General features: G+C 36.0%; 1 long non-coding RNA gene across 6 annotated transcripts; it reads left to right on the top strand.

Moving 5' to 3' along the window:
- Positions 1-51,741: 51,741 nt before the first annotated feature.
- LOC107985709 (uncharacterized) lies at positions 51,742-108,207 on the top strand. Of its 6 annotated transcripts, none has more exons than XR_001755952.1 (7): positions 51,742-51,824; positions 60,231-60,262; positions 61,205-61,276; positions 66,089-66,223; positions 69,207-69,663; positions 106,713-106,791; positions 108,029-108,207. It is a non-coding gene; the product is annotated as an uncharacterized LOC107985709 (long non-coding RNA). The 6 variants fall into 6 exon arrangements; XR_001755955.1 differs by having other exon boundaries at positions 106,713-106,799; XR_007068367.1 differs by lacking the exon at positions 66,089-66,223.
- The last annotated feature ends 35,972 nt before the right edge of the window (positions 108,208-144,179 follow it).

Here is a 144,179-nt window from a genome sequence, read left to right as displayed (position 1 = left end):
CTCTTTACTCACCACATGTTGGGAACCCTGTATAGGGACCGTGTTGACAAGGTATGAGGTCAGTTTTCCCAAGGGGCTTTTATTGGCTCTACGTATCAACCTTGATTCCATAAAGGAAAACATTATCTGGCTGGGCGTGGTGGCTCACACTTGTAATCCCAGCACTTTGTGAAGCCAAGTCAGGCAGATCACCTGCAGTCAGATCGAGACCAGCCTGGCCAACATGGCAAAACCCCATCTCTACTAAAAATACAAAAAACAACAACAACAAAAAAACAAAAAAAACAATTAGCGGGATGTGGTGGTAGGCACCTGTAATCCCAGCTACTCAGGAGGCTGAGGCAGGAGAATCACTTGAACCTTGGAGGTGGAGGTTGCAGTGAGCCAATGAAGGGGTGGCCTGCCCCTCCACACCTGTGGGTATTTCTAGTCGGGTGGGTCGAGAGACTGAGAAAAGAAATAAGACACAGAGACAGAGTATAGAGAAACAACAGTGGGCCCAGGGGACTGGCGCTCAGCATACCGAGGACCTGCACCGGCCTCTGAGTTCCCTTAGTTTTTATTGATTATTATTTTCATTATTTTAGCAAAAAGGAATGTAGTAGGAGAGCAGGGTGATAATAAGTAGAAAGTCAGCAAAAAACATGTGAGCAAAAAAATCTGTGTCATAATTAAGTTCAAGGGAAGGTACTATGACTGGACGTGCATGTAAGCCAGATTTATGTTTCTCTCCACCCAAACATCTCAGTGGAGTAAAGAATAACAAAGCAGCATTGCTGTAAACATGTCTCGCCTCCCACCATAGGGTGGTTTTTCTCTGATCTCAGAATTGAACAAATGTACAATCGGGTTTTATACCGAGACATTCAGTTTCCAGGGGCAGGCAGCAGACAGCGGCCTTCCTCTATCTCAACTGCAAGAAGCTTTCCTCTTTTACTAATCCACCTCAGCACAGACCCTTTACGGGTGTCAGGCTGGGGGATGGTCAGATGTTTCTCATCCCACGAGGCCATATTTCAGACTATCACATGGGGAGAAACCTTGGACAATACCCAGCTTTCAAGGGCAGAGGTCCCTGCAGCTTTCTGCAGTGCATTGTGCCCCTGGTTTATTGAGACTAGAGAATGGCAATGACTTTTACCAAGTATACTGCTTGTAAACATTTTGTTAACAAGGCATGTCCTGCACAGCCCTAGATCCCTTAAACCTTGATTTTATACAACACATGTTTTTGTGAGCTCCAGGTTGGGTCAAAGTGGCTGGGGCAAAGCTACAAATTAACAACATCTCAGCGAAGCAATTGTTTAAAGTACAGGTCTTTTTCAAAATGGAATCTCTTATGTCTTTCCTTTCTACATAGACACAGTAAATCTGATCTCTCTTTCTTTTCCCTGCAAGCCAATATCACACCACTGCACTCCAGCCTTGGTGACAGAGTGAGACTCTGTCTCAGAAAAAAAAAAAAAAGGAAAACATATCCTCCCAGTCAAAGCCTTGGTAAAACAACCATTTACTCAAATTGTGCCCCATTGCAAAAGAAAATGAATTTTTATTGCACCAATACAAATAACTGTATTGCCATAAGTTAAGAATACTCACAAATAGTTTCCAAATTTTGGAGAAGCCAGGCAGTGAGAAACAAATATGTTACAAATTTTGTTCATAGGAGTAAAACTTAACTATTAAAGACCATAAATGGCTCAAAACATATTTTCCTTTACTCTGAAAACCAAAACAAGGATAAGCAACATTTTACTCAAAAAGGTTTAAAAGATTACTTCAGTTTTCTGTTAGTTCAGTCCACTCTGTTAACTCTTTTTCTGCTTGATAATCATGAACATTTCATCTCTTCATGAATCCCATATGTTTTTCCTTTATTCCAATGACATAATATCCAAAGTTATCAGGAACCTCCATTTTGAGAGCACCTGTCAGAGCCCTGTAGCTGATTATAAACCATCTTTTGAAAAGGATGAAGGCAAGACATCAATCGTAATTCACAGACGTGTGAATGACAAAATATCCAGGGTGGTTACAGTCAAGAACATGATTGGCAAGAAAATTTTTATTATTTCTGTGGTTTACAATAACTTAACATAATCATCTTAATTATGATTGATACCATTTAGGCAGACATTAGAATTTTAGAAATCCCATAAAATTTTGAAATATATATTAATATTATTCACTAAAATATAACCTAAAGAAGATTGAACATCATTTTGGCTGTAGCATGTAACTAAGCATGTCAAATAATCCTGTTTACCTCTCTTTTGGATGCTCCAGGCACCTTCTGTATCATCCAAAAGCTAAGGGTCAGGAATGACAATTTTTGAAGCTGAAGTTTGATTTTTGGAACCCTGTTAAATATGTTAGAGGTTCAAAGCACTTGGTATTATGAAATAGAATTCCAGATTACCATAATTCATTTATTTTAGCCAAAATGATAACTCAAAAATTTTAAAACAAGCCAAAATCTTTTACTCATTAAGAGGGAAGACTTAGTTTTCCAAAAAAAAAAATCTCTTTAATATTAACGTAGTAATCCAGTATAAGAGAGATGAAGCCAAATTTCACCCTTGCATTAGTCTACTATAAATGTCAACTCCATTTTTTAAAATAAAACCTTTTAGATAATTCTATCTAATCTTAACAAGCTTGACCATGAGGTGAGATTCTTGTAAACCTTTTATAACCCTTTACAAATTTTTATTAAAGAGCAGATCACTACCTTAAGAAAACCTTGCTGTGCATTTATTTCAATTCTCAATGTACCTAAAAACCATATACCTTTTTGAAGTCAGTCAATATGTTAACACACAGAATTTCTTTTGCAAGATTAATTTTTATATGCCTTCCACCACATGTTTAAACCTTCAGCTTTATCTTATCCAATTGAAAACAATCATTTAACCCTAGGCAAAAATTTACATTTCCATACCTTCTTATAATTATTTATTAAATACACATTTTACTTTCCTTACACAGCTTACATGTAAATCTATTTTCAATAGTTTCAATTACATGTTATAATTGTAACTCTTAGCAATTTTTAACTTTAATGTAATACTTGGTAAGTTATTTTGATTATGTACTAGGCACAGATAAAATCTGACATTTTTCCAGCTTAGTTAAGGGCACAGTTAATTCCATATGTAACCAGGCCTTACCAATTGTGAAGCAGGCAGGTCAAAGAGTTTTTAAAAGTCAAAGAAGTTTATAAACTTGAAACATTTAGCAAACCTAATATCTGACCTACATGATTCAGCCCACATATTTACATTTTGAAGACATTTCTATTTTACCAATTATCTTTAAAACTGCCTTTATTTCTTAAAAATTAAATAACATAAACTAAAAGTCACTACTGCTTTTATTTTCTTTAAAAATATCTGATATATGATCTAATAACTTACTTTTCTTTAAGCCAATTAATTATAACTCTCTTTTTTATATAAACATTACACCCATACACATATATAATTACACAGACAGACATGAGAAGATCCAGTAATTATAAGATTTCTCATTTGCCAGTCTCCTAATTGGATTATTGGCTTCAGGGTGGAGCCTTTCAAGAAACAGGGCTAAGAAAGCATGTGGTTTAACAGAGCCTAATAAGAAGATATAGCTGGAAGACAAAAATAGATTTTAAGAGGTATCTATCAGCTTTTAACTCCTGGGGCCCTATGATAAAAACAGATTTTTTTTTTCCCCAAAATGAGGTTTGTGGTGCCTTCTCTGTATTTCCCCAGGAGTCCCAGGCTATCAGAATTTTTCTTAGGACCTCTCATGCATGCATAAATATTGGTGAGATAAAATGGAAAAAAGTAATTCAGTTGACTGAGAGAAAAACCTTTTCCAGAAAAACAAGAGCCAAGAAAAGAAAAACATAAAGGCCTTTCAAATATACCTATAGCTTGGATATCCACTTTAAATTAAGTTCAGTGCTCTTTAAGAAAAGCCTTTTAAATACCTTGTTACTTGACTTTAGCCATGCCAAGTGCCCATTATTTCTGGCTTTTGAGCTTTAGCAAAAGTAACCTCACAAGTGAAACCAACAAGCCTCAACTAATGTTATTACTGAACCATGAGTGCATGAGATATTTTTAAAGATATGGTAAGGAGTTTCTACAAAATCTAGAATCTTCAAAGGTAGCTCAAAGAGGGAAATATTCAAGTAAGAAAGCTAGAAGTTGTTCATGGAGTGGAAGAGAATCAGCAAATGGTAAAAGTCATGCAGATATTAACCCAAAAAGTACTCATTCTTTAAGCTGTGATTGAACTTGGGCCACCATTGTAAAATGGCAAAGGTCAAAATAAAGTACTTCCACACGGTTACAAGGTCAAGCTCCTAAGGATGTAAAACAAGATGGAAGCCTGTAGCAAAGTTTGTTACTAACCTGTTTGCTGGGCTGGCTTGAACAGCAGGCTTTTGGCATCCTAAGCCTGTGTTCTATCCTAAGGTATTCCTCCTTATGACACAACCATGCAGAAAGACACACAAAGCACTCCAGATTGGCTACAGCTTAAGACTAGCCTCATAAATCCTCTTTTCCATTTATCAAATCTTTGCAGAGCATATAAACAGTGATTTTATCATTCATTCAACCAGTTTGCACAGGGAGAGGGAGGCCAGAAGTCCAACTGGTAAGAACTTCTACCCATTTGCTGGCATGTCAGGCTTCTGGGTTCCCTTTCCCCAGCTCCATTTTAATCCAAGAAGTTTAAGGTTTGAGGAAATAAACTTTTCCCAGTTTGGAGAATGCACCTTGAGGGAAGAGTCCTGTGGTACAGAAATACAATTTTCTATCCACAGAAAAAGGACAGAGAACAAAGGAGGAAAAGAGAGAAATAGGGCATTTTTTTCCAAAGGAGACCCAGTGATTCAGAAGGCATTCAAGAGAAGTGCAGGCTGCAGATTGGTTACTCACCTAGAAAGAGGGGGACAAGGCATCCCCCATTCCTTCTTCCTAGTGGATAGCCAGCCTACATGAGAGAGAGAACAATAAAGCATGCTCTTTCTTTCTTCTGTCCTTATATCCTCGAGTCCCAGTGACTTTAGTGGAGTGCCAATGTGTCTTTCACCCCTGTAAACAGGGAGCCTTGGGGGTTGGAATTATTTACCCTTACCCACACACTTCTTGTCCTCCTGTTGTCAGGGGGTTCCCTATTTGTATAAGGTGCAAATTCCTGGTGGTGCCACCCCGCCCTTCCAGTGAACTTGTAGGCCCTTAATCTTAGCTGCTCCATATTGATTTATTTTTGCTTACTGAGCATGTGTTAAGGAACAAAATTTTTCACTGTGGGAATGTTTAGGCAAGCCCCCTGTGCAAGTTCCATTATCTGCACAAAACATCTGGTATAATCACTTGTGGGGTGGCTTGGAGGTTCTCTGGGGGACGCTTTCATTACTGTCTGCCTAAAGCAAGCTGGCTAACTCCTTTCAGCTTTATGTTTCACTTGGGAAGAAAAAAAGTAAAACAAAACGTTGATTCAGTAAAATCAATTCATTACAACACACACACACACATATTTCATGTTTTAGTTCTCCAAAGTAAATGGCTAGTAATAAAATTTTTTAAAAATTGGAAATTTAGTATAAATTGAATTTCTTTATTATTTTCATTGCCTTTAGTTTCACAGTGTTTACAGTTAGCCAGAGATGTTTCTGGATCAAAACTGAAGATAGTATTTTATATTTTAAATTATTAATTTTCATAAGTAAAATGGAGATATAGACAATTTTAGCCACTACACATTTTTTTTGCATGTGAAAATAAGAACTGGTTTCAATAAATTAACTGCATTAATTTGCAACTTCTTTAACAATTAGTCTTGGAAATATGCTCAACAATTAATTTCTTATTAAGCCATAGGGGCACAATAGGTTGTAGATACTAGTGCAATTATTTGCACCTACTGCACTGTGAAGCAAGAAGCCCAGGCCAAATGCAATGTAGTCACTGTGGAGATTTACGTCATAATTTATATCCTGTTATTTCTTTTATAGTTAATAAACGTTCAATAAACTAAATACTATATGTTTTAATAATAGTCCTTATCTTTATTCAAGCCAAAATAAAAGAATACAGTTCACTAGAAATCCCAGATTCGTACCTATTTCTGACCTTTTTGGTCCTTACCAAATGGATATTTGTAAAAAATGGAAGGTATATTTTAGTAGTAAGTTAGGAAAAAATCCTCAGAGACCCCATTATTTTGAATTCAACTAATTCAAATGCATGATCATTGTCTTGAGAATGTGCTTTATTTATGAAAAGGTATTTAAACTGTAAATGATCTCAACACATCAATCTCTTCACAATTAGTCATCCGTCTACCAACCATTCATCTTTTTCATTCATTACTTTAACAAATACTTCTCCAGAGCCTCTTATATGTTATAAACTCTACAACTACTTGAGTTATAGAGATTAATAAGATTTAGCCCACTAGTCTCAGCTATTCACAGTAAAAAGAAATACATGAGTATAATCAATCAGAATACTGTGAATAGAGAATAAATAAGCACAGAATGCTTTATGAGAAGTAATGGTGTCTACTTTTCCTTGAGGTGGGGGTAAAGTTCATGAAAGCCTTCCAAGATAATGTATGGCTGAGTCTTAAAAAAAAAAAGTAGTTTTTTTTTTCCTATGGAAAAAGAGGCTAAAGACATTTTAATTTAAAGCACTGACTTGCATGATAGCATGGTATGTTATTGAAATGGTGAGGCTTGGAGAAGAATGTGTATCTGAGCAGGTGGTAGATGATGAAATTGTGAAGCTAGATAGTGGTCAGATTATGAAGGGTTTATTTTTCACATTAACATTTTGAATTTTATAGGTGTTGAGGTAACATTGAAGGATTTTAAGCAGAAAAGTGTTATTTTCCGCAATGAAGAGTAGACTAGAGATAAAAGAAATTAGAAATATCACATAGAGACCACTTAAAAGGCTGTTGCAATAGTCTAGACAAAAAAAGGATCAAGGTCTAAACTCAGGACATAAGTGAACAATACATGTGTGCAAAAAATATCCCTGATATAGGGATATTCTTATGCAACATATTCTTATGTTTTTTATAAACAAATTTTCCCTGAACTAAAGAATGTACAGAAGATGCACTTTATCAATCCCGACTCTATCATCTAGTAGCTGTATAACCTGGAACAGCTTAAATTCTGTGTCTTTTCCAAAGATGCAATATGGGAGGTGTATAAATAAATAAACATATTTGATTATATATTTGTATAGCTATATATATGTTTATATATTTGTGTGGTATTACATATTTAGAAATTATGAGATGATTGTGAAAATTAAATGACATAATACATGCAACTGTGCATTAAGTGTGCATTAAAAATTAACTATTATTCATTAATACTTAATATTACAAAAGTGTGATCCCTGAGAGAGAGGTATGCCCTTGATATCTAAACAAAAACTATAGTGTTAGCATAATCAGTATTAACCTCATTATTAAAACCCAAAGATAATACAGCAGTATTGCTTCAAATATTAATATTTTTGATTAAACAAAATAGTTATGTTCTACTGCTAATCACAAATATTTTTACTTACCTATGTTTTCGTTCAATCTGCCAACACAAAACATAAAGTTCAAAAGTGTTTACTGAAAAATTCTATGTATATTTTTTACTCCAGATATTAGTTCTAATCTTATTAGGAAAAAAAGTTTATATCATTTCTAGCTATTCTACTCCCTCACGGAAATATTTCGTATTAAATATTTTCAAATTAGGAATTCAAGCTATGATTGCAATTTGTCTTTTGCATTTATATATCAGTCTACTTTCTATTTTCTTCCATTGCATTATATTCAGTTATTACCCTTACCTATGGCTCCATCATTCATTATTTGTGTGGCCTTTGATAAATTAATTAATCCATGTAAAGTTTAGTTTTTTATTTTCTAAAGGTAGGAGAGATTAATAGTACCCAACTCACAATTAAGTGATGAGGGAGCAAGATGGCAGAAAGGAAGGCTCCACTGATAGTGCCACCCATGAGGACACCAAGTTAACAACCATCTGCACAAAAAACCACCTTCGTAAGACCCCAAAATTAGGTGAGCCCTCATAATACCTCAATCTTACTTAGTATCACTGAAAGAGGCACTTTAAACGTAGAACAAACAGTCTTGAATCACAGACACCACCCTTCCCTCACCCCCAGTAGTGGCAGCATGGTGCAGAGGACCACTCTAAGTGCTAGGGGAGGAAGAGCACAGAAATCATGAAGCATTGAACACTCAGTGCTGTCCTGTTAGACAAAAAAAAAAAAAAAAAAAAAAAAAAAAAAAAAAAAAAAAACAGAAAAAAAACTGGACCAGATGCCCGCCCATGGAGGGGAGAATTTAAACAATCCCCAGTCAGAGTCGTACTGCTGATTCCAGACGTCAGAACTCCAGTTCCCACTAACCACCCCATGGTGGTCTAGAGTATTCTAAGTCTCTAATTATCTCAACAGGCAGTCTAGGCCATAAGGACTTCAACTCTTAGGCAAGTCCCAGTGCTGAACTAGGCCCAGAGACAGTGGACTAGGGCAGTACATAACCTAGCGAGACATCAGCTGGGATGCCAAAAGGAGTGCTGGCATCAATCACCCCCCAACCCCAAGCTGCACAGCTCATGACTCTAAAAGAGACCCCTTCCTTCCACTTGAGGAAAGGAGAGGAAAGAGTAGGAAGGGCTTTCTCTAGCACCTTGCATACCAGTTCAGACACAGCAGGGTAGGACACTAGTCAGAGTTATGAGGTCCGCATTCCAGGCCCTAGCTTCTGGGTGAGATTTGTAGACATGGCCTGAGACAGAAGGGAACTCACTGCCTTTAAGAAAACAGGCCAGTTCTGGCAGCATTTGTAACTTGCTGACTGAAGAGCCTATGAGTACTGAATAAGCAGTACCGATACCCAGGTACTATGTTGAGGGCGTTAGGTGAATCTGTAAGACTTTGCTGGCTTCAGGTGAGACCCAGCAATTTACTAGACAAAAAACTAACAAAGAAACATTGGACTTAATCTGCATTGTATACCAAATGGACCTAATGCATATTTACAAAACATTTCATCCAAGAGCTGCAGAATACACATTATTTTCATCAGCACATGAATTATTCTCAAGGATAGACCATATTTTAGGTTACAAAACAAGTCTGAAGACATTCAAATAAATGAATTAATATCAAGTATCTGCACTGACCACATGGAATAAAACTAGAAATCAATAACATGAAGAATTTTGGAAACTATGAAAATACACCTAAATTAAACAATATGTTCCTGAATAACCAGTATGCCAATGACGAAATTAAGAAATAAACTAAAAAGTTTCTTGAAACAACTAATAATATACACAAAACATACAAAACCTATGGGATACAGCAAAAGCAGCACTAAGAGGGAAGTTTATAGCTACCTAGCTACATGTGCCTGCATCAAAAAAGAAAAAAAAAACACCTCAACTGAACACTCTAATGATGTATCTTAAAGAATTAGAGAAGCAAGAGAAAGCCAAACTCAAAAATAGTAGGAGACAAGTAATTAGTATGATCAGACCATAAATACATAAATCTGAAATGAAGAAAACAATAAAAAATATCACTGAAATAAAATTTTTTTAATTTAAACAAAATTGACAAAACCTTAGACTAAGAATAAAAGAAGATACAAGTAAATAAAATCAGAAATGAAAAAAGATACATTACAGCTGATAATGCAGAAATTCACAGAATCTTTAGTGGCTACTATCAGCAACTTGTATGCCAATAAATTGGAAAATCTAGAAGAAATAGACAAATGTTTAGACACATTCAACCTGCTTAGGTTGAACCAGGAATAAATCTAAAATCTGAAGAGACCAGTAACAAGTAACAAGATTGAAACTGTAATAAAAATTCTCCCAGTGAAAACTAAAACAAAAACAAACAGAAAACAACCCAGGACTGGATGGCTTCACTGCTGAATTCTTCCAAACATTTAAAGAAGAACTAATACCAATGCTACTCAAACTATTCAGAGGAGAGGGGAAAACTTCCAAACTCATTCTCAAGGCCAGCATTATTCTGATTCCAAGATCAGAAAAAGACACATAAAACAAGAAAACTACAGGCCAATATATATAATGAATATTATTTTTTATTGTTTATTTTTCTGGGTACATAGTAGGTGTATATGTTTATGGGGTACATGAGATGTTTTAATACAAGCATGCAATGTGAGACAAGGACATCAAGGAAAATGATGTATCCATTGCCTCAAGAATTTATCCTTTGTGTTGCAAACAATCTAATTACACTCTTTGAGTTAATTTAAAATGTAAAATTAAGTTGTTACTGACTACAGTCACCCTGCTGTGCTATCCAATAGTAGAACTTATTCTTTCTCTTATTTTTTACACATTAATCATCCCCACCTACTCTGCCAAACCCTCGCCACCCTTCCCTGAGGTTACCAGCCTCTGGTAACCATCCTTGTACTCTCTTTGTCCATGAGCTTCAATGTTTTGATTTTTAGATCTCACAGATAAGTGAGAACACGCAATGTATGTCTTCCTGTGCCTGGCTTATTTCACTGAACGTAATGATCTTCAGGGCCATCCATGTTTTTGCATTATTTTTTATGGCTGAATAGTACTCCATTGTGTATATGTACCAAATTTTCTTTATTTATTCATCTGTTGATGGACACTTAGGTTTCTTCCAAATCTTAGCTACTGTGAACAGTGTTGCAACAAACATAGGTGTGCAGATATCTCTTCCATGTACCAATTTCCTTTCTTTAGAATACATACCCAGCAGTGGGACTGCTGAATCATATGGTAGTTCTATTTACAGTTTTTTGAGGAACTTCCAAACTGTTCTCCATAGTGGTTGTACTAATTTAATTCCAACCAATTGTGTACAAAGGGTCCCTTTTCTCCACATCCCTGCCAGCATTTTTTATTGCCTGTCTTTTGTATAATAAGCCATTTTGACTTGGATGAGATGCTATGTCACTGTAGTTTTGATTTGCATTTCTGTGATGTTAAGCAAATTTTATATGTCAGTTTGCCATTTGGGTGTCTTCTTTTGAGTAATGTCTATTCAAATCGTTTTCCTATTTTTTTTTGGATCAGACTATTAGATTTTTTCCTATAGAGTTGTTTGAGCTCCTTTTATATTCTGGTTATCAATCCCTTGCCAGATGCGTAGTTTGCAAATATTTTCTCCTATTTGGTGGGTTGTCTCTTCAATTTTTTTTATTGTATCCTTTGCTGTGTAGAAAATTTTTAACTGGATGTGAACCCATTTTTCCATTTTTGCTTGGTTGCCTGTGCTTGGGGGTATTGCTCAAGAAATTCTTGTCCAGAACTATTCCCTGGAGATTTCCCCCAATGTTTTCTTGTAGTAGTTTTATAGTTTGAGGTCTTAAATTTCAGTCATTAATACATTTTGTATATGGCAAAAGATAGGGATCTAGTTTCATTCTTCCGCATATGGATATTTAATATTCTCAGCACCATTTATTGAAAAGACTGCTTTGTTTCCAGTGAATGTTCTTGGCATCTTGTTAAAAGTGAGTTCACTCTAGGTGTATGGATTTGTTTCTGGGTTCTGTATTCTGTTCCATTGTTCTATGTGTCTGATTTTATGCCAGTACCATGATCTTTTGTTCATTATAGTTCTATAGTGTAACTTGAAGTCAAGTAATGTAATTCCTCTAGTTTTGTTCATTTTGCTAAGTATAGGATTCTTTCTTCTATTTCTGTGAAGAATGCCATTGGTATTTTGAAAGAGATTGCATTAAACCTGTAAATTGCCTTGGGTAGTGTGGACACTTTAGCAATATCAATCCTTCCAATCCATAAACATGGGATTATTTTTTCCATCTTTTGATGTTCTCGTTGATTTATAGTTTATATTATAGAGAACTTTCTTTAGTTAATTCCTAGATATTTAATTTTGTGTGTCTATTATAAATGGAATTAATTTTTTACTTATTTTTCAATTTGTTCACTGTCGGCATATAGAAATTATACTGTTTTTTGTATGTTAAATTTGTATCCTGCAATTTTACTCAATTTATCAGTTCAAATAGTTTTTTGGTAGAGTCTTTAAGGTTTTCCAAATAGAAGATCACATCATCTGCAAACAAGGAAAGTTTGACATTTCCTTCCCAATTTGGATGCCCTTTATATCCTTCTCTTTTCTGATTATTCCAGCTAGGTCATCTATGACTATGTTGAATAGCAGTAGTAAAGGAGGACATGGTTGTCATGTTCCAGACCTTAGACTAAAGGCTTTCTGTTTTGCTGCATTCAGTATGATACTAGCTGTGGGTGTGTTCTATGTGGCTTTTATTGTATTGAGGTATGTTCCTTCTATCCCCAGTTTTTGAGGGTTTTTATCATGATGGGAAGTTGAATTTTATCAAATGTTTTTTCAGCATCAGTTGAAGTGATCATATGGCTTTTATTCTTCATTCTGTTGATATAATGTTTTATATGATTGATTTGCATATATTGAACCATCCTTACAACCCAGTGATAAATTCCACTTGGTCATGATGAATGGTCATTCTAACTGCATGGTTGAATTTGGTTTGCTAGTATTTTGTTGAAAATTTTTGCATAAGTATTCATCAGAAATATTGGCCTGTAGGGGTGTGTGTGTGTGTGTGTCATTGTCTGGTTTTGGTATTAGGGTAATAATGGCCTCATAGAATGAGTTTGAAGGTATTTTCTCCTTCTCTATTTTTTGAAATAGTTTAGGTAGGATTGGTATTAGTTTCCATTTAAATGTTTGGTAGAATTCAGCAGTAAAGCCATCAGGTCTCTGGCTTTTTTTTTTTCTTTATTATGGGTTTTGTCGAATTACTTGTTATTGGATTGCTTAGATTTTGAATTTTACCTGTTTCAATCTTGGTAGCTTTTATGTAGGTAGGAATTTGTCTATTTCTTCAAGATTTACCAAGTTATTAGCATGTAGTTACTCATAGTAGCTACTAATAATCTTTTGAATTTCTGCAGTATCCATTGTAATGTCTCCTTTTTCATTTCTGATTTTATTTACTTGGATTTTCTCTCTTATTTTCTTAGGCTGGTTAATGTTTGTCAATTTTGTATAACTTCAAGAAAATCAACTTTTTATTTCATTGATCTATTGTATATATTTTTCCATTTTAATTTTATTTATTTCTGCTTTATTTTTATTACTCTTCTAAGAATTTTGGATTTGGTTTGCTCCTGCTTTTCTTGTTTTTTAAGATGCATTGTTAGATTGTTTATTTGAAATTTCTTCCTGTTTTGTGAGGTAGAAAATTAAAACTATAAACCTCGCTCTTATTACAACTTTTGCTGTATTCATTGGTTTTGTTACATTGTATTTCCACTTCCAAAATTTCCAGATAGTTTTAGATTTCCTTTTCAATTTTTTTATTGACCCACTGGTCATTTAGGAGCATATTGTTTAATTTGTACATATTTGTTTAGTTTCCACAATTTCTGGTTTTATTCTATCATGATCAGAGAAGATGCTTGATAATATTTCAAATTTTTAAATGCTTTAAGACTTGTTATAATAGACAGACTACTAGCTAGAGTAATAAAAAATAAAGATAAAAGATTCAAATAAACACAATTAGAAATTACAATGGGGATATCACCACTGACCCCACAGAAATACATTCAACCATCAGAAAATATTATGAACACCTCTATGCACATAAACTAGAAAATGTAGAAGAAATGGATAAATTTATGGACACATACACCTGCCCAAAACTGAATCAGGAAGAAATTGAATCTTTGAACAGGCTAATACAAATTTCTGAAATGTAAGCAGTAATAAATAGTCTACCAACCAGACATATTTACAGCTGAATTGTAAATATGTACAAAAAATGTACAAAGAAAAGTTGGAAGCATTCCAACTAAAACTATTCCAAAAAAATTGAGGAGGAGGGACTCCTCCGTAAGTCATTCTATGAGGCCCATATCATTCTCATACCAAAACCTGGCAGAGATACAAAAAACAACAACAAAAAACCTTCAGGCTAACATCCTTAATAAACAATGATGCAAAAACCCTCAACATAATACTGGCAAACCACATTCAGTAGCACATCACAAAGCTTATCCATCACAATCAAGTAGGCTTTATCCCTGGGATGCGAGGTTGGTTCAACATACACAAATCAGTAAACGTGATTCATCACATAAACAGAAATAAAGACAGAAAAACACATAATTATCTCAATAGTGAGATAATATCTCAATAATTCTTCAATCTGAAGGAAAAGAACATTAGCAATAGAGCAATAAGAAATCATCTGAAAGTCCAAAACTCACTGGTAACAGTGGGTACACAGAAAAACACAGAATATTATAACACTGTAATTAAGTTCTGTAAATTACTCATATTGTGAGTAGAAAGGCTAAAAAATGAACCAATAAAAAATGATAACTATGACAACTTTTCAAGACATAGGCAATACAATAAAATACAAATAGAAACAACAACATGTTAAAAAGCAGGGAGATGAAGTTAAGGGTAGAGCCTTGATTAGTTTTATCTTTGCTTGTTTGTTAGACTGGTTGTTCCTATGCAATCAGTGTTAGGTGGCCATCAGTTTAAAATAATGGGTTATAAGATGTTCTTTGCAAACCTCATTCTAACATCAATTTAAAAAAAGTTCAACATACACACACAAAATTAAAAGCAAGAAATTCAAACATAAGACCTGAGAAAACCACCTTCACTAAAACGTAGACACGAGGGAAGGAAAGAAGGAAGAGAAGACAACAAAACAACCAGAAAACAAATAAAAAATAAAAGTAAGTTCTTACTTATTGATAATAACATTGAACATAAATGGACTAAACTCTCCAATCAAAAGACATAGAGTGATGAATGGATTTTTTAAAATCCCAGCAATCTATTGCCCACATGAAAAACATTTCACCTATGAATACACAAAGAGACTGAAAACAAAGGGATAGAGAAATATATTCCATCTCAATGAAAACCAGAAAAAAAAAAAGCAGGAGTAGCTATACTTACATCAGACAAAATGGATCTCAAGACAAAAAGTATAAAAAATAGCAAAAAAGGTCATTATATAGCAATAAAGGGAAGAATTCAGCAAAAAAAATAACAATTGTCAATATATAGGCACTCAACACTGGAGCACCCAGATATATGAAGCATATATTATTAGAACTAAACGAAGAGATATACCCCAATACAGTAATACCTGGAGACTTCCACACCCTATTTTCAGCATTGGACAGATCATCCAGACAGAAAATTTAAAAAGAAACATCAAATTTAATCTGCACAATAGAACAAATTGACCTAGTAGTTATTTATAGAACATTTAATCCAACGGCTGTGAAGTCCACATTCTTCTCTTCAACACATGGATTATCCTCAAGTATATCTCATGTATTAGGGCATAAAAAAGGTCTTAAAAAATTCAAAAAAGTAAAGCAATATTATCTGACCACAGTGAAATAAAACTAGATATCATTAACAAGATGAATTTAGCAAACTATACACACACATGAAAATTAAACAATATGCTAATGAATTACCAGTGGTAAAATGAATAAATTTAGAAGAATTTTGTTTAATTATGGAAACAATTTAAAATGGAAACACAATCTAACAAAACCCATGGGATACAGTGAAATCGTTATTAAGAGAAAAGACTATAGCAATAAGGGCCTATATCTAATAAGAAGAAAAACTTTAAATAACCAACCTAATGATGCATCTTAAAGAACTAGAAAAGCAAGAGCAAGTGAAACCCAAAATTAGTAGAAGAAAAAAAGTAATAAAGATCGGAACAGAAATAGATGAAATTAAAAATATACAAAAGATCAATGAAATAAAAAGTTGATATATTTGAAAAGATAAACAAAACAGACAAACCCTTAATCAAACTAAGAACAAAAGAGAGAAGACTCAAATAAATAGAATCAGAGATGAAAAAGGCGACATCACGATCAATACCACAGAAATTAAAGGATCATTGGAGGCTACTATAAACAACTATGATGTGCCAATAAATTGGAAAACCTAACAGAAATGGATAAATTCCTAGACATACACAACCTAAGAAGGTTGAACCATAAAAAACCCAAAACCTGAACACACCAATATAAAGTAATGAGATTGAAGCCCTAATAAATATCTCCCAGCAAAGAAAAGCCCAAGATTTGATGGTTTCACTGCTGAATTTTACCAAACATTTAAAGAACTCATACTAATCTGGCTGAAACTATTCCAAAAAATAGAGGAGTAGGGAGTTCTTTCACACTTATTCTGTGCATTTTGTATTACCATAATATCAAAACTAGACAAAGACACATCAAAAAAGAAAACTACAGACCACTATTCCTGATGAACACTGAGCAAAAATTCTCAAGAAAATACTAGCAAATCAAATTCTACAACAGTTGAAAATGATCATTCATCATGACTAAGTGGGATATATTCCAGAGATGAAAGGATGTTTCAGTAGATGCAAATCAATCAATATGATACATTATATCAACAGAATGAAGGACAGAAACCATATGATCATTGCAATTGATGCTGAAAAACCATTTGATAAAATTAAAATCTCTTCATGATAGAAGCCCTCAAAAAACTTGGTATAAAAGGAACACAACTCAACACAGGTAGACCCACAGCTGGTCACATACTGAATGGTGAAAACGTGAAAGCCTTTACACTGAGAAGTCAAAGAAGAAAAGGATGCCCACTTTCACTACTGTCATTCAACATAGTAATGGAAGTCCTATCTACAGAAATCAACACACAGAAGAAAGAAAAAGAAGAAAAGAAAGAAAGAAGGAAAGAGAAAGAAAGAAAGAAAGAAAGAAAGAAAGAAAGAAAGAAAGAAAGAAAGAAAGAAAGAAAGAAAGAAAGATCCAAAGAAGGGCAAAGAGGAAGTCAAATGATCTTGTTTGTATGTGATATGATCATATATTTGGAAAACCTAAAGATTCCACCAAAAAATGATTAGAACTCATGGGATTACTGTAAACAAATTTAGTAATATTGCAGGTTACAAAATCAATGTAGAAAAATCAGTAACATGTCTGTATGCAAATAGCAAACAATCTGAAAAAGAAATTGAAAAAGCAAGGTCATTAAAATAGCTACAAATATATAAAATACTTGAGAATAAAAACAAAGAAGTGAAGGAACTTTGCAATTAAAACTATAATACACTGATGTAATAAATTGAAAATGACACAAAAAAATTGGAAAGATTCTATGCTCATGGATTAGAAAAATCAAAATTGTTAAAATATCCTTACCACCCAAATCAATCTACAGGTTCAATGCAATCCCTATCAAAATACCAATAATATTCTTCACAGAAATAGAAAAAAATAGTCCTAAAATTATATAGAAACACACACACCAAAAAACAGAATAACCAAAGCTATCCTCTACAAAAAAAAATTAAAATGGGGAAATCATCTTACCAGACTTCAAATTGTATTACAGAGATATAGTAACCAAAACAGCATGGTATTGGCATGGAGACAGGCATATAGAGCAATGGAACAGAAGAGAGAATGCATAAACAAATCCACACATCTACAGTGAACTCATTTTTGACTAAGGTGCCAAGAATATCGGGGAAAGCATAGTTGTTTCAACAAATGGTGCTGGAAAAACTTATCAATATGCAGTCAAAGGGAACTGAAGTCCTATCTTCCAATTATAAAAAATCAAGTCAAAATGGATTAAAGACTTAAATATCAGACCTCCCTGTATGAAACTGCTAAAAGAAAACATTGGGAAAACTATTCAGGACATTAAACTGGGCAAAGATTTCTTGAGTAATACCCCATAAGCATAGGCAACCAAAACAAAAATGGACAACTTGGATCCAACCAAGTTAAAAGGCTTCTGCACAGCAATGGAAACAACAAAGTGGAGAGACAACTCACAGAATGGGAGAAAATATTTGCAAACTACTCATTTGACAAGAGATTAATAACCAGAATATATAAATAGCTCAAACAACTCAATAGGAAAAAAAAATTAAACATCTGTTTAAAAACGGCAATAAATCTGAATAGATATTTCTCAAAAGAAGACATACAAATGGTGAACAGGTACATGACCAGGTGCTCAACATCACATCTATCATCAGAGAAATGCACATCAAAACTACAATGGGATATCATCTCGCCCCAGTTAAAATAACTTTTATCCAAAAGAGAGGCAATAACAAATGCTGGCAAGTTTGTGGAGAAAAGGAAACCTTCATACAATGTTGGTGGGAATGTAAATTGCTACAACCACTATGGGAGAACAATTTGGAGGTTCCTTAAATTTTAAAAGTAGAACTACCACTGCTCAGTATATACCCAATAGAAAGGAAATCAGTATATCAAAGATGTACCTGCACTCCTATGTTTATTGTAACACTATTCACAATAGTTAAGATTTGGAAACAACCTAATTGTCCATCAACAGATGAATTAATAAAGAAAATTTGGTACATATACACAATGGAATACTATTCAGCCATAAAAAGGAATGAGATCCTATCATTTGCAACAACATGGATGGAGTTGAAGGTCATAATGTTAAGTAAAATAAGTCAAGCACAGAAAGACAAACTTCATACATTCTAACTCATTTGTGGGAGCTAAACATTAAAGCAATAGAATTCATGACATTGAAAGTAAAATGATAGTTATCAGAGGCTGGAAAGTGTAGTAGGGCTTTGGGAAAGAAGTCGGGGTGGTTAATGTGTACAAAAAAATGGAAGGAATGAATAAGATCCAGTGTTTGATAGCACAGTAGGGTGACTGTAGTCAGTAACAATTTAATCATACATTTTAAAATAACTAAAAGAGTATAATTGGATTGTTTCTCACACAAAGGATAAATGCTTCAGGTGATGAATACCCCATTTCTTCTGATCCTGATGTGATTATTATACATTGTATGCCTGATTTTAAAAATTAAAACAAAATTAGTATATAAAAAGGAAAATAGAAGATACATTATTGAGGCGGTAGATATTCTATTTATCCTGATGTGATTATGACACATTGTGTGCCTGTATCAAAATATCTCATGTAACCAATACATATACACAGCTTCTCTGTACCCACAAAAAACTAAAAATTAAAAAAAATATACAAACTAAAATTAGGAAAAAAATACATGCGGTGAATTATAGGTCCTATTTCACTTTTTTAATCATATAGTCAACCAATTGTCCTAACAACACATTGAAAAGTCTTTCTAATCTTGCCAACTCATTAGGTATCAAATTTCCATTTATATATCATTTCTGGTTTGGGATCCCTTGTTCTGTTCAATGTATATGTTTGTCTATTCATCTGTCCTGACTTAATATAGTTTTATAATAATGTTTACACCTTGTTAGGCAAATCATACTACCATAGTTTTCTTCTTCACATGTCTTTGCTATTTTTGGACATTTTCACTTGAATATATACGTTAAAATTAGGTAAAATTGCACCAAAAAACCCTGGAATTTTTTTTTTGCTGGCAATGTATTCAACTTAAAATTTTTCAAATTCTAGATTCTATATTCTTAAGTAATTGACTCTAAACTTCAGAAACCAGTATATAAGCTTATCAGGGCAGTGATTATTATTTTTTTGCTCACACTTATACCCCATAGGCCTAATATAATGCTTAGTGTATAATAGGGACCCAATAAATAATTGTTGAATATTGAAGAAAAGAATAATTATATAGATTATTTTAAGGAGATAAGATTTTTTTAATGATTTGCAGTCTTCTGATCCATAAACCTAATATATTTCACTTGTATTTGTTGCTAGGGCTGCCATAGCAAAACACAACAGAGTGAGTGGCTTAAATAGCAGAAATTTATTTTGTCAGTTTTCATGGCCACAATTCCAAGATCAAGGTATCATTAGGGTTGCTTTCTGGTGAGGTCTCCTTCCTGGTTTACCTTGTCACTGTGTCCTCAGATGGCCTTTCCTCTGTGTACATGCAGAGAGTTCTCCGGGGTCTCTTCTTCTTATAAGATCATCAGTTCTATGGGATTAGGGCCCCATCCTTATGATCTCATTAATTTGAATGATTTCCCTAAAGGCTCTATCTCCAAATACAGGCACATTGAAGATTTGGTTCTTAATATGAGTTTTTGGGTGACATAATTCAGTCCATAGGATTACCATTTATTTCATAATTATTTAATATCTTTCATAAAGTTTTTAAATGTCTCAAGAAAACTTTTGTAATAAGTATAATTATATTTTGGTGTTATTGTAAGTATGTTTTTTAAATTACGTTTTCTTCCTGTTAGTTTTTGGTATCTACAAATGCAATTTGATTTTCCATAGTGATTTTTGTAAACAACCACCTTGCTGAAATTTTACCTTAATTCCATGATTTATTCATAAATTATCTTGAGTTGTCTGTCTACAGAATCATAAAATCCTTTCCAATCCCTGCAGATTTGTTCTTTTCACTTACATTACTGAGTAGGATGGCCAGTGCAGTGTTGAAAAGAAATGGTAATAACAAGCACCCTTGTCTAGGTACTGAAGTCAGTAAACTGTGAAATATTTTCAGTGTTCAACAACTATTAACACAGATCTAGACAAGTAAATGATTTTTACCATTTTAACATTATTATGTTTGCTCTTAATTTTGTAGGTGTTTTCCTGATTAAAAATATCCCTTGTTTGCTAAGTTTTTTTTTCTTCCTATGAATGAGGGGGACAAAAATTTTGTTGAATTTTAACAAATTCTTTTTGTTTATTTAGAGAGGTCATTGATTTTTCTCACAAATGTGCTGGTGTGGTGAATTATATTAATTGATTTTTCAAAGTTATTACAACCTCTCTATATTACCACTGTTCTAGTTTACCATTATGGTGTCTTTGCCTTTACTATCAACAGCACTATAGACTTATTTACCCTTGACAGCTCATAATTTAAATATCCCATTTATTCTTTTAGAACTAAGACATGCCATGGCCCAGGCTATACCATAATCAGCCTGAGTTTTAGCTTCCCTTCATTTTGTGGTCAACTTGTTTCTGACCAACATCTGTCTACCTTTTACCTCATGAGCAAATAAGGTTTTTTAATTCACTCTCTACATGCACATTTTTTCAATACACAAAAATTTTACTTTTCCCTCAGGAGAGAAAAATCTAGATATGGCCAACAAAATTTTTCCCTCACATCAAAAGTTTACAGAAAACAGTTCTGTTCTCAAAATGACTCTCTAGGTCAAAAGCCCCAAGGGGAGGGTACAAGTAAAAGTGAGAAAAAATTGACTGGAATCAGGGAATATATTGAAGTATCATTGTGGAGAATTCTCTTTCTTTTCAGTTGTTAGCTAAGTGCATTAGAACAAAAAAAAAAAAATGATGACCTTCATAGATAAGGTTGAAATGAAGAAAAAAGCTTTCACTTCCTTTTTCACCCTGAAGGTTGATTTTTATCAGTGCACTTAAATGCATTTGGAAAGAATGTTTATGGGTAGGGGTGAACTTTTAATTCACTTTTTTCACTTCCCATTCTTATTGATCAATTACATTTCTTAGGATTGTCACCCAGCCATTTGTTTATTAGTTTTAGTATTAAATTAAGTAATTTCATGTAACTAGAAGACTAATGTTTTATTTTTAATATGACATAGATATTTTGGTGTTTATGCAGTGTATATGGCTGTAAAATGTGTACACGCTATTAGAGTATGTTAATGCTTTTAATTTATGTATTGTACTTCTTGTTCAATTAATTTTAAGTATTCAAAGACTTTTTAGTTTTAAATATACTTTTGTCACAGATACAACTGATGCATAGTTGAACATCATAGTTATTTTTCTACCAGCATAATTTAGTTGCGTAGAACTTTGGAAATATGGGACCAGTTTTTTGTATGCTTGCTACGACCAGACACTGTACGAGGCACTTTCCTTGCAGTATGTCATTTAATCTGAACACAAGTCCTATAAAGAAGATAATATTTTTTCTCATTTTATATATGAGAAAAATTGAAACTCAGAAAAGTTAGGTAGCTTACCCATGGTCATATAGCCAGCCAGTAAGTGCTAGAATGAGATTAAAACCGAGTCAATGCAATTGGTTGTCAACATCTGGTTGGAAATAACGTTGGAGGAAGAGAATAGCTAACTGCTTAATACACATTTATTGATCCATCAAATATTTATTGAGCACTTAACTCCAGGGTAGCCCTGTGTGTGCAATAGTTATGTAAGTAAAACCATGATTACACAGGGATTCATAGCTCAGGCTTCATAAGCTCTAGGTAGATAACAAAACTCTTTATTTTCTTAATGCTTCTTCTGAGACAAGCCCCGTACTGGATGTTTATTTTTATTTTTTTATTATTTTTTTTTCCATTTTTTTAAAATTTTAATTAGGAATCAAACAAGTTAAATATAAACTTACACTTAATTTATTTTTTAAACATTTCAAGAATGGATATTCTAATTTTATATCAGTACATTTTGAGAATCAATAAAATTTTTTTTTATTTTATTATTATTATTATACTTAAGTTTTAGGGTACATGTGCACAATGTGCAGGTTAGTTACATGTGTATACATATGCCATGCTGGTGTGCTGCACCCATTAACTCGTCATTTAGCATTAGGCATATCTCCTACTGCTATCCCTCCACCCTCCCCCCACCCCACAACAGTCCCCACAGTGTGATGTTCCCCTTCCTGTGTCCATGTGTTCTCATTCTTCAATTCCCACCTATGAGTGAGAACATGCGGTGTTTGGTTTTTTGTCCTTGCAATAGTTTACTGAGAATGATGATTTCCAATTTCATCCATGTCCCTACAAAGGACATGAACGCATCATTTTTATGGCTGCATAGTATTCCATGGTGTATATGTGCTACATTTTCTTAATCCAGTCTATCGTTGTTGGACATTTGGGTTGGTTCCAAGTCTTTGCTATTGTGAATAGTGCCGCAATAAACATACGTGTGCACGTGTCTTTAAAGCAGCATGATTTATAGTCCTTTGGGTATATACTCAGTAATGGGATGGCTGGGTCAAATGGTATTTCTAGTTCTAGATCCCTGAGGAATCGCCACACTGACTTCCACAATGGTTGAACTAGTTTACAGTCCCACCAACAGTGTAAAAGTGTTCCTATTTCTCCACATCCTCTCCAGCACCTGTTGTTTCCTGACTTTTTAATGATTGCCATTCTAACTGGTGTGAGATGGTATCTCATTGTGGTTTTGATTTGCATTTCTCTGATGTCCAGTGATGGTGAGCATTTTTTCATGTGTTTTTTGGCTGCATAAATGTCTTCTTTTGAGAAGTGTCTGTTCATGTCCTTTGCCCACTTTTTGATGGGGTTGTTTGTTTTTTTCTTGTAAATTTGTTTGAGTTCATTGTAGATTCTGGATATTAGCCCTTTGTCAGATGAGGAGGTTGCAAAAATTTTCTCCCATTCTGTAGGTTGCCTATTCACTCTGATGGTAGTTTCTTTTGCTGTGCAGAAGCTCTTGAGTTTAATTAGATCCCATTTGTCAATTTTGTCTTTTGTTGCCATTGCTTTTGGTGTTTTAGACATGAAGTCCTTGCCCATGCCTATGTCCTGAATGGTAATGCCTAGCATTCTTATACACCAATAACAGACAAACAGAGAGCCAAATCATGAGTGAACTCCCATTCACAATTGCTTCAAAGAGAATAAAATACCTAGGAATCCAACTTACAAGGGATGTGAAGGACCTCTTCAAGGAGAACTACAAACCACTGCTCAAGGAAATAAAAGAGGATACAAAGAAATGGAAGAACATTCCATGCTCATGGGTAGGAAGAATCAATATCGTGAAAATGGCCATACTGCCCAAGGTAATTTATAGATTCAGTGCCATCCCCATCAAGCTACCAATGACTTTCTTCACAGAATTGGAAAAAACTACTTTAAAGTTCATATGGAACCAAAAAAGAGCCCGCATCACCAAGTCAATCCTAAGCCAAAAGAACAAAGCTGGAGGCATCCTGCTACCTGACTTCAAACTATACTACAAGACTACAGTAACCAAAACAGCATGGTACTGTTATCAAAACAGAGATATAGATCAATGGAACAGAACAGAGCCCTCAGAAATAACGCCGCATATCTACAACTATCTGATCTTTGACAAACCTGAGAAAAACAAGCAATGGGGAAAGGATTCCCTATTTAATAAATGGTGCTGGGAAAACTGGCTAGCCATATGTAGAAAGCTGAAACTGGACCCCTTCCTTACACCTTATACAAAAATCAATTCACGATGGATTAAAGACTTAAACGTTAGACCTAAAACCATAAAAACCCTATAAGAAAACCGTACTGGATGTTTAACATGCACGCTGTAACTGGAAGCTCACAAAACCCTTTGAGGGAGCTGTTTTTATTCCCCTTTTATAACCAACGAAACTTTAAATCAAAGGAATTAAGAAACTTATTTAAGGCTATGTAGTGCACACAAGTTGAGCATCCCAAATCACAAAAATTTGAGATCCAAAGTGCTCCAAATTCTGAAACTTTTTGATCTCCAACGTGATACCACATGAGAAAATTTCCACATCTGACCTCATGTGATTGGTCATAGTCAAAACTTTGTTTCATGCACAAAATTATTATAAAAATTATTGTATGAAATTACCTTTAAGGAATGTGCAAAAGGTTAATATGAAGGTTAAATTTCTTGTTTAAACGTTGTCCTGTGCCCAGGATATTTTATTATGTATATGCAAATATTCTAAATCCAAAAAATGTCCCAAATCTAAAACACTGCTGGCCCCAACCTGTATATGCAACTTGACTTTTTCCTAACCAATTATTATAAACCATGCAGAATTTTTAAGTGTATTTAATGCCATTGATACTTTATGATATAATTACCACAGAATCATGTATCTTGAAAGCATCTTAATAATGATGAAGTACAACTTCTTCATATCAAAGCCAGGACTCAAGTCTTGTAAAGGTCGTGTCAGTGATAGGTACTTGGGACACTACTTTTTCTCTAGACCAGGTCCTTATGGACCTTATCTATTCCTATAAAAAATTGTTGAATGAAGTTTTTTCTAGCAACTTTGTATGTTTATAATCCACTTTTTATCTTCTTATCTCCATCAAATAAATATATAGACATGTCATGTTACATGTCAGGGATATGTTTTATTGAAAGATTTTATGGAAATCCAGTTTAGCCAGGAGTGGTATTTAATTACACTGATGTGGTCAGAGTAGTATTTACAACATTTTGTTATAATCACTGTCACTTGATTTTTGTGTTCTAGATCACAAGGTCCTTGAAAGTAGGCCTAGTGTAGTATTTGGGTTTGGTCTGACTCCAGCAGCTAAACTGAAAGATCTTAAACAACTCATTTAATATTTGTGCTAGAGCTTCATTGTTTATAAAATGAAAATAATTATTGTTTGTAGAAATCATTTAGCACAGTGCTATTCACATAATACAAACTCAGTACATATTAATTTTATTTCTTTATTTGTCTTACATATAAAAGGTGATGGGCGAATATTTAGTGAATGAGTGGTTGAATGTTTGAATGATAGAAAGCAATGTAACCTGGATTTGTAGTTTGCTCCAGAAGAACCTAGCAAAATTGAATACAAAAAAACCACAAAATTATCCAATAGCTCTTATCTTACATATTTGTTAATTAAACCATCTCTTCACAGATAGTGGCAATGTGATCAGCATTTAAAAAACATAAGAGGACATTCACCATTTAATGCACCATCTTAGTTACCATTTGCATTATATTAGATCATTGTTCTAAATTATTGATTCCCTCCCCATCCCGTCTCCATAAACAGAATATAGCTTTCCACCTCTTGAGCTTAGGCTTAGCCAGTTACTTTCTTTGACACGTGATGCATTTGTTACATTTATAACTATCAATGTTCCCCAAAGGTAAAATAACGGTCAGGTGGTATCTCCCCTCTATAAAGAGAATAGACTAAAAATGAGTATTAAAAATACCAATGCGACAAAACCATTAATCAAAAATTTACTTCAATAGGCTAATGGAAAGAAGCAATATACTAGATTCTGTGCCTAAGGTCTCTACATCTGTGTGCTATTTTAAATACTTCAAAAAGTTTAAAGGAAATACAGCACATATCAAATGTAATGATGCACAGGCTAAGCAAGATGATAAATGTGTTTGGTTTTGGCTGAGAGTTTATCAACTCGGTTGTAAAAATCTTGTAGAGAAACCACATATGTTGCATATAAATGATAAACTTTCCATGTGGCTTTTAGTCGATGGCTCCAAAACGTCATGCAGTTTCAAATTGAGGGAACCGCCCCAGAGATCTCTTTGACAGCTGAAGCAATGTTACTGCAAAATGATCACAATGATAGATTTCCTTAGCTTAGTAGCACAGGAAAGCCTGGCCTTTAAGAATTGTACTAATCTTTAGGTTCCTGTAGGTTTCTTAAGGTTAGCATGCCCTTTGAAGAATAAAAATATACTTTAGAGATGCTTTTCCTGGAGTCAGTTAACCAAATTGCAGTTTTCATTAGGCTTGGTTCCACAGAGCTTATGTGTGGAGGCATATTTACAAACGTTGGTGACCCTATTTTTACATAGTGGTACATCACTAGCCAGCAGACTAAGGATGAAAGAGAGCTGAAAATGCTTCTCTATAAAATGGATATAAATTTGGACATTAGAACAAGCTGTACAGAGTGATATAATCTATATACAGACTCTGATTGGACAAAATGTAGATTTCTACACATTTTTGATGGCTGGAGCAACTCTATTTTGTAACTCTGTCTGGCTCTCCTACATTATAAAGGAATATGGAAGAAACTCAATTTTCTGAAGTTAGTCATTACACTTTAACTTACTGCCTCTTCTTTTCCACTTCAGAAACCTACATTGGATTTTACAGATCAGCTAACCAAGTGCTGTGATATGTCATGCCCAGTTACTTCAGTCACATTGTGTTCATTACAGACACAACCTAATCCTATGTGACTGATGTAATCAGACAATGTAGTGTACAATGAGGTGTCACCCTGAGATATTCAAAGAGACAGCTTTTTTTTTTAAAAAAAAAGGCATTTTAAAGTTATGATACTAGAAAACAAACAAGTAACTAAATTTGGGAGTGATATGTTATGAAAATTATGATATAGAAAACAGAAAAAAAGTAAAACCATTTTTCTTTTCACAGATCGGAAAGATTTGTAAAATGTGCATATATGTGTGTTTGTGTGTATATATTAATATGTTAAAAGTAGTGAGCTGGAGTGAGTCACAGTAATGTGGCTTTAACTTTTCAAACTATCTTTAAAAGAGAAAAAAACTGAACAAATTTAAAATAATAAAGGTGGTATCATTATAAAAATCTCTTTGCACAGTTTTAATATAGGACACATAAATTTGATGCTTAAAACTGTTTTATGCGGCTAAGAAATTAAAAAATACTATGTAGAGTATTTATTGATGATATTTCCAGTATTACCATTATATCATAGAATTATGCCAAGCCATGTATAACTGGTTAAAAAAGGACTTGGGATTAATGTCTGAAAGACAGGGAGCAGCTACTAGCTCACTGATATGGTTTGGCTATGTCCCCTCTCAAATCTCATCTTGAATTGTAGCTTCCATAATTCCCATGTGTCATGGTAGGGACCCAGTGGGAGGTAATTAAATCATGAAGGCAGAATTTTCCCATGCTGTTCTCATGATAGTGAATAAGTCTCATGAGATCTAATGGTTTCATAAAGGGCACGTCCCCTGCACACACTCCCCCTTGCCTTCCACCATGAAAGACGTGCCTTTGCTCCTCCTTCACCTCCCACCGTGATTGTGGGGCCTCTCCAGCCATGTGGAACTTGTGAGTCCATTAAACCTCTTTTTCTTTATAAATTACCCAGTCTCTGGTATGTCTTTATTAGCAGCATGAGAATGGATTAATACACACATCTATTATTTAATGTTCCGTTTTAAGTTCTATTATGAACGAAAAATCATTAGTTAGCTTAACTAACTCTCTGTACCTAGTTGAAACCTGTCATTCTGGGAATATATTACATGAAATGGGCCTGTGTGCATAAAATCTAATTAAAACATTGTTGTCTGCACAATTACTATTTTATGTTTACATATGTTTTTAAAAAGAAGACTTTAATTTCACAGAATGTAAATGCAAAAATATCATGCAGAAGCTGATTTTGATTATGTAGGGGCAACAGATAATGAAGGCCTAAAATAAGACCAGGGAAATGAGATAGTGGAACTAAGGGAGGTTTTCAATTGATTAAAGAAATACAAATATTCTTACTAATGAATTAGATAACATACACTATATTTTTATTGACCAAGTTCACTGTGGGAAACTAGCAAGACATTTATTTTGTTAATGAAATGACTACTGCTTTAAAAAATGAAACAAAAACAAAAGCAAAAGCCACACAAAGTGGCAGCAAAATAAGTGGTTTACAATCACTCAGAAAATGAATAGCCAGAGTAGCTTTTAGAAAAATTGTGCAATTTGTAGTTTTGCTGTACATTTAATTTTATTTTAATCAAAATTATATATGCACAGAGTTTAAAAACTGAAATTATTCCACATGTTAATAAAGGAAAATAAATTGTTCGGTCATCTGCCCTGTTCCTCTTAATGACTTATTCTTCTTCTCTAAAACAGGTTCTCAACTCTTATAGATTATTTCCACAGTCCTAAATAGTGTGATTATACTAGTAGTATTCATTTTTTTCTACTTTCATATTACCTGTTAACTTCCTACTATAGAATATGAGGCTTTAGCTTTATGCTCTCAACCTCCAATAAAGAAAAAAAATTCTTTCTTCTCTGCTTCCATTATACTTGTATCACAGTTTTTTTAATTAAGGAAGCATTAATTATTCATATATTTATGATGTTTTCCTTTCCTTGGAATTAAAAATAACCTTTTAGATTTTTTTATTACCCTGATTTTCACTGAACTTATAAGTAGTCCATAACTACACTCTCTTTAAGCCATGTAAATCTCATTTCAATACATTCCACCATAGCAAGTAGTCTGGGTTTTTTTTTTCCTTTTTTTTTCTTTTTAAATCTGCAAAAAACTCCTCCTGAAACTCTCTGTTCTCTGTTACAATGTGGACCACAACATAGCTTTTATGGAGTTTCTTTTGCTGTCATCCTGAAAATTCACTTCATTACTGTTTTGAATCCACGTCCTTGAATTTCTATATTTTTGTTTACATCCTCACTTTCTTGAGCATATTCTCAAGTTGTTTCCTGGAAAAGATGAGTGAGAAGTTGCTTTTTAAATTGTTTTCCTGTCACAAAATGTCTTTTTTTAAATCACTTCCAAATTATAATCTGGTTTACATTATAAATGTAAGTTTACATTATAAATCATCTTCCCTCATAATCTTGAAAACTATGCTCTTTTGTCTTCTAGTTTTCAATACTGCCATTGAGAAGCCTGATACCCTACTGATTTGTGATGTTTTGAATGTTATTAGATTGTGTTTCTCTTCCTGGAAGCTTAAAAGGCAATCTCTTTATGTTTAGGGTTAAAATTTAATAACATAATATTTATGCAGCTATGTTTTCATTCATTGTGATGAGTACTTTTTGAGCCACTTCATCCTAGAATCTCATATTCTTAAGATCTGCTAAATGTCCTTAAATTAGTTCTTTGACTATTTTCTCTTCTATTTTCTTTGTCATTGTTCTAATCTTTCCTTCTTTTTTCCTTTCTTCTTTTTTTTCCTTCCTCCCTCCTTTCCTTCCTCTATCCTTCCTTCTCTCTCTTCTTTCTACCTTGTGAAGGAGTACTTCAACTTTATCCTTTCTTTCCTTTTTTTCCTCTCTCTCTCTCTCTATATATATATATAGATATACACATATGTTATATACACACACATATAAGCAGGTTATATCTATCTATATATATAGATATATAGATGTTATATACACACATACACACACATATAAACAGGTTATATCTATCTGTCTATATATGTATAGTTTATATGTATATATAACCTGTTTATGTGTGTATGTGTGTGTGTTTGTGTGTAGAGAGAGAGATAGAGGGAGGTCCTTTTTGTATCGCATATTAAATAACTTATCTTTTCTTTATGTCATTGACAATGTTCATGGTTGCTTGTTTCTTTTGTTTTTTGCTCAGGTTACACCCTTTCTGCAACAATTTGTTAGTCCTTGCCTGTATTCCATAGCTAAGAAAATGTCCTATGAAGTTATTTGGAAGTGCTATGTACATTGTTGGAGCTTGTTGATTTTTGTTCTTCACTGTACAGTGATTCTGCTGGAAAGGTTTCACTGAGGAACTCACCACCTTCTCTGTATTATTCTCCTAAACTTTTTTATTTTGAGATACTTATAGTTTCACAGGAATTTGCAATAATAGTACAGAGAAGTTTCATGTACCCTTGACCTGGTTTTCAATGGCTACATATTTCCTTGTAGGAGTGAGTATTTTATATACAGACCCATAACTAATAATTGATCTCTTAACAATATAATGCTGCTGGTATGCAACAGTGGTTGCAAGTCAGCAGTTTAATAGTGAGGAAATGTAAATCTGCATATATTAGCATAAATCAGAGAAATTATAGGAACCACTGTGGAGCAGAATTCACTCTTATAGACTATGGTGACAGAAAGCATGTCTGGGTTTCAGTGGTCTTCTGGAAGAGTTGATATATTGGTTTCAACGAAATCCTATGCTGTCTTTCAAATGTTCTATTAAAATGAATATTATTAAAACCATGGAACATTGTAATATAGACAATTATAATTTGGTTTTCAAGTTTTGATAGAGATTGAGAACAATATGGAATTTAAAGAAAGGAATAGATTTCATCCCTGAATAACCAATTAGGCAGTATTAAAATAGTTACTTACATATGTGTTTCTGTGTTCCTATTGATATGACGTCATCTGTAATATTGCGATAAGCCCATTTACAACTAGAAGGGACATCAGAAAGAATGTAATCCTTTCATTGTACGTAGAATTAAACCAAGGCCGAGAGTGATGCAATGACTTTCTCAAGTCACATCCAGATTATATGGGTTCTAGTTCAGTGCTTAAGCAGGCATAATTAATTAATTTACTCACTATATATTATCACAAGATCGAGTACACAAAACAAATAGGAAAATATAAAATATGAGTAAGGCTACTTTACATAAGTCACAATCTCAAACTAAAAATTTACCTTCCATTTTAGTTTACTCATTCAGCAGCATTTGATCAGAAACAGACAAGCACACTCATCTGAAAATACGGAAATAGAAATGAGAATCTTCTTGATCTCTGAGAAATTTTTTTCTAGACCACATAATGTTAGCTTAGGACAGAGATGAATGGGGCTGGGATGAGTTCTAAAAAGATAAGTCTACGCCTCACACTTTAGTAAGATAAATTAGCTTAACTAGGATCTAAAGGGATTGTATTTTTATTTTATTTCTGTTTGTTTTCTTATTACAGCCTCAATTCCCCCTGTTAATGATCCGTCCCTAAAAAATAGATACCAATTTTAAAAAGTTGGCGGAAATCTGTGTCAGCTTACATCCATATAGACATGTAGGCCACAAGATTAACTTGTTTTTACTATATAGGTTTTTCTGCTCTTTTTTTTTTTTTTTCTAAATACACAGCTTGACGTGAGACAGTGATCCCAATTTAGTAGCTCTTGGATGGGGCCATGGCCGCTATGATACAGCAGATCATGTTTTAGTTACAGATTGCATATGTAAAATACCCAGCATGCTATCCAGAATATACAGGATTTTAATAAAAACTGGCTTTCTTTCCTTCATCCGTATATTTATCTGTTTCTTCTATTAGACTGTGGGCTGCTCAACACTGGGATATATGCCAATTGTTATCACTTTAGTACACATTTCCTTTGGTACAGAGGCTGGCACTTTGCAGGCACAGTCTTCAATGAAAACTTATCATATTACTGGACTATTCTACAACAAGTTATTACTGTGTGAGATTATATTTATGGGGATAGAGTTGGATCTGTGGTCAACGTAAAATCATAGAATAATGAATGTACCTATCTGAAATTTTTTCAAAATTTGTGAGATTTACATGAGAAAAGCCACATATAAAAGTCTACATATAATTGCATTACTGAAGTAAATGTTAAAAGATAGCTTACAATTGATTGGCTTTGAGCTTATGAAGGGGACCATGCCTTCCACCTTTCGGATAACAACTTAGTACCCCAAACAGTATCATGTTTCTAGAATAAGCTTAATAAATATTGAATTAGTGTATTGTAATTAGCTTTGCCCTTTCAAAAACTATTAAAATTTTTACTTCTCAAGTTATTTTTATTTCCTCTAGCCCACGCTAATACACACTCAGTAGAAACCCAACATTTTATACAATATGTTATTTGGATTTGAAAAAGAAATGTCAAGAACACAGTGAGCAATAGTTGGGATGTGACACTTCGTGAATCTAGTTAATAAAGTCCCTTCAATAGAGTAAAGCCAAGTAGATATTTCTGACTATATTCAATGTCAGCTTTTCCTATTCTTCTCTTAGCACTCTGCATTATCCATGTACTTCTCAGGTTTATTTATTTAAAAACAACTTCTGAATTCCTATTACTTTCAGTGATGCTTGATTGACTGATTTTACTGACTTTTCAGTGGCAAATAATCTAGGTTTACAAGAGGTAAATGTCAAAAAAAAAAGCTTCAATTATGAGGATAATTGGGCAAATGACTGGGCATGACTGTTTTATATCATACATGTTTTAATAGAAGCTTAGTCTTGACATTCCATATAGAAATAAAGTCATAAGGGTCAGTGAGCAAATTCATTTTATAAGTATGTATTGTAGAACATCTGATATGAACAAGAATATGAAATGGTTATTGCACTCAAGTGGTTCATATTCTAGAAGAGGAGACAAAAATATAAGCAACGTTTGACCCATAATTACTTGAAAACACTACGTAAACAGTAACATCATAGACATCCAGACAAAGTATAGTGTGAGAAAAGAAAATAATGCAGTTGAAAGTAGGATTTAATTTTGGCATTGGTATTTTTAAAATAAGTATGACCTTAACAGTCAGAGATAGAGCTGATGTCATTCCAAGGAGAGAAAACATCATGAACAAATGCAAAGAACCACACAAGTGCAGCCCGAAGTACTTATAGCAGAGTAAAGAATGATCAGAATCCAGGCTAAAGAGGTAGGTTAAGAGAGATGATGGTACTTTTGAATACCATGAGGAATTTAGATATTATTCAAAAGACAAAGGACAGTTTTAGAGAAAGTAAATGGCATAATCAATTTTGAAATTTAGTAAGATCAATGTGGTAGGAGTGTAGTAGTTTAAAATCAGTACAAATCAGAGGGAAAAGGGCATATTGCAATAGACCCTAAGCATGAAAAAAGGGACTGAATTAGGGAAGAGGTGATGAATGGATAAGGGATATGTGACAAATATCATGCAGTGTAAATCAATACACAGTGTAATCAGAGAGCAACACCAACCCTTCTACCATAGAGTATGGTAATACACAGAATACGTGACAAGGAATATGACCTGATGTGAAACTATTGTGGATGAATTGAATGTCATAGAATTAAACTGATTATGGGAAGGCTCAGTTGGGAGCAGCTGATCTTTAAATATCAATCCATGTGATTCTAAGAGAAACTCCAACTCAAGGATAGGTGAATCAGTGGTATTCCCTCACAGATAAGATGGTCAATAACATTAGTCCAACATTACTTGGACTCATATCTTTACATTTTTGGAACATTTTTATTCGAAAACAACCTTTAAAAAGATCAGCACTATTCACAATAGCAAAGTCATGGACTCAATCTTACAGTCCATCAATGGTGGATTGAATGAAGCAAATGTGGTACATATACACCATGGAATAATATGCAGTCATAAAGATAAGGGAATCATGTGCTTTGCAGCAATATGGATGAAACTTCAGGTCATTATCCTAAGTACATTAACACAGAAACAGAAAACCAAATACCACATGTTCTCACATAGGAGAGCTAAATAATGGGAACACATGGACACAAAGATGCAAAAAAAAAAAAAAAATAGACACTAGGGACTTAAAAGAGGGGCAGGGGCAGGTCGTGGTGTCTCCAATCTGTAAATCCAGAACTTTGGGAGGCCAAAGTGGGCAGATCACTTGAGGCCAGAAGTTTGAGACCAGCCTGGTCAACATGGAGAAACCCTGTCTCTAACAAACATATAAAAGTTAGCCGGGCATGGTGGCACACACATGTAGTCCCAGTTACATAGGAGGCTGAGGCATGAGAATGGTTTGAAACCAGAAGGCAGAGGTTGCAGTGTGCTGATATTGTGCTACTGCACTCCAGCCTGAGAGACAGATGGAGACTCTGTCTTACAAAAAAGAGGCATAGGTAGGGAGGGGAGAAAGGGTTAAAAACCTCCCTGTTGGGTACTATGTTCACTATTTGGGTGATGGGTTCACTAGAAGCCCAAACCCCAGCATTAAGCAATATACACATGTAACAAATATGCACCCCCGGAATCTAAAATTTAAAGAAGAGAGATCAGTGAATTATAAAGTATATGGAAAATACTTTCATATAAAGTTAAGCACTTGGAGTTTACTTAAATAATTGAAGTGCAAATCATCCTTGGCTCTGTAGGTGCAAAATCTTGGTGGGCATGGCTGGGAAACTTTACAGAAAATCAGAAATGGTTTTGTTGTTTTATTTCATTTTTCTTTTCAGGTGTGAGTCATCTCGTGTAAAATCAAAATGCAAGGGTTTTTTAGAAGTCAAAAACATTATTTCTACACACCAAGTAATGGAAAATTTTTAGGGTAAATGTGCATATTTCCAGGCATGGCTACTATTCAAAGAAAATACTGCAAATCATGTGGGAGACTTCTCAACAGACTTAAGGATTAGGGCCCTTTAGATACTGGTTATAGCATGTGCAAATGCAGTGGGTTTTTATAATTACATTACAATCACACTGTTAGCTGCTGGGGCACTTCTGTGGCTAATTCCATGGTTATTAAAATCCTGTAATTAGAATTTACTTTTGCAGACTTTAGTGTCAAGACAAGAGTAACTGTAGCAGCAGCACCTACACCTGCACAGATTTATATTTCTAACTGGAATGAAAACATGTTTTTTGATAAAACACTGTCGGTATTATTTGAAGGCAACAAGTAAAGGACAATGTGCGTAATTTAATATTCACACTACTATAGTCACTATCTGATCACAATTGGCATTGGAAAGGATGACATTTCTCTTGTAGACAAGAGTACTTTCCAGTAGGCAGTGACTACTGATTGTATGTCTCTATTGCATGTGTCCTCAATCATAGAGACTGGAACAAAAAATGCCTGCATTATATAGGTAATTAATGCTTGCTGTAGAAATAATATATGCCGTAATGTTAGTTGCTCATAAAAAACCAGATGTTCCTGCATGGACATTTATTTTGCGCAGCTTTATCCCAAGCAGTGATTCAGAGTTCCAGGCTCCTTCTATTTAGTGGCCAATGTCAAGGGCTTCCTTAGAATACTGCACTATATAATACACATTTAGCCATCTGTTGAAAAGAGTGAGATTTACACAACACAAACAAACACACGCACACACACACACAGAGAGAGAGAGAGAGAGAAAGAGAGATAAATGATCAAGCAGATTTTTAGCAGCCCAGTATGGATTTGACATTCATCACTGTCTACATTCTACATTCTACAATTAGTCACTTGCCAATACCCAGACGCAAAAGGACCGATACATATTGTCTTTTTGTATGTATAGGTGGATAGGAAAATGGTGTGGAAACTGAATTTTCAGCACATTACGTTAAGACATGGTTTACGTGAAATTTAATTATGTCCATGGGGGAAGGCACAAAACATTCCTGATTAAAGAGGAAGATTCCGATAAAACAACTGAGGATCTAGGATTGCACTATTTTTGCATAAAAAGAGTCATGAATTGATTCCTGTCATATATTTCAGCCTGTGTGATTGTGGCATGGTCCAGTAAAAACACTAGGAGTTTAAATACTTACTGTCTTGACCTCATTACTTGTTATGTGACCTTTGATACAGTCCATAACTATTTCAGTCTTATCATTGGTGGTCAGAAACCGATAACCCAGATTATGGCATTTTGCTGAACTGAAGGAGAAGCCACAAGGTCTCTCTGACCTTCCCTCCACGACCCTCCCACCACTGCCTCCTATCTCTCAATCCAATGTGTCTCCTAAAACACGGAATAAAGTTGTTCTCTGAAGTTCCTTATCTCCCTAAAGTCCAGACTTGTCAACAGAAAAACAACAAAAACTGAGTGTTCATTAACTAAACTCACACTATAAGAAGAAAGAGTGAAATCTGTTAATCTGTCAATAAACCTGCACAGTCTTTTGTCATGAACCTTGTTAGCTCTGGGGGTCCAATAGACTTTGTCCCAGGCCCATTGTATTCTTCAAGTCCATTGAATTCCTCTAAAAATAATTTACTTCCCTTTGCGTGCTAATAAATTTGTATACCATTTTGTCAGTTGATTTTTCAGAGAAACTTCAGAGGGCAAAGGGGACGTTTTCCCTAGACCCCTATATCATCTGTCTGTAAAATGAAACTACTAATTCTAGCCTTTATATTTCACAATTTATACAAGATAGCTATGATAGAACTAAAGTGAAAGTAGCACAATGCACATCATATAGTAACCTGACCTGCCAACTGGGAATAACTCCTATGCTTTTCTTTTATTCCTGCCAACTCTAATTTCTCCTGGTTTCCTTCTTATCACACAAAAATTGTTGTTAAATAGAATATTATGGGCTGACAGATAAGACTTTAATTATAATCTTCATCTCTGTGCTTTTCTTTGGTTATTCCAGCATGGAAAAGTGAGTACTCTACAGAAGGCTATGTATTTCACGGGACAGGTCTACTGAGAAGTGCTGAGCATAATACATAAAATAACTAAAATAACACGCAGAAATAACAAATTTTATTTTAACAATTTCTAGCTGAATTTTTAGTTCTTTTTAAATAAAAATAGCCAGATGAAGTGGCTCATGCCTGTAATCCCAGCACTTTGGGAGGACAAAGTGGGTGGGTCACTTGAGCTCAGGAGTTTGAGACCAGCCTGGGCAACATAGTGAAATCCCATCCCTTCAAAAAATACAAACATTAGCGGGATATGATGTTGTGCACCTGTGGTCCCCAAATACTCCTGATACAGAGTTGGGAAGATCGCTTGAGCTGGGGCGGTGGAGTCTGCAGTGAGCCAAAATCGCACCACTGCCCTCCATCCTGAGTGGCAGAGCAAGATCCTGTCTCAAATAAACTAAAAAAATAAATTAAAATAAACCTTTTAATACTGTAAACAAAGACAATTGGATCTCAATGTAGAACAAAGATGGACCTTTTCCTCTCACTTTCATCCTTCTTCCAGTTTATTTTTAGTACCACTTTTATGCAAATATTTGTATGAAGCAAGGTAGCACAGTTTGGTATTAGCTTATTCCAAATGCAAAATAGCTAAAGAGTTACTAAATAAGGAAAATTGAGGTCGCATATTAATAGATATTGGTAAGAGAAGTCAAATTAATAATTGGCCTTTTAAGGTGAGGTATTTTTTTTCCCCGATACCGGAAATGCATTTTATATCATGAGTTTTTCATTTGATTCTAAGACTCTGAAACAGAAGAGGTTTGTATAAGGCAAACATAATTTTTGAAACCATAGAGAGACCAGTCTATTGAATATGTTAAAATAATTAAATGGGAGAGGCCGTTAAACAGGTGGTTCTAATACCCTGCATTCCTATATAAGCAAACAAAACCTAACTCTGATTCATTTCCTTTAAGCACCTAATGTAAAAGAAAACGAAACTTGAGCTCAGCCAATCACAGGTGGCCAACTGGGTATTAGTTATATTTTCAGGACCTTCCCACCAGGATAGTACAAATAAGGCAATTGGTCAAACTTTAAGCAATAATTTATTTGCTCTCCTTCACATTCACCCTATAAAAGTTTTCCTTTCAACCACCTCCAGAGTTCCTTTCAACCACCTCCAGAGGAGCAAAAGAGCTCCTCTGGAGGTGGTTGAAAGGAAAACTTTTATTTTAAAATGTTGAAGTGCCAAGATTTATCTTTCAACAAATACTAATGATCTCCTCATGGATAACAATAAAAAGTAAACATGTTAAAATTAATAAAATCTTCAGTATTACAACCGATTCAATTCAATTTGAATATACAGTTTTAAATACTAATTAGCAATTTACATTAACATTATTACCAATCAATATGAAATCCAGCAATTGTTGCTGTGTCAATGGTTTGGAAAGGGGGCTATATTTTGCTGAGGATGAACATAGAGCCTCTCAATATAACCTGGTTATTCAGTCTAACAATATTTAATTATTGAATACCTGCTGACTGCATACCATTAGACAAAAATGCTAGAGAAAAACACAAAAAATATGCAAGAGATGTCAAAGTTAACATGATTAAAGAGACAATGTGCCTTTAGAGAACAATATTTAAATAAAATTATAAAATAATAAGTAAATTTATTTTTCCTGCTCCAATAGCACTTTCAACGGAAAGTAATCATTGCACCCTAAAGAGATAGTGTGGTTTCAGGGACATTGTCAGTTAGTTTGGATTTTGCTTGAGGACAACATCCCAGGCAGAGAGAGAATGGCATGAGAACAGGTATAGAAGCTGTAATGAGTGGGAAAGTGGAGGGTGCTGACTAGAAAGGTGAATTTTTACATGTTAAACAAAACAACAGGTAGACAAGGCAAGAAAACTAGAATATAATCAACTTGGAAAGCTAGACTGAGGTTGGTTTGTGGATATATTTCTATAGGAAATTGTAAAATTTTTGCACAGAAGAATGCCATCATGAAAGCAATATTTGGGATCAAACATTGCTTTATAAACCTTTAGCTAATGAAGCACACTGAACAATCTGGTATTCCAGAAAGCACACTCTCATCACTACTTTATTCTTTTTTACACATTGTAATTCTTGAATCATTTTATTGAAGCAGCCTAGGTGCCTAAGCAAAAGTGATAAAGCGTTGTGGTTAAGAAACCCTACCTCCTTACACTAAAATTTTTACATTGTCTTTTCATCCTGGCCCTACTACATTTTTAGTTAAGTGACTTTGGCCAAATTACTTAATTTCATTGTACTTCATTCAGTTCTCTTGTTTTCACCGTGAAGAAAATAATAGGGTTATTATAGGATTTTATAGATTGGGAATCCAAACTATTCAGAAAGTTCTTAGGGATTTACAATGCTTGGTACATCGTAAGCACTCAGTAAAAGTTAGTTATTATTTTTATTATTCCAGTCTCGTATGCCAAGATGCATATGGTTGTTGGTGTTTGCAAAATGGTTGGAGCCATATAAACATTCACATTTTCAGATAAAACTCAATAAATTGTGAGAAGAGACCTTAAGTCTCACACCAAAGATGATAATATATATTGTAAATAAGTCAACGTGAAAATAAACAGCAGATGTTTCACTAAACTAAGATAAACTCAGAGAATACAGTCAATTCCCATTTTAACTCAGCTGTTTTATATACATTCATGTATATTCATTTCAATTCAACAAGTTTTAAAAAGAATTTCTATGGTGAATCCAGCAGTACTTATGAATCACTGAGCTATTCATAAGAAATACAAAGTGCAGGCCCAGTACTCAAGGAGCCACTTCCATTTTAAGCATGTGTAAACAATACTCAGGTCAAAATTAATTTTCTCCCATGAGGATTCCCATAAATCAAAGCTTAAAAAACACATTGCTCTTCTAACACAAATGTTATTATTTTTCCTAAATCAGTAATATAAAACAATCAACTGTGTTCTTTTTTCTTATATATAAAGATATGTTAATTCAGCAAAGTAGTACTGTTAGTTCCTTTGTTCAGAATCATAGTCTGGGGATCATTAGGGCCCAAAAACCTCCTAACGTAAGCTTATCACATTTGTTTTCACAAAGCCTTGACAGAAATTTCATCAGTACATGAGAAAAATGACATTAGCACAAAAAATTTATGTTTAATTATTATGGAATTTAATGTTACCCTTGTAAAAGTGGTGAGAACACCTGCAAATAACAATAATTACATTAAGTGGCATTTTCTCTAGTAATTCTGTATTAAAAATCATAATAACTGTAAGAAAGTCCTTTCTATAATCCCCAATTTAGGTAGTAGGGAACAAGTCTTACATCAAATAAAAACTCACTTTCATTAGCTACAGATGATGCTATAAGTCCTGCTATCTGCATCTGAAAAATATATAAATTCAATTACTTTCCCCTCACGAGGATGAGATTCAATAATCACATTCTATTTTGTTTTGTTACTGGATCATGGTAACGTCTTAGTCCATTTAGGCTGCTATAACAAAAATTCCATAGACTGGGTGGCTTAAAAACAAATACTTGTTTTTTATAGTTGTGGAGAACAAAAATCCAATATCCAGGCACCAGCACATGTGGTATCTGGTGAGGGCCTTCTTCTGGGTTACAGACTGATGACTTCTTGTTGTATTTTCACATAGAGAGAAGAGCTCACTGTGGTCTATTTTTTAAGGGCACCAATCCCATTCATAAGGGTTCCACACTCGACCTAATCACCTGCCAAAAGACCCACATCTTAATACATTGGAATTAGGGCTTCAACAAATGAATTTTAGGAAATACAAGCAATCAGTCCACTGTTGTGCCATATTTTTGGTGCTGGTGAAATTAAAATGTATACAAACAACACCTACAGTGGCACATAATCACATACATCAATTTTATGAGGTTATTTGGGTTTTCTGAAGTTTGAATGCAATGACTTTTACTTCATTTACTAATAGATTCACCTTATTTATTCTCCAGTTAGAAATAAAAGTATTATCCTTATGTGTGATTTTTCAGCTTTGATGTTAATTTAAAAGTCAGTGTTTAAAAGAAGCTTTTGACACATGTATACATATGCAACAAACCTGCACGTTATGCACATGTACCCTAGAACTTAAAGTATAATAAAATATATAGATATATATAAATAAAAATAAAAATAAAAGAAGCCTTTGAAAATTTGGAGCTATCATCAAAGTATCCTGACTTATATTTATAGAAGTATATTATTATTCCCTAACTTCCACCTTAGACTTTGTCTTCTAAAAAGCACCTTTAACTGTTTTAGACATAAAACTCTTTTTCTAATCTTGTCACATTAAAAGGTAAAGTTTTGTTCACTGGTTATTAAATAAATTAAAAATAGCAAATTTAAGGCTTTCAGTAATTTAAACTATTGTATTTCAAAAAAAGTTTCATTTATATTCACTGCAAAATCACTTTTCCATTTTGTCTCAAATATGCTGACGTGGCATTCCATCCAACTTATTTCTCAATTGAAACCTTGTGATATAGTTTGGCTCTGTATCCCCACTCAAATCTCTTCTCCAATTGTAATCTCCATAATCCCCATGTGTGGAGGGTGGAAACTGGTGAGAGATGATTGGAACACAAGGACATTTTCCCCCATGCTGTTCTCATGATAGTGAGTGAGTTCTTCATGAGATCTGATGGTTTTATAAGTGTTTGACAGTTCCTCCTATACATGCTTTCTTCTCTCTCCTACAGCCATGTGAAGAAGGTCCTTGCTTCCCCTTTCCCTTCCAGCATGATTGTAAGTTTCTTGAGATCTCCCCAGCCATGTGGAATTGTGAGTCAATTAATCCTCTTTCCTTTATAAATTATCCAGTCTTGGGTATTCTTTATAGCAGTGTGAAAATGGACTAATACACCTTAGCACTGTAGCACAGTCAGATTAAATCCATGTAAAAAATTAGCCAAATTTTAATGTATGTATATATTTTGTATGCATAAAACAGGAAACATCTTGATAAATTACTAAACTTAGTTTTGTATAATAGAAGTAGTCTAATTTATGTCAGATATATGAATTCTAGGGTTCTGTTCCTGACAGAAAGTTCCCATGTGACTTTGAGTATACCATTAAACCTATCTGTATCTCAATTTCTTCTTCTAAAGACTGGAAAAGATAATATATCTTCCCAACTTTTCTCTCAAAATTGTTGTGAATGTCAAATGATGCAATTATTGTGGAAATACTTTGGAATGTATGAAGCAATATATACCTTCAAGATGTAGTTATCCAGTTAGCCATTGTGATTGATTCAACGTACCTCTTTGTCATTTCTATTTTAATTCAGGGCAGAGACTATGTATCTAATAGTCTTAAAAATTCTCTACATCTATTGCAAGCACCACAACTTGTGCCAAAGAAGTGGTTCATCAAGTTTAAGAATCTGGATTTGGCCAGGCATTGCTTCGTCATTTAAAAAAAAAAAAAAAAAAAAAGAACAAAGTTGACATCCCTAGGAAAAGTTGAAGTGATAAAATAAAATAGTTCAATTGGCAAGAAAGTACCTGGAGCAGAGAAGATAAGAGATGGATGAGAAGTCACTGCTAAGTTGAAAAATATGGTCTCTGGAATCCTTGTACTTTATAAAGTACTTTTTTTTTGCCCATATATATACTTCTCCAGGGATACACACTCCCTGACGCAAAACCGCCATTTTTAGGAAATAATTGTACCAAGCATCATAGGATAATAGCTATGACTACATACCTATATTTAGTGATGAGATAAACAACAAAAACTGTCCTAGTAAATTAAGACAGTGAAGATATGCAACCATTTAACCCTGAAGCTGTCAGTCAATTTCATCTCAGCTCCATTCAACATTCATAAATTACTTAATTACTTACTTTATGGTACATACCATGAAGCCATTGAGAATAAACGTAGTGAAAATGTGGCTTCTACCCTTTAGAAACTTGACAGAGATTATCAGGTTAAATATTGAATATATAGATATTTCAGAAAAACTGTGATGCCAATAAGAATCAAGTATGAAAGGAACCACATTAAAGACCAAAGGCTGGGAGGGCATTAAAAAGGATACATTTTATAAATGCTGGCCTCATTTACTATTGAATAATTATCTTATGGGAATTCAATAGTAATAGAGAGAAAAGACATCTATACATCTGAGACATGAGGACTTACAAATGATTAAACAAGACAGGAAAGAATGAATACACTGAAGAAAAATTGAGTAAACCTAGGAAGAAATTCCACAGAGATTTTGTCACCAAGTCTTTGAGAAATAAGGTTATTAGGACAGGCAAAACAACAAAATCAGTTATTCTGTTACACTTACTAAACTGTAGTCATACTGACGCTGCAGAAAATAAGAATTAATCTTAATATTGCCACTTTTTTATTTTAATAATATTTATTCATTTTTTATTACAGTTTAAATTCTGGGATACATGTGCAGAACATGCAGGTTTGTTACATAGGTGTACATATGCCATGGTGGTTTGCTGCACCCATCAACCCGTCATCTACTTTAGGTATTTCTCCTAATGCTATCCCTCTTCTTGCCCCCCAACCCCCAGCAGGCCCCAGTGTGTGATGTTCCCCTCCCTGTGTCCATGTGCTCTCATTATTCAACTCCCACTTATGAGTGAGAACATGCGGTGTTTGGTTTTATGTTCTGTGTTGGTTTCTGAGAATGACTTCCAGCTTCATCCATATCCCTGCAAAGGACATGAACTCATTTTTTATGGCTGCATAGTATTCCATGGTTGGTTGGTTCCAGGTCTTTGCTATTGTAAATAGTGCTGCAATAAACATATGTGTGCATGTGTATTTATAGTAGAATAATTTATAATCCTTTGGGTATATACTCAGTAGTGAGATTGCTGGGTCAAATGGTATTTCTTGTTCTAGATCCTTGAGGAATCACCAGATTGTCTTCCACAATGGTTGAACTAAGCTACACTCACATCAACGGTGTAAAAGTGTTCCTATTTCTCCACAGCCTCGCCAGCATCTGTTTTTTTCCTGTCTTTTGGATATCGCCATTCTAACTGGTGTGAGATGGTATCTTATTGTGGTTTTGATTTGCATTTCTCTAATGAGCAGTGTTGATGAGCTATTTTTCATATGTTTATTGGCCACATAAATGTCTTCTTTTGAGAAGTGTCTGTTTATGTCTTTTGCCCATTTTTTGATGGAGTTGTTTTTTTTTTCTTGTAAATTTGTTTAAGTTCCTTGTGGATTCTGGATATTAGACCTTTGTCAGATGGGTAGTTTGCAAAAACTTTCTCCCATTCTGTAAGTTGTCTGTTCACTCTGATGATAGTTTCTTTTGCTGTGCAGAAGCTCTCTAGTTTGATTAGAGCCCATTAGTCAATTTTGGTTTTGTTGCAATTGCTTTTGGTGTTTTAATACTGAAGTATTTGCCCATGCTTATTTCCTGAATGGTATTGCCTAGGTTTTCTTCTAGGGTTTTTATGGTTTGGGGTTTTACATTTAAGTCTTTAATCCATCTTGAGTTAGTTTTTGTATAAGGTGTAAGGAAGGGGTCCGGTTTCTGTTTTCTGCATAAGGCCAGCCAGTTTTCCCAACACCATTTATTAAATAGGGAATCCTTTCCCCGTTGCTTGCTTTTGTCAGGTTTGTCAAAGACCAGATGGTTGTACATGTGTGCTGTTATTTCTAATGTCTCTGTTCTTTTCCTGTGGTCTATATATCTGTTTAGGTACCAGTACCATGTTGTTTTGGTTACTGTAGCCTTGTAGTATAGTATGAAGTCAGGTAGCATGATGTCTCCAGCTTTGTTCTTTTTGCTTAGGATTGTCTTGGCTATATGCACTCTTTTTGGTTCCATATGAAATTTAAAGTAGTTTTTTTCTAATTGTGTGAAGAAAGTCACTGGTAGCTTGATGGGAATAACATTGAATCTATGAATTACTTTAGGCAGTATGGCCATTTTCACAATATTGATTCTTCCTATCCATGAGCATGGACTGTTTTCCCATTTGTTTGTGTCCTCTCTTATTTCCTTGAGCAGTGGTTTGTAGTTCTCCTTGAAGAGGTCCTCCACATCCCTTGTAAGTTGTATTACTTGGTATTTTATTCTCTTTGTAGCAATTGTGAATGGGAGTTCACTCATGATTTGGCTCTCTGCTTGTCTATTGTTGGTGTATAGGAATGCTTGTGATTTTTGCACGTTGATTTTGTATCCCGAGACTTTGCTGAAGTTGCTTAACAGCTTAAGGAGTTTTTTGGGCTGAGATGATGGGGTTTTCTAAATATACAATCATGTCATCTTCAAACCGAGACAATTTGACTTCCCCTCTTATTTGAATATGCTTTATTTCTTTCTCTTGCCTGATTGCTCTGGCCAGAACTTCCAATACTATGTTGAATAGGAGTGCTGAGAGAGGACATCCTTGTCTTGTGCCAGTTTTCAAAGGGAATGCTTCCAGCTTTTGCCCATTCAGCATGATATTGGCTCTGGGTTTGTCATAAATAGCTCTTATTATTTTGAGATTAGTTCCATCAATACCTAGTTTATTGAGAGTTTTTAGCATGAAAGGATGCTGGATTTTATCAAAGGCCTTTTCTGCATCTATTGAGATAATCTTGTGGTTTTTGTCATTGGTTGTGTTTATGTGATGGATTACGTTTATTGATTTGCATATGTTAAACCAGTCTTGCATCCCAGGGATGAAGCTGACTTGATTGTGGTAAATAAGATTTTGTTGTGCTGCTGGATTCGGTTTGCCAGTATTTTATTGAGGATTTTTGCATCAATGTTCACCAGGGATATTGGCCTGAAATTTTCTTTTTCGTTGTTGTGTCTCTGCCAGGTTTTGGTATCAGGATGATGCTGGCCTCATAAAATGAGTCAAGAAGGAGTCCCTTTTTCAATTGTTTGCATTAATTTCAGAAGGAATGATACCAGCTCCTCCTTGTACCTCTGGTACAATTTGGCTGTGAATCTGTCCAGTCCTGGGCTTTTTTGTTTGGTAGTCTATTAATTACTGCCTCAGTTTCACAACTTGTTATTCGTCTGTTCAGGAATTCGACTTCTTCCTGGTTTAGGCTTGGGAGGGTGTATGTGTCCAGGAGTTTATCCATTTCTTCTAGATTTTCTAATTTTTTTTTGGTAGAGGTGTTTGTAGTATTCTCTGATAGTAGTTTGTATTTCTGTGGGATCAGTGGTGATATCCCGTTATCATATTTTATTGTGTCTATTGTGTGTATTTCACTCTTCTTTCTTTCCTTTATTTGTCTAGCTAGTGGCCCATCTATTTTGTTAATTAAAAAAACAGCTCCTGGATTCATGGATTTTTTGAAAGGTTTTTGTGACTCTATCTCCTTCAGTTCTGCTCTGATCTTAGTTATTTCTTGTCTTCTGCTAGCATTTGAATTTGTTTGCTCTTGCTGCTCTAGTTCTTAGAATTGTCATGTTAGGGTGTTGATTTTAGATCTTTCCAGCTTTCTGTTGTGGGCATTTAGTGCTGTAAACTTCCCTCTTAACACTGCTTTAGTTGTGTCGCAGTGATTCTGGTAAGTTGTCTCTTTTTTCTCATTGGTTTCAATGAACTTCTTTATTTCTGCCTTAATTTTATTATTACCCGGTAATCATTCAGGTTGTTCAATTTCCATGTAATGTTGTGGTTTTGAGTGAGTTTTAACCCTGAGTTCTAATTTGATTGCACTGTGGTCTGAGAGACTGTTTGTTATGATTTCTGTTCTTTTGCATTTGCTGAGGAGTGTTTCACTTCCAATTTTGTGGTCAATTTTAGAATATGTGCTATGTGGCGCTGAGAAACATGTATATTATTTTCATATGGGGTGAAGAGTTCTGTAGATGTCAATTAGGTCCACTTGGTCCAGAGCTGAATTCAAGCCCTGAATATCCTTGTTAATTTTCTGTCTCATTGATCAATCTAATATTGACAGTGGGGTGTTAAAGTCTCCCATTATTATTGTGTGGGAGTCTAAGTCTCTTCATAGGTCTCTAAGAACTTGTTTTATGAATCTTGGTGCTCCTATTTTGGATGCATATATATTTAGGATAGTTAGCTCTTCCTGTTGCATTGATCCCTTGACCATTATGTAATGCCCGTCTTTGTCTTTTTTGATCTTTGTCGGTTTAAAGTCTGTTTTATCAGAGACTAGCATTGAAACCCCCGCTTTTTTTTTTTTTTTTTTTTTTTTTGCTTTCCATTTGCTTGGTAAATATTCCTCCATCCCTTTATTTTGAGCCTATGTGTGTCTTTGCACACGAGATGGGTCTCCTGAATACAGCACACAGATGGGTCTTGACTCTATCCAATTTGCCAGTCTTTGCATTTTAATTGGAGCATTTAGCCCATTTACATTTAAGGTTAATATTGTTATGCGTGAATTGGATCCTGTCATTATGATGCTAGCTGGTTATTTTAAACATTATTTGATGCAGTTTCTTCATAGTGTCATTGGCCTTTATATTTTGTGTTTATGCAGAGGCTGGTAACTCTTTTTCCTTTTTGTATTTAGTGGTTCCTTCAGGAGCTCTCTTAAGGCAGGCCTGGTGGTGACAAAATCCCTCAGCATTTGCTTGTCTGGAAATGATTTTATTTCTTCTTCACTTATAAAGCTTAGTTTGGCTGGATATGAAATTCTACTTTGAAAATTATTTTCTTTAATAATGTTAATATTACACCCCCCCCCCTTTCTGGCTTGTAGGTTTTCTGCAAGAAATCTGATGGACTTTCCTTTGTAGGTGACCTGACCTTACTCTCTGGCTACACTTAACATTTTTTTCTTCAATTTAACCTTGGACAATCTGACGATTATGTGTCTTGGTGTTGCTCTACTCGAGGGGTATCTTAGTGTTGGTCTCTTTATTTCCTCAAGTTGAATGTTGTCCTGTCTTGCTAGGTTTGGGAAGTTCTCCTGGATCATATCCTGAAGTGTGTTTTCCCACTTGATTCCATTCTCCCCATTACTTTCAGGTACACCAATCAATCGTTGGTTTGGTCTTTTCACATAGTCCCATATTTCTTGGAGGCTTTGTTCATTCCTTTTCATTATTGTTTCTCTAATCTTTTCCTCATGCCTTTTTTCAGTAAGTTGATCTTCAATCTCTGATATCTTTTCTTCTACTAGATCGATTTGGTTATTGATACTTGTGTATGCTTCACGAAGTTCTTGTGCTGTGTTTTTCAGCTCCATCTGGTCATTTATGTTCCTCTCTAAACTGGTTATTCTAGTTAGCAGTTCCTGTAACCTTTTATCAAGGTTCTCAGCTTCCTTTCATTGGGTTAGAACATTCTCCTTTAGTTCAGAGGAGTTCGCTATTACCAACCTTCTGAAGCCTGCTTCTGTCAATTCATCAATCTTATTATCCGTTCAGTTTTGTGCCCTTGCTGGAGAGGAGTTGCAATCATTTGGAGAAGGGGCATTCTTGATTTTGGAATTTTCAGTGTTTTTGCACTGGTTTTTCCTCATCTTCATGAATTTATCTACCTTTGATCTTTGAGGCTGAAGACCTTTGGATAGGGTTTTTATGGAGGGGTCCTTTATGTTGATGTTGATGTTGTTGCTTTCTGCTTGTTAGTTTTTCTTCTAACAGGCGTCTCTTCTGCAGGTCTGCTGCAGTATGCTGGAGGTCCACTCCAGATCCTGTTTGCCTGGGTATCACCAGTGGAAGTTGTAGAAGGGTGAAGATTGCTGCCTGCTCCTTTCTCTGGAAGCTTGGTCCCAGAGGGGCACCAGCCTGATGCCAGCTGGAGCTCTCCTGTATGAGGTGTCTGTCGACCCCTGTTGGGAGGTTTCTCCCAACCAAGAGGCCTGGGGGTCAGGGACCCACTTGAATAAGCAGTCTGTCCCTTAGTAGAGCTGGTGCGCTATGCTGGAAGAATCCTCGTCAGGATCAGCTGTTGTCTTCAGAGCTGTCGGGCAAAAACGATTAAATTCGCTGAAGCTGCGCCCACAGCTGCACTTTCCCCCAGGAGCTCTGTCCCAGGGAAATGGGGGTTTTGTTTGTAAGCCCCTGACTGGGCCTGTTACCTTTCCTTCAGAGATACCCTGCCCAATGAGGAGGAATCTAGAGAAGCAGTCTGGCCACAGCCGCTTTGCTGCGCCCAACCCAGATCTCCCAGCCTCCTTAGCACTGTTAGGGGAAAACTGCCTACTAAGGCCTCATTAATGGCGGATGCCTCTGCCCCCACCAAGCTTGATCATCCCAGGTCAACTTCAGATTGCTGTGATGGCAAAAAGAATTTCATGACAGTGGTTCTTAGCTTGCTGGGCTCTGCGGGAGTGGGAGCCGCTGAGCGAGACCACTTGACTCCCTGGCTTCAGCCCCCTTTCCAGGGGAGTGAACGGTTCTATCTCCCTGGGGTTCCAGGCTCCACTGTGGTATGAACAAAATCTCCCATGGCTAGCTCGGTGTCTGCCCAAACGGCCGCCCAGTTTTGTGCTTGAAACCCAGGACCCTGGTGGTATAGGCACATGAGGGAATCTCCTGATCTGCAGATTGCAAAAAAACGTGGGAAAAGCATAGTAACCTGGCAGGGTAACACAATTCCTCATGGCTTCCCTTGGCTGGGGGGAGGGAGGTCCCTGGTCCCTTGCACTTCTCGGGTGAAGCAATGCCCCACCCTGCTTCTGTTCGCCCTCCGTGGGCTGCACCCACTGCCTGACCTGTCCCAGTGAGATGAACTGGGTACCTCAGTTGGAAATGCAGAAATCACCCGCCTTCTGCCTTGGTCTCACTGGGAGTTGCAGACCGGAGCTGTTCCTATTTGGCCAATTTCCACTATATATTTTAATTCTCAGAAATCATTTTCATTTCCTTTCTATTTTTGGCGTATGCTAATAAGTTGTCTGAGAAGTAAGGCTTTATTATACTCGATTTTAAGTGATGACAAATAAAAATACTTGTGTCCTCTGAAGAAACACTGGATATAGCATGCAAGGCTTTATTAGCCATCTTCTATATTTTATGTGGTTTATGTGTCAACAACGTTCAGTGAGCTGAGAATTAAAAATTTGACTGAGAATAAACTTTACTGATTGAAGAGCTGTCATCCACAAATTTTATCATTTTAGAAACTGCTTAATAATTTGCTGACTCAGTTCACTCATCTTTAAAAAGAGAATAAATGATATTTCTGTATCTGAAAGATTTTCTCTGGAAAAATGACTAATAAAATTAATCATTGCAGGCAGTATGTGATATTATAAATGCTTTGTGGACTAAAGCAAAATGGGTTTGTGATTTTAATCATTCTGCAAATGGACATAAATAAAAAGAAATACATTCTTTTTTTTTAATAAATGGACTGATTTTGAGCAGCTCAGCCTTTTCTTTTCTCTTTGAAGATTTCTCTTCACATTTCTGTTCCTACAAAGCTAGATTTTCTACTTTGTGAATGAAGAATTTCTCTATGTATCATAGCTTAGGAGTAGTTTTTCCTTGTCTGATCTTCTAATGGCTCAGCTTTGATGAAAGCATCTTGAAGCACCATGTGTTCACTTTTCTACCATCAAAGATTCTTTCTCTCTAATGTCCTTTTTTTGAGAGGTATGGCAAGAAGAACTTTCTTTTATTCAGTTTGGCAATGAATAAAATACTAAAACAACAAGTATTTTATTGTTAATAAAAATAGCTTAAAACTATTTTATTGTTATTAATAGAATTATAATTCTTATTCTTATTATCATTCCTATTATTTGTATTCTCATTATTAATTAGCAAATTTATTACTCTACAAATTTTCTGTACAATTACAGTGTTTTCAGCACCATATACACATTAATTAAATTAGAGCTCAATAATAATCTGTAAAATGAACATCTAGAAAGGTGTATCTCCATTTTACAGGCAAGGAAACCAAGGCTTAGTGAGATTGTATAATTTGCTGATGATCACTGAGACATGAAGTAAAAGTATTGAGATTCAAATACAGATTTGTCTGATGATGAAGTCTACTGTCCTTCTAAACAATCTTCTCAAGATATTTCAAGATCTAAGCTATAAATCTAAACATTAATTTATAAATTATAAAAATAAAGTGTATCTCATTAATTATCATATAAAACACAATAAGTGCATTCAGAAAATTCAAAAGTTACCTGTTTACATTCACTTGCAGCTTCTATGCTAAAAGTTTTCAAAGTGTGATACCATAAAACACTGGTGTCCTGAAAATAGAACCAATGTGTTTCGTTGCCAATCTACTAACAACCAGGTGATCCTAATCCACAGAAAGATCAAGCTGATTAATAAAATTGTATTCATCTAAAAATGTTTTCATGTAGCTTTCTTGAGCTGATAGCATTTAAATTTCAGTGGATAATCATTTTATTTTGGTCTTTTCATACGTGCTCTTGACTTTCTTCATTTTCTACTCTGCAGTAATTTTCTTAAAATAATAGATTCAATTATACTATTCCCATTCAAAATCTTACAGTAACTTTCTGTTGTTCTTACAATAAGTTTCCAAATTTTGCTCCATTCCTGTTTCTCCAAACTTAATTTTGTATTACTCTTCTTGCTCTATTCTCTAGCCTCACTGGCCTCATTCCTTCTTCAATTACTTAACACATATCTATTCTTCAGGTTTCAATTTTGATTCTCCTTCTCTCACTGCATAAATGCTCCTACAGGTTTTTTAAATTCATACTACTCACCATGATTATAGTTTATCAATTTATATTTAATTATCTGTTTTCTGTCTCCCTGTTATAGCATAAGCTCCATGAGGTCAGGGACTGTTCCTGTATGCTTATCCTTTTATTTTCACTGCCTATCAGAGTGCCTGCTACATAGTAAGTACATTGTAAATACTTATGTGAATGAATACTTAAATACTTAAATAAATGCTTACATGAACGAATAAGATATAGAAAATAGCACTGAAAAAAATGTTCCATTTAATGTATACTATTTGAAGGGCCTTTATTATATGTGTATACTTCAGGTTAAAAAGCACCCCGTTTCTGAAAGCTGCAAAGAGAAATAGCAAGTTAATGCAGTGATTAACAATGTTTTTTATGTTCTACTCAATTAACATAAGTTGTCCACATGGGTAGTAAAAATGTATTTGGAAATCCTAAAGTATAAACATTCATTTACGTATATGGTGTTTTTTTAATATAGACACAGACACAGCAGAAAAGATTTAAGGTGTATAATATTAATGAATAGAGCAAAATTAAAATCAATTGAAGCTTGCCAAACTTGAAGATTGCATCACAAAGTGGATTTTATGACTAAATATTTTTTATGTGCTTACTTGGCACTTTTCTGGGTACCAGAATGTAATATTCACAGCGCTGTCATGTATTACATGCTTGTTACAGTTGAGGAATCTAAGACTCTGATAGACTGATTGACTAGAGTAAGTTCAAGAGTCAAAATCAAATTAAATTCAAAGCCTATGTATGTTCTTTTCATAGTTATGTCCTACTGTTTCTATTGACTCATGAATTTGTTGATTGTCATTTTAGACAATGGCCGTTAGCTTATATTTACCCGAGTCACACTTTTTGAGTACAGAATATAATGATTTGAAAAATAATGTTCTCTTTCAAGACTTAGCTGAAATACTGAAAATAAATATTATACTACTATATAGGAAGATTTTATATCACAACAATGTAAATTATCCTAAAATTAATATATGCATTTAATGAAATTCCAAATATAATCTTATAGTTATATTAGTAAGTCTGTTTATTTTAGAAACACAAATTATTTAAAGTTTATTTGAAAGAATGATCAGAATATCTAAGAAAATTATAAAAGGTAATAATTAAGCATTACTTGCCCTACTAGATATCAAAATATTCTATAAAGCTATTATAATCAAGTCAATATTGTATAGACATAGGAATAAAGAAATATTTTACTGGAACAAAGGAAAGAATTCAGAAACAGATCCTATGACAAATGAGAATTTAATATAGTAAAAAAATGGTTTTTCAATTCAGTGGTAAAAGAATAGTTTATTTCATATAAGGGATAATCACGACTCTAGACATCCCTAAGAAAATAAATAATAATACTATTCATCAATGTATCAAAATAAGAACATGAATTAAAAGCAATGTATGATGAACTAAAAATCTTAAAACATGTACAAGACTAAATAAGCAATGTAGGATTGGAAAATAAGTTCATCACCAAGACAGGAAACCTAATATCTGTAAAAGAAAATGAAATAAGCACTTTCATTTACAAAAGTTAATAATTTTTCTAAGGCAAAAGGTGCTTTAAACAAAATCAATACCTAAACAACAAATTTGGAAATAACAAAGTAGATAACCGAAAAAGCTGTAATATCTACACCAATGCTGCTATAGTTTTAATGGGTCTTCCCCTCAATTTATGTGTTAGAAACTTGAACTTCAATGCCATAGTGTTGGGAGGTGGAGACTTAGTGAGGTTTTTAGGTCATAAGGGCTCCATCCTCATGAATGAATTAATGCCTGTATAAAAAAGGCTTGCAAGGGTGGGTTTTCTTTGTTTTGCTCTTGTGACATGAGATGACATAGTGTTTCTCCTCTCCGAAAGATGTGGTATTCAAAGTATCATCCTGGAAGCCGAGAGACCATGCCTTAACCTGCTGTGCCTTGCTCTTGGACTTCCCAGTTTCCAAGACCGTGAAAAATAAATTTCTGTTCTTTATAAATTACCAAGTCTCAGATACGAACTAGGCAGCTGTTGTCAGTTATCTCAGGGAGAAAGTTAATAGGAAAAGGGATAGGGGGATTATTGGAAATTAAACTTTTAAAATACATTCATATATTGTTTTAATTGTTGCAATAAATATATATACTTGTAATTTTAAGAATTATGTTGATATGTTTTATTTTATTTTATAACAGTTACACTCTTTCATTTCATTATTAAGACTGTTTCTGTCTTGTTTTAAAAATTATACCTGATTTCTTCTCTATTGATTAGTTTTATACTCTTGAGTCTGATGATGTGCACATATTCAGATTATTTAATTATTACCTTTTTAGAGCATCGCTTCTCCTAATCTATTTACTATATAGCCCAGTTCTGTTGGAGGGATTTTTAATTTTTTTTTCTGATTCAAATATTCCTATTGTTTTGATGCCATTCATTAGCAGCTATTTTCTCCTCAAAAGAACATGTAATAGATGTTTCCTTTTGAAGGTATTTATAAGCCATATATTTATGATGTATATTATGTTATTTTTTATGAGAAAATAGACTATTTAAATACATTATATACTAATGATGTAGACAGATAATTATTCCCTAATTTATCTTCCTTTATGAGTTTCAATATTTCTGCATAGCTCTGTATCAAATGATACATGTCTGGAGAATGATGATGTCCCAATAAAATCTCCTAATTCTAATTTTAAAAATCATGTTAATTCTTTTGTAAATGGATGGTATTTGCTGATTGTACCTTCCTAAATATGATTTTATAGAACATTTTTACCAAAGGCATATCACATAGTAGAAAAAGGTAATAAAATAGAAGTCAAAAGACCTGGATTCTAGTCCTGTCTTTGCTGCTCTGTAACCTTTCAAATCCCATTTAAAAGAAAAATAAAGGTAGGCTAGAAATCACTGAGATCAGCAAAAACATAACAATAAGCAAACATGTATAATTCATCATGCTATTATGCTTTGCTGACCCTAGATATGATCAAATAAACTTTCACAGCCCTAGAAACCAAAACCAATTGACTTGTGTGCAAAGAAAATAACACTTTTTTAACTTTTATTTTACATTCCAGAGTACAAGAGCACATTTTTCATACAGGCAAACTTGTGTCATGGGGATTCGTTGTACAGATTATTTCATCAACCAGGCATTAAGCCTATTACCCATTAGTTATTTTTCCTGATACTCTCCCTCTTCCCACCCTCCACCCTCCAAAAGGTCTCGGTGTCTGTTGTTCTCTTCCTGTCCATGTGTTCTGATCATTTAGCTCCCACTTATAAGTTATACCATGTGATATTTTGTATTCTGTCCCTATATTAGTTTGCTAAAGATAATGGCCTCCAGTTCCATCCATGTTCCTGCAAAGGACATGATCCCATTCTTTTTATGGCCACATAGAATTCCATGGTGTATATGTACCATATTTTTCTTATCAAATCTATCGTTGATGGGCATTTAGGTTGATTCTATGTCTTTGCTATTGTGAACAGTGCTGCAATGAACAAACTTGTGCATGCATCTTTACAATAAAACCATTTATATTCCTGTGGGCATGTATGCAGTAACGGGATTGCTGGGTCAAATGGTATTTCTGTTTTTAGGTCTTTGAGGAATCGCCACAATGTGTTCCAAAATGGCTGAACTAATTCACACTCCCAACGACAGTGTATAAGCATTCCTTTTTGTCCACAGCCTTGTCAGCATCTGGGTTTTTTTTTTTTTTTTTGACTCTTTAATAATAGCCATTCTAATTGGTGTGAGATGGTATCTCATTATGGTTGTCATTGCATTTCTCCAATGATCAGTGATGTTGAGCTCTTTTTCATATGCTTGTTGGCCGCATGTATGTCTTCTTTTGAAAAGTGTCTGTTTATGTCCATTGCCCACTTTTTAATTGGGTTGTTTGATTTTCTCTTGTAAATTTGTTTAAGTTCCTTCTAGATTCTGGATATTAGACCTTTGACAGATGCATAGTTTGCAAAAATTTTCTCCTATTCTGCAGGTTGTCTGTTTACTCTGTTGATAGTTATCTTTGCTGGGCAGAAACTCTTCAGTTTAATTAGATCTCATTTGTCAATTTTCGCTTTTGTTGCAATCACTTTTGACAACTTCATCATGAAATGTTTGCCCCTTTCTATGTCCTCAATTTTATTTGCCTAGGGTGCCTTCCAGGGTTTTTATGATATTGGGTTTTATATTTAGGTCTTGAATTCATCTTATTTTTTGTACATGGTGGAAGGAAGGGGTCCAGTTTCAATCATCTGCATGTGGCTAGCCATTTCTCCAAGCACCATTTATTGAATAGGGAATCCTTTTCTTATTAATTGTGCTTGTCAGGTTAGTCAAAGATCATATAGTTGTGGGTATGCACCTTATTTCTGGCTTTTCTATTCTGTTCTATTGATCTATATGTCTCTCTCTCTTTTTTTTTTTTTTTTTTTTTTTTTTTTTTTGCACCAGTAGCATGCTGTTTTGGTTACTTTAGCCCTCTAGTGTAGTTTGAAGTTGGGTAGCATGATGCCTCCTGCTTTTTTTTTTTTTTCTTTTTTTCTTTTGCTTAGGATTGCCTTGGATATTCAGGCTCCTTTTTTTAGGTTTTTATGAATTTTAAAATAGTTTTTTTTTTCTAGTTCTGTAAAGAATCTCAATGGTAATTTAGTAGGAATCATATTGAATCTATAAATTGCTTTGGACAATATGGCCATTTTTACAATATTGATTCTTCCTATCCATGAGCATCAAATGCTTTTCCATTTATTTGTGTCATCTCTTATTTCTTTGAGCAGTGTTTTATAGTTCTCTTTGTAGAGATCTTTCACTTCCCTAGTTAGTTGTATTCCTAGTTATTTTATTCTGAAAATAAAACTTTTTTGTCATTCCAGATGACTACTAATTCTTTTCTATCTCTGGCTTTCAAGAACTATTGTTTATTGTCATTCTACCTGATGCATCATTCCTCCACACTTTTTCTCTCTTTTCTAACATCATTGACTAATATTCTAAATATTACTGCAATGTTTAAAAGAATTCAAACTGGCCTCACCAAGAAAAAATAATCCACATCTTTCAATTTTCCACTCACCCTTCACCCTGAGCCCCATCCACTCATTTGGGAAACTTAAAGCAATGAGAAATTGACCATAGAAGTCTTTTTATGGAGGTTATTAAGAATTTGATGTGCATAATTACTTGACTCACCTTTTTTTTTTTGTTTTAGCTCAAAATTACTAAATTTTATGTGTACAGTAGATCAGGCAAGAGGCTATACAACTATCTCTCCAAAATTGTGTTTTGATATAACTTGGTCCAATAAAAGGACAATAGCAGGTTGTTGGGTGCATATACATTTCAATGTCTTGTTTTAAATTTTGCATTTTAGTGTGTCTGTGAATTTCTATGTGCGTGGCTACTGCTAATACTTTCTACATAGTAAATACGTGAGATGCCCTACAACTGGAGAGCTGACCCATACATGAATAGGAAGGGAAAAATAATATTTAGAACAATGTATTAACTGTAGACTCCTTTTAGTTTCAAGTATAAGAGACTGCAAGTGAAATTAAAATGCTTTTCCTTCTTTAGAAAATCAGTATAGGCCACAAAAATCAGTATAAATTGTATCTCTTATAGTGTTTCCTAGACAGTGCTTCATCAGTGTCACTTTTTGAAGTGAATAATGCAATTGCCCAGGCCCATTTTAATGCTGAGACATGGATTCACTTGTCAACATCTTAAATCAATCAGAAATTTGTTCTTGTATACAGGAGAAAAAAAAATGCTAACTAAAAACACAAACAAAAACTTTTTTTAAAGCAAATAAACCTCTGGGGACTAGAAGATCCTGTTCCTAATTCTGAAGATTCAGCCTTGTTATCAAATATTATTTTTGGCGGTTTTGTGTGATCCATTAAAAGTGTATTTCCAACTAAGATTAAAAACACAAAGGAATAAATTATTAAATAACTGATCAAATAAATAACAAACATTAGTTCCAATATAACAGCACAAACAATAAGTTGTCCTTAATTGTCTTCATTATTTGGTAGATCAAATTTGCAACAATATTTATCCGTTTTGAAATTACTGGCAAATTTTTCCTAAAATATTTTTGAATTATTACTAGCACATTACCATTGCCTCTACATTTTCATGTATAAGAAATTGCTGCTTTGTAAAAAATCTTTACTGTATTGATCTCATATTAGGAGATGTGAACTAATTATATGGTGTTCCAATGTCAAGTTTTAACAATCATATCATTTTGCACTACATCATGTATCACAGATCACAGATGTACTCAAAACAAATCAAATTTTCCTATGTCACTATAATGTACACACACAAACACAACTTAGAAATCACTTAGGAAACCTGACCAAATTTGTTGAAAGGAAAGCCTAACTAGACCTTGGAAGCCATATTCTATGACATCTAGAAGTTATATAGCTTTTATCTGTCACTTCTGCAATATTTAGGTACTCTATATCTATATCTCTATATCATCTATTAATATATTATCTCTACCATCTATATGTATATCTATAGCTTTCCATCATCTGTGAGGACTAGTTTGACATCAAAGTCACTAGGAAGAATTACTTCTCTTTTGAGAGTTCAATATTTACAATGTTATTGGTTTTCTGTTTGGTAACATTTTAGTTAATCACCCATTTTTGACAAGACTCAATCTAACTTTTCCTGAATAGTCCATGTAATAATTCTTTGCCTTTATATAACACTTTACCCTTTCAAAATATTTTCAAATACATTACTCCAGTTGATTATCTCGACAACCTTTTAATATACGGTGGCTAGTAACATAATTATTGATATAAGAAAAAAAACTGAGATCCCTGTTGGTCAGACAACTGGAACCAGATCCAAGGCTCATGATACTTGGTTTAGTGCTTTATCATGAAACACTGCCTCCCTTGATTGCTTTTTAAAACACCTTTTGGTCTTACATGCTTAGGACATTTTTTGTAAATTTACACAACTGGATTTATTTTTACATACAAGATTTGTGTAACTTGATTGTATTATACAGGCATGCCTTGTTTTATTGCATTTCACTTTATTCTGCTTCACAAATAGTACATTATTTATAAATTAGGTTTGTGGCATCCTTGCATTGTGCAACTCTATTGGCACAATTTTTTCACCAGCAAGTGCTCAATTTGTGTCTCTATATCACATTGGGGAAATTCTTGTAATATGTTAAACTTTCCATTATTATTATTTCTGTTATGGTGATCTGTCATCAGCGACCTTTGATGTTACTATCGTTATTGCTTTGGTGTGCCATGAACCACACCCATACCTTACCTGATAAATGTTGTTTGTTCTGACTGCTACACTGACCAGTCATTCACCCGTCTGTCACTCTTCTCTGGCCTTCCTATTCCCTGAAACAGAACAATATTTAAATTAGGCCAATTAATAATCCTACAATGGCCTCTAAGAGTTCAGTGAATGGAAGAGTTGCACATCTCTCACTTTAAAGCTAGAAATAATTAAGAAGAGTGAGGAAGACACATCAAGAGCCGAGATCAGCTGAAAAATAGGTGTTTTGTGTCAAACGATCAGGCAGGTTGTGAATGCAAAGGAAATATCTTGAAGCAAATTAAAAATGCTACTCCAATTTTCCCTGGAATATTGGCTAACTATATGCAGAAGAAAGAAAGTGGACCCTTATATCTCTCACCATATACAAAAATTAACTCAAGATGGACAAAAGACCTAATTGTAAGACCTGAAACTATAAAAAATCCTAGAAAGAAACCCTAAAAAAATGCTCTTCTTGACAACACTCATGGATGACTTTGAGGAATTTGAGACTTCATTGGAGGATGTAACTGCAGATGTGATGGAAATAGCAAGACAATTAGAATTAGAAGTGGAGCCTGAAGATGTGAATGAATTGCTTCAATCTCATGATAAACTTGAACAGATAAGGTGTTGTTTCCTATGGATGAGCAAAGACAGTAGTTTCTTGAGATGAAGTTTACTGGTAAAGATGTTTTGAACATAGTTGAAATGACAAGAAAGGACTTAGAATATTACACAAACAGCTGAAAAAGCAGTGGTAGAGTTTGAGAGGATTGGCTTCAATTTTGAAATAAATTTTACTGTAGGTAAAAATCTGTAAATCAACATTGCATGCTCCAGAGAAATCTTTTGTGAAAGACAGAGTCAACTGATGTGGCAAACTTCAATGTTGTATTTTACAAAATATTGCTCCAGGAATCCCAGCCTTCAGCAACCATCATCTTGATCAGTCAGCATCCATCCACATTAAGGCAAGACCCTTCACTAGCAAAAAGATTATGACTCACTAAAGGCTCAGATGATCAGTAGTAGTTTTTAGCAATAAAATATTTTTAAATAAATGTATGTACATTTTTAGACATAATGCTACAGTACACTTAGTAGACTTCAGTATGGTGTAAACATAACATTTATATGCACTAGGAAACCAAAATACTCTTGTGACTAATTTTATTGCAACATTTACTTTTTGCAGTGGTCTGGAACAAAACCCACATTGTTGCCAAGGTATGCTTGTATCCCCCAACCGTATGCACAGTGTTTGATGCCTTCCTATCTGCTGAACACCACTGCAAAAAATTCTCATCACTTTGGAAATCTCTATTTTTATACTAATAATGATTAACTTGGAATAAAGGTACTAAAATTCTTAATGTCAGCCTTAACCTTAGTGTCAAATTTCACAGTTTTAATTTATCCTATTTCAGGTTTTTTAAACCAGTGTTCACAATGTACCCTGACTTATCTGTAGAAATTAGTGAACTGTCATATCTCTAAGAAATAAGTTATTTTCCATACTTACAGATCTTAACAATAAGGGCCTATTTGCTACCTACAACTCCCTTAGTATCTTATTATTTAGACATGTAGCAGACAACTAATAAGATCACTAGGGAAAGAGCTGGCATATTATCATTGCAGATATGAAATCCAGATGCCATTTGCAACACATGGGCAGGTAGGATATTGATCTATATTTACTATTCAAATGGCTAGACATCATGGTAATATAAATATGATTTGTCACTTCATTATGTTCTCTTTCTTAACATTGCTAAGTGCCTTAATGTAAAGGTACTGTTTAAAAGTAACAGGTAACAATGCAATTTACAGCATTAGGTTGTTTTTCAAGTTTGTGTGAATATGACTGAGTGGACATATCTGGCAGTGACATTTTCTTGAGTCATGAGAAAATAATTATCTAGTATGTATGGGGAAACCTTTACATTTGTTAATAACTTCAAAGAAAATATATTTGTGGATGTATGAATAGCAAGTGTTTAACTATTAGAGACTATTGTTCACCAACAAGGATGCCAGAACATAACCTTCACCTCAAAAGTTTGAGGGTCCCCAAAACATCTCAATATTTTTAAACTAACCATGGTAGATTGCCAGTGGATCTATTGAGACACTTCTGGAAATGTTTTTTTTTTTTTTCCCCTCTAGGTTTCCTCCACAACTTCTCTACAGAGGAGTGGTTAGTGAGCTTGAACAGCTGAGCAATAATCCTCATGAGAGGTAAAGAGAGAGTTATTTTCAAATGTTCTCCTAGGAAGCCAGTATAAAAGCTGAGATCTCAACACATGATATATTTGCAATTATGTCAGTAGAAACTCAAATGCCAGATGTGCCCAAATAATCCACAACATGGAGTTGATAATATATCAGGGAAGCTGGTAAGCCCAAAGCTGTTGTATTACCTATTTGCAATGACAACAGTCCCCAAGCAATTTTAAATACAATGTGATTTGAACATCTAAAATTCAACAAATGTGGAAACCTCTGAACTTGTGGAGTTGCCTTTTCTTAGAGGACTGAAGTGATAGCATGGATAAGAAAACTATGGCTGGCAGAATAAGAGATTCAGGTAACCATGAAAATAACTTGCTAGACTCATGGGGGAAATACAGATACACCTGCGCTTCTGCAAAGTATTTGCTTTTTAAGAGCCAAGAATTACCTGTTGTGACAGGAAGCCTCACGTTGCTTGCTTGACTTCAGTGTTGAGCCTTCTGCTTTGGCATAGGAGGAGTGGAATGCTGAGCCTAATGAGTTTGAGAATTCAGCACACGCCAAAAGAACCAAACTGTTTCAATTGGTTCAGGTAGCTTTTACTACTCAGGATCTTGAAAATATTGATTCTGTAATAAGACCCAAAAAACAATGCCATCCCTGGAATATTCTTTTTCCTCTCCTACTTTTACAAGGGACCATTCTGATGAGAGGATACCATAAAATATATAGGTATAATTGTTATACATTGCGTGTGTGAGATTTTATATATCATGGATGAAATAATCTTAACCTTGAAAATAATTCATGCATGTGTAACTAATAACCACATTAACTATAAAAATAATATCAATAAAATAGACATTAAAAAGTATTAAGGGGATGCAATCCCATGCCATCAGGCATGTTTGAATTAGATGTCTTGCGACCACACTTCTTATAAATAATTCACTTCAATATTATATGCTCAACACTGTTTTCAGCATCGTAGGGGACACAAAATGAAGAGCAATGACTTTGTCTTCTAGCAAGAGGAAACTCACTTGATAACAACATATGTCCATGTTCTAGAAATTCTTAATGTCTATTTTATTGTAATCCCTTATTGGTTAAAGAGGGTATTGGTTACACATGCCTTAAAAATTTTCTAGGTGAACATAATCCATGCTATGTACAATATATTGTGGATACTTCAGTTCTATTATGTTAGATAGGTTTTGAAATTATTTTCCTATGAGATTGAAGGTCTTGTTCCTAGGGCATCTTACCACAGATCTTGAATGGTCTTCTTATACATCTCAAGGATTAAAAACAATATCAAGTTTTTGCATGCCCCCCAAGGAATGAGATAGGGAATGTACAAGATGATCTTAGATGTCTTCTTATACTAGAAAGTAAAAAAGTGTTCAAAAAATCATGGGGACATGTCAAAAGGACACAAAGTCATCTTGAAAAACCCTATACTGGGCCAATTGTGAAAACATTTAAACATCAAAATAAATACTAATAGTAATGGATTATAACTTATTGAATAGCGTAAGAATCCATACTTCCATAGTGATAAAAATAAGTAAATAGGTAAATGGGGGAGAAAAAATAGAATGCCAACTAGTAAATGTAGAAGGAATGATGGAATTAGAAAATTATCACTGAAATTTTAAGCTTGTGAGTGATAGTCTAATAAAGAACAGGATATCTATATCATCTCAAAGTATCTTCTCAAAAACTACCTATTAATTAAAAAGAGGGGAAAAGTGTCTTGAAAGTGGAGAAATCTGGAGGACAGCACCTTATATAAGTAATCAAAGTTAAAATCACCAATAATAAAATAAACTCATATCACTTGTTTTCTATTATGATGCCTTGGAATGGTTATATCACTTTCCTGTTATCCCTGCTAGAATGTATAAACTAAACATAATAATGAGAATGTATAAACTAAACATAATCATGAGAAAATATCTAATATTTAGGGATATACTTCAAAATAACAGGCCTGTATACTTCAAAAAATATTAAGGATTATAAAAAGAAGATAAGGAACTGATTCAAATTAAAAGAGACTGAGGAGATATGAAAACTAAATGTAATGCATGCTCCTGTATTCGATGATGAATAGGGAAATTGTATAGCTTTAACATACATTGTTTCAACAATGGTAAAAATGTATTTAGGGACTGTGGATTAGATAATAGTATTATAGCAGATATCAAATGTGCAGATTGTAATAATTATACTCTGGCTATGTAAGAGAATATTTTTACTTTTATTTTTAGAAGACAGGTACTGAAGTAATCAGGCATGTAAAGAACTGTTCAAGACAGCTGAGGCTGCCATAACAAGGCATCACAAACTGGGTGGTTTAAACAAACAAACAAATCCTTTCTCACAGTTCTAGAAGTTAGAAATACAAAATCAAGGTGTCAGTGAGGTTTGTTCCTTCTGAAGCTGTGAAAGAAAGATCTATTTCAGGTATCCCTCTTGAATTACAGATGATTGTCTTCTCCCTGTGTCTCATCACATGGTGTTCTACCTGTACCCCTGTGCCTACATTTTCCCCTTTCATAAGGACATCAATAATTTTGTATTGCAGTCAACTGTAATCATCCCTCATTAGCTTGGTTATCTCTGTAAAGACCTTATCTCCAAATAAGGTCACATTTTGAGGCCCTGGGGATTAGGACTTCAACATGTGTATTTTGGGTGACCACGTGTCAACCCATAACATTCAATATCTCCAATCCTCTGTTATTCTCAAATGAGTCAGAACAATATATTCATTTACAAAGATAAGTTCTAAAGTTATATTAGATAGAATGCATTTTAGATCGATATCTAATCTTTAAAAAATTAAATAGATTTTTTAACAAAAATAGTAATATTTCAGGTAGATGCTACGTGTGATTATTAGCTTTTTGTGTTAAATTAGCTAGAAGATAGTCCCCAATTATTTATAATAATCAAACAATAATCTGTGTATTACTGTGAACATATTCTTTGTATGTAGTTAACATCTACAATAAGTTGACTTTAAATCTAAAAAATTACACTGGATAATGTGAGTAGGACCTCACCCAGTTAGTTCAAAGGTTTTGAGAATGAAAATGGATGCTAACTGAAAAAAAGAGCAATTCTGCCTCAATACTGCAGCATCAACTCCTACTTGACTTTCCAGACTGCTGGCCTGCCCTACCAATTTCAGACTTGCCAGCCCCCACAACTGCGTGAGATAATTTCTCACAATAAATGTATTTCTACAGATAGGTAGAAAAATAAATAGACGGATAGACGCTTCTAGAGATAAATAGACTGAGATAATCTATAGACTTCTTTATCTACCAATCTATTTAAGATATATATGTTTATCTTTATTTGTATTAATTATCTATCAGTTCTCTCTCTCTCTCTGTCTGTCTCTCCTGGTTCTGTTTCTCTGGAAACCCCAAATGATATAGATTTTGGTACCAAGAGATTGTCACAGCAACATAATCTTAAAAATTAGTTTCTTAATTATTTGTTTTTTTTGGACATTCTTCTCTAACCTTATTAGATTTCAAGGCACTAATTACTCTATTTTTATTGGTAAAGAGGACACTGATAGTCAATGGCATAATGTGGCAATACAGATATGTGAAATATCACCTTTAAATACCCCTAATCTAATAGTTATTTTAAAAATAGAAAACTAAAACCCCTTACAAAAAGGCAAAGTTCTGAGTAACCAGGCATTCGATACCTTAGAACATTTTGTCAAACTAATGAGAATAATGTAACTGGCTGGTTTCTTCTAACTATGCTGTTGGAAGTGGATGGGCAGGAAGTGAAGCATGAGCTTAAGGCTTATAATTCCCAGCTAAAGGTCCAGATAAATTATCTGAAAGTTTTTATGTCTTCCCTGAGAAAACTCTATCTTCCATAGTCACAGGGTTGAGAGTGTTGAAAACCAAATCCAGAGACTCATCCTGTGAGTGAATAAATTACAAAGTGACTTGAATTCTCAACCTTGTAAAATATCTTCTGTTAAGACAAGAGTATTAGATGAGAAGGACTGAGAATCTTAAAATTGGACTGGGCACATATGGACAGATCCTGATGAAGCTGGGAATATTGAACCCCTAAATGTTGATGATTCTTCTTAGTAGGAGCAGCTTTTCTACCCCTGTTTGAGGAGGTTACCCTGTCTTTGCCTGAGGAATTTTAATGACCTTCCCAGAGGTAGTTCCCTTATAAGGCACTTCTGTGTCTCTTTAGGACCTACCCCTAATGTCTTTCTTTGCTTTTAGACCTATAACTAGGCACAAGTCCCAGCAGGCCCTAAAGGGTAAGGTACAAAGTGTTACCCATGAGGAAGTGCACTATACTCCAAAAGAACTGTATGATGTTTTCCAATTTATGAATAAACAAAAATGTGGAGAATATATACGGGAATGAATATTCGGGATGTGGAATAATGGTGAATGGAACATACCATTATATCAAGTTGAATTTTTTATATGGGCCCACAAAGCAGAGCGTATTCAATGTTGCAGCTTAAGTTAGAGCTTTCTAATAACTTGTTTGGATGGCTGGCTGAAATATGGACCAAAATGTGCCCATGCTAAATAAAAATAAAGTACCAGAACTTCCTTGGTATACTGTAGAAGAAGGTATCTAAAGGCTTAGGGAGATTGAAAACTTACAATGAATTTATTATGTAAAACTTGCTTACCCATTCCAGAAGGGTCTACAGAAGACTTCTGTCATTACAACTATGACATATAAAGTTGCAAGTGGAGCCCTGGCATTACTGAAAAACTCTGGCGTTTCTCCTTCCCTTAGGTTAGAAATTACAGTGGGAACTACTGCCAATGAATAAGGATGTCTAAATCAATGGGGTGACCACTAAACAGGAATCTTTAAATGGATTCTGGGGTTGCAGAGGCCAAGTGGCAACACTTAATTGCCAAAGTCAAGGTAGGTATGGTCACAGTAATTGGCAAGGGAAATAGATAGGCACACATCAAGAAAGCATTTCGTCAACTGCCTGTTTATCGTCAATGAAAATCCTGATCAAGTAGCCAATATGATTGGTCTTTGCAAACCAGACTGTAATTATTTCTTTATTGTCAATTATGTAATTGACTTCAAACACTTCTGTAATATGAATCACCAAAACAGAAAATTATAATCGCTCAATCAATCTTGAAACTTGAGTCACTTTACAGACCTACGACTTCTTGAATGAATGGGAGTCCAGGCTCCTGTGGAGAAGAACCCTACTATACTGCCAAAAATGTATACCATTAATCTTTCTCCCAGACTTCCCCAAATGAACCTAAAGTCTTCTATTAGGGTTACTGTGCATTGGGAAAAAGCAAATAATCAGACTTTTTGGGCATTAATTATTAGCCATAATTACACTGGTTCTGAACTCACACTAATTCCAGGTGGCCAAAAATACTACTAAGTGTAACCAGTCGAATTTTTGGTTTGTAGAGTTAGTGTGGTCAATGATGCTTTAGCTCAGATCCATCAAACAATGAGCTCAGAGGGTTTCCAAACCCATCTTTTGGTAAATCCCTCAGTTTCAGAATACATAATTGAAATAGAAATATCCAGCAACTGGCAGAATGAGGGCTACTATGGTAGGAAAGGCCAAGTTAAAGCCACTAGAACTGCCTCTACCTCGAAAAATTGTAAACAAAAGCAGTACCACATTTCTGGAGGAACTCCAGAGGTTAGTGTCACAACCATGGACTTGAAAGATACTCCCCCCCACATCTCATTAAACTCACCTATTTGTTCTGTGCAGAAAACACATAGATCTTAGAGAATGACAGTGGATTATTGTAAGCTTAACCAGGTCATAACTCCAATTACAGCCACTGTATCTGATGTGACTTAATTTCTTTAGCAAATTAACACATCCCCTGGCACCTAGTATGTGGGTATTGATCTAGCAAGTGCTTTTTTATTTACGTCTGTTAATAAAGACCACCAGAAGCAGTTGACTTTCCGCCGACAAGACCGGCAATACCCCTTTACTGTTATACTCCATGGGTATATCAATGCTCCAGCCCTATGCCATCATAGATGTAAGGAAAATTTGATTGCTTTTCTCTTCCATAAGACATTATGCTGGTCCATTACATTGATAGTATTTTGCTGATTGGATATAGTATGTAGAAAGTAGCAATTACTCTAGGATTATTGGTAAAAAATTTCCTTGTGTTAGAAGGTAACAAAATAAATTTCACAGAAATTTGGCGGCCTTCGATGTCAGTGAAATTTCTAGAGGTCCAGTGGTGTGGAGCATGTCACGATATACTTCCTGAGATGAAGAATACATGAGTGCATCTGAATCCTTGTGCAACCGAAAAAGAAAAATACACATCTAATGGGCCTCTTTAGCCATTGGAGGCAGTCATATCTCATTGAGGTATACCACTCCAGTACATTTTTCAACTGAAATAAAAAGCTACTAGTTTTAAGTGGTGTCCAGCACAAGAGAAGGCTTTCTAGAAGGCCCAGGTTGCTGTGCAAGCTGTTCTGTCACTTGGGCCACATGAGCCAACAGATCCAATGGTGCTTCAAGTGTCTATGGCAGATAGAGATGCTTTTTGAAGGTTTTGTCATTTTGATAAGTGGCTTTTTGCTTGGTACTGGGCCTTAGTAAATTATGAATGCTTGATTATGAACCACCAAGTTAACATATGACCTGAGTTTCTCATCATAAACTGGATATTGTCTAAGCCATGAATCTATAAAGTTGAGCTTGCACAACAGCATTGCATTATTAAATGGAAGTGACAAACAATATCATGATTGAGTAAACCCAAAGGCACAAGGAAGTTATGTAACAAAGTAGCCCCAATGCTTATAGTTTCGACGCTTGTTATATTACCTTTACTCACTCATCCCACTCTTACAGCCTCATGTGGAGTTCCTTGTGATTGTTTCACTGAATAAGAGAAAACTCAGGTCTGGTTTACAGATTGTTCTATATGATATGCAGTACCACCTGAAGGTGGACAGCTGCAGCACAGCAGCCCCTTTCTGAGACGTCTCTGAATGACAACGGTGAAGGAAAATTCTCTCAGTAGGCAGAAGCTCAAGCTGGTTTTAAATTTTAGGAAGAGGAGAAAATTCCCAGATGGATGGAGAAAAAAATTAAATGGATAGAATGACCAATTCTGATGATAGCAATCAGACTTTTTTTCCAAGACACTCCTGTATTAACCAGTGGGCTCATAACAATGGCCATGATGGCAGAGAGGGAGATTATGCATTGCTCAGCAACAGAAACTTCCACGCATCAAGGTTGATTTTGTTACCACCACTGCTGAGTGTCTAATTTGCTAGCAGCAGAAACCAACACTGAGTCTCTGATATGGACTATTCACCAGATGAACAGACAGCTATTTGGTAACTGATTAATTACATTTAACCATTTCTATTATGAAAGAAGCAGCACTCTGTTATGTGACTGGAATGGACATTTACTTTAGAAAAATATTTGCCTTCCCTGAACACAATGATTCTGAAAAAACTATCATCTGCAGACTTACAGAATACCTTACACACTACCATGGTATATAATACACCATTATTTATGATTAAATAATTCACTTCACAGCAATTATAGGCAATATGCTTATGTTCATGGAATTCAATAATTTTACTGTGTTTCTCACCATGCTGCAGCAGCTGGCCTGATAACTCAGTGTAATAATCTTTTGATGAGTCAGTGATGGTGGCAGCTAAGTAGCAGTAACTTGCAGGGCTGGGGCAAGGTTCTCCAGGAAGATGTATATGCTCTGAATCAGTGTCCAACATATAATGCTGGTTCTACTATACACGCAATATGTGTGTCAAAAAATCAAGGGTAGAAATGGGAGTGACACCACTCACTACTGCCTCTGTTGACCCATGAACAAAATTGTTTCTTCTTGTTCAGATGAATTTATGCTGTATTGGCCAAGAGATTATAGTTCCAGAGGGAAGACTGCTTCTACCAGAAGACCCAAGAATGATTTCATTGAAATAGAAGTTAAGACTGCTACCCATCTACTTTGGGCTTCTCATGCCTCTAAGTAAATTTTGCTTATTTTTAGTTACTGTGCTAATTGGAACAATTGATCCTGACTGCCAAGAATAAATCGGACTGTTGCTATACAATAGAGGTAAGGGAAGACTATGTCTGGGAGGCAGGAGATATTTTTGGATATCTGTTAGTGCTACCATGCCCTGTGGTTAAAGTCAATGGAAAACTATGACAACCAAATCCAGGCAGGACTACCAGTAGCCAAGACCCTACAAGAATGAAGGTTTGTGTTACCCACCAGACAAAGAACCATGGCCAACTGACATTCTTGCTGAGAACAAAGAATGCAAGCAATGGAAAGTGGGAAAAGGTAAGTATAAATAGAAGCTACAACCATGCAATCAGTTTTTAGTTATGAGTACTGTAATAATTTTCAATATGTATGCTGAATTTTGTTTTGAGTGTATATAAAATTTTTGTTTTCTTCTTTATTATCCCCTTATCCTATAACATAAGATGTTTTAATAATGGTTAACTTTACATCACAGTAATTAAGTTACTGGATGTATTAGTTTGATAGGACCACAATAACAAACCACCACAAACTGAGCAGATAAAACAAGATAAATTTATGTTCTCACAGTTCTGGAGTCTATAATTTTGAAATCAGGTTGTCAGGAGGGTTGGTTCTTTCTGAGGGCTGTAAGGGAAAATCCTGTTCCAGGCCTTACTCCTCCACTTTCCTGGATAAACAAAAGCCAAAGAAGCCTATTACCACTAGACCTACTCTATAAGAAATGCTAGTGGGAGTCCTTCAATTTGAAACAAAAAAGGCAGTAGGCAGTAACACAAAGCCATCCAAAAATATAAAGCTCTCTAGTAATGGTAAATACATGGGCTAATATATCCTGTACTGTTGTGATTTTGGTCCATATAATTTTAATGATAAAAACATTAAAAGTCAATGTTAATGTATATACAACATAGAAAGATATACTTTGTGACATTGATAACATAAAGTGTGGAAGATGGAGCAGTAAAGTAGTTGAATTTTATATGTTATCAGTTTAAATTGTTATCAGTTTAAAATGGAATTCTGTAACCACGATGTTTTATGTAATCACAGTAATAACTACAAAATATACATGAAAGGAGATAATAAGGCATTAAAAGCACATCAATACAAAAAGTCAACAGAACACAAAGGAAGTCAGTAAGAGGGGAAATGCACAAAACAGCTACCAGACATATGGAAAACAATGAACTAAATGGCAACAGTAAGTCCTTCCCTATCAGTAATTACTTTAAATGTAAATGGATGAATCTCTTCAATCGAAAGATACAGACAGGCTGAATGAATTTAAAAAACAGGATCCAACTATATGCTCTCTCCAGGACATTCACTTTATTTTTATTTACTTATTTTTTATTTTTTTTTATTTCCATAGGTTTTCAGGGAACAGGTGGTATTTGGTTACATGAGTAAGTTCTTTAGTGGTGATTTGTGAAATATTGGTGCACCCATCACCTGAGCAGTATACACTGAACCCGATTTGTAGTCTTTTATCCCTCAACCCCCTCCCACTGTTTCCCCCTGAGTCCCCAAAGTCCATTGTGTCATTCTTATGACTTTGCATCCTCATAGTTTAGCTCCCACTTATGAGTGAGAATATACGATGCTTGTTTTTTTATTCCAGAGTAACTTCACTTAGAATAATAGTCTCCAATCCCATCCAGGTTACTGTGAATGCCATTAATTCATTTATTTTTATGGCTGAGTAGTATTCCATCATATATATACCACAGTTTCTGTATCCACTCTTTGATTGATGAGCATTTGAGTTGGTTTCACATTTTTGCAATTGAAAATTATGCTGCTATAATCATGCGTGTGCAAGTACCTTTTTTATATAATGACTTCTTTTCCTCTGGGTAGACACTCAATAGCAAGATTGCTGAATCAAATGGTAGTTCTATTTTTAGTTCTTTAAAAAGTCTCCACACTGTTTTCCATAGTCGTTGCACTACTTTACTTTCCCACCAGCACCATAGAAGTGTTCCTTTTTCACTGCATCAATGCCAACATCTATTTTTTTTATTTTTGAATTATGACCATCATTACCAGAGTAAGGTGGTATCCCATTGTGTTTTGATTTGCATTTCCCTGATCATTACTGATGTTGAGCATTTTTTCATGTTTGCTGGCCATTTGTATATCTTCTTTTGAGAATTGTTTATTGATGTCCTTAGCCCACTTTTTGATGGAATTTTTTTCTTACTAATTTGTTTGAATTCATTGTAGATTCTGGATATCAGTCCTTTGTTGGATGTATAGATTGTGACGATGTTCTCCCACTCTGTGTGTTGCCTGTTAAATCCGCTGACTGTTCCTATTGCCATGTGAAAGCCCTTTAATTCAGTTAATTCTCACGTATTTACCTTTGTTTTTATTGCATTTCCTTTGGGGTTCTTGTTCATGAAGTCCTTGCATAAGCCAATGTCTAAAAAGGTTTTTCCAATGTTATCTTCTAGAATTTTTATAGTTTCAGGTCTTCGATATAAGTCTGATCCATCTTGAGTTGATTTTTGTATAAGGTGAGAGATGAGGACCCAGTTTAATTCTCCTATATGTGGCTTGCCAATTATCCCAGCACCATTTGTTGAATAGGTTGTCCTTCCCCCACTTTATGTTTTTGTTTGCTTTATCAAAGATCAGTTGGCTGTAAGTATTTGGGTTTATTTCTGGGTTCTCTTTTCTGCTCCATTGGTCTGTGTGCCTATTTTTATACCCGTACCATGCTGTGTTGGTGATTATGACCTTATAGTATAGTTAGAAATCAGGTAATGTGATGCCTCAGGATATGTTCTCTTTGCTTAGCCTTGGTTTGGCTGTGAGCGCTCTCTTTTTGTTCCATATGAATTTTAGGATTTTTTTTCTAGTTCTGTGAAAAATGACGCTGATATTTTGATGGGAATTACATTGAATTTGTAGATTGCTTTTGGCAGTATGGTCATTTTCACAATATTGACTCTACCCATCCAAGAGCATGGAATGTGTTTGCATTTGTTTGTGTCATCTATGATTTCTTTGAACAGTGTTTTGTAGTTTTCCTTATAAAGGTCCTTCACCTCCTTGGTTAAGTATATTCCTAAGTAGGGTTGAGTTCTTGATTTGATTCTCAGCTTGATTGCTGTCGGTATATGGCAGAGCTACTAATTTGTGTACATCAATTTTGTATCCTAAAACTTTGCTGAATTCTTTTTTTGTTTGTTTTGTTTGTCTGTTTGTTTGTTTTTTGAGACCGAGTCTCACTCTGTCACCCAGGCTGGAGTGCAATGGCGCCAGTCTTGGCTCACTGCAACTTCTGCCTCCTGGGTTCAAGAAATTCTCCTGTCTCAGCCTCCGAAGTGGCTGGTATTACAGGTACCCATCACCATACCCGGTCAATTTTTAGTATTTTTAGTAGAGACAGGTTTTCGCCATGTTGGCCAGGCTGGTCTTGAACTCCTGACCTCAGGTGATCCACCTGCCTCGGCCTCCCAAAGTGCTGGGATTACAGATGTGAGCCACCACGCCCAGCCATTGCTGAATTATTTTATCAGTTATAGATGCTTTATGGCGCAGTCTTTAGGGTTTTTTAGGTATGCAGTTATATCATCAGAAACAGTGACAGTTTGATTCTCTACCGATTTGGATGCCCTTTATTTCTTTCTCTTGTCTGATTACTCTGGCTAGGATTTCCAGTACTGTGTTGAATGGAAGTTGTGAATGTGGGCATCCTTGTCTTTTTCCAGTTCTCAGAGGGAATGCTGTCAACTTTTTCCCATTCAGTATTATGCTGGCTGTGAGTTTGTCATAGGTGGATTTTATTTCATTAAGGTATGTCCCTTGTATGCCAGTTTTGCTGAGGGCTTTAATCATAAATGGATGCTGGATTTTGTCAAATGCTTTTTCTGCATCTATTGAGATGATCATGTCATTTTTGTTTTTAATTCTGTTTATGTCGTGTATCACATTTATTGACTTGTGTATGTTAAACCATCCCTGCATCCCTGGTGTGAAACCCACTTGATCATGGTGGATTATCTTTTTGATATGTTGTTGGATTTGGTTAGCTAGTATTTTGTTAAGGATTTCAACATCTATGTTCATCAGGGATATTGGTCTGTAGTTTTCTTTTTTTGTTATGTCCTTTCCTGGTTTTGGTATTAGGGTGATACTGGCTTTATAGAATGATTTAGGGAGGATTCCTTTTTTATCTATCCTGTAGAGTAGTGTCAATAGAATTGGTACCAATTATTATTTGAATGTCTGGTAGAATTCAGCTGTGAATCCCCCTGGTCATGGACTTTTTTTGTTGTTGGTAATTTATTATTATTATTATTATACTTTAAGTTGTGGGATACATGTGCAGAATGTGCACGTTTGTTACATAGGTATACACAGGCCATAGTGGTTTGCTGCACCCATCAACCCATCATCTACATTAGGTATTTCTCCTAATGCTATCATTCCCCTAGTCCTGCACCCCTCAACAGACCCAAGTATGTGAAGTTCCCCTCCCATTTTTCCATGTGTTCTCATTGTTCAACTCCCACTTATGAGTGAGAATATGCGGTGTTTGGTTGTCTGTTCCTGTGTTAGTTTGCTGAGAATGATGGTTTCCAGCTTCATCCATGTCCCCTAGGAGGGACTTATATTTTCAGGAATTTATTCATCTCCTGTAGATTTTCTAGTTTATGATGCAAAGGTGTCCATAGTATCCTTGAATGATCTTTTGTCTTTGTGGTGTCACCTGTAATAGCTCCCATTTCATTTCTCACTGAGCCTATTTGGATTTTCTCTCTTCTTTTCTTGGTTAATCTTGCTAATGGCCTATCAATTTCATTTATCTTTTCAAAGAAACAGGCTTTATTTCATTTATCTTTTGTATTGTTTTTCTTCTTTTAATTTCATTTGATTTCTGCTCTGATCTTTGTTATTTCCTTTCTTCTGCTGGGTTTGGATTTGGTTTGTTCTCATTTCTCTATTTTCTTGAGGTGTGACCTCAGATTTTTTATTTGCACTCTTTCAGGCTTTTTGATTTGGCATTTATGGCTATGAACTTTTCTCTTAGCACTTCCTTTGCTATATCCCAAAGGTTTTGATAGATTGTGTCACTATTATCATTCAGTTCAAAGAATTTTTTAATTTCCGTCTTGACTTTATTGTTGACCCAATAATCTCTCAGGAGCAGGTTACTTAATTTCCACGTATTTGTATGGTTTTGAACATTCCTTTTGGAGTTGATTACTAGTTTTATTCCACTGTGGTCTGAAAGAGTACTAGATATAATCTCAATTTTGTGAAATTTATTAAGACTTGTTTTGTGGCCTATTATATGGTCTATCTTGGAGAAAATTCCATGTGCTGATGAATAGAATGTATATTCTATGGTTGTTGGGTAGAATGATCTGTAAATAGCTGTTAAGTCCATTTGTTCCAGGGTATAACTTAAATCTATTGTTTCTTTGTTTATTTTCTGTCCTGATGACCTGCCTAGTGCTGTCAGTGGAGTATTGAACTCTCCCAATATTTTTGTGTTGCTGTCTATCTCATTTCTTAGGTCGAGTAGTAATTGTTTTATAAATTTGGTAGCTCCAGTATTAGGTGGATATATATTTAGGATTGTGATATTTTCCTGTTGGACAAGGCCTTTTATCATTATATAATGTCCCTCTTTGTCTTTTTTACTGCTATTGCTTTAAGGTTTGTTATGTCTGACATAAAAATAGCTACTACTGCTCACTTTTGGTGTCCATTTGCATGGAATGTCTTTTTCCACCCCTTTACCTTAAGTTTATGTGAGTCCTTATGTGTTAGGTGAGTCTCTTGAAGGCAGCAGATAGTTGGTTAGTGAATTTTTTTTTCCATTCTGCAATTCTGTCTTTTAAGTGAAGCATTTAGGCCATTTACATTGAACGTTAATATTGAGATGTGAGGTACTATTCTATTCATCATGCTATTTGTTGCCTGTATACCTTAGGGCTTTGGTTGTTTGTTTTTTACTGTATCTTTGTTTTATAGGCCCTGTGACATTTATGCTTTATAGAGATTCTGTTTTGATGTGTTTTCAGGATTTGTTTTAAGACTTAGAGCTCTTTTTTAGCAATTCTTGTAGTGCTGGCTTGGTAGTGGTGGATTCTCTCAGCACTTGTTTGTTGGAAAAAGACTGTCTTTCCTTCACTTATGAAGCTTACTTTTGCTGAATACAAAATTATTGGCTGATAATTGTTTTGTTTGAGGAGGCTGAAGATAGGGCTCCAATCCCTTCTAGTTTGTAGGGTTTCATCTGAGAAATCTGCTGTTAATCTGACAGGTTTTTCTGTATAGGTTACCTGGTGCTTTTGTCTCACAACTCTTAAGATTCTTCCTTTGTCTTGACTTTAGATAACCTGATAACGAAGTGCCTAGGTGATGGTCTTTTTATGATGAGTTTCCCAGGTGTTCGTTGAGATTCTTATATTTGGATGTCTAGGTCTCTAGAAAGGCTGGGGAAGTTTTTCTCAATTATTCCCCCAAATATGTTTTCCAAACTTTTAGTTTTCTCCTCTTCCTCAGGAATGCCTATTATTCTTACGTTTGGTCATCTATCATAATACCAAACTTCTTGGATGCTCTCATTATTTTTTTATTCTCTTTGTGAGTTTTTGTTGGATTGGGTTAATTTGAAAACTTTCTCTTGGAGCGCTGACGTTCTATATTTTTTTTTTTTTTTGAGACAGAGTCTTGCCAGGCTGTCACCCAGGCTGGAGTGCAGTGGTGCAATCTCAGCTCACTGCAAATGTCTGCCTCCCAGGTTCAAGCAATTCTCCTGCCTTAGCCTTCTGAGTAGCTGGGATTACAGGCACATGCCACTATACCTGGCTAATTTTTGTATCTTTAGTAGAGACAGGTTTCACCATGTTGGCCAGGCTGCTCTTGAACTCCTGACCTCAGGTGATCCACCCTTCTCAGCCTCCCAAAGGGCTGGGATTACAGGCATGAGCCACCATGCCCAGCCTGAAGTTCTTTCTTTCTTTTTTTTTTTTTTTTTGAGATGAAGTCTCACTCTCTTGCCCAAGGTGGAATGCGGTGGTGCCATTTCAGCTCACTGCAACCTCCACCTCCTGGGTTCAAATGATTCTCCTGCCTCAGCCTCCCAAGTAGCTGGGATTAAAGGCACATGCCATCATGTCTGGCTAATTTTTGTATTTTTATTAGAGACAGGATTTCACCATATTGGATAGGCTGATCTTGAACTCCTGACCTCCAGTGATCCTCCTACCTTGGCCTCCCAATGAGCTCTAAAGTTCTTCCTTTTTCTTCTTCGATTCTACTGTTGAGACTTTCCAGAACATTTTGCATTTCTCTAAGTGTGTCCTTTGTTTCCTGATGCTGTGATTATTTTTTATTTATGTTATCTATTTCACTGGAGATTTCACTGGAGATTAATGACATTTACATTAGGTATTTCTCCTAATGCTATCCTTCCCCCAGCTCCCCACCTGCCGACAGTCTCCCGTGTGTGATGTTCCCTACCCTGTGTCCATGTGTTCTCACTGTTCAACTTCCACCTATGAGTGACAACATGAGGTACTCTAGTTTTAAAAGTCCAGTCACCTAGTTGTTTGACCTCCCACTGAATTCCTCTTTTCAGTCATTCATAGTTCCTCTAATTCAGTCTTTCCTCAATTTTTCCTAAGATAAAAGCACAGATTTGTGCTACTTAAAGTAAAAATTGCCAAGTTACTCCCTCTGATTCAGTAAGTCTAGGGATGAGCCCAAGATTCTGTATTTTAAAAGAGATGCTTTAAGTGTTTCTTTTCCGTCAGACAAATTTTTGAAGCGTAAAGCAAATTTTACTTTATTTGCAGAGTAAAATAATTGCCTACTCTAAACAGTGAATACTTAAGCTGCATGAAAACAATTACTGACTTCTTCCTTTCCCTCTATAGCAGAGGTTATTAAACTTGTCATGGTACTCATCTCCTTGACACTTTGGTGAAATCTACAGACCCCTTCACAATAATATTTTTAAATGCATAAAATAAAATACAAGGATGACAAACCAATTATACTGAAATGAAGATATAAAAATATTGTATAACATAAATTGTATCATGATAATATATGCAGTGAATTATTAATACATTAAGTAAAAATATCCAGGATTTCAAAGTAATGCTTTTAGTGATATTGGCAAAAGCTGTAATGTTATGTAAAATAATATCTATGATTTCTATTGGTGACCAAGTTAAGGTTCTGATAATAACACTGTGGACTGTTAGCAGCATTCATTAATTGGAAGAAGTGCTTAATTTCTATGAAAGGTTAATTAAAATAAAAATGTGTTTTTTAATTCAATTTCAAGGACTTTCTGAATGCCCTAACTTTAAGGAATTTTGCTCTAGAGGCTCTTCCTGAAATCTTTCAAGCAGATCCCCTTAGACAGATAGAGCTAGAGGGAGTTGATGAGATGTAGAGAAGAGATTGGGGAGGTTAACGCATTTCTATTTACGGAGGGGTAAACAGACCTGTACCCAACACTGAAAATGTCAAATGACTGATTCGTTGCCAGCTGGTGGTGTTCTTACTGGGTCTTCTTGGTGTGTATGTGGAGTCCAATTAGCTGGAGAAAGAATCAGGAGCCACTAGCCTCACTGTTTTATTTGATCAGTTGGTCTTGCCTGATTTTCTCTTTAGAACTTTTGCGATCTTCACCCCACATTTCACCTTCCTTATCTGAGACCATCTACCTTTTCCATAGCCTAGACTAGAAAGCCATTTATGTAATAATGTAGCTTACATTGGGAGCTGTCCCTTCAGCTTATGTTTTTCTTTGCCTTTGAGAGCAAATAAGTTTTATATGGCTAGTAAGTTTTTGAAATACACATACATGTATCACTAAACATAACTCAGATGATCTTCTGACATACTGCAGTCTGCCAAAAGAAAATTTCCAGAGCAGCTGCAGTCAACTTAGATGTTTTGTTTTGTTTTTTTGTCTTTCTCTTCATCCATGGGACAATGTGTTTAATTTTGGTTAGAAATAATTTAGGTCACAACAAATGAAGTAAGTTTCCAAACATCTCCTATGTTGTAATCATTTTAAAAATATTTCTGAGAGAAAGGAATCATCATTATGGTAACTGCCCTTTTAGCCCTTCTTACCCATAACATTACTCCTACACAATGTGCTTACTTAGATAAAATAATTCAAAAGTAACTTTTTGAAGCTTCTCACCATAAATAAGGCTTTGCACATCATATTGCATCAGAGAAATCACCCCATATAAGACAAGCACAATTATTTTTTAAATACCCCCCTGCATAAAGATAAGTGGACTTCTATGGCAACGACATTTTGGATAGGGAATATGTTTGACTTAAACTAAGGAGAACATTTTTGGTAATACGCACTGTCTTTTTTTCTCTAAGAGCCTGGTTGGCCAGTAATCTGACTAGAAACTGTCAACAAATATTGCTCTGTTACATTCTACATAACTCAGTTACCATGGCAACTGTATCCCTACTGACAAGAAAGAAAGATAAACATATGGTTGGGTAGCAGTCTTACTTCAAGAAGCATAAAATCTATTTACAGGATCATCATTCTTTCTGAGAGAAGTAAGGTCTTCAAAACCAAAAGCAGCTTTAATCAAATATTCTTATGGACTGTTAAAAATGTTTCTTTTTTTGCTAATAAGAAAAAAAATAATGTTGTTTTGCAATATTTTCAGAATGTTTTATTTATTTTCAAAAATCAATATAAGCCAATGAAAGTCCATTTATAATCAAACGTGCATTGCACCTTGCATAGCTTATTCTTACTACTAAAAAATATTCAGGCAGCATTTCCGAAGTACCTACCATGTACATAACAGAATACTAAGCTCTGTGGTCTAATATAATATCTTGTCCATCAGTTTCATATACGTTATTAAAGAAGATAAATTCATACACAAATTACTGAAGAGTGAAGAATATAAAAATGTAAGTGACATAACAAAGCAATAAATGGCATTTATAGAAACATAGAGAAATATTAATTAGGTGATCTTTTCTCTGGGTTTCCACGGAAACTTGTCCATTCCTCCAATATTGCAATTACCACATGGTGTACCTTATACATAGTATTTAATTAATAAATGTATGTTTCTTACTGACAATTTTATTGATGATCTCTTTGCATATCTATTTATCCATAAGACTATAATCAAATTTTACTCTAGGTATGTGTAGCTAGAATCTAGCATTGTGCCTAATGAATGATAAACCTTAAAAATATATTAAATGTGTTAATGATTTGGAAGGTTGAATTTTTACCTGAGTCTTGAAAAATCAATACCTTTTCTACATTTAGAAATAGGTTATAGATATATTTCTACTTTTTCTAACTTAATAATTCTAAATTTTCCCAAAACATGGGTAAATTTGCAAATTGCTATTAAATTTCATTAGGTCTCTTCAAAATGTTCTGCCTATTTGGATATCCAGAGAGTAATATTAGGTTGGTGCAAAAATCACTGCGGTTTTTGCCATGGAAAGTAATGCCAAACCCCAATTAGTTTTGCACCAACCTAATAAAAATAATGTATTTGATAAAAAGCCTATAGACTTCATCATCAGCATGCTAGAGGTAATATCTTTACATGCATCTAATAATAAAATGTGTCTGGTTTTATATGGGGAAAACATAAGAATAAGGATATTAGTAATTGATAGCAAATTGGGAGAAACCTCAAGTATTACCATTTCTTGTCTTACTAGTAAAATTACAACGGACTTTGTCACTTAAAGTCTACATTTTGTTGGCAAGACCTTCATTTTGAGCCTTAGTCTCTTCTCTTGGAGAATAGGGGTTTTAAACTAGTGATCATTAATATTCTGTGAAACTCTGATGGACTGTGACTCAGCTTCAGTATAAGTTTAAAAATTACAAAGGAATGAAAAATGTGAATCGTATCATCAGTTTATGTGGTGCTATTAAAGCCTACTACTAGGCCGGGTGCGGTGGCTCACGCCTGTAATCCCAGCACTTTGGGAGGCCGAGGCGGGTGGATCACAAGGTCAGGAGATCGAGAGCATCCTGGCTAACACAGTGAAACCCCGCCTCTACTAAAAAAAAACCAAAAAATTAGCTGGGTGTGGTGGCGGGCACCTGTAGTCCCAGCTACTCGGGAGGCTGAGGCAGGAGAATGGCGTGAACCCAGGAGGCGGAGCTTGCAGTGAGCCCAGATCGTGCCACTGCACTCCAGCCTAGTCGACAGAGCGAGACTCTGCCTCAAAAAAAAAAAAAAAAAAAAAAAAAAAAAAGCCTACTACTTAATACACCATTTTCTCTAAAGCATGATAAATAGAATACATCTGGGTTAGGTTTTAACTTTGTAATACCGGTTTATAAAAGATATGTGATATTTATAAATGAAAGTTTTGCTAAAGTAAAAAAACAAGGTTTGGGGGGGTACTAAGACTATTTAGACTAAAGCTGTTCAATGGAACACCCTCCTCCAAACACACACACACACACACACACACACACATACACACACCACAGCCTTATGCTGACCTATGTGCATGTGTTTCTTTGACAGGTAAACTGTCATTCATTTTTCAAGCTCCAACTCAAACGACAACTTCCCTCTATCTAGTAGTCCTGTCCAATAGAACTTTGTGACAATGGGAAAGGTCTACATATCAGTAGTGTGAAATGTAGTAGGCACAAGCCACATGTGGATATTGACCACTAGAAATGTGGCTAGCACACTGAGGAACTGAATTTTAATTTTAATTAATTTTAATATTAATATAAATAACCACATGTGGCAAGTAGATACTGTGTTGGACAGCTCAAATTGAGATTTAAAAGAAAAAAATATTTCAATGGCCTGAAACATTTCCCAAGTGAGATGTGAATTTTAACTTATTCTTAAGTATTTATTGAATCAGTCAGTAAGGCACGAACCTAGTGGGAATTACTTCCCACCTTTGAAGATAATCAAACTGTATTGCCTTAAAATTATTTAGAATTTACAACTCTCACTATTTTGTGAGACTCAAATTAGAGAAATACTAATATTTCTCTAATTTCCTTACTCAAGTATTTTACTTGACAGTTTGAAATTCATTTTTATATCCTGAATTTTATATAAGATTCAGAACAACCTAGAAATATGGGCAAGTTTTTTTTAAATTCTACAGATAAAATCTGGAGCATGAAGAACTGTGAAAGACAATATGACTTGTAATTTGCAGAGCCAAAATCCTAATTTGGGCCTCCTAATTTTTAAAAATTAGCCTCCATTCTATTATAAGCTGAGTGTAATGTATTAAGTGTTTTGGTAAAACTTCACTTGAAATTGATGAGGACTTCTTTTTCTCATTAAATTCCCATCAAAGATATTTATTAGGCTGCTTGGTGCACTAATCAGTGATTAGAATATTGAACCTATCAAAAAGAGGAAGGAACAAGAACGAGAGCAACAGGGAGAGAGCAAGAGAAAAAGGAAGAGAGAGAGAGAGAGAAAGCAAAAGAGAGAGAAATTTTAAACCATGTTAGCAGAAGTTTTCCTAAGCTTGAATGAGGTTGTTTAGACAGAGAAAAACAGTACATAATATCTCTGTGTTATTAGGTAGAACTTTTTTTTCAAATATATTTTCATATTGACAGTAAGAATACTACAGGAAGTAACTTACATTTTGCACTCAAGATTTTACAAGCTTATAGACAAGATTTAACACTGAATAGTGTTATTTGCAATGTCTTTCTTTTTTTGGCGGGAGCATAGTATGGAGGGCAAAAAAGTAATACAATATTGAAAGGACCAACAATATGTGTTTAATCATTTGAATTCCATGTGGATGTCATACTACAGTAGAATTTTCTTTTATTCAAACAAATGCTACTTTCACGGACAATAATACAAAGATTCACATTATTATTCACATATGGAATATTCCCCAAGGAAGCTGTTTTCCCAAGATGTGGTGCCATGAATTCCTTTGATAGACCAAAGTGTTAGATACATCTTCATACCTATCTTCTGCTCCTGCAAGAATTTTTGAAGGTGATGTCAGTCCCTCGTTTTTAATGCAGAAATAGTATATGAATGCAATGAAGATCTCAGAAAAAATAGAGTTCTCTAAAATTACAGACAGGAAATTCTAGAAGGACAAATGGACACAATTTTAGAAAACTGTGGAGGTACAATTTCTAAAGTAGTTTATTTGACAAAGATCCTCAAATGCATTTTTAGAAGCACATTGATTTAAAAAAAGTTTGCTAAAGTGATTGAATAAGACAAAAGTGATTAAATAAGACATGATTACACACAAGGTGTGAAAAACAATCCTAGCCCAAGTCACTGACATTTGTAAGCTCCTTTTTCTGCCTTTGTCTGAAATCTTTGGAAACTGTCAGAAACATACAGTCTGCCAGTTAAATGTCTTCTTGGGCTAACAAGAATTTTATGACAATTATAGTCTTGCAAAGTAACGATTCTAATGCATTCTTTCATGCCTGTTATAAGGACTAAAGACTAAACATACTGTGGGTTCTCATTAGTGGCCATTATTAAGTGTAGCTGTATAGGAGTAGGTCTCGTTAAAAGAAATTAAATTGTAAAAATATGCTGCTATATAACATAAAAGCAGTAAAGTTCAGATATCTTTTGTCATATACATCACTGAAATCATTCCCAAAGATTTCATTTACTACCATTAGTGGGCCAACAGATTTACTCTTAATTTTTGTAAATGCTGGTGGAATCACTGTTTGGGTTAGACTTCTACACTTCTTTCAGTCTTCAACCAAAATCTTTGTATTCGTTTCTAAAATCCAGAAACAGTGAAAAATGTTGAGTAATAAGTCCCAAGAAATCATATGGAAAATTTCATTTTTCTATTGTCCCATTTAGATTTTGGTACAAGCCAGGGTAATTTTCAGTCTAGATCTCATTATTGTTTTTTTAATTATTTTTTAATTAGGAGGAAGTACAGTATAATATCTAAGAAAATCCCAAGATTTGAAATCAGCCAGGCCCACATTCTAGTCTCTGCTTCATACATCTTACTAGCTATATAATCATGGCAAGTTGCAAATTTTTGCTTGACCCTCAATTCCCTCACCTATAAAATGAGGATAGTAATAACTCCTATCTCATTATGTTGTTGTGAAGATAAAGTAAAATATGGATGTGGTGAATTTCTTAGCACAGTACTCAACACTAAGTAAATGACAGCAGGTATTACTTAATGGAAAATAAACCATAAGGTTCATATGTGTGGTTCATTTTTGTACATGTCAAGAAGTGACTCCTTTCACTTGATCAACTTTCCGTTGATATTCTGTGGGTTCTTGCAATATGTGAAATATTTTTAAGTGTCATAGCAATATTGAAAGATGAGTTAGACATGGTTTCTTTGCTCAGAGTGTGTAATAGTGTCTAATCTGGCAAATAGCTAAAGGAAAATTACAGAGGTCTTGCATTATTCTTTGTATAAAATATACATCTGAATATTCTAGAAGAGGGAAATGTGCTATGAGTTTAAAAGGCGAAGGAGGAAGAACTTTATAGTCTTGTTTGCTTTGTATTTACTTATTATTAATTTTTCACATGAAGAGAAAGTCTGAAGACAGAAGTTAAAGTGCCAGATATGTCATCCAATTGATGTACTGACTTTCAGCAAGTTATTGCTCCTCCCTAGACCTCATTTCATTATCTGTAAAACAGGGAGTTTTGATTAAATAGTCTTTAATATCTAAACACTCTTTGAGACAAATTTCAAGTAAATTCAACCTCAAAAGACATAATGGACTGGACTGGAAGAGGGGGGTTCTTTAATAACTAGTAAAATTTCCATTAAAAATGTTGCTTTATGGCCAACCAAAAGAAAGAACACATTATGGATATGCCTGTGGACTGCATTTCTGCAAATGGGAGCACTAACTGAATTAGTCAGAGCCTTTTCAGCAAAGCCTCTACGGAGAAGTGTCCAGAAATATTACATTGACATCTACTTTTCTGTTCTCTTTAAATCCTCTGAAATCATGAAATGTCTCTGGCCATAGTTTCCTTCATATTATTTTGATCAGTCTTCCCAAGTTGAAGTAGTTTGTGATACATTTCATAATATCAAAGGGCTTTCCCAGTCTTTGTTTACTTGCAATTTTTTACCCTGTTTTTTTCCACCATTTGCGTAAAGGTAACTCTAGTCACCATAAAACTTATATTTTAATATTCACCTTGGCAATATTTTTCTCAGGACAGACCTGATACTATTGCTTTAAACTTATAATCAAATCTGTTAGCCAGAATCTAAAATGAAGGGGAGAAAGGCCACAGTGGTGTAAATAACGCACACGGCAAAACACTCAACTCAGGATAGTTAGAGCAATATTGGCAGTATGCTATTTTTGACACTTAATGTCTGGGAGAATGCCAACAGTATATAGTTGGCTCTACTAGTTCTCATTCCTGAGTGTATATAAGAGCACACAGATAATTAAGTGGAGAAAGAACAAGGAGGGAGGAGAAAGAAAGGGAGCACGTGTGCTGGAATTGATCTCTCAGCCTTTTAAATTTTGGTGTTCTTCAAGCATCATTCCTGGAGCCTCTTATTTACACTTAATCCCTAAGTGATTACATCAACTTTTCATGGTTTTGATAGACCACCTTATCTCATACTGTTGTTGACAACCTTCTGCTTCCTGTGCCTATAATGTTTTCCCTCCAGATAGCTGTCTCTCTAGCTCTCTCAAATTTCAAGTCATTTTTCAACTTCAAAATCATTGAGGCTTGTTTTGACTATTGTATTTAAAATATCAGCACTCTCTACTCATTTCCTGCTTTAGTCTTCTTTATAGAACTTATCACCATTTCACCTGCCATGTGTTTCACTTGTACATTTGTGTATTGTATGCTTTTTTTCACAATGATGTCAAGGCTTTTTGTCTGGTTTCTTCACAGCTGTATTCCTCAGACCCATATGAATCACTTCTCATGAGTGAACTCATATGTAACACACACACAAATGAAAAAAAATCAAAACAAAAATGGCATTGTAATAAATCAACACTACATAATATTGTACTTAAGAGGTGCTTGTATGTTGAACTGAGGATTTATGGCTGAATCAGTAAGAAAATCAAGAAATATTTGAGCTCCTACTACACATAAGGCACAGTTTTAATTGCTATTCTTCATGAAATATTCTCAAATTGGATGTTAGGGAACAAAAATAAACAAATTTCCTGAATATATCCCCTTTAATAGTCTAGTCAGGGAAAATAGTGTATCCAGATTACTGTATAACAAAGCTTTTTGGTATTACTTTATCATTCTATTACAGCTCTAATAACACAACATTGCCCCGTGACTATTTCTGATTCTCTGATGTCTCTGTCTTTCTCACTGAGCTCTCTTCTCCCTTCCTTATGTACATAAAATTTTGGCTGAGTGTGGTCCACTGAGTTTCATCACCCTCAACGTCCTGGCTTGAGAAAGTAGGCCTGGGTTAATTAATCATTGGTACAATAGGATAAAAATAGTAACAACACCAAAATGCTGGCAATATCGCGTGTTAGGGCTCCATCGTTGCATTAAAGCCCTACATATAAAATATTAATCTTCTTGCTCCAGTATTTTCATAAAGAAACACGGGTTTTGCCTGAGAATGATATTGGATTTTCTTGCCATGATAGTGCCTAATTATAATTATGCAAGTGCAAATTTGTATTCATTATCATTATTACATAGTATAAAAGTTTTCCAATTTCTAAGGGAGAAAAATGGTACATTTCTTAGTGTTGACTACTTCGTATTTTTAAATTGTATATATTTAATCTTTCAGCTATCATATTTTGTTGTTGCTGTTATTGTTGTTTTAAACACCATAGACCAGAAACACATTTGTAGTTCTGATACACTGTTTATCATTCAACTGTTCCTTACAGGCTGGTAAGACTCCTGCCAAGAAAACTATCTCCCACTCTTCAGTAACGTTCATCCTCCAATTTAAAAATGTTTTCTTTCTGTCTCTTCTTGCCAGCAATCAATGATGTGTATGCTTAAAAGCTAGGTGGCTATCATGTATGTTTGTACTATCTTGAAAGTATCCAACATGGTCTTTGGCAGAAAGTAAGAATAAATGAAGAATCACTAAATCTCCAAAATAGCATGGATTATTTTCAGTGAGGTATTTTATATTGATACCTTAACAGCTGATATTAGTAATTTTAGTAATTATTGATGCATATTTAAATATGAACTTGAAATTTAAAAACATTTAAGATAATACAATGATGATTCAATGGTTATCATTATTAATCCTTAGATGGATATTTGGTTTTGTAGCACATATAAAGAAGTGATAGTGAACTTTGAATTCTTTACATGGGTTCGTGGGAAATTATTGTTGTGATAAACAATATTCCTATTTTGAGACCATTTCATTATTTTTCTGTCAAGAAATGAATGACATACTCACATGTGTAGATCTTTTTTCTTTAGCATGACATCCTGTTTCGTCGGAATGATTTGTCTGCTGTTATTGACAATTGCATCAAAATCACGTTAAAATCTGGCCTGCAAGGGCAATTGCATTTTCCAGGCACTAATATGTCCTCACCTGATAGATGTTCTGATCATATAATTTTACTGTGCATGTAAACTTCTGCAAGCATATTCAAGTGAGGCTGCAGAGTTGGAACAGGTTCTGATTTCTCTTTAAAAAACTCCTTTTCTGATTCTACCTATTCAGAATTCTTCTGTAATATATGACTTAGGCTAACACGTTATGTTATTTTTTTGTCAACAGTGTTGAAAATGGGTTTTAGAGTGAAAGTGCTGCAGGTGGAATATTTACATTTGTTTTTTACACTCATGGTTATATGGATATTTAAATGGAGAAATAAATTTTTTCTGAATATGCGTAATCCAAGTTAGATTTCAAATGATCATTCTTAGGAGTACTGTTGCTGGTGTCTTGAAAATATTCTAGTTTTCAGTAGCTTTCAAATAGTTCTCAAAAAAAAGGCAGAATAAAGAAATCTTTCTATCCACTTTCCTTGATGTGTATGACAAAACAAGTTGTTTCCTTAATAAATGTAGCACAATCCATTTGTGTCTAAATCTTTACTATTACTAGTTCACCTTGTGTATTTTGCCTTTTAGACAAAAATAGAGATAAATGCTTCAATTAATTTCCTTCCAAATATCATTAATCTACACAAGAAAAGGGATAATGTGGACGGCTATCAACTTTATATCAGTATCATTATACTTATTTATTTACTCACAAAGCTACATAGGGACAATCATCTACTTTGATTTTAAATATGAAACAATAAGTAGCTCCAAACATACAAATCTCTGGAAGTGACATATAGGTTGGAAGCTTTTAGGCAACACGATCAGAAGAGATAATTACTTCTCTTTAACAACAACAAGAAACGCTAAATTCAGCATCCTTCATGTATGATCATATTTTCAAGAGCAGAAAATTGTAAATATAAGCTTACATGTACACAGTTAATCAAGTCCTGTGTTTTATATAATTCGCCTAGCCTGAAAAAAACCCTGCAAATTAGTCCCAGTGGCTGCTGTCTTTCCCCATACCACATGAATCTTTGTTATCAGTTGTCTTTGTACATTTTCCTTTTGTTCAGTCTTTTTCACTGTGCTTCAAAAGTGTTCACTGTGTACCTCTTCTACTATAATCTCTAGGGTTAGTGAACTCAATAGGAGACCTCTAACATGATAGTTCAATGTCCTATCACTTTAAGGAGGCATAGTAACTAATTAAATGTATTTAAATTTCCTCAATAATCTGTGTTAGGGCTTTATGCACAATTTACAGCAAAGTTTTTGAGTTGAAGAAAATACTGTAGTCTGAAGACTTAAGGTTATGAATCTCCTTAATGTCAGACAATTTGCATAAAGCCCAGGAAAATGGGTGAAGTCTTTGTTTTTACAGTAACTTTTAACTAAAGTGATGCTTTGAACTTTATATGTGAAGTTGAAGGCAAATTTGCTTAGACTCATTAGATGATGTTTTGCTAGTGAATTTTAACACAAGTTAATTGTGCCTAAAATAAGGGCTTAGTAATACATAAACACATAGTTTGAAGTTTCTGGTTTATATTTATTATATTTGTATTTGAATAGGTTCGGTAATTAATTAATTTTATTTATTTATTTTTTTGAGACAGTCTCACTCTGTCGCCAGGCTGGAGTGCCATGGCGTGATCTCAGCTCACCGCAACCTCTGCCTCCCGGTTGCAAGCGATTCTCCTTCCTCAGCCTCACTGGTATCTGGGACTACAGGCACACACCACCACACCCAGCTAATTTTTGTATTGTTTTTTTAGTAGAGACGGGGTTTCACCATGTTGGCCAGGATGTTCTCCATTTCTTGACCTTGTGATCCTCCCCCCTTGGCCTCCCAAAGTGCTGGGATTACAGGCATGAACCACCGCGCCCGACCTGAATATTTCCTTGAATATGTAGATTGCTTTGAATAGAATGGATACTTTAACAATATTGATTCTTCCAATCCATGATCATGAATATTTTCCCATTTTTTGGAGTCCTTTACAATTTCTTTCATCAGTGTTGTATAATTTTTGTTGTAGAGATTGTTCACTTCTTTGGTTAAGTTAATTCCTTGGTATTTAATTCTATTTCTAGCTTTTGTGAATAAAGTTAGTTTTCTTTTTTATACTTTTAAGTTTTAGGGTACATGTGCACAACGTGCAGGTTTGTTACATAAGTACACATGTGCCATGTTGGTGTGCTGCACCCATTAACTCTCCATTTAACATTAGGTATATCTCCTAATGCTATCCCTCCCCACTCCCCCCACCCCACAACAAACCCCGGTGTGTGATGTTCCCCGCCCTGTGTCCATGTGTTCTCATTGTTCAGTTCCCACCTATGAGTGAGAACATGCAGTGTTTGGTTTTTTTGTCCTTACGATAGTTTGATGAGAATGATGGATTCCATCTTCATCCATGTCCTTACAAATGACACAAACTCATCATTTTTTATGGCTGCATAGTATTCCATGGTATATATGTGCCACATTTTCTTAATCCAGTCTATCATTGTTGGACACTTGGGTTGGTTCCAAGTCTTTGCTATTGTGAATAGTGCTGCAATAAACTTACATTTGCATGTGTCTTTATAGCAGCATGATTTATAATCGTTTGGGCATATACCCAGTAATGGGATGGCTGGGTCAAATGGTATTTCTAGTTCTAGATCCCTGAGGAATCACCACACTGACTTCCACAGTGGTTGAACTAGTTTACAGTCCCACCAACAGTGTAAAAGCGTTCCTATTTCTCCACATCCTCTCCAGCACCTGTTGTTTCCTGACTTTTTAATGATCGTCGTTCTAACTGGTGTGAGATGGTATCTCATTGTGGTTTTGATTTGCATTTCTCTGATGGCCAGTGATGATGAACATTTTTTCATGTGTCTTTTGGCTGCATAAATGTCTTCTTTTGAGAAGTGTCTGTTCATATCCTTTGCCCACTTGTTGATGGGGTTGCTTGTTTTTTTCTTGTAACTTTGTTTGAGTTCATTGTAGATTCTGAATATTAGTCCTTTGTCAGATGAGTAGATTGAAAAAATTTTCTCCCATTCTGTAGGTTGCCTGTTCACTCTGATGGTAGTTTCTTTTGCTGTGCAGAAGCTCTTTAGTTTAATTAGATCCCATTTGTCAACTTTGGCTTTTGTTGCCATTGCTTTTGGTGTTTTAGACATGAAGTCCTTGCCCATGCCTATGTCCTGAATGGTATTGCCTCGGTTTTCTTCTAGAGTTTTTATGGTTTTAGGTCTAACATTTAAGTCTTTAATCCATCTTGAATTAATTTTTGTATAAGGTGTAAGGAAGGGATCCAGTTTCAGCTTTCTACATATGGCTAGCCAGTTTTCCCAGCACCATTTATTAAATAGGGAATCCTTTCCCGATTTCTTATTTTTGTCAGGTTTGTCAAAGATCAGATGGTTGTAGATATGTGGCATTATTTCTGAGGGCTCTGTTCTGTTCCATTGGTCTATATCTCTGTTTTGGTACCAGTACCATGCTGTTTTGGTTACTGTAGCCTTGTAGTATAGTTTGAAGTCAGGTAGCATGATAAGGATTCACAGCTGAATTCTACCAGAGGTACAAGGAGGAGCTGGTACCATTCCTTCTGAAACTATTCCAATCAATAGAAAAAGAGGGAATCCTCCCTAACTCATTTTATGAGGCCAGCATCATGCTGATACCAAAGCCTGGCAGAGACACAACAAAAAAAGAGAATCCCTAATGAACCTTGATGCAAAAATCCTCAATAAAATACTGGTAAACTGAATCCAGCAGCACATCAAAAAACTTATCCACCATGATCAAGTGGGCTTCATCCCGGGGATGCAAGGCTGGTTCAACATACGCAAATCAATAAATGTAATCCAGCATATAAACAGAACCAATGACAAAAACCACATGATTATCTCAATAGATGCAGAAAAGGACTTCAACAAAATTCAACAGCCCTTCATGCTAAAAACTCTCAGTAAATTAGGTATTGATGGGTCATATCTCAAAATAATAGGAGCTATCTATGACAAACCCATTGCCAATATCATACTGAATGGGCAAGAACTGGAAGCATTCCCTTTGAAAACTGGCACAAGACAGGGGTGCCCTCTCTCACCACTCCTATTCAACATAGTGTTGGAAGTTCTGGCCAGGGCAATCAGGCAGGAGAAGGAAATAAAGGGTATTCAATTAGGAAAAGAGGAAGTCAAATTGTCCCTGTTCGCAGACGACATGATTGTATATCTAGAAAACCCCATCATCTCAGCCCAAAATCTCCTTAAGCTGATAAGCAACTTCAGCAAAGTCTCAGGATACAAAATCAATGTGCAAAAATCACAAGCATTCTTATACACCAATAACATGCAAACAGAGAGCCAAATCATGAGTGAACTCCCATTTACAATTGCTTCAAAGAGAATAAAATACCTAGCATGATTTAAAATCCTTTGGGTATATACCCAGTAATGGGATGGCTGGATCAAATGGTATTTCTAGTTCTAGATCCCTGAGGAATTGCCACACTGACTTCCACAATGGTTGAACTAGTTTATAGTCCCACCAACAGTGTAAAAGTGTCGCTATTTCTCCACATCCTCTCCAGCACCTATTGTTTCCTGACTTTTTAATGATCGTCATTCTAACTGGTGTGAGATGGTATCTCATTGTGGTTTTGATATGCATTTCTCTGTTGGCCAGTGATGATGAGCATTTTTTCATGTGTCTTTTGGCAAATTTTTGTTTAATTATTCTATTGTATTTTTTTCATTATTTCAATTTCAATTTTTTTATCTGCTCTCTATTATTTTTTTCTTCTAGTAATGTTGGGTTTGGTTTGTTCCTGTTTTTCTAGTTTTTTATGATGGACCATTCATTAGATTGTTAAAGTTTGTTTCTATTTTTTGATGTAGCCATTTATAGCTATAAATTTCCCTAATAATACTACTTTTGTTGTATCCCATAGGTTTTGGTATACTGTGCTTCCACTATCTCATTATCATTTGTTTCAAGAAATGTTTCAATTTCTTTTTAATTTCTTCATTGACCACTGGTCATTTAGAAGCCCATTGTTTTTCATTTATTTATAACATTTCAAATATTCTTCTTGTTATTTATTTCTAGTTTTATTCCATTGTGGTCAGAGAAGGTTCTTGATAGTTTTTTGAATGTTATAAGACTTGTTTTATGGCCTAACATATGGTCTATCCTTGAGAATAATTGATGTGCTGAGGAAAAGAATGTGTATTCTACAGCCACTGGATAAAATGTCCTGTAAATATCTATTAGATCTATTTGGTCTATAGTGCAGATTAAGTCCAATGTTTCTTTGTTGATTTTCTGCCTGGAAGATCTGTCAGATGCTGAAAATAAGGTGTTGAAATCCTCACCTGTTATTGTGTTTGATCTATCTCTCTGTTTAGCTCTAATAATATTTGATTTATATATTGGACACTCCAATGTTGGGTGCTTATATGTTTAAAATTGTTATATCTTCTTGCCAAATTGATGCCTTAATCATTATACAGTGACCTATTTTGTCTCTACTTACAGTTGTCATCTTGAAATATATTTTGTCTAAGTATAGTGAATTCTGCTCTTTTTGGTTGCCATTGGTATAGAATATTTTTTTCCATTCCATTATTTTCAGTCTATGTGTGTTTTTATAGGTGAAGCATGTTTCTTGTAGGCAACAGATCAATGAGTCTTGTTTTTCATCCATTCAGTCTGTGTCTTTTGACTGGAGAGTTTAGTCTATTCACAGTCGATTTTATTATTAACAATGAAGGACTTATTCCTGCCATCTTGTTAGTTGTTTCCTGGTTGTTTTGTGCACTGTTTGCATAAACAAACACACAAGCAAAAGAAAACTAATAAAAATTTCATGCCTTAAATTTGTCCCCCCACTTTTAAACATTTGGTTGTTTCTATTTACTTCATATGTACTGCCTGTGTCTTGAAACCTTGTTGTAGTTATTATTTGTGAATTGGCTTATTGTTTAGTCTTTCTAATTAGGATAAGCGTAGTTTACACATTGCAGTTCCAGTGTTATATCTATTTTTTGTGTACTTACAATTGCCAGTGAGTTTTGCACCTTCATGTGATTAATTATTGCTCATTAATGTCTTTTTCTTTTTGATTGAAGTACTTCCTTTAGCATTTCTTGTAGGACAGGTCTGGTGTTGATGAAATCCCTCAACTTTTGCTTTTCTGGGAAAGTCTGTGTTTCTTCTTTATGTTGGAAAGATATTTTTACCAGATTACCATTCTAAGGTATTTTTTCCTTCAGCACTTTAAATATATCATACCACTCTGTCCTAGCCTGTAAGGTTTCCACTGAAAAGTCTGCTGCCAGATGTATTGAAGCTCCATTGTTTGTTATTTGTTTCTTTTCTCTTGTTGCTTATAGCATCCTTTCTTTATCCTTCACCTTTGGGAGTTTCATTACTAAATACCTTGAGATAGTCTTCTTTGGGTTAAATCTCCTTGGTGTTCTATAACCTTCTTGTACTTGGATATTGATTTTTTTTCTAGGTTTAAGAACTTCGCTGTTATTATCTTTTTGAATAAACTTCCTATCCCTTTATCTTTCTCTACCTCATCTTTAAGACCAAAGACTCTAACATTTTCACTTTTGAAGTTATTTTCTATATCCTGTAGGCATGTTTCATTGCTTTTATTCTTTTTTTTCTGTTGTGTCTCCTCTCACTATTGTACTTTCAAATCACCTGTCTTCAAGCTCACAAATTCTTTCTTCTGCTTGATTTATTCTGTTATTAAGGAACTCTGATACATTCTTCAGTATGCCAATTGTATTTTTCAGCTCCAGAATTTCTGCTTCTTTTTAATTATTTAAATATTTTTTGTTGACTGTATCTGATATAATTCTGAATTATTTCTCTGCTATAGAATTATCTGTCTGAAAAGTCGCATATCTCTGTTTCTCCGGGATTGATCCCTAGTTTCTTATTTAGTTCATTTGGTGAAGTCATGCTTTCCTGGATGGTGTTGATGCAGATAGACGTTATTTGATTTCTAGGCATTGAAGTGTGAGATTTTTATTGTAGTCTTCACTGTCTGGGCTTATTTGTAGCCATCTTTCTTGGGAAAGCTTTCCAGCTATTTGAAAGAACTTGGGTGTTATTATCTCAGCTGTATCTGCTTTAGGGGCCACCTCAAGCCCAGTAACACTATGGTTCTTTCAGACTCATAGAAGTACCACCTTGATGGTCGTGGACAAGATCTGGGAGAGTTCTCTGAATTATCAAGCAGAGACTTTTGTTCCCTTACCTTACTTTCTCCCAAAGAAAAAAAGTCTGTCTCTCCCTCTGTTCTGAGCCAGGTGAGGCTTGGAATGGAGTGACACAAGTACCCCTGTGGCCACCACCACTATTACTGTGCTGTGGTGAGATCCAATGCCAGCACAACACTGGGTTTTACCCAAGGCTGGCTTTAACTATTCCCATGCTACTGCCTATGTTCACTCAAGGCCTGGGTGCTCTACAATAAGCTGGTGGCTAAGCCAGCCAGACCTGTGTCCTCCACTTCAGGGCAGGAAGGTTCCTTAGGCCCCAGGTGGATCCAGAAGTGTCGTCCGTGTGTCAGGGACTAAAGTCAAAAACCTTACAAGTCTACCTGGTGCTCTATTGTACTGTAGCTGAGCTGGCACTCAAACCACAAGATGCAGACTTTCCTACTCTTCCCTCTCCTTCCCAAAAGCAGAAGAGCCTTACCCAGTAGCTATCATCACCCAAGGCCATTAAGTGCACTGTCATAATACCACAAATGTCCTTTTAAAACCCAAGGGCCCTTACGTCAGCTTGTGAATGCTGCCTGGCCTAGGACTCACCCTTTCAGGGTGGTGAGCCCCCTCTCACCAGGGCAGGTCCAGAAATGCTGTTCAAGAATCAAGTCCTAGAATTGGGAATCCCATAAGCCTGCTTAGTGGTCTACCTTCCCTGTGGCTGTGCTAGTATGTAAAGCCAGAAAGTCTCAGAGGTTCACCCAAGGCCCTGGACATAGTATCTGGGAATTTCTGCTGACTATTCAGGCCCCAAGGGCTCTTGAATTAGCAGCTAATAAATCCTGCCAGGACTGGGTCCTTTCCTTCAAGACAGTGGGTTTCCTTCTAGCCCAAGTTGTGTCTAGAAATGTTGTCTGGGAGTTAAGGCCTAGAACAGAGGCTTCACAACTCTGGCCAGTGCCCTATTCTGCAGTGACTGAGGTGGTATCCAAGATGCAAGACAAAATCCTCCCCACTCTTACATCTCCTTTCTTCAAGCTACAAGAAGGGATCTCTTTTAGAGCTGTGAGCTTTGCAGATTGGGGTTAGGGAAGGGGTAATGCCAGCACTCCCTTAGCTTTCTCGGCTGGTATTTTAGTGTGTTGTGTGCCCCACCTCCAGTCCACTGTCTCCGGGCCTCCTTCAGCACTAGGGCTTACCTACAAGTTGCAGTCCTTATGATGTATACTGCCTTTCAAGTTTATATAGAAACCCATAGCACTCCAGCCCTTGGTGGCGATGTTTGTGGGAACTCAAGTTCTGACTGCTGGTATTAGCAATTCCCCTCTGGCTAGGGCTGGATTAAATGCTCCTTCCATGAGCTGGCATCAGCTGAGTTTGGTCTGGTTTTCCTTTCTGCTCTAACAGGATAGCACTGAGTTCAGTGCCTGCCTCACATTTGCTGTGCTCTCCCTCCCCCAGTACCCTTAGACACTCTCAGCACCAGGCCACCCTGACTGGGGTGTGGGAAAGGGGTAGCATTCAATATTGGAGATTTTTTTTTCTATCTCTTCAGTATTGCTTTAAGTGATAGAAAGTTAAAACCAGGTACTATAGGTGACCATCTGATTTTTTATTTTCATGAAGGTATTTTTTTTTCTGTGTAGATACATGTTAAATTGGTGTCATTGCAGAGACATGATTGGCGGAGGCTTCTGTTCCATCACCTTGTTCCACCTCTGGAAACTCATTTTAAATAGAGAATATCAGGTATCACCTCAGAGGTACCTAATGAATGCAAACCTGCTTTTTAACAAGATCTCGAAGTGATTCCTATACACATTAAAATTTGAAAAGCATTGATCTAGCTGACTGGTCTCATGAAATACTCGTATTTTTATATAGTAATAACTATATTTCTATTACATGGGCAAAATTTGTTTAAATATAGCAGTCACTGATATTGCTTGAAAAGTAATGTCTTTTTTTGTTATTATTAAATAATCATTAAATAATTGCCTGGGAAGAGTATGTCATTGTGAGTTGTGAGTGGTTCTGAGTAGTCCTGTTTCTATTGGAAAAAAAGATTGAAAAAATTGCTCTATGGCAATGGGTGCATTTAAGTCTTGGGCTGTTTGAAGGTCATACTGGTGCATGGATTATAAATGGTAAATATAACCTTAGTCTATTAAATATAAATAATATCTGAGTTGCATTGTTCATAACTCTTCAAAAAGACTGTGTCTATAATTATTTCTAAATGGAGAATCTCACTAAAATTTTGGAAAAATAGTTTTTATATACTAGAGTAAGTAAGGAGTTAGTTTACCAAAAATACCGTGTAAATTATTTTTACTCAGATTCCAGTGAAAATAGAGTAAATAATTATAATTTTGGGACTGGAAGTAAAAATAGATACATTATAGCTCAGCACCCTCATTTCATAAATGAGCAAGTTAAAGTGAAATTATAATTTTATCCAAGTTCAAGTCATAAGTAGGAGTTAGGACTTGAGCTTAGATCTTGGTATTCTTATTTTAATCCTTTCTGTTATACTGACATATTTCCTGATATGACTTTAAGCCTCTATTTTATTTATATGTAGTAAAAACAAACTGTAATAGAATCTATTTTATGGGGTTATTGTGAAAATCAAATGTGATTTTACAAAAGCAATGCACTTAGCACGGTCTCCGTAATATAAAAAGGGAAAAACATAGCATTAATGGACTTCAGCGAGGTCACAAAGTAAATTATCTGTATAATCACATTGCTGAAACTTGTTCTACTTAAGCCTTAGAATTTTAGAATTTGGTTTCCAGCCAAGTGAAATGCCATCCTACAGGTCTGTAAGATCTCCCAAGTCACAATTGAAAATTCATCCAAGGCATGAGAATTTTCTTTTTGTTTGTCCTTTCCTTTCCTTTCCAATCCCACTCTGAAAGATCAACATCAAGGAGAAAATGACAGGGACTGCACTGAAGAAAGGTGGATTTACCTTTAGGTCTTAGAGGCAGCAGCAAGAGACTGGGAGAGAGTAAGAGAGAGAGACAGAGAGACAGAGAAAGAGAAAGTAAAAGAGAGGACATTCTCCCCACGAGATCTTAGCTTAACCTCCTAATTAAGATTATATGTTTGACACATGAATTTGATATTCTGGAAGGCTCATTTCCAGATTCTGTTTTTTTCAGAGATATTAGTAGTAATCTGTAAGCATTTAGCCTCAAGAACCTTGTTTTGCTGTTTTATAATTACCAATACCTAGTACAGGGTTTACACAGGGTAGAGCCTTAATGAATGGTGAGTTAATGAATGATAATAATAAGATTAGCAATGTTAACTCATGTCATATTCTTAAACCAACTACTACCACTACAGAGGTTGGAATAGTAGGACACTTTTTATGTGAATAGGCCATGTCCAACAAATTAGTCCATCATCATTTTTCAATGAGCTATTAATGCATGTCAAATACTATGCTAGGTTCTTTGCATACATTCTTTCTAATCATCATAAGGCATTATGCTGCCTGGTACATGAGAAAACAATATACTGATTAGGTAAGTAATCTTCTCAAGGTCTCAGAGCTAATAAGTGACTGCCACATTTGAATCCAATTCTACCTCATATCTAAGCCCATGTTACTTAACATTTCATCTGCCTTTTCTCACTTTCCCCTTTACTCCCATTTTTCCTTTCTCCCAACACATATTAAACACCTAATATATATCAGACATTGTGTTAGGCATAGTGTCTATATTCAGCATTATTAATTTCATTTGTCATTATATAATAATTTACAGTTCTACATTTTGCATTCAGAATCACATTTGATTCAACATCCTGCTCCATTTTTTAAAAGAAACAGCTGAATCTGAAAGAAGTTAAATAATAAGCCCAAGTTTATGCATGTCTTAAGTGGAATATTAGGACACAAACCAAGATATTGGTCTTCTCATCCATTGCTTCATTTTTAGTGTATCACATGATTGTAAAGTAGTGAAAAAAGCCCACCCTTAGGGTTCAGATATGGGCTCTATTCTCCACTTTTCTAGGTAGTAGCTGTTTGTTGTTTAACAAGTTTTAATTCCTCTGAGACTCAGTTCCCCCATAACAGTAATTTTAGTGGGAATTGCAATAATAAACATTTCAGAATATTGATAAGAGTATAAGATTCATGTAAAACACTTATATTTATTCAATGAATCCTTCCACAGTATTATAATCATCATTGTGAGAATTAAAAATATCAAATACAGAGTGCCTAAAGCAGTGTTCGGAAACTAAGTGGATGGAAAAGAAGTGTTTATCAGTTATTAATGTAACTGAAACAAGTTTATTGATGCTTAAAAATCTGCACTGGAAACAACTCAAATGGAGTACTTATTTCTTAACATATACTAGAAAATGTATAGTGCTCATTACCCTTAGTGGTAGGTATAGTTAGAAAGATCAATTCATTTTATTTAGATTTAGATAAATTCTGGGATGGTGGTTATTCAGGAAAGCTAGAAATTATTATGGGAAAATTTGTAGCCCTTCACATCATGAAGGATAATTGTCACTTTCTTTAATATATATTTGTGTACTGAAAAGAAGAAGAGTACTGCACTAGGCAGCCTTAAATTCTTAATAAGAAAGAAGAGTGGGGCAGTTTGAGGATTATTCAACTGGATCCTAAATGAGCTTCCTGTATTACCATTTAAGACTGCCAAAACCGAGGGAGGAGCCAAGAGGGCCGAATAGGAACAGCTCCGTCTACAGCAACCAGCGTGAGCGACGCAGAAGACAGGTGATTTCTGCATTTCCATCTGAGGTACCGGGTTCATCTCACTAGGGAGTGCCAGACAGTGGGCGCAAGTCAGTGGGTGCGCGCACAATGCGCGAGCCGAAGCAGGGCGAGGCATTGCCTCACTTGGGAAGCGCAAGGGGTCAGGGAGTTCCCTTTCCTTGTCAAAGAAAGGGGTGACAGACGGCACCTGGAAAATCGGGTCACTCCCACCCGATTACTGCACTTTTCCGACGGGCTTAAAAAACGGCGCATCACGAGATTATATCCCGCACCTGGCTTGGAGGGTCCTACGCCCACGGAGTCTCGCTGATTGCTAGCACAGCAGTCTGAGATCAAACTGCAAGGCGGCCGCGAGGCTGGGGGAGGGGCGACTGCCATTGCCCAGGCTTGCTTAGGTAAACAAAGCAGCCGGGAAGCTCGAACTGGGTGGAGCCCACCACAGCTCAAGGAGGCCTGCCTGCCTCTGTAGGCTCCACCTCTGGGGGCAGGGCACAGACAAACAAAAAGACAGCAGTAACCTCTGCAGACTTAAATGTCCCTGTCTGACAGCTTTGAAGAGAGCAGTGGTTCTCCCAGCACGCAGCTGGAGATCTGAGAACAGGCAGACTGCCTCCTCAAGTGGGTCCCTGACCCCTGACCCCCGAGCAGCCTAAGTGGGAGGCACCCCCCAGCAGGGGCACACTGACACCTCACATGGCAGGGTATTCCAACAGACCTGCAGCTGAGGGTCCTGTCTGTTAGAAGGAAAACTAACAAACAGAAAGGACATGCACACCAAAAACCCATCTGTACATCACCATCATCAAAGACCAAAAGTAGATAAAACCACAAAGATGGGGAAAACACAGAACAGAAAAACTGGAAACTCTAAAAAGCAGAGTGCCTCTCCTCCTCCAAAGGAATGCAGTTCCTCACCAGCAACGGAACAAAGCTGGATGGAGAATGACTTTGACGAGCTGAGAGAAGAAGGCTTCAGACGATCAAATTACTCTGAGCTACGGGAGGACATTCAAACCAAAGGCAAAGAAGTTGAAAACTTTCAAAAAAATTTAGAAGAATGTTTAACTAGAATAACCAATACAGAGAAGTGCTTAAAGGAGCTGATGGAGCTGAAAACCAAGGCTCGAGAACTATGTGAAGAATGCAGAAGCCTCAGGAGCCAATGCGATCAACTGGAAGAAAGGGTATCAGCAATGGAAGATGAAATGAATGAAATGAAGTGAGAAGGGAAGTTTAGAGAAAAAAGAATAAAAAGAAATGAGCAAAGCCTCCAAGAAATATGGGACTATGTGAGAAGACCAAATCTACGTCTGATTGGTGTACCTGAAAGTGATGGGGAGAATGGAACCAAGTTGGAAAACACTCTGCAGGATATTATCCAGGAGAACTTCCCCAATCTAGCAAGGCAGGCCAACGTTCAGATTCAGGAAATACAGAGAACGCCACAAAGATACTCCTCGAGAAGAGCAACTCCAAGACACATAATTGTCAGATTCACCAAAGTTGAAATGAAGGAAAAAATGTTAAGGGCAGCCAGAGAGAAAGGTCGGGTTACCCTCAAAGGGAAGCCCATCAGACTAACAGCGGATCTCTCGGCAGAAACCCTACAAGCCAGAAGAGAGTGGGGGCCAATATTCAACATTCTTAAAGAAAAGAATTTTAAACCCAGAATTTCATATCCAGCCAAACTAAGCTTCATAAGCGAAGGAGAAATAAAATCCTTTACAGACAAGCAAATGCTGAGAGATTTTCTCACCACCAGGCCTGCCCTAAAAGAGCTCCTGAAGGAAGCGCTAAACATGGAAAGGAACAACCGGTACCAGCCGCTGCAAAATCATGCCAAAATGTAAAGACCATTGAGACTAGGAAGAAACTGCATCAACTAACGAGCAAAATAACCAGCTAACATCATAATGACAGGATCACATTCACACATAACAATATTAACTTTAAATGTAAATGGACTAAATGCTCCAATTAAAAGACACAGGCTGGCAAATTGGATAAAGAGTCAAGACCCATCAGTGTGCTGTATTCAGGAAACCCATCTCACGTGCAGAGACACACATAGGCTGAAAATAAAAGGATGGAGGAAGATCTACGAAGCAAATGGAAAACAAAAAAAGGCAGGGGTTGCAATCCTAGTCTCTGATAAAACAGACTTTAAACCAACAAAGATCAAAAGAGACAAAGAAGGCCATTACATAATGGTAAAGGGATCAATTCAACAAGAAGAGCTAACTATCCTAAATATATACGCACCCAATATAGGAGCACCCAGATTCATAAAGCAAGTCCTGAGTGACCTACAAAGAGACTTAGACTCCCACACAATAATAATGGGAGACTTTAACACCCCACTGTCAACATTAGACAGATCAACGAGACAGAACGTTAACAAGGATACCCAGGAATTGAACTCAGCTCTGCACCAAGCAGACCTAATAGACATCTACAGAACTCTCCACCCCAAATCAACAGATTATACACTCTTTTCAGCACCACACCTACTCCAAAATTGACCACATAGTTGGAAGTAAAGCACTCCTCAGCAAATGTAAAAGAATAGAAATTATAACAAACAGTCTCTCAGACCACAGTGAAATCAAACTAGAACTCAGGATTAAGAAACTCACTCAAAACCGCTCAACTACATGGAAACTGAACAACCTGCTCCTGAATGACTACTGGGTAAATAATGAAATGAAGGCAGAAATAAAGATGTTCTTTGAAACCAATGAGAACAAAGACACAATATACCAGAATCTCTGGGACACATTCAAAGCAGTGTGTAGAGGGAAATTTGTAGCACTAAATGCCCACAAGAGAAAGCAGGAAAGATCTAAAATTGACACCCTAATATCACAATTAAAAGAACTAGAAAAGAAAGAGCAAATACATTCAAAAGCTAGCAGAACACAAGATATAAATAACTAAGATCAGAGCAGAACTGAAGGAAATAGAGACACAAAAAACCCTTCAAAAAATTAATGAATCCAGGAGCTGGTTTTTTTAAAAGATCAACAAAATTGATAGACCACTAGCAAGACTAATAAAGAAGAAAAGAGAGAAGAATCAAATAGACACAATACAAAATGATAAAGGGGATATCGCCACCGATCCCACAGAAATACAAACTACCATCAGAGAATACTAAAAACACCTCTACGCAAATAAACTAGAAAATCTAGAAGAAATGGATAAATTCCTTGACACATACATCCTCCCAAGACTAAACCAGGAAGAAGTTGACTCTCTGAATAGACCAATAACAGGCTCTGAAATTGAGGCAATAATCAATAGCTTACCAACCAAAAAAAGTCCAGGACCAGATGGATTCACAGCCAAATTCTACCGGAGGTACAAAGAGGAGCTGGTACCATTCCATCTGAAACTATTCCAATCAATAGAAAAAGAAGGAATCCTCCCTAACTCATTTTATGAGGCCAGGATCATCCTGATACCACAGCCTGGCAGAGACACAACCAAAATAGAGAATTTTAGACCAATATCCTTGATGAACATTGATGCAAATATCCTCAATAAAATAGTGGCAAACCGATTCCAGCAGCACATCAAAAAGCTTATCCACCATGATCAAGTGGGCTTCATCCCTGGGATGCAAGGCTGGTTCAACATACCAAAATCAATCAATGTAGTCCAACATATAAACAGAACCAAAGACAAAAATCACATGATTATCTCAATAGATATAGAAAAGGCCTTTGACAAAATTCAACAACCCTTCATGCTAAAAACCCTCAATAAATTAGTTATTGATCGGACGTATCTCAAAATAATAAGGGCTATCTATGACAAACCCACAGCCAATATCATACTGAATGAGCAAATACTGGAAGCATTCCCTTTGAAAACTGGCACAAGACAGGGATGCCCTCTCTCACCACTCCTATTCAACATAGTATTGGAAGTTCTGGCCAGGGCAATCAGGCAGGAGAAGGAAATAAAGAGTATTCGATTAGGAAAAGAGGAAGTCAAATTGTCCCTGTTTGCAGATGACATGATTGTATATCTAGAAAACCCCATCATCTCAGCCCAAAATCTCCTCAAGCTGATAAGCAACTTCAGCAAAGTCTCAGGATACAAAATCAATGTCCAAAAATCACAAGCATTCTTATACACCAACAACAGACAGAGAGCCAAATCATGAGTGAACTCCCATTCACAACTGCTTCAAAGAGAATAAAATACCTAGGAATCCACCTTACAAGGGACGTGAAGGACCTCTTCAAGGAGAACTACAATTTCACTGTTCAATGAAATAAAAGAGGATACAAACAAATGGAAGAACATTCCATGCTCATGGGTAGGAAGAATCAATATCGTGAAAATGGCCACAGTGCCCAAGGTAATTTACAGATTCAATGCCATCCCCATCAAGCTACCAATGAGTTTCTTCACAGAATTGGAAAAAAAACTACTTTAAAGTTCATAGGGAACCAAAAAAGAGCCCGCATCACCAAGTCAATCCTAAGCCAAAAGAACAAAGCTGGAGGCATCATGCTACCTGACTTCAAACTATACTATGATGCTACAGTCACCAAAACAGCATGGTACTGGTACCAAAACAGAGATACAGACCAATGGAACAGAACAGAGCCCTCAGAAATAATGCCGCATATCTACAACTATCTGATCTTTGACAAACCTGAGAAAAACAAGCAATGGGGAAAGGATTTCCTATTTAATAAATGGTGCTGGGAAAACTGGCTAGCCATACGTAGAAAGCTGAAACTGGATCCCTTCCTTACACCTTATACAAAAATTAACTCAAGATGGATTAAAGACTTAAATGTTAGAACTAAAACCATCAAAAACCTAGAAGAATACCTAGGCAATACCATTCAGGACATAGGCATGGACAAGGACTTCATGTCTAAGACATCAAAAGCAATGGCAACAAAAGCCAAAATTGACAAATGGGATCTAATGAAACTCAAGAGCTTCTGCACAGCAAAAGAAACTACCATCAGAGTGAACAGGCAACCTACAAAATGGGAGAAAATTTTTGCAACCTACTCATCTGACAAAGGGCTAATATCCAGACTCTACAATGAACTGAAACAAATTTACAAGAAAAAAACAAACAGCCCTATCAACAAGTGAGCGAAGGATATTAACAGACACTTCTCAAAAGAGAACATTTATGCAGCCAACAAACACATGAAAAAATGCTCATCATCACTGGCCATCAGAGAAATGCAAATCAAAACCACAATGACATACCATCTCACACCAGTTAGAATGGCAATCATTAAAAAGTCAGGAAACAACAGGTGCTGGAGAGGATGTGGAGAAATAGGAACACTTTCACACTGTTGGTGGGACTGTAAACTAGTTCAACCATTGTGGAAGTCAGTGTGGTGATTCCTCAGGGATCTAGAACTAGAAATACCATTTGACTGAGCCATCCCATTACTGGGTACATACCCAAAGATTATCAATCATGCTGCTATAAAGACACATGCACACGTATGTTTATAGCGGCACTATTCACAATAGCAAAGACTTGGAACCAACCTAAATGTCTAACAACGATAGACTGGATTAAGAAAATGTGGCACATGTACACCATGGAATACTATGCAGCCATAAAAAATGATGAGTTCATGTCCTTTGTTGGGACATGGATGAAACTGGAAACCATCATTGTCAGCGAACTATCGCAAGGACAAAAAACCAAACACTGCATGTTCTCACTCATAGGTGGGAATTGAACAGTGAGAACACATGGACACAAGAAGGGGAACATCACACACCGGGGACTGTTGTGGGGTGGGGGGAGGGGGGAGGGATAACATTAGGGGATATACCTAATGCTAAATGACAAGTTAATGGGTGCAGCACACCAACATGGCACATGTATACATATGTAACAAACGTGCACGTTGTGCACATGTACCCTAAAACTTAAAGAAGTATAATAATAATAAAATTTAAAAAAAAACAAAAAAAATCAAATTTTTAAAAATAAATTTTATTGTTGAAATACAAAACACAATCAGAAAAAAATGCAAAATATTAAGTGTACAGTTCAGTGAATTATACTATAATCACATATAGGTATCCACTAATCAAGTCAAAATAACGGACATTACTGATACCTAACAAGTTTCCTTCCCTCTCCTCTCTAAACAAAACAAAGCAAAATAAGACAATACAAAAAATACCCTGAGTTATAATATTATAATTATATATATACTATATATTTTATATAATTTTTATAATATATATAAATTATATTATATAAATTATATAAATTATATTATAATTCTATAATAAATTATAATTTTTATATAATAATATAATTATATATTATATATTATAATAACCCTGAGTTATACCCTGAGTTATAATATTATAATTTTGTATAAGTTTATATAAATGAAATCCTTATGTATGCATTTTATGTCTAGCTTGTCTGTTCAGCATTATGGCTATAGTATTTATCCATGTGGTTGCATATAGCAGTTCATGTATTTTCACTGTTGTATTTTACTGTATGAATATGGCATAATTTATTTTTCAGTTAAAGAACAATTGGATTGTTACCCACATGAACACACACACACACACAATTTTAGATATTTAGTTTGGAATGGAATTTTGGGTCCCTGGTTCTGTGTATGTTAAATTTTAGTTAATATTACCAGACAATTTTATATAGTGGTTTTAAGAATTTACTTTTCCTCCTCTCACAAGCAGTATATGACAGAGGAAGCAACCCCAACTTTAGAGTATTATTGCCTGTTTTAAATTTTAGCCATTTTGATGTACATGGAGTCTGATGTATGTGTAGTTGTGATTTTAATTTTCATATTCCTGATGAGTTGTAATGTCAATCACATTTTCATATGCTGATTGATTGGTCATTTGAATATTTCCTTTTCTGAAATGACTGTTGAAGTATCTTGTCCGTTTTATTTTATTACCTATCTTTTCTTATTAACTTATAGAAGTTTTTTTCCAATATACATGCTAGATTGACTCCTGCTTTTGAACACACATAAAAATTAATTCCAGGTGGATTGTCATTCTAAATGTAATAGATGAAACATTACATAAGGTAGCATATAAAAATATTTTCATGAACTGGGAATAAGCAACATTCTCTTTCGTGAACTGGGAGCAGGCATGATTCTCTTTCTTTATTATCACCATAATGGAAAAAAAATGACAATTAGATTATATTAAATCAGAACTTTTCATGTAAAAACACCACCAAGGAAAATTCAAGGCACAGAGTGGAATAAAATATTTGCAACACATGAAATCAAGAATCAAATTTGTAAATGCATGTTTTGGTTTGAGTCCCATGCCTTATGGGTCCTGTGACATCAGACCCCACAACCAAGCACATGTGGGGTTTTGATTTCTGGAAGGAAGATAACTATTTTGCCACCTGAAGCCTAGCTCCAGCTCTTTGTAGAAATGGGGCTGGTAGCCTAAGTATCATCTGTCAAGAGAGTGACAGATCCTCAGGACCGCAAGCATTATGGTGTACACCTGATTCAGATCTGAAATTTAGCTTTGGATTTTGTTACTTTTCTCATTTATTTCCTTTGTCATCTCTGGCATCACAATATTTCACTTTCTTTATGTCAAATTCAGTTATATATCCCAAAATTATTTTGTTTTCTTTTATCAAACATTTCTAAGTGTTTTGAGTGGGAGGTGGGCAGGATGAGAGTGTGTCCTGCTGTGTCAGCTCAGTCTACCCTATTGACTAGGAGCAAATCAATGAGTTTTTACAAATTAAATTCTCCTTTCTAATGCAGTGGCACAGGTAGCACTTGGCTTTATTGACACACTGCTGAAGAGGACACAACTTCCTGAAGAAAAAGAGAGGCTAAAGAGGTGATTTTGTGAGTTGAATAAATCACGATGGCTTTTCTGTACCAATTGACGGAGTGGGTGAGCAGGAGGCAAATTGTCAAATACCTGTGTGTATAGTGTACAACAGCTCTAGGACATTGTTTTTCTTAAGTGAATTTTCCCCAAAACTTGAATGAACTTATTTAAATACTTTTAAATATTTCTTTTTGTGAATGTATGACTTTTTTTTAACCATTTAAAACACAATTTCCTAGGCATGATATAATCTTCATTGCAAACAGCCAAGATTGTGCTTGTAATATAAATCATGACCTCAGAAGCTGTGACAGTGGGCAAAACCATTTTCCCCTAAACTAAATAGCTCATGATAGCTGAGTGTCTTGAATTAGTACATTATGGACAACTCAAATAGTGTTGATACCACTTATTTTGCTGTCAGACAACTCTTCGTATTTTTTCCAATGTGTCTGCCTCTAGCTTCAGCTTATTCATTCTAAATGTGGTGCTAAGAAAGAAGATACATAGATATTTGAGATTTGGGTGTAAACCAAGATGGTAAATTTGTTGCAAGACACTTTACTGTGAATTCATTGTCTGATGTTTATTATATAAACTTTGGAATATTTTCTTTTCTATTTAAAAGTTAAATTTGCCTTTCAAACTCAAATCTCATCTTTTTGTCACATAACCTCTCAATGCTCTGCATACATGTTTATATGCATACACATATGAGCCAGCTACTCAACCTTAAATTACAAATGATGTTATAACTCCACTAAACCTATACTATGTTTTTTACAATTATACAGTATGAAGGATTTTTTTTTTTACTTACATGCATATTAGAGTTTTTCAAGTTCATACTCCTTTCCTTCTTTTTTTTTCATGAGATCATAAAGGCTGTCCAAAATGTTTATTTATGTACATGTTTTTTGTTCCATCTTCTACCCTGCTATGTAAGTCCATGGCCTCATTATCCTACTATTTCTTTTACCTTTAATTTTAAACTTACAAAAATTAATGACCTAAGGGGACATTGAATTACAGCAAAATACACTTACGTACGTCTATGGAAATCTCACTAAGACTTCTGTTGGGACTTCTACATGCTTCAAAGCTATTTTCAAACTGCAAAACTCCACTTTAAAATTTTTTTCCAAGCCCAAGGACTTTCTTCTAAGAGGGTTTCAATACCAAAATAAGAATAAATAAATCTAGTGCATATAAAATTTAATTAATATATTTTTTTTTTCTTTAGAGTTTGTAGATAAATACTGCTTTTCAATCTGAATAAAATTGCATGAAGACTTGGAACATACATACTTAAAGGAAGGCAAGTTTGAAAATCTGGTTTGGGGATTTATGGTGGATATTTTTGCTTAACACTATGTCATACAACAGTAATAAAAAATAAAAAGGTGTTGTTTCAATAAAATTAAACTACATTTCTCTGATTATTATTGAATGAAGGTTACAAAAAATGGAAATTTGTAGGGGAAGCATTTGTTGATCTTTTTTGTTTTTGTTTCTGTTTTTTTTTGAAATAGTGTCTCTCTCCATCACCCAGGCTGGAATGCAGTGGCACAGTCATAGCCTCAAACTCCTGAGCTTCAGAAATCATCCCCACTCAGCCTCATGAATAGCTGGAACTGCAGGTGAGCATCACCATGCCCAACTAAATTTTAACTTTACTTTTTTAGAGACAGGGTCTCCCTATATTGCTCATACCGGCCTTGAACCCTTCACCTCAAGCAATCTTCATGCCTTGGCTCTCAAAGTGCTGGGATGACAAACATGAGCAACTGCAACTGGCCTAGTTTACCTTTCACTATAGTAAAGGTTCTATTACCCAGAGCTAGTAACGAAAGGCTGTCAAAATGTACTTGTTACAAAGTTTGACTTATAATCACTTAGCTCAGAGTTATTTATCTAATAGTACAACAGCTAATTAATTCAAAGTGTTTGTTTCTGCATCTTGTTCCTTTTTAAAATGTTAGGTCTGATGGAAATATCACTTAAGCTTTGGTTTCTTTTGATTTTGGCATTGAATTATGGGGGTGGGGGTTAGTGAGAGAACCATTTGGTTGAATATTTTATTTCTCTTTTGTTCTTTTCTATTCTAATTTCAGTAACAGAACATGTAGAGGAATAACTTCTGATACAAAGTGATAACATAGATTTGACAATTTAATGTAGAAATTGGTGATCCTTGAGCTTTGCAGAAAAATGTCTTCTTTTTAGTGGATTATTTTGGACTTACATTAGAGATCAGATTTAGATAAGAGGCAATTGGTCATGTTAGAATTGACAGCAGGCCATTAAATTCTTTTGAAAAGTTTAATCTACAAATATATACAGATCTCCTTTGATGAAGACAAAGAAATGAGAAATAAGATAAAGATTAATAATTATGGTGACTATTATTTACTGAGCACTTGAAATGTGCCCAATGTGTCATATTCATTTTTATATGCCATTTTTACACATGTGAGAACTGTGACACAGAACACTAAGGTAGCTTGTCAAAGATCACACAGATAAAAGTAGAAAAAATAAATTCAAACTAATTAAGTGTATTAGTCCATTCTCACATTGCTATTAAGAACTACCTGAGACTGGGTGATTTACAAAGAAAAGATGATTAATTGACTCACAGTTCCACTGGCTGTACAGTGAGCATGGTTTGGGAGGCCTCGGGAAACTTACAATCATGGCAGAAGGTGAAGAGGAAGGAGGCACATCCTACATGGCAAAAGCAATAGGAAGAGAGAGCAGTAGGAGGTTCTCTACACCTTTAAACAACCAGATCTCATGAGAATTCACTTGCTGTCATGGGAATAGCAAGGGGGAAATCCACCCCCATGATCCAGTCACCTCCCAGCAGGACCCTCCTCCAACATGGGGGCTCACAATTCAACATGAGATTTGGGCAAGGACACAAATCCAAAGGATATCATTAAGCATAACTCCAAAGGCTTTTCTCTTAAATACTTCTCTATAGTGCATTGCAATGAATGACCAGTGATTGAAATGTATATTGATAAATCATATTTTAAGGAATATTTTGAAAGATATTTCAGAATATTATTCTTACAAAGAAGAAAAATATGAATTCTTTATATAATACAAGTTGTACTTCAGGTAACAGTGTATGTGGTGGCAATTTTTGAATTCCTGTAACTGAAAGACTGAAAATTTGGAATTCCTGGCACTAAAAGACTTGAAAATGGTGTATCCATCTAGCTAGAAATCATGAAATTATCTATATTACCTCTGCCATAGGTAGTCATAGCATAGCCATCTGTATTAGTGAGAGTTCTCCAGAGAAATGGAAACAATACTCAGAGATTCAGTTTGAGGATTTCACTTATAGAGGCTGAGAAATCCCACAATCTGCTGTCTGCAATCTGAAAGCAACAGGATACATAGAATCAATGGTATACATATACCTACACACACACACACACACACACACACACACACATACACACACACACACACACACACGAGGGGAAGTGGCTCAGATAATTATGAAGGTTGAGAAGTCCCATGCTCTGATGCAGTCTGTAAGCTTGAAAAACAGGAAAGCCAAAGGTATATTTACAGTTCAAGTCAGAAAGTCTGAAAACCAGGATAGCAAATGGTGTAGTTCCAGCCTGAAGGCTGGTAGACTTGAGACCAAGGAAGAGCCAGTGTTTCAGTTCAAGTCCCAAATTAGGAAATAGATTGATGTCTCATCTCAAAGGCATTAAGGCAAGAGAAATCTGCTCTTACTCAAGAGAAGGCCAGGTTTCTTGTTCTATTCAGGCTTTCAACTGTTTGGATGTGGTCACTCACATTAAGAAAGGCAATATACTTTACTAATAATGGCAGTGGGGGGCCATCTAGAGTGTCCACTGCCATTACATTGGCTGCAGCATGGAGGCACAGCCAGGGCTGCACAATCCATGGAGCTGCTGGGAGCCAGGGACAAGTGGGAGCACCACCCCTTCCAAGTTGGGGTGGGAGCTCCCCAGGTGCCACTGCAGCTGCCCAAGCTGCGGCTGAGGACCTGGGTATCTCTGTGCTCTGGAGGCAAAGGAAGGCCCCCTCTGCCCTCACAGCTTGGAAATGCCTACTCCCACTGCCTGGCTTCTCCTTCCTGTCAGCGACTGCTCCAACAGTGAGGAGCTACCCACTCCAGGGCCTCCTCTCTGCTGAGAGCTGCAGTGATGTCAGGATGATGAGCTGCAGAAAGGAGCTACCGACTGCAGGTTTTTTCTGAGCTGTTCTGTCACTCAGTGGAGCTCCTCTTCATCTTGATCACCCTCCACTTGTCTGTGTACCTCATTCTTCCTTGTTGCAGGACAAGAACTCAGGACCTGTAGAATGGCAGGGCTAAAAGAGCTGTAACATAAGCAGGGCTGGAACATGCAACATGCTTGCCGTGTTGCGGGTAAAGAGAAGAGCTGCGGCCCTTCTGGGACCCCAGACATGGGAGCTCCCAGAGCCAGGGCTATGACTCCCTCTTTGGGGCCCTGTGGTTCCTGGCATCTCCAAGCTTTGGGCGCCAGTGCATTCCCCAGTGCCAGACATGGAAGCTGCTTGCAGTGTGCCTGATCTAGCCACAGCCTCACAGAGACCTGGTGCCCATGCCGGCACCTGGAGCTGCCCACCCAGTGGCAGCAGCTAGCATGTCTGACTGCACAGTGACTGGAACCCACACTTGCTCTCACATCCCTCCCTACTCCATGCCTCAGTTGCCCTTGGCAGGCATGAGATCCAAGCTGGTAGCGTGAGCCAAGTGCAGCCTGCCAGGTCAGGTGGGTGGAATGACACCAGTGGACCCTAAGCAAAACTCAGGCAAAGGCACCACTGGCCACAGAGATTTTTGGCCAGAAAAGCAACACCCCAAAGATCCCATAACACTAAGTCTACCAATTCAAATGTTAATCTCATTCAGAAACACCCTCAAAGACCCAGAATAATGTTTGACCAAATATCTGACTACCTCAGGGCCCATTCAGGTTGACACATAAACTTAACTATCCCAAGTTGACCACCCCTTGTCGACTACAGACCCCTAAGCATATCCTTAAGCTATACTTAATTTCCAAATAAAAACAATGACAAAGTGATAGTTTCTCCACACATAATTCAACAGAAAAATGCACTAACATCTTCCCCAGAAGAGAAGGTAAAGTTCTTGAGTGATGTTTACTCTTCTACTTGATATCCCATAAGTTAAATACTATGATGTAATATGTACTATATTTTAATACTATGATATAAAGTCAGTATATCTCGGGTTACATGATAAGGGAATAGGAGAGGGAAGAAATCAAACAATATTTGGCACCCAACACATACGAACAGATTCATAACAAGGAGAAAATAGGATAATTACAGTCTTTTTTCTGTAACTGGCCATATAGTCATGTTTGATGTTTATAATTACCTTTTTCTACTATACATTCTGTATTTTCTTTGCCTTTCTTAAGCACTTCAGCTGGTCATGGTTCTTAACCTGATGGTATGATTTGAACCATTTCCAAAGACTCTGGGCCATTAGTAGTACTGACTGGATTGGGTTGTTGCAGTTTTTATTTACTTTAATCACAGGTCATGATAAAATTAAGAGACAACCCAAGGATCTCCTGTATTACAGACATACTGTTTCTTACCTACGTTATGGAATAGTGGTCCGATTTCCCCTTTGGTTGTCAGGCCCAATAACCCTAGCTAGTATAGTAACTCCTTTGCCTTTTGAATCAGAGGCATGAGGAGCCCACGTTGTCCAGGTGACAATTTATACTTCCAGTTCAATGAAATTATTGCTGTATCTCCTGGTAAAATCATTCCTCCTTTTGGAGCTAAGACCTCTGGGCCAACAGAGTATAAGGTCATGGGAATAAGAAACAAAAACTTTCCTAGTGGGTCACTGAGTGTAATAATGTGTGGTGCTTCCTGATTTTTACTCCTTGGTTTCCTTTTTGATTCATGGACCCCTGAATTCTGGCTATGAGAGAAGGGGTGCCATACATTAGATACTGATTCAGAACATACACAGCCTCCTGGACAACCTGCTCCAGTCCTGCAAGATGTTGCAGCCTAGCTGGTTCTGTAAATGCATATTCAAAAGGTATTCTACCATTCTATCAAACCAGCCCCTTCATGATGGTGAGGAACAATGTAAGACCAGTGAATTCCATGAGCCCACAGCCCACAGCCACACTTCTTTTGCTCAGAAGCAATGTTGTGTGGAATACCATGATAAAAGATATCTTATATAAGTCCATGGATGGTAATTTTGGCAGAAGCATTCCTTTCAGGGAAGGCAAATCCATACCCAGAGTAAGTGTCTCTTCTACCAAGAACAAAACACTGCCACTTCCATGATGGAAGTAGTCTAATGTCATCAACATGCCACCAGGTAGCTGGCTGATATCCCTGGAGTATGGTGTCATAATGAGAACAAATGTTGGTTTCTTCTAATGGCAAATTAGACACTGAGTAGTAGCAGTAGCCAGGTCAGCCTTGTTGAATGGGAGTCCATGTTGCTGAACTAATATACAGCCTCCATCTCTGACACCATGGCCACTTTGTTCATGAGCCCATTCGGTGATGACAAGTAAAATTAAATAGTATTACATGGAACAATTCCATTCCTACTTAACCTAGAAAAATGAAAACATCTCTATACAAAGAAATGTACATGAATGTCAATAGCAACACTATTCACAAGAGTCCCAAAGTTGAGACAATCCAGATGTCCATAAACTGGTGAATGGATAAACAAAATGTGGTATATTTACACAATGAACTATTATTTAGCCAAAAAAGAAATGAAGTATTAATGCATGCCATTACATGAATAAGTCTCAAAAACATGATAAGAAGCCAGATACAAATGTTCATATACTGTATAATTTCTTTTGTTTAAAATGTCCAGAAATTCTATAGAGACAGAAAGTAAATTAGTGTTGCCTGGGGCTGGAGGTGGAATCAGAGATTAATTGCAGTTGGACATGAGGGGTTTTATCAGTGTGATGGAAATGGTCTAATATTGAATTGAAGTGATAAATGTAAAACTCTGTAAATTTACCAAAACATACCTAGCTTTACTTTTACAACTTGTAAATTTTATGGTGTACAAATTATTTAAATAAATTTATTTAAAGCAATTTTTATTTGTTTCTGGGCCTTTGACACTGATTCTCATTGGACACACTTGATGACAGGGACAGTAAATGTCTTGTCCTTATTGTTATTCCCAGTATCTAGAACAGCATGTGGCACAAAGTACACATACAAAATGTATGCATATATGCATGTGTATATATGCATATTTGTGTGTATATATCCATATATGATTTTCCTAATTAAACTATTATTTTTTATATTTTTATTATTATGGCAATGTTTAAGCAGAAAATAGTACAATGAGCACAAACATTATTTAAATTGACCAATCGTAAATATTTTGCTACAGTTGCTTTCTTTCCATCTGTGTTTATGTACCTTACTGAACCATTTGAATATGAGCTACCTACATCTTAATAGTTCTCCCCTAATTACTTTACATTCATGTCCTTAAAAGCTTGAGTTTTATTATTTCTTCTAAGAAAATTAACACTAATTCTCTAATATTATATATTATCCAGTCTATATCTAAATACTCCCCAGTTGGCCTTAAAATTGGTCTTATTTTTTTTTAATTAAACAACAAAGAGACCAAGTGTGGTGGCTTACCCCTGTAATCCCAATGTTTTAGGAGGGCAAGGATGGAGGATCACTTGAGATCAGGGGTTTTGAGACCAGCCTGGAATACACAGTGGGACACTGTCTCTACAAAGAAAACAACTAGCTGGGCATGGCGATGTGTGCCTGTAGCTCAAAGTACTCTGGGGACTGAGGCAGGAGCATGGCTTGAGCTCAGGAGTTTGAGGCTGCAATGAGCCACGAGCATGCCACTCCACTCCAGCCTGGGTGATTCAGAGGGACTCTGGCTCTAAAAACAAACAAACAAACAAACAAACGAATCCAACCACTATTCACAGATTGTATTTGGTTGTTATATCTTCTTAATATCATAATCTAAAATAGATTCCCCAGTTTTTTCATGATATTGGACTTCTTTCATGATTGGTTTTATGATACACAACCAGAAATCTTGTTCTATAGATAGTCTCACATTCTGGATTTGACGTTTTCTATGTGGTACATTTTACTTACTCCTCTATTCTATTTCCTGTTAACTAAAAGTTAGATCTAAAGGTTTGATTAAATTTAAGTTAAACATTTTTTATCATCGATACTTTATAAGTGATGCTAAAAAGCTCAATTATTTTTAATGAATAAATGAATACATTTTATCCAAATTTTGAGTGAGAAAATGGAATAAACAAGACAAAAGTATCTCAAGAAAGATGTTTCTTGCACTATAATATATTTTGTCTTTCACAATTTTGGACAGATAAGACAATACCTGAAACTTTTCAGAAGTTATTGTTTGAAAGGCCTTTTTCCTGAATATGAGCTATGAGCTGGTTTTCTTAAAAAAATTCTATAACAGAGAATTGAAATAATTTTATTATTATTTTAAATTCTGGCCTTGATTTTTAAACAGAAATTCAAGCTTTTCTTTTGCATTTTTTGTCTGCAATAAAACCCGTAGTCATTTGCATTGACAAGAATCAATAACTAGTATAAAAGAGATAATTTATGAACTGTGGTATTTAAGTCATTTCTGCAATGCAGATTTTCTTCCCCCTACCGCAAGCATTTTAGTATATATTTTTGTCCATTTTAATGAAAATACCCCTGAACAGCACTTTCTAATGTCATCGGCTATGCTTAATAGTCATGTAGTGAATCAGCCCAGTTCCCATTAGGTTGGTGCTTTGAGGGCATACATAGCTAGGATTCTGTCTCCATGGCAAACTACTTGGACAGTGGATTTTGTAGTGACGGATGGAGGCACAGACAGTTTCTGATTTTCTTGACCCCTCAGTAGAATGTAAAATTGAAAATTCTGTTAAAACTTTATTTTAAAGCTTCTTAATTTAGTATAATTGAATAATTTAACAAATGTTTATTGAGCACCTTCTATATGCAAAACATTGGGTGGGAAGTATTTCTCTGGCGCTCTACTTTGTTTTATCAGTGTGTCTCCTATGTGTCTCTATGTCTCTTTCTCTGTTTCTATTCCACACCTGCTTCAAGGAGGTTGTTAGAACACACGTAAACAATGTTCTCTGAGTTGTGTGGAGAGTACTATTTGTGTAATCTTCATTACCAAGTTTAACTGCAAGATTATATCTAATTGACAGAGCCATAGGTAAATGATATCAACTTGTTTCAAAGAACAGCTGAACCAGTAGCTGACAGGTTTGGCCTTAAACTCACCTTTAAGCTCTATTTGTTAGTGTCTCATTACAGCAAAAGGGATTAATAGTGGTTTGATTTTTGCTATAACTCAAAGAAATCAACCCCAGTGTCTGAAAGAAATAATATGCCAAGATTTTTAGTGTGAGAAAAGAGAAATAATCCTGTTAACAATAGATTTGGCATTGTTTAATTTATATTTCTAATCTGCCAAGGCTCTTCATCCTCCTTCTTAGACGGTTGATGAAGTAGGTAGTATTTATATCAATAGGAGTTGAGTTGATGAAATAAGGCAAAATGATAGTCTGATATTATCTAACACTTAAAATGCAATTTGTGCATCAATGAGCTTTGGACTTCTTAATACAGTTTCATTTGCTTCAACTGGACCTTATCTTTCTATTTCTATGATTCATATCAGCATGAGTCTTTCTCTGTATCTTAGCACACATATATGAAGTTTCAATGGATTTAAGAGAGTTTGACCAGCTAAATGTTGCCTGAACTGTTATTAGCATTTTAACTTGTTGTATTATGGGAGTGGGTTGTTCTATTGCATTTCTCCTCATTTTCATCCTTATATAGCTTCCTAATGGCTTAGTGGTCCATCTGGATCATTTCCTCTGTAAGAGTTTAATTCTAATTTCTAGTTTTGTCATCTGTAGATTTCCAATTTAAATATTTAGAAACATGACTTGATGCCATATTGCTTAAGTGGTTTAATGTAATTGTTTCGAACACATGAAAAAAATACCTCATGCCTTATTTTTATAAATTTTAAATGAAAGTTAATTTATACAGCATAATAATCAAACCCCTGCAGATATGTGTATCATTCAGATATCCTGCTCTGCATGGGACATCAAACATGAACAACTGAAAAATACGCTTTCCTTTCACCCTGCTGGTGTTAGGTTTTGGAATTGTGCATAAGATGGTTTATCTTACACAATTATTTCTTAATTATCTACTCTAGGATGATAGCAAAGAAACGAATGAATACCAAATGTCACAAATTTCCAGGATTTTTCTGAAAGGAGGGTGAACCACTGGATTTAAAAGTAGTAATGAATATGCTCATGCAAATTTATTGCTGCACTGTGTAGGTAAATAAGTATTCCTCACTTTGACTCCTGAGCCTAAAAAAATCCAGCAAAAAAAATCCAACTGATTAGTTTTAACAGATTGTAGTCGGGTGTATGTGATTAAATATAGTAAGTGTATTAGTCAGGGTTCTCCAGAAGACAGAACCAGAGACAGACAGGTAGACAGATAGATAGCTACATAGATAGACAGACAGACAGACAGACAGACAGACAGACAGATAGATAGATAGATAGATAGAAATTTATTAGGAAAATTGGCTCATGCAATTATAGAGGCTAAGAAGTCCCATGATAGGCTTTTTGCAAGCTGGCGAATGACGGAAGCCAGTAGCTTGTCTCAGTCCAAATCCAAAGGCCTGAGAACCCTGGAAGCCAATGGTATAACTATCAGTCTGAGGTTGAAGGCTTGAGAAACTGGGAGGCTGCTGGTGTGAGTCTTAAAGTCTAAAGACCTGGGAATTTAGAGTCCTGATGTACAAACGCAGGTGAAAAGGGGTGTCTCCACTCCAGAAGAAAAAGAATGAACTGCCCATTTGTTCTATCCAGGCACTCAGCAGATTGATGGTGCCCACCCACATTGGGTTAGGGCAGATATTGCTTACTCAGTCCACTGATTCAAATGTCAATCTCTTCTGGAAATACTATAACAGCCATATCCCAAGGTAATGCTACACCAGCTATTTGGATATCTCTTAATCCAGTCAAGTTAACACTTAAAATTAACCATCACAGTAGGGTACTAATGAAGGAGATACATGATTGTTGCCTTCAAGTATTTAAGGATTGTTATGTAGGACAGAATTAAACTCTTTTTTTTTTCTCTACGTGGCAGATTTAGAAGTAGTAGGTCACAGACAAGGCAGAAAAAACATTGATTCAGTAAAAGAAATATTTTCAGTGATATGAATTGCCAAACAATAGATTGACTTTCCACAGAAGACATTTACTGTACATTGCTGAATCTGTTTAATCAGAGGCCTAATTTCCTCATGGTAGACAAATATACAAGAAAGTAATATATTGACAGAAGATTGGTCCAGATGATTTCCAATGCTCCTTTCACCTAGAGAATCTATACTTCTTTACTCTTAAAAACAACCAGAAAAAATAAGCAAACAAAAACAGGAACCTTTAGAGAGTTGGCCCTATGCAATAAATAATGGGGCTAATTGCTGTGTACTGTTCATACTAATACTGGAAGATCAAAAATCTTGCCTCAAATACCTACTAATCTTGCTTGCTTCAGTGCATGGGGTTCTCATTATATAGTTTACATCTTTGGAATCTTCTGGACACATGTATGTTTGGCCTTGATGTAAGGAATGAGGGTTTCTATATGAGTTATGAGAGCATTCCATAGGAGTCAGTTTATTTTATGAAAACTCTACCTAATCTCCTTACCACAAATTGAGCAGGTCACCTTACATAGTGCCATAAAATGATCTCTCATTGTCTACAGATAAGTACAAACTTCTTTGGTGAAATTCCACAGACATTTATGAGCTGATTTGAATCTACCTCTCAAACCTCAACTTCTTTTTTTCAATCCATATGCTCTCGATTGAGCTACTTCTTATTCCTCCCAAATTGCGGGGTTTTCCATAAATCTGTTGCTATATAAACACTATGCCCTTCCCAGGGATGCCAGTTTATCTCTTTTATTACTTATTGAATGCCTGAATGCCTACTTATTCCTCGAGACTTCCCTCAAATACGAAATTTCCTCAGAGAGCTTTCCCAATCTTCTGAGTAAGTCATTCTCTCTTCCATTATCCCATGGCATTTTGTAAAAGATCAATTATAACACGTTATTGTATTATAACTTCCTGTTTTTCAGTCATCTCAAACTCTCATTATACTGAGTTTCTTGGGGCCAATGAACAGTGTTACATTCTATATCCCCAGTGTTTAGTTCACATCTTCACAGAGTCTTAATATTCTGTGACTTTTTTGTTGGATAATGTGTGTGTGAAACAAATATTCTAATTGATAAGTATATTGATTTAATTTGTGAGTGGAAAATGTAGGGACATGTTCAATGCATGTGTCTCACTGAAACTCTGCGTGTATCCAAAAATAGAGTGAGTATACTAGGAGAATAACTTGAGAATGGAAGAAAGCAGAGAGTGGACAGCAATAGAAAGCCTTAGGAAAGGACGGAAAAACACTGGAATTAAGGATTTATGTCAAGAATGCCGTAGGAAAAAAAATCCTTTACTTCTGCTCGGTTTCAAAGGATTAGTTTTGAGATGCTTTCAACTAGAAGGCTTTTGCATTTTTCCAGTTATAGAGAAATGTTAATACTGTCTTATGCCTTTTTGGGAAATTGACACCCTTTATTTTCATGTGCCTAGATTCAAAAGATTTGTAAGAACTATGATCAATTGCTGAAGTCAAGTTGAAATCATAATTTTGTTTTTGTCTGTCTCATAGGCATACTTTTACACTTCTAGACTCATAGTGTCTTAGCAAAATTATATTACAAACAATTATGTGCCAGAGGTTAACACTGTTACAGCACAATACTTTCAGAGTTTCTTTTCTACTTAACTCTAAGCTAATACATTTTAGTGCCTGTTCCTCTAGACATAGGGTGTCATTCACATTGACTGACATAACAAAGATAAAAAAGCATCACTTCTTTGGTTAAAAAATACAAATAAACAGTAAATGGTTTGCAAAACATCAAGGGGAATATAGGGCCATTTCATTGTATGTTTAATTAATCAACAGATATTATTCAAACATGCTGCCCCTGCACTCTAGAGACTAAAGCATTGTTAGAAGCACAGAAAAACAACTCTTGTCATTATAGCAGCAGGGTTTCTTTTTTCATCATTTCCAATTACTGGAGATAAAAGATACACCTGGCATGTTACTTCATGTCTGAATTTTTTCATTTTTAAATATATTTGGTCTATTTCTTGAAAAACTGCATAATTTTCATTAATGCTATAAACTGTCATTATTTATTTACCATTACATTTCAAATGAGAAGGAAGAGTTGTGAAGGTCATGATAATTTTGTTTTCCTAGAGACTGTAACTCCCAGGAGAAGGGGTTGGAGGTGAGACATGCACTCACTTGAGAAGTGAAAGACCACAGAATGTAATTGAAGCATCATCAATTGATTTCTTGTAAAAGTGATCATATTATTTCTCATGTTTAAGTACAATGAAACTTTTACATGCTTATTATGTGAAAGTAACCATGCTCAGCTTAGTATTTTAGGAGACAGAGGAATTTAAAAAATCACAATTCCTGTCCTCAAAAGGAATACTATCTAACATGTAAAAAATGCTGTGTTTACAAACAAGTATTTTTGCTTATTTGATTGCTTTAAGCAAAACAGTCATAGTATTTTAAATTTTATGTATGTGATCTACCAAATATTATGCTACTTTTACAAAGAATTCTTTCTCTGTTTCTCATGTCATTACCAGGTAAGCAAGCTTTTCAACAAAATATTAGGGAATTCCTATATCAATATATTTTCCTAGCTTAAAACAGTGTAGCAAAGAACAAATAAATTACAAATATAATAGATAATAATATTGAATAAGGCCTCCTTATTAATTTTTGATACATAGTCAAATTTTCTAACTTACCTTGCCTATGACTAGAACACAAGACTACAACTTTTCTTGCAAGAGCAGAGTAGGATGTTTTTATTCACTAAACATCTAATAAAGAAGCTATGGGTCAAGTCATTGTCTTAAGTGAGACTCTACTTTTTATTTTATTTTTACTGCCATTACTCCATATTTCAGGCTCAGTATCTCAAAACCAAATAAAATAGAATCAAGTTGGCTGTGTTTCAGAGAGAGTCTAAGGCATCTACCCAGAACAATATTCCATTTGCATCAGAATTCCAGATGGTAGCAGATAAGTTTCCTATGTGATAAAGTATGTGTCACTAACAGCAATGACACATCCAATTGAAATCCAACTTTTGTCACCCATAACTTAAGTGTCTTTGGAAAAGTCATTTATCTTCTTTAAGTCTCAGTTTCAATGTCTATAAAACTGAAATAATAATTTCTACATGATAGTGTTATTTTAGTTTTGTTTGTTTTTTGAGACAGGGTGTCACTCTGTCACCCAGGCTGGAGTGCAGTGATGTGATCACGGCTCACTTCAGCCTCAACTTCCTGGGCTCAGGTGATTCTTCCATCTCAGCCTCCTGAGTATCTGGGACCATAGGCAGGTGCCACCATCCCCAGCTAATTTTTTTATTTTTTGTAGAGACATGGTTTCATCATGTTACCAGGGTTGGTCTCAAACTCCTAGGCTCAAATGATCCTCCTGTTTCTGCCTCTCAAAGCACCAGAATAACAGGAGTGAGCCACCACATCTGGCCTTATTTTAGTTTTTAAACACTAAAGCATCAATTACACTGTCTGGCATATATTTGATATTCAAAAAATAGTTTACTTTTACTTTTATTATTTTATTTTACATTCAGGGAGTACATGGTGCAGGTTTGTTACATAGGTATATTGTGTGATGATGGGGGTTGGGCTTCTAATGTACCTATCACCCAAATAGTGAACAGTGCACCTAATAGGTAATTTTTCAATCCTCACCCCCCTCTCATCTTCCCCATTTTTACAGTCCCCAGTGTCTACTATTTTCATCTTTATGTCCATGTGTAGACAGTGTTTAGCTCCCACTTATAAGTGAGAACATATGGTATTTGATTTTCTGTTTCTGAGTGAATTCACTTAGAATAATGGCCTCCAGATCCATCCATGTTGCTGCAAAGGACGTGACTTCATGCTTTTTATGGATGGGTAGTATTCCATAGTGTACATATACCACATTTTCTTTATCTGATCAAACATTGATGGACACTTAGGTTGATTCCATGACTTTGCTACTGTGAATAGTACCACAATGAACATATGAGTGCAGATGTCTTTTTTTATATAGTGAGCTCTTTTACTTTAGGTAGATAGTAGTGGGATTGCTGGGTCAAATGGCATTTCTATTTTTAGTTCTTTGAGAAATCATCATACTGTTTTTAATAGAGGTTAAACTAATTTACATTCCCATCAACAGCATGAGTGTTCCCTTTTCTCTGTTTCACTTGCTTCCAGGCTTTGTGTGAGCAATAAAGCTTTTTAATCACCTGGGGGCAGGCGGGCTGAGTCCGAAAAGAGAGTCATTTAAGGGAGATGGGGTGGGGCCGTTTTATAGGATTGGGGTAGGTAAAGGAAAATTACAGTCAAAGGGGGTTTTTCTCAGTGGGCAGGGGTGGGGGTCACAAGGTGCTCAGTGGGGGAGCTTTTGAGCCAGGATGAGCCAGGAAAAGGAATTTCACAAGGTAATATCATCACTTGAGGCAGGAACAGGCCATTTTCACTTCTTTTGTCATTCTTCAGTTACTTCAGGCCATCTGGATGTATACGTGCAGGTCACAGGGGATATGATGGCTTAGCTTGGGCTCAGAGGCCTGACATTCCTGTCTTCTTATATTAATAAGAAAAATAAAACAAAATAGTGGTAAAGTGTTGGGGCGGCGAAAACTTTGGGGGTTGGTATGGAGAGATAATGGCCAATGTTTCTCAGGGCTGCTTTGAGTGGGATTAGGGGCGGCATGGGAGCCGAGTGGGAGAGATTAAGCTGAAGGAAGATTTTGTGGTAAGGGGTGATATTGTGGGGTTGTTAGAAGAAACATTTGTATAGAATGATTGGTGATGGCCTGGATATGGTTTTGTATGAATTGAAAAACTAAACGGAATAAGACAAGGAGAAAAACAGGTATTAAAGGACTAAGAATTGGGAGGACCTAGGATATCTAATTAGAGTGCCTAAGGAGATTCAGCATAGCCCTGCCAGCAAAGATTATTTATTTACTTTAAGAGGGAGTTAAGAGTGGCAGTTTGGGGATAGCACCAGGAGATATCAGCTGTGATGGCTTGGAGAAACAGTGAAAACTGGCAGTGCAAACAAGAGCAGGGCATTTATGAGTAGTTGAGAACAGTGAATAGGAGTATGACTAGACAGAAGATAGTAGGAATGACAAGTTTTTTGGGGTGCAGTCCAAATTGGTCTGGTGTCTGGAATGAGGCTGGGGCCTAATAAAAAGGAGCATCTATACAGGAGCTTAAATGGGCTGTACCTTGTAGCATTCCAAGGACAGGCCTGAATTATGAGAAGGGAAAGAGGTAAAAGTACTGTCCAGTCCTTTTTAAGTTGGCTGAGCGTGGTGAGGTGTCTTTAAAAGACCATTAGTCCATTCTGCCTTTCCTGAAGATTGAGGATGGTAAGGGATATGAAGGTTCCACTGAATACCAAGAGCCTGAGAAACTGCTTGGGTGATTTGACTAGTAAAGGCCGGTCTGTTATAGGACTGTATAGAGCTGGGAAGGCCAAACCGAGGAATTATGCCTGACAGAAGGGAAGAAATGACCATGGTGGCCTTCTTAGACCCTGTGGGAAAGGCCTCTACCTATCCAGTGAAAATGTCTACCTAGACCAAGAGGTATTTTAGTTTCCTGACTCGGGGCATGTTGAATAAAGCCAATTTGCCAGTCCTGGGCAGGGGCAAATCCCCGAGCTTGATGTGTAGGGAAGGGAGGGGGCCTGAATAATCCCTGAGGAGTAGTAGAATAGCAGATGGAACACTGAGAATTGATTTCCTTGAGGATAGATTTCCATGGTGGAAAGGAAATGAGAGGTTCTAAGAGACGGGCTAGTGGCTTGTAACCTACATGGAAGAGGTTATGAAATGAGGACAGAATAGAATGGGCCTTTGAGGCTGGAAGGAGATATATTCCTTGGTCTAAGAACCATTTGCCTTGTGTGGGAAGAGATTGATAGGTGGAAGTTTCAGCCGGGGAGTAGGTGGGAGTGGCCAGATGAGAAGGAGAAAAACTGAAAGTGAGGGATATAAGTTGGAACGCTAGCTGCTTTTTTAGCTATCTTATCAGCATAAGCATTGTCCTGAGTGATGGGATCTGATGCCTTTTGATGGCCTTTGCAGTGAATGACTCTAGTTTCCTTTGGAAGTAAAGCAGCTTTGAGAAGTGTTTTTATTAAAGAGGCATTAATGATAGAGGACCCTTGTGTAGTGAGGAAACCTCTTGCATGGTGGTGCAGGATATGGAAGGCATATTTAGAGTCAGTATAAATATTGATGTGTAGTCCTTTTACAAGAGTGAGGGCTTGACTTAAGGCAATGAGTTTGGCTTGCTGAGAGGTAGTGGAGGGGGGCAGAGCAGTAGTCTCAATGATAGATGTGGAAGATATTATAGCATAGCCTGCCTTTGCTGGCGAATGGCGATTAGGCCTGGTGGAACTGCCATCAATAAACCAAGTGTGTTCAGGGTGAGGAACACGGAAGAATATGGGGAAATGGAGTGACTGTCAGGTGGCTCAGAGAGATGCAGTCATGGGGGTCAGGTGTGATATCAGGAATAATGTGGGAGGCCGGATTGAAGTCCAGGCCAGGATCAATGGTAATTGTGGGAGACTCAACAAAGAGTGAGTACAGCTGAAGGAGCCAGGGAGCAGAAAGTGTATGTGTCAGGTGTGAGGAAGAAAATAGATTTTGGAAGTTATGAGAACTGTAGAGAGTGAGTTGAGGATAGTTTGTGATTTTAAGGGCCTCTAAAAGTATTAGGGCGGTGGAGGCTACCACACGCAGACTTGAGGGCTAGGCAAAACAGTAAGGTCAAGTTGTTTGGATAAAAGGGCGACAGGGCACGGTCCCGGTCCTTGTGTAAGAATTCCGACTGCACAGCCCTGCACTTCAGCTGTGGATAATGAAAAGGGTTGGAATGAGTCAGGGAGAGCTAGGGTGAGGGCAGTCTCTAAAGCTGTCTTCAAGGAACAGAAAGAGGAGTGGGGAAAGGATTTAGGATCTATGGGGTCAGCTAGGTTTCCTTTTGTGAATTTATATAATGGTTTTGTTAGGATGGCAAAACCAGGTATCTAAAGTCAAAAGTATCCAACTATGCCTAGGAAGGAAAGGAGTTGTTGTTTTATAGAAGGTGTTGGAGTTTGAGAGATCAGTCAGACATTATCGGCAGGGAGAGCACGGGCATTTTTATGAGAATTATGCCCAGATAGGTAACAGATGAGGAAGAAATTTGAGCTTGACTGAAGTAATGGGAGCTGTCTGTGAAGCCTTGCGGCAGTACAGCCTAGGTAATTTGCTGAGCCTAATGGGTGTCAGGGTCAATCCAAGTGAAAGCAAAGAGAGGCTGGGATGAAGGGTGCAAAGGAATAGTAAAGAAGGCATGTTTGAGATCCAGAACAGAATAATGGGTTGTGAAGGAAGGTATTGAGGATAGGAGAGTATATGGGTTTGGCATCACGGGGTAGATAGGCAAAACAATTTGATTGATAAGGCACAGATCCTGAACTAACCTGTAAGGCTTGTCTGGTTTTAGGACAGGTAAAATGGGGGAATTGTAAGGAGAGTTTATAGGCTTTAAAAGGCCATGCTGTAGCAGGCGAGTGATAACAGGTTTTAATCCTTTTAAAGCAAGCTGTGGGATGGGATATTGGCATTGAGAGGGGTAAGAGTGATTAGGTTTTAATGGGATGGTAAGGGGTGCATGATCAGTCACCAAGGAGGGAGTAGAGGTATTCTATACTTGTGGGCTAAGGTGGGGAGATACAAGGGGAGGATGTGAAGGAGGCTTTGAACTGGGGGAAAAGGCGGCAATGAGGCATGGCTGTAGCCCAGGAATAGTCAGGGAAGCAGATAATTTAGTTAAAATATCTCGGCCTAATAAGGGAACTGGGCAGGTGGGGATAACTAAAAGGAGTGCTTAAAAGAATATTGTCTAAGTTGTCACCAGAGTTGGGGAGTTTTAAGAGGTTTAAGCCTGGTCATCAATACCAACAACAGTTATGGAGGAAAGGGAACAGGCCCTTGAAAAGAAGGTAATGTAGAGTGGGTAGCCTGCATATTGATTAAGAAGGGGATGGACTTACCTTCCACTGTGAGAGTTACGTAAAGCGTCTGTGATGGTCCAGGAAGCTTCCAAGGTGATTGGGCAGCATCAGTCTTCAGCTGCTAAGCCAAGAAGATCTGGGAAGGAGTCAGAGAGCCTTGGGCCAGAGTTCCAGGGTCTCTGAGAGTGGCTACCAGGTGAGTTGGACAGTCCGATTTCCAGAGGGGTCCCACACAGATGGGACACGGCTTAGGAGCAGTCCCGGGCTGCAGGCATTCCTTGGCCTGGTGGCCAGATTTCTGGCACTTGTAGCAAGCTTCTGGGAGAGGCGGGCCTGGAGGAATGCCTGGCCGCTGCGGTTTAGGCGTTTGGAGTTCTTGTGTGCTGGAGATGTGACTGGGGTTTGTCTCACAGTGGAGGTAAGGAATTGCAACTCAGAAATATGTTGCTACTTGGCTGCCTGTACTCTATTATTGTACACATTGAAGGCGAGGTTAATTAAGTCCTGTTGTGGGGTTTGAGGGCTGGAATTTAATTTTTTGGAGCTTTATTTAATGTCGGGAGCAGATTAGGTAATAAAATAAAATGCATGTTGAGAATAAGACGGCCTTCTGACCTTTCAGGGTCTAGGGCTGTAAAGCGTCTCAGGGTTGCTGCCAAACAAGCCATGAACTGGGCTGGGTTTTTAGATTCGATGAAAAAGAGCCTAAACGCTAACTGATTTTGGGAGAGGTCAGGTAAAGAAAAAAGAGCATTAACTTTGACTATGCCTTTAGCTCCAGCCACCTTTTTAAGAGGAAATTGCTGGGAAGGTGGGGGAGGGCTAGTCGCAGAATGAAACTGTAAGCCGGAACAGGTGTGAGGAGGGGAGGTGATAAAAGGATTATAGGGTGGGGGAGTGGAGACTGAGGAAGAATTGGGACCTGGCTTGGCCTGGTAAGGAGCAGCATGGGGAGGAGGGGAGAGGTCAGATGGGTCTGTAGAAAAGGAAGATTAGAAAGACTCAGCTACGCTTGGGGTTGGGACTGAGAGGACAGGCAGGAGGGAAAGAAGGAGGATTTGGGATGAGTTGCACTGGGAACAAAGACTAGAGAGGGAACAATGTGTAATAATGAAATTATATTACACATTTTTCAAGATGAACATATAATGGATTTCTTGCAACAAAAGGTTTTATATTTCCAGAAGAATTTTGCCAGTGAAGGTAGTAAAAGCATTATTGTGGTCAAGCAAAACATATTTGTTACAGCCTACAACAATCACTTTTTAATAAGAAAATTATATTGAACTTTGCAAAAATAGTTTTTAAATGAACAATCACAAAAATTACTTTTTATGCTGTAAGTATTCAATTAACAAGTTTTCTATTATGAAACTTGTTAATGTTTTCTATATTTGTTAATATTTACTATGTTGTCTATATAATCTTCAAAATATGGGGAGAAGGTATTCAGAGAATATGTCATACAAGTTCCGTATTCTTAAGAAGTTTGAAATCTGATTAGGGAGACAATGGTTGAAACAATAGCTTACAAAGTGAGATAGAATATAACTCAGGACTAAGCTGCATAGTATGAATTCTAAGTGTTGCACATATTCTGAGAAGAAAGAGATATTTTGTCTCCAGAGTGACTGAAGATGCCTTCAAGCAGGGAATGGAATGTAATCTGGACTTCAATGGAAATGTGGAATTTGCATAGGCAGAATAGGGTTGCACTTATATACCATGTCACAAACAATACAGAAGCAAAGTCCTTGAGTGGTGAATTCGCATAGCACATCAATGCAAAAAGAACTAGGAGCACATTGTAGTGAAAATGAAGGCTGTAGAATTATAATAGAGCACATTTTAAACCGTGAAACACAGCCAGAGAAATGCAAACTTAATGTAATAGGAAACAATATAGAACGGAATAACTTGCTAGCAATTTCCTGGCTGTGGTATATGGAGATTCAATGCAAGGACATCAAGTATCTTGTAAGCGTTGTGAAAGAGGACCCCAAAATCACGAAGTCAAAGGGAAAAGTCAAACCAGGAACTGCACAGGGCAAACCTGCCTCCATTCTATTCCTAAATAAGATAACTACTCCATCTTGAATTGATTTTTGTATAAGGTGTAAGGAAGGGATCCAGTTTCAGCTTTCTACATATGGCTAGCCAGTTTTCCCAGCACCATTTATTAAATAGGGAATCCTTTCCCCATTGTTTGTTTTTGTCAGGTTTGTCAAAGATCAGATAGTTGTAGATATGTGGCGTAATTTCTGAGGGCTCTGTTCTGTTCCATTGATCTATATCTCTGTTTTGGTACCAGGACCATGCTGTTTTGGTTACTGTAGCCTTGTAGTATAGTTTGAAGTCAGGTAGTGTGATGCCTCCAGCTTTCTTCTTTTTGCTTAGGATTGACTTGGTGATGCGGGCTCTTTTTTTGGTTCCATATGAACTTTAAAGTAGTTTTTTCCAATTCTGTGAAGAAAGTCATTGGTAGCTTGATGGGGATGGCATTGAATCTGTAAATTACCTTGGGCAGTATGGCCATTTTCACAATATTGATTCTTCCTACCCATGAGCATGGAATGTTCTTCCATTTGTTTGTATCCCCTTTTATTTCCTTGAGCAGTGGTTTGTATTTCTCCTTGAAGAGGTCCTTCACATCCCTTGTAAGTTGGATTCCTAGGTATTTTATTCTCTTTGAAGCAATTGTGAATGGGAGTTCACTCATGATTTGGCTCTCTGTCTGTTGGTGTATAAGAATGCTTGTGATTTTTGTACATTGATTTTGTATCCTGAGACTTTGCTGAAGTTGTTTATCAGCTTAAGGAGATTTTGGGCTGAGACAATGGGGTTTTCTAGATATACAATCATGTCGTCTGCAAACAGGGACAATTTGACTTCCTCTTTTCCTAATTGAATACCCTTTATTTCCTTCTCCTGCCTGATTGCACTGGCCAGAACTTTCAACACTATGTTGAATAGGAGTGGTGAGAGAGGGCATCCCTGTCTTGTGCCAGTTTTCAAAGGGAATGCTTCCAGTTTTTGCCCATTCAGTATGATATTGGCTGTGGGTTTGTCATAAATAGCTCTTATTATTTTGAGATACATCCCATCAATACCTAATTTATTGAGAGTTTTTAGCATGAAGAGTTGTTGAATTTTGTCAAAGGCCTTTTCTGCATCTATTGAGATAATCATGTGGTTTTTGTCTTTGGTTCTGTTTATATGACATGGATGAAATTGGAAATCATCATTCTCAGTAAACTATCGCAAGAACAAAAAACCAAACACCGCATGTTCTCACTCATAGGTGGGAATTGAACAATGAGAACTCATGGACACAGGAAGGGGAACATCACACTCTGGGGACTGTTGTGGGGTGGGGGGAGGGGGGAGGGATAGCATTGGGAGATATACCTAATGCTAGATGACGAGTTAGTGGGTGCAGCGCACCAGCATGGCACGTGTATACATATGTAACTAACCTGCACATTGTGCACATATACCCTAAAACTTAAAGTATAATAATAATAATAAAGAAAAAAAATAAGATAACTACTAAGATTAAAAAAATAAAATAAAAAGCTACACACCTCCCTCACAATTTGCCCACAAGGAAATTCCTTATGGACAAAGGACATACAGAGTTTAAAATCATTTTTTGGCTCACTTGAGACAAATACATATCTGATGGCTTCCTTTGCCCTATTGTTTTACTAAGTCAGCCTAAGGCATAAGTGACTATTCCTCTAAATTGTGTGTTCAGTGAAAGGCTAATCAGAAACTCAAAGGAATGCAATCCTTTTCTCTTTTCTACCTATGATATGGAAGCCCCCTAACTGTTGAGTTGTCCCACATTTCTGGACAGAATCAATATACATCTTACATATTATATATTAATGGATGTCTCATGTATCCCTAAAATGTGTAAAACCAAGCTGTGCCTCAACCACCTTGGGCACCTGTCGTCAGGACCTCCTGAGGCTGTGTCATTGGCATGCCCTTAAACTTGTTAGAATAAACTTTTTAAATTGAGACTTGTCTCAGATAGGTTTTGGTTTACAAATTGGTGACCAATGAAAGGGACTCTGAGCAGAGGTGGCCCTGACTTTTGACAAATCTCCTATCATACTCAAAATTTGAAGGAAGAATTGAGACGACTTAATAACTAAGTACAAATCTAAGATGTTTGCTGTTGATAGTTTATATATTTCAGTATTTAGAATAAACTTTCAAGATGTCTATGTACTCTTAAAATAAATGAACCTTTGATCACAGTATTACCCCAGCAGATTACAGAGGTGCCTCAGTCACTGTAAGGTAAGCTGAAGAGTAGGCTAAAGATACTGCTGTCTGGCATAAGATTGAAATAAGTTAGTTTTCCCATATTTGTGAAAAAATATTGAATATGCTATTAAAACATTAGAAATTGAACAATAATCAGTAGATACATTTCTATAAAGCATTATGGAAATTTCTACTATTTTATAAATTTTTGCTGATGTTTCTATTATTAAATGTATCTTGATCTAGATCCTAGTCTTTCATTTTTCTAGATTTTATTTAGAACTCTTCATTCAAACTCACTGTAAATAACTAGCTTGGCGTGTGTCTCAGCTATGTCAGCTTACAACATCAAACCATCTTGACATCAAAGTCCTTTCTAAGTTCTTGTAGTTGTCAGAGGCTTAATTCTGTTTTAGCCAAGGGCTGTTTATCTACCCAATTTGAGTAATCAAAAGGATGGTTATAGTTCTCTCTGGCTTCCAGTAATGTTGGAGGGTCTTTCATTTTTGATTTTTTAGTTGAAATACTTCAGATGGTATTTTCTTTTTAGCTAGAAGAGAAGGCTATTAAAGATAGGTATGTTTCTATTTCAGTTTGAAACCCAAATATCTTGATTTTTATACCAGAAAGTTGACTACATTCTTGAAAATGAACAAAGTATTTCCTACTAAAATACATTCTTGCTACTACATAAAGTAGGCATAATTTCAAGTAAAATATGATTTTCTTAGGAATACCATAGCAACCTGTTTTAGAACAGCTTGATTTAATATCGTAAACTATTTGTTATATCATAAAACTTCCAAGTTATTACAAAATTCCATTGGCACTCTGATTTGAGGAGATAGCTAATTCCCTAACCAATGTAATATAATTTTATATAACAGATTTTTTATTTCAGTAAACATTTATTGAGTGTACACCAGGTACTCTGCTAGATTCTGTGGAGACAATGGTAGAAAAGCCAGGCCAGGCAGTGGCCTTTACAGAAATGGAATACAGCTAACCAAAGAGGTGAAAGAGCTCTACAATGAGAATTACATGACACTGTGAAAAGAAAGCAGAGATGACACAAACATTCCATTCTCATCAATAGGTTGAATCGATATTGTTAAAATGGCCATACTGTCCAAAGCAATTTATAGATTCAATGCTATTTCTATTAAACTATCAATAACATTCTTCACAGAATTAGAAAAAAACTATTCTAAAATTCATATGTAGCCAAAAAAGAGCCCAAACAGCCTAAGCTATCCTAGGGAAAAAGAATAAAGCTGGGGACAGTACATTACCTGACTTCAAACTATACAGCAAGGCTACAGTAACCCAAACAGTACAGGAGTAGTACAAAAAATAGACACATAGACAAATGGAAAAAGAAAAAGAGCCCTGGAATAAAGCCACACACCCACAACTATCTGGTCTTCAACAAAATTAACAAAAGCAAACAATGGGAAAAGGACTCATTATTCAATTAATGGTGCTGGGATAACTGGCTAGCCATATGCAGAAGATTTAAACTGGACCCCTTCATTACACCATATACAAAAATCAACTCAAGATGGATTAAAGACTTAAATGTGAAACCTATAAAAACTCTTGAAGAAAATCTAGTATATTAGTGTATTCTGACATTGCTAATAAAGATATACCCAAGACTGGGTGATTTATAAATGAAAGAGGTTTAATTGACTCACAGTTCCATATGGCTGGGGAGACCTCACAATCATGGTGGAAGGTGAATGAGTAGCAAATTTATGTCTTGCATAACAGCAGGCAAGAGCTTGTGTACAGGAATTCCCATGTATAAAATTATCAGATCTCATGAGACTTATTCACTACCATGAGAATAATATAGGTGAAACTGCCCCCATAATTCAATTGTCTCCACCTGGCCACACCCTTGAAACATGGAGATTATTACAATTCAAGGTAAGATTTGGATGAGAACAGAGGCAAACCATGTCATTCCACCTTTGGCCCCTCCCAAATCTCATGCAGTCACATTTCAAAATCAATTATTCTTTCCCAACAGTCCTGCAAGGTCTTAAGTCATTTCAGCATTAATTCAAAAGTCCACATCTAAAGTCTTATTTGAGACAAGGCAAGTGCCTTCCAATTACGAGCCTGTAAAATCAAAAGCAAGCTAGTTACTTCCTAGATACAATGGCGGGGGGGGGGGAGATGCAGAACCATTGGGTAAATACCCCCATTACAAAGGGAGAAATTGGCCAAAACAAAGCAGCAAAAGGCCCCATTTGAGTCCAAAATTCAGCAGGGCAGTTATTAAATCTTTACACTCCAAAATGATTTTCCTTGACTCCATATCTCACATTCAGGTCACATTGATGCAAGAGGTGGGCTCCCACTGCCTTGGGAAGCTCTGCCCCTGTGGCTTTGCAAGGTACAGCCCCTGCTCCCAGCTGCTTTCATGGGCTGGTGTTGAGTGTGTTTGGCTTTTTCAGGTGCATGGTACAAGCTGTCGATGGATCTACTATTCTGGGATCTGGAGGATGGTGACCCTCTTCTCACTGCTCCACTAGGCAGTGCTGCAGTGTGGCCTCTGTGTGGGGTCGCCAACCCCACATTTTCCTTCTGCACTGCCATAGAAGAAGTTCTCCATGATGGCCCCACCCCTGCAGCACACTTCTGCCTAGACATCAAGGCATTTCCGTACATTCTCTGGAATCTAGAGGGAAGTTCCCAAACCTCAATTCTTGACTTTTGTGCACCTGCAGGCTCAACACCATGTGGAAGCTGCCAAGGTTTGGGGCTGAGCTGTACCTTGGCCACCTTTAGCCATGGCTGGAGCAGCTGCAATGCAGGGCAGCAAGTTCCTAGGCTGCACACAGCACGGGTGCTCTGGACCCAGCCTAGGAAACCATTTTTTCCTCCTAGGCCTCTGGGCCTGTGATGGGAGGGGCTGCCATGAAGGTCTCTGACATGCCCTGGAGACACATTTCCCATTGTCTTGGTAATTAGCATTCAGCTCCTCATTACTTATGCAAATTTCTGCAGCAGGCTTGAATCTCTCTCTCCAGAACATGGGTTTTTCTTTTCTACTACATTGTCAGCCTGCACATTTTCCACATTTTTATGCTCTGTAACTTCTCGAAGTCTTTGTGCTTAGAATTTTTTTCCACCACATACCCCATATCATCTCTCTCAAGTTCAAAGTTCCACAGATCTCTAGGGCAGGAGAAAAAATGCCACCAGTCCCTTTGCATAGTGAGAGTGACCTTTACTCCAGTTCCCAATAAGTTCCTCATCTCTATCTGAGACCATCTCAGCCTGGGTTTTATTGTCCATGTTACTATCAGCATTTTGGTCAAAGCCATTCAACAAGTCTCTGGGAAGTTCCAAACTTATCCAAATTTTCCTGTCTCTGAGCCTTCCAAACTGTTCCACCCTCTGCCTTTTACCCAGTTTCAAATTTGCTTACACATTTTCAGTTATCTTTACAGCAGCACCCCACTCCAAGTACCAATTTAATGTATTAGTCTGTTCTTACACTGCTAATAAAGACTTACCTAAGACTGGGTAATTTATTAAGAAAAAAAAAAGACTGTTACTTTACTCATAGTTCCATATGGCTGGGGAGGCCTCACAATCATGGCGGAAGGTGAATGAGGAGCAAATTCATGTCTTACATGGCAGCAGGCAAGAACTTGTGCACAAGAACTCCCATTTGTAAAATTATCAGATCTTGTGTGACTTATTCACTACCAAGAGAACAGTATGGAGGAAACTGCCCCCATTATTCAATTATCTCCACCTGGTGCCACCCTTGACAGGTGGAGATTATTACAATTCAAGGTGAGATTTGAGGGGGAACACAGCCAAACCAAATCACCTAGAAAATACCACACTAGACATAGGCCCTGGCAAAGATTTTTGAGAAGGATGCCAAAAGCAATTGCAACAAAAACAAAAATTGACAAATGGGAGCTAATGAAACTAAAGAGCTTCCACACAGCATAGGAAACTATCAACAGAGTAAATGTAAACAGACAACCCAAAGAATGGGAGAAAATATTTGCAAACTATGCATATGACAAAGTCCTAATATCCAAAATCTATAAAGAACTTAAATTAATAAGCAAAAAACAATCTAATTGAAAAGTGGACAAAGATATTAACAGATACTTTTCAGAAGAGGACATACGTATGGCCAACAAGCATATGAAAAAATGCTCAACATAGCTAATTATTAGAGAAATGCAAATCAAAACACAATGTGATAGCTCTTCACACCAGTCAGAATGGCCATTATTAAAAAGTCAAAAAATAACAGAAACTGGTGATGCTGTAGAGAAAATGGAAGGCTTGTACACTGCTAGTGGGAATTTAAATTAGTTCAGCCACTGTGGAAAGCAATTTGACAACTTCTCAAAGAACTTCAAACAGAACTGCTATCCAACCAAGCAATTCTGTTACTGGGTATATACACAAAGGAATATAAATAATTTTACCAGAAAGACACATGCACATGTATGTTCGTCAAAGCACTATTCAAAATAGCAAAGACATGGAATCAAACTAAAGGCCCATTAATGGTAGATTTGATATCAAAAATGTGGTAAATATACACCATGGAATGCTTCACAGACATAAAAAAGAACAAATCATGTCCATTGCAGGAATGTGGATAGATGTAGAGGCCAGTATCCTAAGGGAACTAATGCAAGAAGACAAAATCAAACACTATGTGTTCTCACTTATATGTGGGAGCTTATCATTGAGGACACATGGACACAAAGAAGGGAACAATAGGTACCAGGCCCTACTTGAGGGTGGAAAGTTGGAGGAAGGTAAGGATCAAAAAACTGCCTATCACATACATGCTTATCACTTGAGTGATGAAATAATATGTACACTGAACCCCTGCAACATACAATTTATCTACAGAACCAACCAGCATATGTACCCCTGTACCTAAAAAGGTTTAAAAAAGGAAACATGTAGTCCAATGGATGGCACATACTTCTCTTTTCTTCTCTGTTTTAAAGGATTATACTTTAAGTTTTAGGGTACATGAGCACAATGTGCAGGTTAGTTACATATGTATACACGTGCCATGCTGGTGCGCTGCACCCACTAACTCGTCATCTAGCATTAGGTATATCTCCCAATGCTATCCCTCCCCCCTCCCCCCACCCCACAACAGTCCCCAGAGTGTGATGTTCCCTTTCCTGTGTCCATGTGTTCTCATTGTTCAATTCCCACCTATGAGTGAGAACATGCGGTGTTTGGATTTTTGTTCTTGCGATAGTTTACTGAGAATGATGATTTCCAATTTCATCCATGTCCCTACAAAGGACATGAACTCATCATTTTTTATGGCTGCAGAGTATTCCATGTTATATATGTGCCACATTTTCTTAATCCAGTCTATCATTGTTGGACATTTGGGTTGGTTCCAAGTCTTTGCTATTGTGAATAATGCCGCAATAAACATACGTGTGCATGTGTTTTTATAGCAGCATGATTTATAGTCCTTTGGGTATATACCCAGTAATGGGATGGCTGGGTCAAATGGTATTTCTAGTTCTAGATCCCTGAGGAATCGCCACACTGACTTCCACAATGGTTGAACTAGTTTACAGTCCCACCAACAGTGTAAAAGTGTTCCTATTTCTCCACATCCTCTCCAGCACCTGTTGTTTCCTGACTTTTTAATGATTGCCATTCTAACTGGTGTGAGATGGTATGTCATTGTAGTTTTGATTTGCATTTCTCTAATGGCCAGTGATGATGAGCATTTTTTCATGTGTTTCCTGGCTGCATAAATGTCTTCTTTTGAGAAGTGTCTGTTCATATCCTTCACCCACTTTTTGATGGGGTTGTTTGTTTTTTTCTTGTAAATTTGTTTGAGTTCATTGTAGATTCTGGATATTAGCCCTTTGTCAGATGAGTATGTTGCAAAAATTTTCTCCCATTTTGTAGGTTGCCTGTTCACTCTGATGGTAGTTTCTTTTGCTGTGCAGAAGCTCTTGAGTTTAATTAGATCCCATTTGTCAATTTTGGCTTTTGTTGCCATTGCTTTTGGTGTTTTAGACATGAAGTCCTTGCCCATACCTATGTCCTGAATGGTATTGCCTAGGTTTTCTTCTAGAGTTTTTATGGTTTTAGGTCTAACATTTAAGTCTTTAATCCATCTTGAATTGATTTTTGTATAAGGTGTAAGGAAGGGATCCAGTTTCAGCTTTCTACATATGGCTAGCCAGTTTTCCCAGCACCATTTATTAAATAGGGAATCTTTCCCCAATGCTTGTTTTTGTCAGGTTTGTCAAAGATCAGATAGTTGTAGATATGTGGCGTTATTTCTGAGGGCTCTGTTCTGTTCCATTGATCTATATCTCTGTTTTGGTGCCAATACCATGCTGTTTTGGTTACTGTAGCCTTGTAGTATAGTTTTGAAGTCAGGTAGTGTGATGCCTCCAGCTTTGTTCTTTTGGCTTAGGATTGACTTGGCGATGTGGGCTCTTTTTTGGTTCCATATGAACTTTAAAGTAGTTTTTTCCAATTCTCTGAAGAAAATCATTGGTAGCTTGATGGGGATGGCATTGAATCTGTAAATTACCTTGGGCAGTATGGCCATTTTCACGATATTGATTCTTCCTATCCATGAGCATGGAATGTTCTTCCATTTGTTTGTATTCTCTTTTATTTCCTTGAGCAGTGGTTTGTAGTTCTCCTTGAAGAGGTCCTTCACATCCCTTGTAGGTTGGATTCCTAGGTATGTTGTTCTCTTTGAAGCAATTGTGAATGGGAGTTCACTCATGGTTTGGCTCTCTGTTTGTCTGTTGTTGGTGTATAAGAATGCTTGTGAGTTTTGCACATTGATTTTGTATCCTGAGAATTTGCTGAAGTTGCTTATCAGCTTAAGGAGATTTTGGGCTGAGACAATGGGGTTTTCTGGATATACAATCATGTCGTCTGCAAACAGGGACAATTTGACTTCATCTTTTCCTAATTGAATACCCTTTATTTCCTTCTCCTGCCTGATTCCCCTGGCCAGAACTTCCAACACTATGTTGAATAGGAGTGGTGAGAGAGGGCATCCCTGTCTTGTGCCAGTTTTCAAAGGGAATGCTTCCAGTTTTTGCCCATTCAGTATGATATTGGCTGTGGGTTTGTCATAGATAGCTCTTATTATTTTGAGATACATCCTATCAATACCTAATTTATTGAGAGTTTTTAGCATGAAGCGTTGTTGAATTTTGTCAAAGGCCTTTTCTGCATCTATTGAGATAATCATGTGGTTTTTGTCTTTGGCTCTGTTTATATGCTGGATTACATTTATTGATTTGCGTATGTTGAACCAGCCTTGCATCCTAGGGATGAAGCCCACTTGATCATGGTGGATAATCTTTTTGATGTGCTGCTGGAGTCAGTTTGCCAGTATTTTATTGAGGAGTTTTGCATCAATGTTCATCAAGGATATTGGTCTAAAATTCTCTTTTTTGGTTGTGTCTCTGCCCGGCTTTGTTATCAGAATGATGCTGGCCTCATAAAATGAGTTAGGGAGGATTCCCTCTTTTTCTATTGATTGGAATAGTTTCAGAAGGAATGGTACCAGTTCCTCCTTGTACCTCTGGTAGAATTTGGCTGTGAATCCATCTGGTCCTGGACTCTTTTTGGTTGGTAAGCTGTTGATTATTGCCACAATTTCAGATCCTGTTATTGGTCTATTCAGAGATTCAACCTCTTCCTGGTTTAGTCTTGGGAGAGTGTATGTGTCGAGGAATTTATCCATTTCTTCTAGATTTTGTAGTTTATTTGCGTAGAGGTGTTTGTAATATTCTCTGATGGTAGTTTGTATTTCTGTGGGATCAGTGGTGATATCCCCTTTATCATTTTTTATTGCATCTATTTGATTCTTCTCTGTTTTCTTCTTTATTAGTCTTGGTAGCGGTCTATCTGTTTTGTTTATCCTTTCAAAAAACCAGCTCCTGGATTCATTAATTTTTTGAAGGGTTTTTTGTGTCTGTTTCCTTCAGTTCTGCTCTGATTTTAGTTATTTCTTGCCTTCTGCTAGCTTTTGAATGTGTTTCCTCTTGCTTTTCTAGTTCTTTTAATTGTATGTTAGGGTGTCAATTTTGGATATTTCCTGCTTTCTCTTGTGGGCATTTAGTGCTATAAATTTCCCTCTACACACTGCTTTGAATGCATCCCAGAGATTCTGGTATGTTGTGTCTTTGTTCTCATTGGTTTCAAAGAACATCTTTATTTCTGCCTTCATTTCGTTATGTACCCAGTAGTCATTCAGGAGCAGGTTGTTCAGTTTCCATGTAGTTGAGAGGTTTTGAGTGAGATCCTTAATTCTGAGTTCTAGTTTGATTGCACTGTGGTCTGAGAGATAGTTTGTTATAATTTCTGTTCTTTTACATTTGCTGAGGAGAGCTTTACTTCCAACTATGTGGTCAATTTTGGAATAGGTGTGGTGTGGTGCTGAAAAAAATGTATATTCTGTTGATATGGGGTGGAGAGTTCTGTAGATGTCTATTAGGTCTGCTTGGTGCAGAGCTGAGTTCAATTCCTGGGTATCCTTGTTGACTTTCTGTCTCGTTGATCTGTCTAATGTTGACAGTGGGGTGTTAAAGTCTCCCATTATTAATGTGCGGGAGTCTAAATTTCTTTGTAGGTCACTCAGGACTTGCTTTATGAATCTGGGTGCTCCTGTATTGGGTGCATATATATTTAGGATAGTTAGCTCTTCTTGTTGAATTGATCCCTTTACCATTATGTAATGGCCTTCTTTGTCTCTTTTGATCTTTGTTGGTTTAAAGTCTGTTTTATCAGAGACTAGGATTGCAACCCCTGCCTTTTTTTGTTTTTCATTTGCTTCATAGATCTTCCTCCATCCTTTTATTTTGAGTCTATGTGTGTCTCTGCACGTGAGATGGGTTTCCTGAGTACAGCACACTGATGGGTCTTGACTCTTTATCCAATTTGCCAGTCTGGGTCTTTTAATTGGAGCATTTAGTCCATTTACATTTAAAGTTAATATTGTTATGTGTGAATGTGATCCTGTCATTATGATGTTAGCTGGTTATTTTGCTCGTTAGTTGATGCAGTTTCTTCCTAGTCCCCATGGTCTTTACATTTTGGCATGGTTTTGCAGCGGCTGGTACTGGTTGTTCCTTTCCATGTTTAGCGCTTCCTTCAGGAGCTCTTTTAGGGCAGGCCTGGTGGTGACAAAATCTCTCAGTATTTGCTTGTCTGTAAAGTATTTTATTTCTCCTTCATTTATGAAGCTTAGTTTGGCTGGATATGAAATTCTGTGTTGAAAACTCTTTTCTTTAAGAATGTTGAATATTGGCCCCCACTCTCTTCTGGCTTGTAGGGTTTCTGCGAAGAGATCCACTGTTAGTCTGATGGGCTTCCCTTTGAGGGTAACCCGCCCTTTCTCTCTGGCTGCCCTTAACATTTTTTCGTTCATTTCCACTTTGGTGAATCTGACAATTACGTGTCTTGGAGTTGCTCTTCTCAAAGAGTATCTTTATGGCGTTCTCTGTATTTCCTGAATCTGAATGTTGGCCTGCCTTGCTAGATTGGGGAAGTTCTCCTGGATAATATCCTGCAGAGTGTTTTCCAACTTGGTTCCATTCTCCCCATCATTTTGAGGTACACCAATCAGACGTAGATTTGGTCTTTTCACATAGTCCCATATTTCTTGGAGGCTTTGCTCATTTCTTTTTATTCTTTTTTCTCTAAACTTCCCTTCTCGCTTCATTTCATTCATTTCATCTTCCATTGCTGATACCCTTTCTTCCAGTTGATCGCATCGGCTCCTGAGGCTTCTGCTTTCTTCACGTAGTTCTCGAGCCTTGGTTTTCAGCTCCATCAGCTCCTTTAAGCACTTCTCTGTATTGGTTATTCTAGTTATACATTCTTCTAAATTTTTTTCAAAGTTCTCAACTTCTTTGCCTTTGGTTTGAATGTCCTCCCGTAGCTCAGAGTAATTTGATCATCTGAAGCCTTCTTCTCTCACCTCGTCAAAGTCATTCTCCATCCAGCTTTGTTCCGTTGCTGGTGAGGAACTGCGTTCCTTTGGAGGTGGAGAGGCACTCTGCTTTTTAGAGTTTCCAGTTTTTCTGTTCTGTGTTTTCCCCATCTTTGTGGTTTTATCTACTTTTGGTCTTTGATGATGGTGATATACAGATGGGAAGGACAAAATCTTGAGTACAACTCTTATCAGAGAGAATAAAAGATGTACAAGCATTCAGAGTACAGTGGATTAAACTTTATTGTTGCTAAAGTCTAATTTAATTACTAAACTCTTTTCTGAAAGGCCTGATAGACCTATAAAATGTTTATGTTTCCAACACATTTTAAACAGGAAACAATTTTTGCACAAAATATAAAGTGGGGTAATCTCCCAAAGATAAAGTAGCCTCAAGAAAGCCAAAGAAAAGAATATGAATTACCTCAAACTATCAACTGCTGATTAGATATTGAGAGCAGAAAAAGGTCTGTTGAATCTGATGATATTAGAGATAATGGTTTGCAGTAGACTTGTGGGATGCTAAACCAGATTCAAAGAATACAGCAGAGTTTCGGTGGTGAGAAAATGGAGGACAGATGATAAAGATTAAACATGAGAGAAGATTGATAGAGAAAAGAAGAGACATTTCTAGAATGGATGATTAGGTTAAATAAAGTTAAATTTTGGGCATTTTTCTCCTAGTATGGATGGACCCAGACATGTTTAAAAGTAATGATCAGTTTTTAAACAGAAAGCATAATAAAAGTTTTGGTTGAAAAAAATCAATGTTTAGCACATTCTACATTTTCATGAAGGAATATGTAATAGAAACAACAGCCCCAAACTCTTAATATTAAATTTCACATTCCTCAGAAAAAGTTCTTCTCAGTGGTCATTAATTCTTTGATCTAAATGGTACATCATGGCAAAAGCTATTTAGCCATGTGATAATAAAATGAAAACTCCTTAGTTCTAGAAATGAGACTTTGGGAAGGATTTATATCCTGACTAGAACTGTCAGAAGAACAAAAAGCAAGTATAATTTGAATATCATCAGAACATTTGACCTATTAGTTGGGATTCATTTGTTTAAAAGTCATCATTTCTTGTGAACAAGTTTATTTTAGGAAAACAAGGATGGTAATAAAAATTACTATTCTTTCTAGTTTATTAGAAGCTTCATTTAATACTGATATTTTTTTTTTATTTTGTGGCAAAACTTACAATCTGCATAATTTACCTTTCTTCCTACTTTTGCTTCCATAATTCATCATAGGAATTTGGTTCACTGGAATGTTTTCCATTCATTATGTGTAATACATTTAAAACATTTTAGAATGCTGATCGTTTTTGAGTTTCTGAATTAGAAGGAGAGCTATGTGAAATTTTAGGGTGTTTGCCTATTTTTTTTAAGTTTGAATTTATTTTCAATTTTGAGTCAGCTATACATTTGAAACTGGAGTCTTTATATACTAGATATGCACAACATTGAATTTAAAATGTACCAATATTCCAAAATGCAATAAAATTGAAAAAAGTATAAAGAATACCCTTGAAATTAAAGGACTTCGTTTTACTGGTTTTGCTTATTTCCAAAGAGCTCACATTTTTGCTATGAAAGAGCATACCTATAACCTATTAAATAACTTTCAATAATCCAGAAGTCTCTTGAAAGCGAGGTATAGAAAGATAAATTCATTTGTAGAAAGAATTCCGGATCCTATTCAATCAGAACCTTTGCAGTCATAGAATTTTAAAAGCTCACAATTCCACAAAAAGAATATCTACCAAACTATATCAGTGGGAAAATAAGAAGGATCTTCTGTCATTTCAGTTATGTCCTTTTTTTTGCAAACAGGGATCATAATATGGTATATACCATTTTTCCACGTATAGAAATTCTTTAGTTTTATTAAGGCATTACTAAAAGAATTAGTAGAATGTTAAATCAGTTATATAACTCCAAACCATGTTAAAATAGTATTTTTTTGTGAATGTTTTTGAGAAGACACTCCAGTCATATTAAGTTGAATATTCAGGTTTAGATGTGAGGTACTGTTTCTTTAACACTTTATCATTTTATGACATTTTAATTTCTCAGTGAGTATGATTAATACTACTTGGAAATAATTTATCACTAACACTAATTCAAATGGTGGGTCATCTCTAAAAATCAGTTGGCAATAAAACTGATATCCTGCTGATATCCTGCTAGTTTAATGTATTAACATACACTCTCATTAATACTATGTTTATCCTTGTTGACAGGTATCACATTTGCTGGTTTTAAAAAGGGTGTCCCCTTCAGTTCAAAGACATCTTGGTCTTTAGAAAACTAAATTATGCTAAAGCCAGAGACTGATGCATACAAGCTTATTCTTGGCTGTATATTTAAAGCAATCAAATAGTTGAAGTTTCATCTCTCCGTTTTTTATTCTGCTATAAAAGGACTATTGTAATGAATCATGCGGTTACTGCAAAGGAGCAAGTTTTCTTTTTGTCTTAATTTCCTATTAAATTTGGCTAGCAATTGCAGTGACAGTAAAGGTAGGTTATGCATATGAGCTAAAATCAGGAATCACTTGCCAAGAAATCTATACTGTGTACATTATTTAAATATATCAAGTTGTTTGTCTTTAGAAAATAAACTTTTCTACTGGCTTCCACCCATAAAACTGGTCTTTTAAAAAATATCAATATAGAGTATAAAGTGACTTATTTCATGAGAAAAAAATTGTCCAAAAAATGCCATGATGTTTTCAAAATTCATTTGCTACTGAAGCATCCTGTACAGTAAGAACAGAAATAGATAGGCAATAATGCTATGCTACCACCACATAAAAGGCAAGATGAACCAAATTGTGAGATTGACTCAATTTCTCTCATAGTGGCATTTATTTGCAATACTTTTTTTCTGTCCAAACGCAGGCTGAGCAATTCATAGAGATGTGCCAGCTGTAATGAATTCACCAAAGATGTTGTAGAAAAGTTGTGACCCTGTTCCCACACCCAGTATTTCTAGATATTGGTATTAATTGGTATGGTCAACCTGAATAGTATAACTATGGGGGATCAGCCTTCCTCTCTCGCAATAATGACAACAATGTTCTTGTAATTGTAATCTTTTCAACTTTCAACAAACATGTATTAAGTAATTTCCATGTTGCCGGCTCTGTGTTAATTGCCAACAACACAAAGAAAATTAAAATGTGGTCTCCGACTTCAAGGGACTATTCCTAAAGGGACCTAATGATTGAGTGGAAGTAAAAATGATCAAGCAATGTTGGCAAATGTCTTACTATAGGATTTAAAACCGTTTAATTGTTGTCGATGAAAAGAGTAAAACTTTGCAAAATATTTTAAGAGATTTATTCTGAGCCAAATATTAGTGATCATGGCCCATGACACAGCCCTCATAAGGTCCTGAGAATATGTATCCAATGTAGTCGGGGAGCAGCTTGGTTTTACACATTTTAGGGAGGCATGAGACATCAATCAAATACATTTAAGAAATACATTGGTCCAGAAAGGTGGGACAACTCAAAGCGTGGGCGGGGAGGTGGGTGTCTTCCAGGCTATAGGTAAATTTAAACATTTTCTGGTTGACAATTGGTTGAGATTATCTAAAGACCTGGAACTGATAGAAAGGGAATGTTCAGGTTAAGATGAAAGATTGTGGAGACCAAGGTTCCTTCAAAGTCTTATAGTGGCTGCCCTTGGAGGCAATATATGACAAATGTTTCCTATCTAGATCTTTA

This window comes from Homo sapiens, chromosome X, assembly GCF_000001405.40.
Source record: "Homo sapiens chromosome X, GRCh38.p14 Primary Assembly".
Classification (NCBI taxonomy): Eukaryota; Metazoa; Chordata; class Mammalia; order Primates; family Hominidae; genus Homo; species Homo sapiens.
Note: the sequence above shows the minus strand (reverse complement) of the source record. Positions and strands in the feature narration are given on the sequence as shown.